The sequence below is a fragment of the Castor canadensis genome, chromosome 3 (assembly GCF_047511655.1).
Source record: "Castor canadensis chromosome 3, mCasCan1.hap1v2, whole genome shotgun sequence".
Taxonomy (NCBI): Eukaryota; Metazoa; Chordata; class Mammalia; order Rodentia; family Castoridae; genus Castor; species Castor canadensis.
The window spans coordinates 198,976,587-199,113,274 of NC_133388.1; the positions used below are offsets into that span (position 1 = coordinate 198,976,587).

The 136,688-nt window shown below is 55.5% G+C and overlaps 6 protein-coding genes and 1 long non-coding RNA gene across 47 annotated transcripts in view; 3 read left to right on the forward strand and 4 right to left on the reverse strand.

Annotated features, from left to right (window-relative positions):
* Positions 1–2,279: 2,279 nt before the first annotated feature.
* Positions 2,280–59,789, reverse strand: Plec (plectin). Of its 29 annotated transcripts, none has more exons than XM_074069394.1 (35): positions 59,641–59,789; positions 58,290–58,488; positions 26,760–26,821; positions 26,537–26,551; positions 26,300–26,389; positions 25,905–25,940; positions 25,274–25,351; positions 25,088–25,180; positions 23,902–24,068; positions 22,808–22,923; positions 22,624–22,730; positions 22,416–22,535; positions 22,231–22,326; positions 21,868–21,995; positions 21,520–21,613; positions 20,671–20,825; positions 20,270–20,579; positions 20,110–20,187; positions 19,870–20,031; positions 19,572–19,676; positions 19,343–19,438; positions 18,965–19,090; positions 18,010–18,162; positions 17,768–17,922; positions 17,536–17,662; positions 17,249–17,432; positions 17,014–17,171; positions 16,710–16,888; positions 15,315–15,453; positions 14,836–15,192; positions 14,671–14,754; positions 14,390–14,494; positions 14,207–14,305; positions 9,840–13,220; positions 2,280–9,714 (listed from the first exon to the last, which is right to left on the reverse strand). In XM_074069394.1, exons 2-35 carry the CDS (start codon positions 58,480–58,482, stop codon positions 3,496–3,498), a joined length of 13,767 nt encoding a protein of 4,588 aa, XP_073925495.1. In that variant the 5' UTR covers positions 58,483–58,488; positions 59,641–59,789; the 3' UTR covers positions 2,280–3,495. The 29 variants fall into 29 exon arrangements, with proteins under 29 accessions (XP_073925495.1, XP_073925496.1, XP_073925497.1 ...); XM_074069395.1 differs by having other exon boundaries at positions 59,623–59,742; XM_074069396.1 differs by lacking the exon at positions 59,641–59,789 and adding an exon at positions 59,040–59,060.
* Positions 59,790–60,071: 282 nt separating this feature from the next.
* Positions 60,072–71,156, reverse strand: Parp10 (poly(ADP-ribose) polymerase family member 10). Of its 5 annotated transcripts, none has more exons than XM_074069420.1 (12): positions 71,059–71,156; positions 67,736–67,784; positions 67,445–67,623; positions 67,114–67,368; positions 66,809–67,042; positions 66,009–66,718; positions 65,680–65,901; positions 65,478–65,574; positions 64,633–65,292; positions 64,402–64,535; positions 60,745–60,919; positions 60,072–60,662 (listed from the first exon to the last, which is right to left on the reverse strand). In XM_074069420.1, exons 3-12 carry the CDS (start codon positions 67,611–67,613, stop codon positions 60,319–60,321), a joined length of 3,000 nt encoding a protein of 999 aa, XP_073925521.1. In that variant the 5' UTR covers positions 67,614–67,623; positions 67,736–67,784; positions 71,059–71,156; the 3' UTR covers positions 60,072–60,318. The 5 variants fall into 5 exon arrangements, with proteins under 5 accessions (XP_073925521.1, XP_073925520.1, XP_020025980.2 ...); XM_074069419.1 differs by lacking the exon at positions 71,059–71,156 and adding an exon at positions 67,940–68,038; XM_020170391.2 differs by lacking the exon at positions 71,059–71,156 and having other exon boundaries at positions 67,736–67,887.
* On the forward strand, positions 70,501–73,757 carry Grina (glutamate ionotropic receptor NMDA type subunit associated protein 1). 3 transcript variants are annotated; one of them, XM_020170390.2, is made up of 8 exons: positions 70,510–70,656; positions 71,449–71,545; positions 71,651–71,993; positions 72,069–72,181; positions 72,255–72,455; positions 72,574–72,702; positions 72,806–72,949; positions 73,041–73,757. In XM_020170390.2, exons 3-8 carry the CDS (start codon positions 71,675–71,677, stop codon positions 73,188–73,190), a joined length of 1,056 nt encoding a protein of 351 aa, XP_020025979.1. In that variant the 5' UTR covers positions 70,510–70,656; positions 71,449–71,545; positions 71,651–71,674; the 3' UTR covers positions 73,191–73,757. The 3 variants fall into 3 exon arrangements, with proteins under 3 accessions (XP_073925525.1, XP_020025978.1, XP_020025979.1); XM_074069424.1 differs by lacking the exon at positions 71,651–71,993 and having other exon boundaries at positions 70,501–70,656; positions 71,449–71,618; XM_020170389.2 differs by lacking the exon at positions 71,449–71,545 and having other exon boundaries at positions 70,501–70,656.
* An 18,414-nt stretch (positions 73,758–92,171) lies between these two features.
* On the forward strand, positions 92,172–113,772 carry Spatc1 (spermatogenesis and centriole associated 1). 4 transcript variants are annotated; one of them, XM_074069430.1, is made up of 5 exons: positions 92,172–92,370; positions 107,071–107,697; positions 107,805–108,305; positions 108,386–108,525; positions 113,437–113,772. In XM_074069430.1, the coding sequence occupies exons 1-5, from the start codon at positions 92,172–92,174 to the stop codon at positions 113,764–113,766; spliced, it is 1,797 nt and encodes a 598-aa protein (XP_073925531.1). In that variant the 3' UTR covers positions 113,767–113,772. The 4 variants fall into 4 exon arrangements, with proteins under 4 accessions (XP_073925531.1, XP_073925528.1, XP_073925530.1 ...); XM_074069427.1 differs by lacking the exon at positions 92,172–92,370 and adding an exon at positions 99,822–100,332; XM_074069429.1 differs by lacking the exon at positions 92,172–92,370 and adding an exon at positions 99,822–100,332 and having other exon boundaries at positions 108,195–108,305.
* Positions 113,773–115,674: 1,902 nt separating this feature from the next.
* LOC109690834 (sphingomyelin phosphodiesterase 5) lies at positions 115,675–118,153 on the forward strand. 2 transcript variants are annotated; one of them, XM_020170411.2, is made up of 7 exons: positions 115,675–116,505; positions 116,602–116,674; positions 116,882–117,022; positions 117,096–117,185; positions 117,287–117,350; positions 117,432–117,567; positions 117,645–118,153. In XM_020170411.2, the coding sequence occupies exons 1-7, from the start codon at positions 115,675–115,677 to the stop codon at positions 117,735–117,737; spliced, it is 1,428 nt and encodes a 475-aa protein (XP_020026000.1). In that variant the 3' UTR covers positions 117,738–118,153. The 2 variants fall into 2 exon arrangements, with proteins under 2 accessions (XP_020026000.1, XP_073925532.1); XM_074069431.1 differs by having other exon boundaries at positions 115,675–116,674.
* On the reverse strand, positions 117,783–128,382 carry Oplah (5-oxoprolinase, ATP-hydrolysing). 3 transcript variants are annotated; one of them, XM_074069426.1, is made up of 27 exons: positions 128,237–128,382; positions 126,909–127,132; positions 126,626–126,817; positions 126,035–126,134; positions 125,674–125,797; positions 125,379–125,574; positions 125,132–125,297; positions 124,887–125,025; positions 124,739–124,806; positions 124,335–124,600; positions 124,069–124,181; positions 123,812–123,982; positions 123,484–123,621; positions 123,259–123,397; positions 123,034–123,146; positions 122,680–122,831; positions 121,883–122,043; positions 121,697–121,798; positions 121,445–121,619; positions 119,780–119,964; positions 119,530–119,676; positions 119,304–119,438; positions 118,993–119,142; positions 118,741–118,898; positions 118,479–118,639; positions 118,220–118,317; positions 117,783–118,003 (listed from the first exon to the last, which is right to left on the reverse strand). In XM_074069426.1, the coding sequence occupies exons 2-27, from the start codon at positions 127,077–127,079 to the stop codon at positions 117,857–117,859; spliced, it is 3,867 nt and encodes a 1,288-aa protein (XP_073925527.1). In that variant the 5' UTR covers positions 127,080–127,132; positions 128,237–128,382; the 3' UTR covers positions 117,783–117,856. The 3 variants fall into 3 exon arrangements, with proteins under 3 accessions (XP_073925527.1, XP_073925526.1, XP_020025917.2); XM_074069425.1 differs by having other exon boundaries at positions 128,197–128,368; XM_020170328.2 differs by lacking the exon at positions 128,237–128,382 and adding an exon at positions 127,655–128,179.
* A 5,153-nt stretch (positions 128,383–133,535) lies between these two features.
* Positions 133,536–136,688, reverse strand: part of LOC141421768 (uncharacterized) — a 13,643-nt gene continuing 10,490 nt past the window's right edge. Inside the window, exon 3 of the long non-coding RNA XR_012446477.1 lies at positions 133,536–136,688. This exon is cut by the window's right edge and continues 7,104 nt beyond it. This is a non-coding gene — a long non-coding RNA (uncharacterized lncRNA).

Below are 136,688 nucleotides of genomic sequence, written 5' to 3' on the forward strand. Positions count from 1 at the left end.
TATTCATATGTGCATGCAATGTTTGGGTCAATTCTCCCCCCTCCCCACCACCACCACCGAGTTTTAAATGTTATTGCATGTTTCATTTCTACAAATTCTATCGAATTCCTTCAAATCTTCTTGATCCTTTTTGGATAGAATCTTACTTCTCACCACGTTAAGTTTTCTCTTCTGTCTCAAATATTTCAAACACATTAACTGTACTCTTCGTTGAATAATTCCAGTATCTTAAGTCTTTCAGGTTCGTCTGCTTTGTTTTATTCTAAATTGTTCGGGATGCTTGCTTTCACATGTGTTATAATTTGGGATTGTGAAATGATGTCTGAAAGCAGGGGTTTTTATCTCTGAGAATCCTGTTAAACCTGGGTTGGGAGGAAAACCTCCAGATACAATTACAATGGTTCATGTCAGGTACCGTGCCAAAACCATCCAGGACCAAGTGGACTTAATTGCTCTTTTTTTCCTGCGGGACTGGGGCTTGAACTCCAAGCCTACACCTTAAGCCACTCCACCAGCCCTTTTTTGAGATGTGTGTTTTTCGAGATAGGGTCTCTCGAACTATTTGTCCAGGCTGGCTTCAAACCGAGATCCTGCTGATCTCTGCCTCCTGAGTCGCTAGGATTACAGACGTGAGTCACTGGCGCCCAGCTGGACTCAATTGCCTTGTGTGGGGTTCTCCAAGCCTGTTGGAGAAGCCTCCAGAGTGAGCCTCTTACTACCAGTCAGTAGTGGGTGTTCTAACTCGTCCCCTGTACAGAATGTGCGCCCCCCTGGCCACACTCACCCTACCTGTGGTTACAAACACCCAGGGGAAGCAGAGCCCAGTCAGAATCCAGGGCACTTCCTTTCCGTGACCATGTGCCAGTGGTTGGGGGTTTCTAGTCCCCGCAAGAGTGCAGCCCCTTGATGACGTGGACTCCACACTGTCCAGACCCACGTCCTCATTCACTGCTTCCGAGAATCTGTTCAAACCAGGTGTCAGTTACCACATTCAAATTCTGCTTCATTTTCGGCACTGACGTCTTCCTCTTCTTGGTGACTGGAGGTGGGTTTCTGAGAAGGTGTCTATCTAGACCTGTGGTGGGGGGTGCTCAGAATGTCCACCCCTGTAAAACTGTCATGTTGGAAGCAGCTGCTGTTGGACAACCCTCTTGGGTCCCACTAGGTCTTGCCCCTCTCTGGAGATGGGGCTTAGCATGCCCACCCCCAGCTGCTGGACACTTGCTTCTCCCTTCTCCAGATGACTGCCGTGGCTGGCAAGAGCAGCCTCATCCGGACAACTGGGAGCTACTTGTCCTGCCCCCGAGGCAGTGTATGACCACTGGCTGGCCAATGTGGGGACAATCAGCCCAGACCCTGTCTGCCATGACAGTCTCTGAGGCCCAGCTTTGGCTAGACTCCAGCGGAGGACCCATCATGGCCAGCTCCTCGCCCCATCCCATACCACCCCTCCAGAGATGCTCCCCTGATGGCCATCTCAGACTCTGCCTCTGGGGATCTGGTCTGAGATGGGTGGGATCTCTCTGGTGTCATCCTGCTGAATACGCTCCCTAGAGAGGACTAGAGTCAGAACCCATTGTCTGATGGGCAATAGGGAGCCCACCTCTGTAAGCAGGTAGCTACTGTTGGTCCTGGCTGTGTTAAAATGTGCTGCCATGCAGCAGAGAGGAAAAGGACAGCAAGGTCAAAAAGGCAGCCAGAAGGGCGTGGCCCACGGGGACAGATGGCTCATAGCACGGAGCTCTGCAGCCAGCAAAGGGATTGCTTGCAATTGTCCTTAAATTCTAGCACATAGCAAACACCATGTTAAAATATGGATGCTGACCGAAGGCTGGACCAGCAGTCCAGGACCTAATGACCTTCACGAGGAAAGCAGCAGGACCTGAGGGGGCACAGCCAATGGTCAACATGGGAGTGTGTAAGCACCCACCTAAGGAAGAACCTCAAGTATCAACCACATACCCATCTATCATAAGGGGTGGGCTGGGTGATTTGTCATCACCTAGATGGGCAGCAGGCCCCTGCTGGCCAGCCTCAGTGTGGTCTACCCTGCCATCCACTGTACCTCTGCCCAGGGTTGTTAGCTGCTCTCTAGCCACCACACAGGTTTTTATGCCTGTGGACCTTCAGCCTCAGACCAGTGTCTTCACAGTGGACCCCATGCCTCTCTCCTGGCCAGGACACAGTGGCTGAGCTCAGAGCCTGGGTTGCTGCAGCTTCCACCCTACCACCAACACACGGCCTGACCGAGAACCAAAGAACAAGGCAAGAACCACGGGAAGGTTGGAATTGCTTTTATTTGGGGGCAGACGCCACGAGGCCCCGCCCATGGTCAGGTTAGTGTTCTGCCTGGCACCTCCACTTGCCGCCAGCCCAGGTTAGTGGAACATGCAAAGCTTGCTCAGAGGGTGGAGTCAGGGATGGGAGCTACCAAGGCCGGGGGGTGGCTGGACAGGAGGAGGGTGGCTAGGTGCCTGCATCAACACAGGCAGGCTAGCCAGCATCCCTGGGCCACAGAGAGGCTGGGGGCTCCCTGGAAGCAAGGTGGGCAGGCAGCACCCAGGCTTGAGGTGTCATTTGGGCTCATGGGGGAGGACAGATCTGCAGGACCCAAGACCACCCCCCAGCACTGCCCAGCCAGAACGTCTATCTCCCACTCTGGCTCTGGATCCTCGGGGCCTGGGTACGAGGGAGAACACAGAAGGCACTTACAAGGAGAGCTGAGGCTGAAGGCTGAAGGCTGAAGCCAGAGGCTGGGGTCTTGGGAGAGGGCGTATCGGGACCGGGCAGTGAGCTACGAAGCAGAGCTCCGACAGCAGCTGCAGGAGCTGGGCAAGGGGCTGAGCCAAGCCCAGGCTGCTGCCTCTGCAGTCTGGACCCTATCTTCCCATGGAGAAGCAGCTTCTCTGGGCAGGTTAAGAGAGATGGTCGACCTGGGACCCTTCCCTTGCCAGCAAGACCCACTGAGCAAGCAAGCCAGTCCGGGAAACAAGCTGGGGAGAAGACGCTAGCCCAGGGTGAAAACCCTGAGAGGACCGAGGTCCTGACCCCAGCTCACCTCAGCAGCAAGGACTGGCAGGTGGGTGTCCTCCAGTGGGGTCAGTTTACAGGACTAGGGGCCCTGCACAGACAGAACCCTTCCAGGGAAGACAGGAGGGGTGGGCTGGGAGCCCAGCTCTGGGCCCTCCAAGGCACCTGGCTACGGTGAGTGGCAGGTAGAAGGGAGTGGGGAGACCCGAGGGGGGTGAGATGGTCAGTGGAGCTGGACCAGCCCCATCCCCCAAGACACAGGCTGTCTGGACAGCATGTGTATTTATATATATATATATAATATACATATTATATATATATGTGTATATGTTAGTCTGGTCTTTTTGGTTAAACTTTAGGCACCACTTGGGAGGAAGACACCTTTACGTGTTAAAGAAAGACCCCAGTGCCTCGGCAGGGAGCCTGGCCACATGCAGAGCGGGAAGGCAGGGTACAGGCAGGGGGTCAGGCCACTGCAGACTCAGGGCCACCTAGGGAGCTCGAGGTCCCTGAGGCATAGCGGCGGCCGTAGCCCGAGGAAGAGTAGGAGGAGGAAGAGAAGGTCATGGAGAAGCCGGAGCCAGTGGCATCAAAGCTGCCACGGCGGGAGCCGGCCCGGGAGCCGGTGCGCGAGCCAGTGCGTGAGCCTGCGGTGGAGCCGGAGCCGCTGACGCTGTAGGGGCTGTAGTAGCCCTTGCTGGACTGGGCAGCGGCCTCCAGCAGCCGCAGCCCCGTGCCCTCCTCCACCATGCTGCGGTCTAGAGCGTCCTTATAGGAGATCTTGAGCTTGGTCTTGGGGCAGGTGAGGTACTTGGAGTAGGCGCTGACATCACGCAGCTTCTGGGCTGTGCGGGCATCCACTGTGCCACGCTGAAGGGCCTCGTCGAGGGGCACGCGGCCTGGCGTGTCGGGCTCAATCAGGCCACCCGTCAGGTACTGCACCTCCAGGAAGCGCTGGCCCGCCTCGTAGTACAGCCAACCCTTCTTCAGAGCCTGGGCGGCCGACATCTTGGTCTTGGTGCGCGGGTCCTCGAAGCCACAGAAGGCCTTCTGGGCCAGGTTGATGCGGTCCACCATGATCTTGTCCACCAGGCCCTTGTTGACAGCCTCAGTGACCGGGAAGCGCTCGCCAGTGCTGGGGTCGATGATGCCCCCGGTGCAGGCCTGCGCCTCCAGTAGCCGCTGCCCGGTGATGTTGTCCACCAGGTTGCGGTGCATGGCCTCCGTAATGGACACCTTCTCCAGTGTCTCAGTGTCCAGGATGCCGGCCACCGGGCCTGTCTCCTCGGTGGGGTCAGACCAGGAGGTCAGCGTGGTCCTGGAGACGGCGGGGCTGATGGGGTAGGAGGAAGATGAGCCCACGGAGGAGGAGCGGGAGCGGAAGCCGCCAGCGTTGCCGGAGAGCATGTCGGCAAACTCGGTGATGGAGAGTGTGCCAGCACGGTACTGGTCCAGGGCCGAGCGGTCGATGAGGTTCTTAGAGATGGCGTCGTCAATGTCGTACTGGCGGCCTGAGCGGCGGTCGATGATCATGGATTTGACCACGCCATCCGAGGAGGAGATGGTGATCTCCTCCCACTCGCACTCCTGCTCGGACAGTTCCAGGTACGTCTGGTGGTCGATGAGGCCCTTGCGATAGGCCTCGTACACCGACATCTCCTTGCCCGTCTCAGGGTCCACAATCACCACACGGCGCTTGCGTACTGAGGACTTGGAGGAGGTCTTCCGTTCCCGCTTCCTCTCCTTCAGCGGCAAGAGGCACAGGCCGGTCTGGGGGTCAGTGATGCAGCGCTCCATCAGCTGCAAGTAGGTGAGGTTCTCCTCTGTGTTGGGGTCGAAGAAGCCCTTGGTGTCATCCGAGGGGTCGGTCAGGATCTCGTTCATCTCCTCGTCAAAGAGGCCACGCTTGTAGGCTACCTCCACGGGCAGCCGGTGGCTCTCCTCGGGGTCAATGATGCCGCCCGTGGCGATCTGGGCCTCCAGCAGGCGGATGCCGTGGTCCTTCAGAATCAGGCCCTTCTTCATGGCTTGGAAGAGGGAGATGAGCTTCCCGGAGTAGGGGTCCTTGTAGCCAGTGACAGCCCGCTCGGCTGACAGCAGCTTGTCCTTGAACTCGGGGCCCACGATGCCCATACGCACGGCCTCCTCCACAGTCAGCTTGAGTCCCTTAATGGGGTCGATGACGTAGCCGGTGGCCGCCTGTGCCTCCAAGAGCTCGAAGGCCGTGCCGGGGCGGATGATACCTTTTTTCATGGCCTGGTACACGGAGAGCCGCTCCTTGGTGGCATCGACAAAGACGCCAGCGATGCAGCTGGTGCCCTCCAGGAACTTCTGCAGGCTCTTGGTGACCTCCTCGATAGAGGTCAGGCCCTCCTGCAGCTGCAGCGCTGTGGCCTCGTCCATGACCTGAGAGCGCACCAGCTCCTCCACGGTGATCTGCTTGCGAAGGCCGCGGAAGGTCAGCTTGCGTGCGTCTGAGAGCGGCAGGAGCATCTGGCCACTGCCCTCATCCCGGCGGCACCGCTTGAGCAGCTGGGTGTAGCTGAGGCGCTCATCGCTGGAGGGGTCCGTGTAGCTGCGTACCTCACTGGGCTCCGACAGCTGGTCGTACGTGTCCTTGTTGAGGTAGCCACGTTGGTAAGCGACCTCGAGAGGGAGATGGAAGCCCAGGCGGGGATCCACGATGCCTCCTGTGGCCAGCTGGGCATCCAGCAGCCGCAGGGCCTCCTCAGCAGGGATCAGCTCCTTCTTCATGGCTTGGAAGAGCGAGATGGTCTGCTCGGTGTAGGGGTCACGGTAGCCAGTAACAGCCCGCTCCGCGGAGAGCAAGCGATCATGCAGCTCTGGGCCCACTAGGCCCTTCCGCACGGCCTCGTCCACAGTCAGTCTCTCACCCTTCACCGGGTCCAGCAGGAAGCCTGTGGCCGCCTGTGCCTCAAGCAGCAAGCGGGCCACCTCGACACTCAGCAGCCCCTTCTTGAGGGCCTGGTAGATGGTCAGGGTCTGCCTGGAGCCGGGCAGGTAGACGCCAGCCACCGAGCCCGTGCCATAGAGGTAGCGCCAGGCAGACTCTGCCTCCAGGACCTCGCGGAGGTTCTTGGTGCCCTCCCGGAGCAGGTTGTAGGTCTCCAGGGAGATGATCCGAGCCTCGTACAGGTCCTCAGCCGTTAGACGACGGCGCACATAGTCGTAGGACGACAGGTTCTGCTGGCGGATGATCTCGGTCTTCTCGATGATCTCGATGATGATGATAATCATACGCTCCTTGGTCACCCGGCCAGCCTGGAAGTCAGCCATCAGCCGGGCCCGCTGGTCCTCAGGGATCAGGTCCGACTGCATCACCTCCCACAAGGACATGGTAGAGCCACCGTGGCTGCCGCCTCCAGGGATGTCAATCTGCGTTTCCTGGAAGGCCCTCCGAGTCTCCTCTTCAGTATACACCTGCGTGGTCTCCATCACCTCTGCCTTCTCCGCCCCTTTTAGGGGCAGGAGGCGCAGGCCGGTCTCGGGGTCCTCCACGCAGCGCTCCAGCAGCTGCAGGTACGTCAGGTTCTCGTGGGTGTTGGGGTCGAAGAAGCCCTTGGTGTCGTCGCTGGGGTCGGCCAGGACACGGTTCATTTCTTCATCGAAGTAGCCACGCTGGTAGGCCACATCCACGGGCAGGCGGTGACTGTGTACTGGATCGATGATGCCGCCCGTGGCAATCTGGGCCTCCAGCAGGCGGATGGCATGGTCCCTGAGGACCAGGCCTTTCTTCATGGCCTGGAAGAGTGAGATGGTGGTGCCCGAGTAGGGGTCCTTGTAGCCGGTGACAGCTTTCTCTGCTGACAGAAGTTTCTCATGTAGCTCAGGGCCCACAACTCCTGCCTTCACAGCCTCATGGACATACAGACGCTGGTTACGCACAGGGTCCACCAGAAAACCAGTGGCCGCCTGGGCCTCCAGCAGGAGTGTGGCCGTGCTGGGTCTGAGCAGGCCCCGGCGCATGGCCTCATAAATGGTCACCTTCTCCTTGGAGTCCTCCAGGTAGATGCCAGCCAGGCAGCCACTGCCCTGCAGCAGCGTCCGCACAGAGCTCACCTCTGACAGGTCCTTGACTGAAGTCCTGCCATCCTTGAGCTGCTCAAACTGGGTTCTGCTGAGGACCCCAGCAGCCAGGAGCTCACTGGCCGGCACGGGGGCACGGAGGCCACTGAAGGACAGCCGCTCCTGCCGCTGGGTCTCCACCTCCTCAACAATGGTGATGAGGATTTTGATGACTTTCTCCACAGTGACCTTGCCCGTGCGGAACTGCCTGAGCAGCTCCTGCCGCTGTTCCTCTGTGAAGTACTCAGAGCTGATGAGCTCCCACACGGTCACTGCCCGGCCCTTGAAGCTGCCCACAGGGACCTCGACTGTGGCCTTCTCGAAGTTCTCACGGGCCTGGAGCTCTGAGTAGACCTCCTCCTGCCGGGCCCGGGCAACCTTTTCTGAGACCGGCAGAAGACTGAGCCCGGTCAGCTGGTCAGGCCGGCATCGCTGCTGGAGCTGGCTGTAAGTGACTGGTTCCTGTGTGCTGGGGTCGAGATAAACCCTAGCATCGTCCCTAGGTGCGGACAGGGCCCTGCTGGTCTCCTCATCCAGGTAGCCCCGGGCATAGGCAACATCTAGGGGCACACGATGGCTCTTGCTGGGATCTATGATGCCACCTGTGGACAGCTGGGCGTCCAGCAGGCGCAGGCCCTGCTCTCGGGGGATGAGGCCCTTCTTCAGGGCCTGGAACAGGGAGACACTCTGCCCTGAGTAGGGGTCCCTGTATCCCGTCACAGCCTTTTCAGCTGACAGCAGTTTCTCATGCAGCTCAGGGCCCACCAGGCCAGCACGCACTGCCTCATCAACAGTCAGCCGGGCACTAGTGGTGGGGTCAATGATGTGCCCGGTGCTGGCCTGGGCCTCCAGCAGGGCCACAGCCACATCTGGCTGCAACAGGTCTTTCTTCAAGGCCTCATAGATGCTCAGTCTCTGCCCTGCCTCTTCCAGCCACACTCCCGCGATGACGTTGGCTCCCCGCAGGGCCCGCCTCACTGTGTCCACCTCAGCCACCTCTCGCACCGAGCGCTCGCCTCGCTGCAGCTGCTGGTAGAGGTTGCGGTCAATGATCCCACTGTCCAGCAGCTCAGCTGCGGGCACCAGGGTGCGCAGGCCCTCGAAGCAGAGCTGGCTCTTCTGCTCGTGCTCCTCCACCACGGTGATGACAATCTTGATAATCTTCTCTACTGTGATGCGGCCCGTGCGGAACTGCCGCAGCAGGTCCCGCCGCTGCTCTGCCGTGAAGTACTCCGAGTTGATGATCTCCCAGATGGTCACCGTCTTGCCCTGGAACTTGCCAAAGGGTGCGGATACGGTGGCCTTCTCAAAGACGTCCCGGGCCTCTGAGTCTGTGTAAACCAGCTCGCCACCCTTGGCAGCCTTATCAGTGAGCGGCAGGAGGCGCAGGCCCGTCTCGGGGTCCTCCACGCAGCGCTCCAGCAGCTGCACGTACGTCAGGTTCTCGTGGGTGTTGGGGTCGAAGAAGCCCTTGGTGTCGTCGCTGGGGTCGGCCAGGACGCGGTTCATCTCCTCGTCAAAGTAGCCACGCTGGTAGGCCACGTCCAAGGGCACACGGTGACTGTGTACTGGATCGATGATGCCGCCCGTGGCGATCTGGGCCTCCAGCAGGCGGATGCCGTGGTCTCTGACGAGCAGGTCCTTCTGCATGGCCTGGAAGAGGGAGATCTGCTCCCCGGAGTAGGGGTCCTTGTAGCCGGTGACGGCACGCTCGGCCGACAGGAGTTTGTGGTGCAGCTCAGGGCCCACGACACCCTCCTTCACAGCCTCGTTCACTGTCAGCCTCCGGTTCCGCACAGGGTCCAGCAGAAAGCCCGAGGCTGCCTGGGCCTCGAGCAGGATGAGAGCCGTGCCGGGGCTCAGCAGCTGCCTCTGCAGGGCTGTGTAGACACTCAGCTTCTCGTTGGTGGGCTTCAGCAGCAGCCCGGCGATGCTGCTGCAGCCCTGCAGGTATCGGTGCACATCCTCCCGCTGCGTGAGCTCAGCAACCGTGGTGTGGCCCTGCGCCAGCCGCTGCAGCTCCTCCGTGCTCAGGATGCCAGCCTCCTGGAGCTGCTGGGCTGGAACCCTATGCCGCAAGCCCTCGAAGGTGTGCTCGGGCTCCACCTCCACAGCTGGACCGTCGAGTGCATCCCGGCCATTGGGCAGGGCCTTGGTGGCGGCAGCCTGCGAGGCAGCAATCTCTTCCGAATGTGCCAGTGCAACCCGGTGCTCCTCCTCCAGGCGCTGAAGCCGCTCTCGCAGCCTCTGGTTCTCCTCGGCTAGTAGTTTCTCCTGCTGCTGCCGCTGCTGCTCCAGGCGCTGTAGCTCTTCTTGCTTGCGCCGCACCCCCTCCTCCGCCTCACGCTGCTGCCGCCGGGCCTCCTCCATGCTGGCCACCAGCTGCTGCTTCTCCTGTTCCATCTGCTGCTGTTGCCGCCGCTGCTCCTCACGCAGCTGCTGCGCCTTGGCCACCTCGTCCTGGAAAAGCTGCTCCAGCTTGGCCTTCTCCTGCTCGATGAAGCGTTCCCGCTGCAGCAGGCTGTCCTTCTCGGAGAGGAAGCTTTGCTGCAGGGCCTGCGTCTCCTGCAGCATCTGCTCCTGTTGCACCGTCTGCATCTGCGGAGGGGATTACAGCACGTCTCAGGGAAGTCAGCGCCCCAGAAGTGCCCTGCCTGCCACCCCACCCACGGGAAGAACCCCCCAACCCGGGCCTGCCCGCCTGCGAGGAGGGAGATAGGTACCTCCTCGGACTTGAGCTGGAGCAACTTGGCCTCCTGCTTGAGCTTCTCCTTCTCACGCTCCAGCTCAGCAATGGCCTCCCGCAGGCGCTCGGCATCGTGGTCGCTCTGCTGACGCTGGATCTCCAGAGTCTGCACCAGCGTCACCTTCTCCTGCGTGGCGAGCTCGGTGAGGTGCAGTTTCTCCCCGATCTCCTCGGCCTGTTTCCGGAAGCGCTGGGCGTCCTCCTCAGCCCGGGCCTGAGCCCGGCTCATCTCAGCCATGCGCAGCTTGAGGCGCTCAGCCTCTGCGCTCATCTCCAGCTGCCGCTGCCGCTCTGCCTCCAGTGTCCGCTGGAAACCCTGAGTCTCCTGCTCCAACTGCTGTGCCATTTGCTCCTTGTCCTCCTGCAGCCGCCGGGCCTGCTCTTGGGCGAGCTCCTTTTGCTGCTGCAGCAGCTCTGCCTCTGCCTTGAGCCGCGTGGCCTCCTGCACTGCCTGCATCTTCTCCTTGAGCATCTTCTCGGCCAGAGCTCTCTGCTGTGCCAAGTCCTCCTCCGCCAGCTGCCGGAGCCGGGCCGCCTCCTGGGCAGCCACACTCAGCCGGGCGGCCTCCTCAGCCACCTGCTTCATCTTCTCTGCCTCCTCCTCCAGGAAGCGCTGCGTGTTGTCCTTGTCGCGCAGAATGAGCGCACGATTCTCGGCTTCGATGCGTGCCTTGAGTTTGCCCAGCTCCTCCATCTGCACGCGCACGGAGAAGAGCTCCTCCTCCACCTGGCTGCGCTGGCGGGCTGCCTCTGTCACCTCGGCCTTTAGCCGCTGCAGCTCCTCGTCCAAGATGCTCTTCTGGTGGTCGGTCTCCTCCAGCTGCAGCTTCAGCGTCGTGAGCTCCTGCTCCACCTGAGCCTTCTGCCGCAGCGTCTGCTCAGCGAACTTCTTGTGCTTCTCCATCTCCGCGTCGGCTGCCTGCTTCTGCCGCAGCGCCGCCTGCTCTGCCTGCGCCCGCCGCGCTGCCTCCTGCTCGGCTTCCTTGCGCAGCTTCTCCGCGGCAGCCTGAGCCTGAGCCTGGGCCTGTGCCTGCTCCTCCGCCGACTGCTTCAGCCGCTCAGCTTCCTCCACCTGCCGCCGGGACTGTGCGGCCTCACGCTCGGCCTGCTCCCGGGCCTCTTCAGCCTCCTCGGCGGCTCGCCGGGCCGCCTCTGCCTCACCGCGCAGCCGCTGGAGCACGCTCTGCTCCTGCTGCAGGGTCTGCTGCAGCTCCTGCTCCCGCTGCTGCACCGCGAAAGCGTGAGCCTTCTCCTCCGCCTGCAGGCGCTTCTGGGCAGCCTCCTGGGCCAGCTGCAGCTGCCGGGCAGACTCCTGTTCCGCCCGCTCCCGCAGGCGCCGGGCCTCCTCCACCTTGGCCTTGAGCCGCTCCACTTCCTCCAGGGCGGCCTTGCGCTGCCGGCCGGCCTCCTCCTCGGCCGCCAGGCTCTTCTGCACCCGCTCCTCGGCCTCCCGGCGCCTCTGCTCCTCTTCGGCGGCCAGCTGCCGCTGGCGCGCGGCCTCCAGCTCGGCCTGCTCCTTGCTGCGCAGCGTGTCCTCCGCGTTGCTGCGGATGCGCCCCAGCTCCAGCTCCAGCTCCGCCTTGCCGGCGGTTGCCTTCTCGAAGCTAACCTTCAGCGCCAGGATCTCCTCCTCGACCTGCCGTCGCTGCCGCAGCGTGTCCTCCACCAGCCCCTTCTGCCGCTCCAGCTCGCTCTCCGAGGCCTTGCGCAGCTGGGCCAAGCGCTCCTCGATATCGGCCTTGTGCTGCGCTGCCTGCTCCTCCAGCCTCCGCCGCTGAAAGGCCTCGTCTTCTGCCAGCCGCCGCAGGCGTTCATTCTCTGCCTCCTTCTCTTTGAGGGCAATCTCGGCCTCCGTCTTAAGCCGTGTGGCTTCGCTGATGGCAGCCAGCTTCTCGGTGAGCACGCGCTCGGCCTCGGCCCGCTGGCGAGCTGCATCTTCCTCTGCCAGCTGCCGCTGCCGTTTGGCCTCCTCAGCCAGGGCACGCAGGCGGGCGGCCTCCTCGGCCAGCTCACGGAACCGGCCTGCCTCGGCCTCCAGCCTCTGCTTGGACTTCTCGCTGGTGGAGCGAGACTCTTCCTCTGCTCGAGCCTTGCTGGCCAGTAGCACCTCCATTTCTGCCCGCACCTTGGCCAGCTCGGCCTCCAGTTCCTGGCGCTTCTGCGTGGCCGCGGTGGCTTCGCGCTGCAGCCGGGCCAGCTCCTCCTCCAGCAGCTGCCGCTGCTGCTCACCCTGCTCCGTCTCAGCCCGCAGGCGGATTAGCTCCTGCTCGGCAACCAGGCGCTGCTGCGCGGTGCCCTCGGCCAGCTGTCGCTGCTTTTCCAGCTCCTGCTCGGCCAACTCCCGCTGCCGCACGGCCTGCTCCTCAGCCTTGCCCCGCCGCCGTGCCTCGCGCTCTGCCTCCTCCTTCTGCTTCTCAGCCTCAGCCTGGGCCAGGCTCTTCTGCTGTGCCACCTCCTCCGCCTGCAGCCTCAGCCGCAGGGCCTCGTTGGCCTTCAGCTGCCAGCGCTCCAGCTCCCGCTCGGCCTCCTCACGGGCACGCTCAGCCTCCGCCTGCTGCTGCGCCCGCCGCTCGGCCTCCTCCCGCAGCTGTGCCACCGTCACGTGCTCCTCCTGCAGGGTGCGCTCCAGCTGCGCGGTCTTCTCCGCGAAGGAGGCACGCTTGCTCTGCAGCTCCACCTCCGCGCTGCGCTGTGCCGTCTCCATGGCCACCTGCACTTGGCGAGCCCGCTCTGCCTCAGCCTGCCGCAGCCGCCGCTCTGCCTCCTCGGCCTGGAGCCTCAGCTCCTCCAGTGCCTGCAGGGCCCGCTGCTTCTCACGAGCCGCCTCGGCCTCAGCCTTCACGCGGGAGGCCAACTCAGCCTCTGCTTGCCGCTTACGCTGGCTCTCATCCTGCACCTGCCTCCGCAAGCGCTCGGCCTCCTCCTGCGCCTGCCGCTTCTGTGCCTCGGCCTCTTCCGCCCGTGCGCGCAGAGCCTGCAGCTCGCCCTCGGCCCCACCACGCTGACGCTCGGTGGCTTCCAGCTGCAGCCGCACCACGCGGATCTCCTCCTCGATGCGCAGCCGGCTGCGCTCAGCAGCCTCCGCTTGCTGAGCCTTGGCCTGGATCTCCGCCTCCGAGCTCTGCCGCAGGTGCTGCAGCTCCTCCTGGATGCTGCGTTTCTGCTGCTGCGCATCCACCGCTGCTTCCTCCCGACGGGCCACCTCCTCCTGCATACGCCGCTGTAGCTCCTGTGCCTCCAGCTCTGCCTGAGCCTTGGCCTGGGCATGAGCCTCAGCCAGCTGCCGCTGCTTCTCTAGTGCGGCCTCCACTGCTGCCAGTCGCTCCCGCTCCTCTGCCCGCTGCTGCTCGGCCAGCCTCTGTGGCCGTGGCAGAGAGAAGAGAACCATAGAGAGCGTGAGCGTGGGGTGGGCGCCAGACACTCACATGACACGGTACCACCACAGTTCACTTGGACAGTGCAGTGCAGGGGATCAGGGAGGACGGACTTCCCAACCCAGCCAAGGAGACAGCGTGCACCCGCCCAGGGCACTCGGGCAGCGAGCGCAGCCAGCCCCACCATGCTCACCAGCCTGGGGAAGGAGGCCCAGGCGTCCTCCCCTCTTCCCGCAGACAGGAGACGGAGACAGATGGACAGGGAGAGAGAAAGAGAAAGCAAAGCAGGAGGCTCGCAGGGCCTGCAGACCGTGCCCACCGCACAGTCCTGCCTGAGCTCTTCCAGACCCTGGCTGGCCTGGCTCCTACCAACAGGGTCCCTCTCCTCAACAGACAGCCATTCTCAAAGCCCAGCAGAAGGGGGCAGAGTGAGGCAGCCAGAGTGGGGACAGCAATGCAGACCCAAGCCAGCTCAGAAAAGGGGCTCTAAAGCTGGCAGACCTGAGCAGAGAAGAGGCAGGACTGCAGGCAGGCCCAAGAGCAAGTCCACCTGGGAGATGGGGAGGAACTTGACAGGTGGCACACTGCCCAGCCGAGGCACCTTGGGTTGCCCCTTCCCAGCCCTCACGACCTAACACCCTCAAATCTTCCCGGATCAAAAGGGCAGAGTGGAACCAACGCAGAATCCCTAGGAAGAACGCCTACGAGAGCCAGAGAGATGCAGATGGGAACAATCCCCAACAGGAGAGGAGGCACCAGCCACCATGGGGAATGCAGCGCAGTGCTAGGCCAAGGTGGGACCACAGGTGAGAGCAGCCTGGGCAGCCGTGCTCTGCGGAGGGGGCACTGGGCGGCACCAGGCAGGAGGGGAGTGAGCTGCAGAAAGTGATCTCAGGCAGGTTTCTAGGGGCTGCATGGGGGTGGGGTAAGAGGACCTCCCCCCGCCCAGTCCATACCACCCAGGCCGTACCTCCTCCTCCTCCATGCGTCGCAGAGTCTCGCTGATGAATTTGATGTACTGACTCGTGAGCGTGGTCAGCTCGCTATAGCGTGTACGCAGGTCCACGTACTGGGGGAGAGGGGAAGCTGGTCAGCCCCGCAGAGAACCCACACAACCCCTTGCCCAAGTGAGGCTCAGCTGCCCCCATCTCACCTCCTGGATGACGCTCTCCGACCCAGACTGGACCTTGGGCTTCTTGGCCGGGGAGGCCACTGGTTCAAGCTGTGCCTTGTAAGTGACTAGCTGCAGCTCGTAGTCCTGTGAGAATACACTGTAGTCAGCTGCCAGCTCTTCCCTCTCAGTCCCTCCATCCCCTCCACAGGCTTTCCCTGACATGGACCAGGCTGTGGTCACCCCCAGAATCCCTGGCCCCTCCTAGCCCAGCAAGTATGGCTGGGGCGCAGGTCCTGGTGCAGGCAGCGGGGAGGTCTCACCTTGATGGCATTGATGTACTGTTTTGCGAACTTCTGGCACTCCTCAACCTTCTCGCCGTAGCGCTCGATCTCCTCCAACAGGGCCTGAGAGGGGAGGGATGTCACCACAGATGGCCACAGGGCGCACACACCCTGCTGCCAGCCCTGCCTGCCCCCGGCCCACACCTTCTCCTGCCGCAGTTGCTCCCGTGCGTCCTGGCTGTTGGCCATCGGCACAGCCTGGATCTGCTCCTGCCGCTGCTTGGCGTCCTGCAGCCAGATGCTCAGCGGGTCCGCGCTTTCACGGTAGTAACGCAGCTGGCGGCCCAACTGCTCGAGCTCACGGTGCCGCACATCAGCCTGAGCCAAAACGGCCTGCCAGCGCTCCAGCAGTTGGGTGACCCGCTCTCGCCAGCGCTCCACCTCCACGTCGCGCTCGCCGTGCCGTTGCTGCAGCCTCTCGCCTACCTCCTGTGCCCCCCGAAGCTCATCCCTCAGGGTGTCGAATATGGGCTGCTGTGCCTCTGCCTGGGCCCGCAGCTTCTGTTGAGCACAGCATGGCAGGTACCATTTAGGACAGGGTCCCTACCGTCCCTTCACACACACACATACACCCCCAGCCCTGGCTGCCTTTCACCAAAAAGGCAAAAGCCCCATCATGGTACCTTTAGTGAGGCCTTGGTGGCCTCAAGTTCTGGGAGGGTGGCAGGCACAGCCTGGGCATCCTTGAGCTGCTCCTCGTGAGCCCTGAGCACCTCCTCGGCACCATGAGTGCTGCGGATCACCAGACTGATGGTCTTCAGTCTGGGGGGAGAGTGGGGCTCTGAGCCAGGGCACGAGTGGGCTCAAGCAGCAAGCTCTAGGTCGTGGAACTGGAGTCCCAAGGAGCCTAGGTGTCCCCTGCCCATCCCAGACAAAACCTGACCAGAGCTCTAAGCTGACCCTTGTGGTCACAGGCTTCAAGAAGAACAGACTTAGGGAGGAGGTGGTTGGGGACCTGTCAGCACAGGGACACTGAAGCTCCAGCCCTACAACCTAGAGGAAAGATTCTCCAGCAAGAAGCAAGCTGACTCCAAGGCCCTGGGGCAGGTGACACCACCTAGAATGTAGTTCTCAACCTTCCATCTCAGGAGGAGACCCCAGATGCAAGTGACACCATGTAGTGACAGTGATATGCCTCTCAAACAGTGTGTCAGCGTTTGTGAATAAAGGCTGGAGAGAGGGTTGATGTACAATAAATGCTAGAAATAAATGCCAGCATTTATAAATCCTGGAGTCAGGATTGCTGAACAGGGATGGAGGGAGATTCCTTAAGAGGCTTCTGAATTAAAATACACTGAAATAAACAGCAAAGAAGGGGCAGAGAGGCCCTGTGTGACCCTCATGTTACGCTAGGGGCTCAGGCAAGGAGGAACCTGGGGCGAGGGGAGTTAGGAGGCCTGGCAAGCCTCTTGCTGCTTTCGCCCCCAACACTGCTTCCGCCTCATGGCTCCTCCCAGATCTTTATCATGCCTCCTTCCCGATGTCACCAATGCTCTCAATGTGGCAGGTCCCTCCTCTGAACCTATTGACCTCTGGCCAGCTCTTTCAGATGCTCCTCCCCCTCCTGACCTCTGTACACTGGGAGCCAGGCTCCTCCTTGGTCCTTCCCCCATTTTGCTCTCTTCTCTCCACAACTTGGCCCACCCTTTGCTTCAACCTATCCTTTTCCCTCGTTCCTCACTGGGCTGCCTGCCAGGTCCTGACTCCCAGTCTCCCACCCCAGTCAGCAGCATCTTACATCTCCCTTACACTTCCCCTCTCCCCCACACCCCAAAATCCCATCATCCAGAGGCCCCGTGGGTGCCGTCTTCAAAACAGGTCAGGGCCTGAACTCCTCTCACCACCTCCACAGCTGCCGTGCTGGTCCAAGCCCATTATCTCTTGGCCAGATCACTCAACAGCCTCCAATTCAATCTTTATCCTATACCCTCAGCCATCCTCTGCTCAGAACATACCCAAGATCCCAGCCCTTACATAGCTGGATCCATCCAGCCCCTCAGCCTGCACAGGGCACTCACTTCTCCAGGTAGATGGCAGACAGGCTGCGGACCTGCTCCAGCTTGCCCAGGGTCAGTTCCAGCTCAGAGCGCAGAGTGGGGGCAGCAGGTGACGGTTCAGGCAGGGCCAGAACCTTCTCGGCCTCGGCAGAGAGCCGGGCAACCCCCTTGCCCAGCCCCTCCACCTCGGCCTGCGCTTTCTAGGGAAGAGACAGAGTAGGGGGACACTGACCACTAGAATCCAACACACAGAACCCTTTGAAGGCCAAGAGGGTAGGAGTGGGGGTGGGAGAGGGAGCGAGATGGGAATGGGGATGTCGCCTGCCTGCTGCTCAGCGATGCGCTGGGCACACTCCTTTGCAGGCTCTTTGTCCAGCGGCAGCCGCAGACGGTGCACCGTACGAGTCTCACAGGCTTCCAGCTGCAACCGGATGTCCTTGAGCTCAGAGATGCAGCGCTGACAGCGAGACTCCTCCTGTTCACCTGGGGGCACGTCCTGGTTACTCAGCTGCTCGCCCACCACCTGCCTTACCCACCCACCCATACCGTCCGTGACGTACCTTGCTCTAGGCTCTGCAGCAGCTGCTGGTAATGGCGGCTGCAGGAGCTGTACTCGCGCTCTGCTGCCAGCCGGTCCTCCGGCCCGAAGCCGCCTGCGTCCTGGCTGTCTCGCAGGAAAGCCTGGTAGTGCAGCTCCAGGCTGCGCAGGGCTTGACGCTGCTCCTCCGGCTTCAGCGTGCGAAACTGGGGGGCAGCACATGGAGCTTAATGTGGGGCCAGGCCAGCTGGCGCGCACGGACATCACCTCCCCTCCTCCCCAGTGCCCGTGGCCAGTGCGCAGTCCTACCGTGACCAAGGACCAGGAGCGGATGAGCTGCACATCACGGCTGAAGCTCTGCCATGCCAGAAGGCTCTTCATGTCCACATGCAGCTGATGCCACAGTGCAAGCAAGGCCTGGTGCTGGGCCTCCAGTCTGGCAGGTCAGGGGCACAGTCAGGGGCTCTGCCTACTGTCCATGGATCTTCCTCCAACTGTCCACCCCAACCCTCCAGCCACAGACACCCCCCAGGCCACCCACCTGGTGATGGCCTCCTGGGCCTCCTGGTTGGGCGGGGGCACAAGGAAGCACACGGAGGGCACGGCAGCCTCACTGCCAGAGTTGCTGAGCACCTTCCAGTGGGATGGCTGTGCAGGGCCCATCAGCTGGCACTGGTCACCCTTGTGCACGGTAACCTGAGACAGCCAGAGGTGGTGACAATGTGGCCATGCCTATGTGCCTACCCAGCTGCCTTCTACTCAAGCACTTCCTGGTCTCCTCACCTCCACCTGCTTGTAGTCACACACAGCTAGCAGGTGCACGTGGCCCCGTACAGGATAGGCCGGATTGCGGGGCTTCAGCTGCACGATGGCCTTGGCCCGCTTGGCCAAGCCTGAGAGGTGTCCCTTGTGCTCATTCAGCTGCTCCTTCTCATCCTGTGGGGAAAGGCGGCTCAGGTTAACACGTTCAGCTCCACACACACAGCCATCTGGCCCAGCAAGCAGAAGGAACTCCTGACACAGGTCTGGGATCCTTCCAAATGCTGAGGGTGGAGGTGCCTGAAGATCAAAGACGTTAGGGCTAGGACACACAGCAGGGCTCAGCCCTGAGCAGATCCCACCGCCGCCTCCACTGAGCGCTCCTCAAATCCAGGTCACCCACTACATCCTCCAGGGAAGGGGGTAGGACCTAGTCACATTATGGTTCCTGCAGTGTCCTTGCCCCTCCTCCCTTCCCTTCTAGCTACAGAAGGCCATCTGTCTCCTCCTGTCCAACCCCTCTGAGTGGGTCAAATTTCACCAAGGACTGTCCAAAGCTGCAAGTTAGACTCCACCCCAGAGGACATGCACCTCTCTTGCCCTCTCTTTGCTAACTGTAGAACCAGCTTCCTCTCCCCGTCCCTCTACCACTCCCTCTCAGACACTGTAGTCCCCCTGGTGCCCCCAACTCTGTCCCAGGGGATGTGGGTACTACTTCCAGCTGCCACTCAGTCTTCTATAGCCCTACAGACACTGCCTTCTCTGAACCTCAAGCCAAAAAGCCAGTATCCACTCATGACTAAAGGGCTAGTGACCCCAGCTGACTTGGCTCTAGGGCTGGGGCTCACACCAGTACCAGCTTGTCCTTTTGCTGCATCCCCACCACCACTGTGTCTCTCCAGCCCACGTAGGCCCACCACCTCACACCCAAGCACTAGTGCAGCTCACATTCCAGGCAACATGTCTGTCTCTGCCTCACCTGGGCATCCTGCAGCAGGTCCTCAAGTCGGGTAACAGTGATGGAGCGGTCACAGGTGTACTTCCTGCGCAATGTCTCCTGCAGTTTCTGCAACTGCTCTTCAGCCTCCCGCACATCTGAAAAGAACTAGGACAGCAAGAGGGGTCACATGGGGCTGGCTGGGTCCCAAGCCCCAGGTGAGCTGCACCAATGCAGTCTGAAGAGACCAGGCTTGAGACAAGAGGTGACGGAATAACCCAAGAGAACCAGGGAGCATTCTGGTGGTTGCCGGAAGCAACTAGTTGGAGGGGACAGCCTTGGAGGGTTGGCTCTCGGAGGCTCCTTCAGTGTGGCTCACTGCCACTGAGCTGCAGGGCAGAGGGAGGCTCCAGTTCTCACCTGGAAGTACGCGGTGTTCTCCTTCAGGTGTGCCTCGATGCAGCAACACAGCTGCAGCATCCAGCTCCACTGGGTCTGCAGGGCCGCCTGGAAGGACTGCAGGACAGCAATGTCCTCAGATTCCATGCCCACCCCACCAGTGGACCCTCAATGCTCCTCCAGAAGCCCCGCAGCCCCACCCCCACTGAGGCTCACAGTGACTTCCCGCAGCCCTGAGCCACACCCTCACCTCCACTGTGGGCCGGGCAGGGTGATCGTCCCGCAGGAGCCGATCCCCGGTGTTCTGGATTTCCTTGATTTTCTTTTCCTTCAGCTCCAGCTCCCGCATCAGGGCCTGAGGTAGGGACGGAGAGTCTCAGGGACAGCTGGCAAATGGAACCTAAGTCCTGTGCCAGTCTCCATGGAGCCTGGGGCTGGACCTGACCAGCTACGTGAGGAGGTTCCAGCAGTGGGCAACGGCGTGGACACAGGTGGGAAGATCAGGGGCAGTGGTCACGGGAGGCTTCTGGAAGGCTGGGCTGCCTCACCGAGTAGCTCTCCTTCTTGGCAGCCATGTTGGCGTTGCGGTCACTCCAGTCAAAGCCCACCTCCTCCTCCTCCTTCTCGTTCAGCCACATCAGTTCCTTGGTGGCAGCTGCCACAAAACTGTGCAGGTTCTCCAGGGCCCGCAGGCGGGCCTTGGAGGAGTTCTGTGGGCACGCAGGGAGCAGGTCAGTGGACTGCTGTACACCCACCTCCCCCTAGTCCCTGCCGGAACCCACACTTACCAGCAGCTTTGCATATTGTAGGTCCAGTCGGCCTAAGCAGTCACGGTAGGCACCCCGGGTGGCAGGAGAGAGCTGGCCCTGAAAGAGATGAGGAGGGCTAAGACCTGCAGTGGCTGGGGTCTGGCCCACTACCCACTGCCCACCCGTGGGTGCTGCCCACCTCATCACTCCGTGCCCGCTCGATCTTGGCCCGGAACTCTTCGATGGACTGGTGCAGGCCTCTGTGGCTGCCCAGCTGCGCCTCCACACTGGGCAAGTCCACGCCCCATTCGGCACTGTCCACACGGCGCTGGTTCTCCTCTACCCAGGCCAGCAGGTCCTGCAGGTAGCGTAGGGTAGAGTCCTCTAGCTCAGGGCGCCTCTGCATGCTTTGCAGGGTCACCTGGGTCACGGGGGCAGCCACACCCGCCTTCAGACGGAGGTTGTACTCTGTGCGAATGGCTACCAGGCGCTCGTGCAGTCGGTACACCCTGGGGCAGCACAGAGAAGTCAGTTAAGAGGTCAGACAGCCTCAGGCTCCCATACCCAGGCTGCCCAAGAAGGCACACAGGTAGGCCCCACCTGCGGTACATCTGCTCGCCCTGCGGGTGGCGCCCATCCTTGAGGGTCTGTACATCATTAAACAGCACCCGGATCATGCCATCTGCCTTGTCCAGGTCTCGCTCCACCTCCCCAGCCCGCTGCGGAACCTTGCCTGAGGCCAGCAACCGGATATCCTGCAAGGTGGTCATGTGTGACTCAGAGCCCAGCCGACCCTCTTCCTCTTACCACGTAGGGCAGCCCAGCCTGAGACCCAGATCTCAGCTGGTTTACTGCCTCAGCACCGCCATCCTTTTCCTTCCCTCTCTGCCAGCCCCACACATCCCTGGCAATGCGCCTGTGTAAGTCTGTACCTCTGGGGATCAGATCCAGTTCAAGGGAATCCTGCTAGGCCCAAAGACAGACTCTTCACAACTGTTTCCTTTGGGATCCCTGTGCCTATTCTCCACCATCCCACTTGCTAAGTTTTCCCCTCTATAAACTCTGGCCCAGGTCCACAAAGCCCCATGCCTTCTGGACCCCACAGCAATCGGCTAGCAAGAGGTCTGGGACCTCCCCATTACCCTGTCCCCCAGGAGTGAGCAGCTGAGGTGGAGGGGGCCAGCCTGGAAGGAGGTAGGGTGGACACTTAGAGTCCACCTCATGCCCAGAAACTAGCTCGGCCCACAGCAGTAGGCCAGAGTTGGCTCTACACCCAAAGGGAGGTACTGAAGCCTGGTTTCCACGCCCCAGTGCCCCACCCCACTCGCTGGCCCAGCAGGCCACCCCCTGGATGCCGGGCAGGCTGCCCAGGGCTCCTCCTACCCCCTCCCCTCGTCTGAGGAGGGCAGTCCCGCCCCCTTGCCCCTCCTCCCTGCCCCTCCCCCTCACCGACTGCAGCAGGGTGTCAGCCTGGTTCAGCTGCTCTTCACACAGCCCAGCCTCCATCTGCAATTTGCTCACGATGCGCTGAAGACACTCCAGCCTACAGCCCAGGGCACCCAGGAGAGCCAAGGTGAGCAGCTAGGTCCGCCACACTGCCATACCAGAGAGCGGCTCCTCTCTGCTCATGCCTCCCAGCCTGCCTGGGGCCCACTGTCCTGCTGGCCCTGAGCTCGGGAGCTCGGGTTCCCCAGCTTGCGGGGGGAATTTCCTCCCCAGGCAGTGACTCACCCTCGGGTGGCTGCCCTGCTACCATGGGCCCCACCCGCCCAGCCGCAGCCTCTCCACCCCACCCACCTCTCGAACTCGCTCCGGAGCTGCTTCTCCCGCTCCAGGATAGCCACGTGCAGCTTGCCCCACTCCTTCTCCACATCTAGTGGGTGGTAGCCGGGGGGCACCTTGAGCTGGCCTGCTTGCACCGCGCTCTGTGATCAGAAACCAGTCTGAGGCCTAAGCTGTGGAGGCTAGGAGTCCTGGGCCCTCAATCCTCCTGCCCACCCACCTGGAAGAGCCCTGGTCCCTGAAGCTCAGTAGGCAGGGCCCAGCTACTCTCTGGAGGAGCACCAGGCTCTGGAGCTTGGCATGCCTCACTCACCTCCCCAGGGGACATTTTCTCGCTCCCAAACACCCCATAAGCCTCCCCATGGGCTCCCCACTCACCTCCAGAGACTGGTAGATACCCTTGGACCTGTTCTTGTCTGCCTCCTTGGCTGGAAGCTCTGTCTCCTTAAACTTCAAGAACTGGCACCAGAGGATCTGTGAGGACAAAGGATGTCAGAAACCATGGCAGGGCAGGCCCAAGACCCTGCCTGAGCAGGCAGGCCCACCTCTGCTGACTGGCCCACCTCAATCTCCTCAAAGCTGGAGGGGAATTTGCGCTCCTCAAAGGCAGCAGTGTGATGCCGGATCCATTGCAGCAGCAGGAGCAAGAGCTCGCGGTATTCCTGCCAGCGAAGCTGCAGCTCCTGTGAGCACAGAGTGAGCATGCGGCAGGCGTCAGGGGCTGCAGCCAGGCTGAGGTCAGCCTCCCACCCTCCCTGGGCCACCACTCACATTGGCCCTCACCCCATCCTGCGCGCCGGGCACTCGGGGCATGGCATCGTACAAGGACGAGACGTAGGTGATGATGGACTTCTCGTCGGGCTGAGGGACGTCCACATCTGCAGGAAGGGGAATGGGTCAGTGGAGCCTGTGCAGGGTTGGGGGAGAGAGAGGAAGAGGGGCCAGCAGCTCATACCCTCAGGGTCCAAGAGCCGGGTCACTCCCAGGTCCCGCTCTGCCACAGAGAAGGCCTGGTCCAGATTTTCCAGGTTGGTCTGACGATACACCTTATTCATATCAATAAGCATGGGCCTGCAGACAAGTGGGTGGGGAGGACAGGCCAGACAAGGGGCAGTGAGGCCCACTGAGTAGATCACCACACAGAAAAACTTCCACACGTCCTGGCAAACACAGTCCCAATCCCACACCCACCCTGAAAGATAAACCACCTGCTCCACTAATGCCCCCAATCCTGCCCATGTGGGCAGAGCTGAAAGAACCCTGCTGCCCCACCCCCCAGGAGCCCCAGGGGCCCGAGATGGGCCCAGGAACTGTATATGGAAAGGCTCCCTTAGCCTCCCTGCCCGGCAGGCTCCTTCTTTTTTTTTTTTATGGTAGTACTGGAGTTGTGAGGCAGGCACTCTCATGCTCAAGACACACCTCCAGCCCTTTTTGCTCGGGTTATTTTAGAGATAGGGTTTTGTTCTTTGCCCAGCCCGGCATGAACCACCATTCTATTACCCCTCCTGCCATTTCTGGGATAACAGGCATATGCTGCCACACCCAACTTTTTTCCACTTAGGTGGGGTCTCGTGAACTGTTTTGCCCAAGCTGGCCTGGAATCACGATCCTCCCAATCTCAGCCTCCCACGTAGCCAGGGATGACAGGTGTACACCACTACACCCAGCTACAGGTTAGGATGGGATGCTCAGTAACTTTTTGCCTAGGCTGATCTCAAAATGCGATCAGCCTCCCAAGTAGCCAGATTACGGGTGTGAGCCACCAGCACCTGCCCATCCGGCCCCTTCTGAAGAATCCACACAGGCAAGACCAGCAGCCCACTGCCCCACAGGCCTCCAGAAGTTTCTGAAAGGACTAGGAGGTGGGTCCTGCTTCCTGCACCTCCCAGAGGCTGGCTAGCTCTCAACTCTGTGGGCGCCAGATTCCTGTCAGTGGCAGACACCCCTCCTGCCATCCTCTCTGCCCTGACTTGTTTGAAGTCGCCTGGCTGAGGTGGTTGAGGTGCCCCCGACCAGTGGTCCCCTCCCTGCCTGAGGCCACACACGTACTTGTGCCGGTGGATGATAGCATTGAAGAGGCGGCCGTCACGCCAGCTGGTGGTGAAGTTGTCGCAACGTAGGCCCTGGTAGCCCTCTACCATGCGCTGTGACCACAGTAGCAGCTTCTCCTTGGCTGTCATGTCCTCTGACTGCCCGGTTACCTGGATGTCTGAGATCTGCCCCCACGCAGTGGACAGGAAATAGCTCAGCCCTGGCCACCTTGCCTGCCTGGTCATACACTTTCCCTGCACCCCGACCACGTGCATGAGGGCAGGTTAGCTTAGCACCAGCTAGGATCAACAGGTCACTAGGCCAGCCGGAGTACAGTAGAGTACCCAGTGCTGGAGAGCTACTGGGACCCACACCTCAGTGCCACAAATCCAGGCCACTCCAGCCACAGAATAAGTCAACTCCTCCAGCCCCCTACTGCCACCACATGGTAGATGTACTGGGCTTCCCTTTGCTTGGGTGGTCTGGGGTGTATCCTGTGCCCCCAGAGACTGCCACAGAGTACAGTTGGTAGACAATGGGAACAAGAAGGGCAGATGCACACCCAAAGTTGGTCCAGCGCTCCCAGGCCTAAAAAAGGCTGTCAGGATGGGGTACAGGAGCAAGTCAAGGCTCCTGTCTGGTTGCAGGCCCAGGTGGGGATTTGGGAGGGTGGGCATGGTGTGTCTGCCTGGCAGCCTGGCACTTTGTCCAGTCTCAGGCCTGGGTCTGCCAGCTTGCCTGCCTTCAGTACATCTGCCAGCCTCTCCCTAGCTGTCTGTTGGTCTGCCAGTTTGTGTGACTCAGCTGCTGTGCCAGCCTGGCTTTCGCGCCCCGATCTCAGATTTGTGGCTTCCTGTGTGGCCAGCACAGGCAATGGGTGAGTCAGCCAGTGCAGCCCTATAGCTCCAGAAGCTTCCTCAGATAGCCTGCAGAGAATGCATTCCTCTGCAAGGAGGTTCTGCAGGCCCTGCCCAGCTGGGGCCAGAGGGCATGGGCTAGGCAGGCCTTGGAAAGAGGCCTGGGCCCTTAGGCTACCAAGCCAAAATGGGGCTGGAGCTGGGGCTGGAGCTGGGGCTGGCAAGAAGGCTCCCAGGTATTACCATTCCAAGGGCAACACCTCCCAGGCCACACCCCAGCCAGAAATCAGAGCCAGCCTGCCAGCCGAGGAGCCCAACTGAAGACTCCTGAGGGACAGCTAGTCTACCTGGAAGTGTAAGATGATGGTCCAGATCAGACCGAGGGTCAGCTTGGGGTTGCCGTCTGCAATGTCATCATTCCTGATATTCACCAACTTCACCTATGAACAAGTGGCTCTCAGTCATGGCCCACAGGGCAGCAGCTTAAAGTGGGCCCTGGGGTCTTTGGCCTATGGCTGGGTGGGCAGCCTTACCTGGCGGTGCCGGAGGTAGTCCAGGGCAATCTGGACATTCTGCAGCTTGTGGAAGCGCATCCTCCCCTTCTCCCGGGGCTGGGAGGAGACACGGTATGGTCAAAGCCTACAGGGCAGCTATAGCTCCCAGACCCCATCCCTCAGTAACCCCTAAAATAGCAGCAGTTGACTGAGCTTGACTGAGCCGAGTCTTTCCCAGTAGGGTTGGCAGCCCCCTCCTGCATCCCAGGTTCACCCTGCCTGGCTGAGAAAGGGAAGCCACCAGCCCAGGGGTCAGGCCCAGGCCCAGACCCAGCAGAAGTTTGGAAACCCAGCAATCCAGGCTGTGGGAAGGAAGGAAGGGGGTGGGAAGGAGACAATAGCCAGGAAGCCGAGGGTGGAGGGCAGTGGCTTAGGAGGGGGCGGGTCCTCCGGCCCGGTGGTGGTGGCCACTGTAGCTTCTGGTGGGTTCTAGGTGCAGGCCGAGGGAAAGATCAGGTAGGACAGCAGGCCACTTGACACATAGCCATCTGCCCACCCAAGAGCTAGACGTGGACCGGGTTCACTTGGCCACCAGCCCCAGGTGAAATGGGTAGGCTCCTGGTCTTGGGGAGCCCATGTGCCACCACGGCCAGTAGGCACAACCACTCACCAGGCGCAAGCTCCTGATTACGTCCCGCTCCCTCGGCTGCCCAGCCAGAGCAGGGCAAAGGGTAAAGGGCAGAGGTCAAGATTCAGAGTCCAAGCAGCAGAGAAACCAAAGCAGAGCAGAGCATGAGATTACTGTGTTAGGGCTCCAATGCAGAGGACAGCAAAGGTCAGAGCAGCCTGTGGCCCAGGGGTCATGGCCACTCACAGGCCAGGCCTTTGACTGGTAAGGTAAGCACAAGTGCAGAGGGCAGGGGGTTGCTGAGGCCGGGCTGCTCCCAGACAGAAGGCAGGAAGGGGCCGAGCTGGACACACAGTGGGCAGTTGGAAAAGGCCCCAAGGAGACAAGGCATGCAGGGCAGCAGGCAGAGCCACAGAGGATGGCAGGGACACACATACCAGACTGTCCCCCGAGAGGACCTCCAGCAGTGAGATGAGGTTGTGGCCATCGCGGAGGTCCTCATACAGGTCACTGATGTGTCGCTGGGCCTGTGGGAACAGTGGCGGCTAGGATGGCCAGATTCCCCACAGCCACCAGCAGACTGGGGCAGGGGGGCAGCGCCAAGCGCTGGGCACTGGCCCCGGGGGGAAGACGCAGGGGCATGGAGCACACCCCTACCGCACGCAGGCACCTACCTCTGCCCTCCAGTGCTACAGCAGAGACCAGGAGAGACCAGAAGGAAGAAGGAGAAAGAAGACAGGACGGAGCGTGGGAGGAAAGGACAGAAAATAACAGGTTTCAGAGATGAAAGAGAAGCCTGGGCAGTGTGAGGATACCCAGGCAGGGGCAGGCGAGCGCTCACCCCCCAACATTCGCTGTAGGCATCCCCTCCCCCCATTCGCGGTAGACGTAACCAACCTTGATGAGGTGCTTGTTGACCCACTTGGTGAAGGTTTTCTTCTGCACACGGTCCCGCTCATCTGAGGGAGACAAGGCCAGTTTGCTTGGAGCCTGGGAGAAGCCCAGGAAGGCCCCCAGAGGTGACCACTGTGCAAAGAGCAGCCTGGCTGGCCAGACCCCATGGAGGAGGATCCCAGACTAGGGCCTCTCCCAGGTCATAGAGACCTAGGCCCCCCAGCCTCATCTCCACCCACACAGCAGAGACCAAGGCACTCAGGCCTCAGCCAGGCCTGGTCCAAGGAAGGGGCTAGGCCCAGCAAAGTGTTGCTGTTTCAAAACCTCTATTGTCTCCCAAGTAGATGGGAGGGTCTAGAGCTACCACACCCAGAGCCCATGGTGCACAAGTCACAGCCTGCTCCATTCCACATGCTGCCTCCCAGGCTGAGGTGGAATATGGCAGGGCCAGGGCCAATAAGGGGTGCCAGAGGGGAAGCTGTGTCCCCCTGAAAGGGCAGCAGGCCTTCCCTGGGTGCACAGACTTCACCAGCTAAAGGCTCAGAGCCCAATCGGTGCTGGACATGGGTAGCTCAGACCCAAACCCAGACCCTCAGAGCCTGGGCCCCACCCCCACCCAATGCCAAGGCTTCCTGCCACAGGAAGGGCCTTTCCTGTTGTAGAGGCCCTGCCCAGAGTGGGTGCTGGCTACCTTTCTTGCCCTCAGAAGCCCTGAGCACAGCCAGGTAGAGGTTGTCCTCCGAGCTGGTTCTCTTGCCGCCCAGGCCCGAAGGCTCAGGAACACGGAGCCGGTGCTGAGACATGGTGCTGCCCGCCCCCCCGCCTGTCCCTTGGCCCTCAGGTGTTGTGCTCTGTAAGAGCAGCACCGTGTGCCACACTGCCGAAGGATGGCGGCCGCACTGGACACTCAACCGCACAAGCTCAGAGCTGGAGTCCCTGCAGCCACTCCCTGCTTGCTGTACTCCCTAGGAAGGCCGGCCTGCCTGGGAGCCCCACCCCACCCTGCCCGCCTCCCCACCAGAGGGGAGTGTCCCAGCGGGAAGGAGGAGGCAGCCCCTCCCCCACAGCCGCTCCCATAGCCGGCCAGAAACAGGAAACTAGGGTTTCCTCACCCACCCTGCCTACAGCAGTAGAACCTGGGGGGGGTGGGGCGCCTGAGGGGGGAGCAGGGACAACCCAGCACTGGTACCAGGACCGCCAAGGAACACACTCCATGTGGTGTGGCCATTCAGAAGAATCCCTATCACACGAGGAGGGGAGAGGCCCCTCCCATCACACCAAGGGGCACCTGAATGTAGCTAGGGGCCAGCTCCAAGATCACACCTATCTCCAGGGAATGCGCCCTCAGACCTTAGTCCAGGGCCACTCAGGGCCACCCCTTCAGCTTGCTCCCTGCTGGGAATGACTAGAAGAAACCCCTAACTTGTGCGATACCTGGGTGGGTGGGGGACCAGCTACCTGTCAATTTCCTGCACCCCCCCCCCAAGTCACATCCCAAGTCCTGCACCATGGTCCCCACGCCCGGCTTGCTGGGATCTAAGACCCTGCTCAAGGCCAGCTAGACTCTGGCAGAATCCCCAGGAGTTCTGCAGAGCCCCGCCCAAGCCCGAAACACCTCAGGCAGAGCAGGCAAGGCATACCTCCGGCTAAAGCCACTCATAGCTGAGTCCTGACTCATCCTAACAGGACCACCCCACCCGAGCTGCAGAGCCACCTCCCCACTTCGGGGGGTGCTGGAGCAACAGAGAGCACCCCCAAAGGGCACAACCAGTGAGTCAGGGCTAGGGAGGGGGGTCCCCGGATTGCTGTGACTCACTGGAAAGGAAGCCGCACCTTGGGGTAGGGGTAGGATGGGGCTGTTTGTAGCCGGGTGGGGCTTGCAGTTAGCAGCTGCTCCAGGTTGTAAAGGTGGAGGGTGGGGGCAAAGGGTGCAAGGGTCCCCTTGACTGGACCTGCCTGCTCAGGGCCTCTGGCTCCCTCAGATCAGCAGATGGGCGGCCAATGGCAGCATCTGGGACTGCCCAGCCCACCCAACCACTGTAGGAAAGAATGAACCACCCAGACCACAAGAATTTTCCAATCTGTGCATCTGGCTTGATGCAATCCAGCTGTGAGTGGCTGAAGAACACCCTCTTCCTACAGCACCTCTGGCCTTCTGTTCCCAGAAAAGCTCACCCCACCCAGGTCCCTGCTGCCCCCTGTGGCCACGAGAGGGAGACAAACCCCTGTGTGGAGGGGAAAGGGGTGCTAGAACCAGGCAGAGGACTTTAAGGCCCAACCCCCAAGCAGAGGGGCACAGCCAGCTCCCAGGGTTCTGTTTAGTGTCTTTACCCCTGCCCCTTACTTGAGGGTACCCCTCAATCTCCAACACAAGACCCTTCCCCATCTGGCCCATCAGACATCAATCCTCACTCTCCAAAATCCCAAACAGGAGCCCACACTGTCAGTACCCTGAGTACAGTGTGCCTGAGCTTTGCCCTTCTCCAGGTTGGAGGCCTGTGACAGTGCTGGCTGCCTCTCCAGAGGACCAGGCCAGCAGCCCTCCCAGCCAGGAAGCCCATCCTGCTAAGTCCAGGCATGCAGAAACAGAACAGGGTCCTGCTGCAGGAGTGGCCACCACTGCAGAGGACAGACTACGCCAACACACATTCCTGGTAATGGGCCAGGAAGTGGACACAGGACATCCTGGGCAACACTGGGACTTGGGGGAGCCAGGCCTGGCACTGGACAAATGGGAGCCCCACTCCACACTCCGGTCAAGCCCCTTCTCCAATCTTCTGTCACTACCAGCCTCCAAAGATGCTGCCCTGGGCAGGACCTGGAGCTCAGGGCCGGGGCGGGGGTGGGGGGAGTGGGGGGGGCACCTCCCTGAGCCAGTTCCAGCACCCCTCCACCCTAGAAGCCGTTCAGCCGCTGCCTCTGGGTGCCTCCTTCCTTCAAGCACCTTCCAAGGTCTCAAAAGCCCCAACTCCCTTTATCCCCTCCCTCCCAGTCCTGCCTGCCCCTTCCTCCAGCTTAGAGATGCCCCCTCCCCTCAGACTCAAACCAACAGGCAACTTCTGTCCCCAATATGGTCATCCCCGTTCCCCAGGTGCTTCTGCGTATTTGCAGAAGGCTCTCCCCCATATCCGAGGCTCCCCAGGGAACCCCAGCACTGTGCTCTTGCACACCTGTCTGAGGTAGCTGACCCTAGGCAGCAGCCTGGTCCCCCCCAAGGGAAGGAACCCTCTGAGGAATGACCACTTTCCACAGACGTGCAGACAGGCCAGCTAACACAGTCTCAGGATAGACACCGCCATACTGGGAAGGAACCCTGCGGCAAACTAGAGCCTGAGCTGGAAGAGGCTGGAGCCCCGCCCTCGGTGCCTTCCGTGTCCCGTCCCCGCGTCCCCCGTCCCCCGCCCCCCTCTGGCCAACGCCCGGCGCCGGAAAACCCCAGGCAGCAGTGCTCCGCCCACCTACCCCGCCCCTCCAGAGACAAACCTACCCGGGAAGAGGATGTCACCTGCCTATTTCTCAGGTGTTTCCGGAGCTCAGAGGCGGGGTTGCACCTGGGCCAGGTACCACCCCCATCCCAGCTCCACCTTGGACAGCCTGGACGCCAGTCCCGCCCCCCGCCCACCCCAGCGGCCGCACCCACCTACGCAGCACAACTGCCCGTAGAGGTAGCCCCTGCGGGCCCGCTCGCTGCCCTCGTCCAGCCAGCACGGCCGTTCCAGCGCGACCTCCCTCTGCGAGGCGAAGGCGCCCTCCGCCCCCCACGTCCCTGCCACTGCCATGAGCCCCACGTGCCCTCCGTCCTTCTGAGACGGCACCGAGCCCTGCTCTCAGCTCTCCACGTCCTCCCCCACCCGCCGGCTCAAGGCCCAGACCCGAAGAACCTGCCCCTGCATAAGCCCCGCCCAGCATGGGCCAGGAAGCCGCGCCCCAACCCATAAGGATCGCACCCACGGACGGGGGTGCACGCTGCCCTCTGCGACAAAGTGGTCTGGGTACTGTCCAGCAGCCTCAGCTCCCTGAAGGGGAACCCTGGGGACGCCCACGCACAGGGGAAACCCCTGGACTGAAGTCTCCAGGAGGGCGGCTCACAGCACAAGGATCCCATGCACAAGGGCCGCGGGCTCCAGGGGTGGGGGACAGTGGGCAGAGAACAGAAGTGAGGCGTCTACGCCATGTCTGGCACCACAGGGCAAAGAGTGAACCAGGAAGGAGAGGGGCGGGTGGGTGTCCCCAGGTGGGGACAAGAGAGGGCCCAGGCAGGCCAGTGTCTGACCCCAAACCAAAACTTCGGGAGGAAGAAGTCCTTAGCCTGTACATTCTGTTTAATGTTCCTGCCTGCTGAGTCATGGGCTCCAGGGAATGCCAGGGCCATTCCTGGAGGACCCTGTCTCATACTCAAGTCCTGGTGATCCTGCACTGAGGCTGAGACCCACCAGGACCACTAGGGGGCAGCCCATGCCACTCCCACACACAGGCCAGTCCTGGCCTGAGGTGCACCCCATTAAAGCAGTCCCTCTGGCCAGAAGCCTTGGTGCAGAACTGCCCAATCCCCAGGGGCTATCCCAGACTCCATTCACTCAGCTCCACCCTGTCCTGTAGTGGGCATGGCCACCTCGGACTATAGCCCAGGAGCTGGTGACTTTGAGCAGAGGAGGGCAGGGCACAGCCTGGCTGCCTGCCCCATGGCTGATTCTGGGTCCTGGGCCCTAGCTGAGGACATTCAGGCACTTGCCTCACCTCTATGCAGCTCAACCCCACACCCTGTGGGTGGAGAGGTCACAGGGCAGGCCCCTGGCTCCTGCCCAGGCCCGCCCCCATCTCAGTCCTGCCAGGACAATGTGTGCACCTGCCACTGCGGTTTGTGCTCACGTCCTTGCTGTGGGACAGGGAGGGAACTTCTTCCAGGAGGCAGGCACACAAGGCCTTCAATCTGGAGCTCACCCCCCGCCAAGCCTCTCCTTCCACCCACCTGCCCAAGGACGGGCTCCAAGCTAAAGACAGCCTCAAAGCTCATCCTGCCACACCCTGGGAAGTGGGAGTCTTCAGTGCAGGTTGAGGGCAGAGGAGCCAACAGGGTTTCACAGACTGGTGTTTAGTGCAGGGGCAGGAAGAGGAGGGCGCAGGAGAAGACTGTGGGCGGGGAGGGAGGTGGGCCCTCCACCCCTGTCCCGCCCCAAGCCTCCTGGCAGAGGTAGTGGCCAATGACCACAGCAGAGGCAAGGGTGCTTACCTTGCTCATCCTGCGCCTGCCGACGCCCCCTGCGCCAGTGCCACACAGCAGCCAGAGTGACAACGTGACCCACGACCACCAGGGAGGGAAACAGGCTACCCGACAGCTCCATGGCTGCCACAAAGAGCAGGCTGAGCCAGTCTCTGTGGACCAGGGACCGGCTGCTGCTGCTGCGGCGAAGTCACACAGCGCCTCCCTGCGTGGAGCGTGAGCCAGCGAGGGGGATGCCCCAGGGACCAGAGCCCGCCCTGTCTTCAGCTGCCCTGCCTGCAGGGACCGCCCCACAGCACTATCCACCAGCAGCCGGGACTCAGGCCCTCGGCACCAGCTGCACTCCTGCCCAGCCTCCTCCGGCCCTCCTCCCTCCCGTGGCTCTTGGCCGCTCCCCACTCACACTCCCTACAGGGCCCAGTTCAGCTGTCCCTCTGCAGGGCTGTTGACGCTCAAGGTTAGCTGGAGCCTTAACCCCTGCCTACCCACAGCCACACCCGCTAGGAGGAGGGGCCAGCAGCGATGGAGGGGGGCAAGGAGCAGCCCCCAACACCCCCCCAAGCTTGGGCAGCCTCAGTGCAGATCCTCCCTCCCAAGGAAGTCGAGCTGCCTCACCACCACCACCACAAGGCCTGAGCCCCTATTCTACTTCCAAGGGTGCTCTCTGGGGACAGCGGCCAGGCACCGAGGGCACACGGGTGCCACTGCCCAGCTCTTGATGCCCCCCTACCTGAGGCCTGCAACTGGCTGGCCACGCTCAAAGACATTCAGACTCCTCATAAGTCCCAAGCCCCCATGTGGGGGCACTGGACAGGGTCCAGGGAGAGGCTGGGGAAGGCTAGGAAACAGGCCGTGTGCAGAGGAAGGACAGAGTCCCTCGCCTCCAGCCCAGCTGGGGTCTCAAAAGACTATCAAGGGTTGCCCTACCTACCGGGCACGATCTTCATTGAGGACAGCGACAGGAGCCACCGACAAGGCGGACAGGGAGCGGGCGGGCGTGGGGAGGGTCACAGGCCCCTCGGAGGTGGCAAGCCCGGCAGCAACAGCAGCGAGGCGGGAGGAGGGCACAGCAGGCAAGCCGCTGACCGTGGCTGTCGAGGGGGAGGGGGAGCGGTGGGCAGGGGGCCCAGGGTGATATAAATATCCAAGGAGGGCAAGCAAGCCCGTCATTTGTCCCGACTTAGAACATGACGTGCAGAGCAGCCAGGGCGCCCAGGAGGACCTGGGCTTGCTAGAGTCCAGACGGGACTCTAGCTGGGCAGCCCCCACGACACTCACCCCTCACCCCCTCACTCCAGCTCCCACGGGTGCTGCTATAATAAGGAGCCGGCTGGCGCCAGGATCCACCGAAGAATGGGGCGTGAGAGGGTCGGGCTCATATCCCCTTGGGAAGGGGTCCAGCCCATGCCCTGTCCATCTCCTGGGGTGCTCTTGGGAAATGCCACGTGGGCCAAGGGGGCGCCACTCCCCTTTCTCCCAGAGGGCCCTGCGCAAGTCACTCAACACAACACCTGGCCCCCAGGGTTAATAGGACAGGCTCCCCAAGGTCACACTGCTAGCCAGAGACCCAGGCAGCCCCAAATTGCAGTCTAAACCACAGGAGTGCTCAGCTGTCCCATAACACTGAACTATGCATCCCCACCCCAAACGTCTCCTGGAATCCCAGGGGTTCTGGAATAGGGAGAACACCCCTGCCTCAAGACCCCCTCCCAGCAGCCCTGGTCTATGGAGGCACAAGTCAGAGGTCAGTAGTCAGGCCTGCACCACATCCGCTGTATGCTGTGCTGACTTGGACCCCAGTGTACCCTGGGAAACAGGATGTGTGTGTGCATCTGTCTCTGTGAGGACAAAATCCCGCTCTTCTCCTCCCAGGAGCCTGGGTTCGCTGGGCCAGATTCCAGGGGGAGCTTGGGCCCTCGCTTCTGAGATGAGGTACCCTGTCCACGCTGGGGGAACCATGGAGATGGTAAGAAGAGGGGCAGGCCCACCAGAGCCTCCTGCTCTCCAGCCCCATGCTTCAAAAACCTATTTCTGAAGGAAACTGGCCTGCAGTGGGCAGCTTTGGGTGGCCAGGGATTGGGCTGGCTCAGCAGCTAAGAGCATCAGGGACACTGGCTGCTCCAAAGGCAGGCCAGAGAGAGCCCAACTCCTGACCAACCTCAGGGCAGCAGCTGGCCAGCAGTGGGCAGGAGCTGAGCCAAGCAAGCATGGTCCTTGGCCGTCTCAGTCAGTCAGCCCCTGTATGGGCTTAGGAGTCTGTGTGGTGAGAACTGGCCCCCAGAAGTAGGAGTGCCCTGGCTATGGGTACCATAGCCACCAGCAAGGCCTGGGATAGCCTTCCAACGTCCTGCATACTCTGGGCAACTCTGATGTCCATGCCATTCCTGCATCCTGGGTTTTGACACCTGAGGTCATGGGAACAGCAGGCAGAGAGAAGCCCCCATCCCTGTTATGCCCTACCTTGACCCAGCTGAATCAGCTCCTCCATGCTGTACCTGTCCATAGCAAGCCCCCTGGAGCCTCACGCTAGGCTGCTCCCAGAGCCGGCAGAGAGGAAGGCAAGGCAGGAAGGAGGGAAGGGGTGGGAGGCAGAGGGAGGGCTCACTCATGCCTCCCCACCCAGCTCTAGGAGTGATGGCTCCTCCTCATAGCCACCCGGTAGTAGTCAGCCCAGCAGAGCCCAAGCCTGGAGGACAGGGACCAGTAGGTCCAATCAGCCCATGTGGCTCAGCCTGCCTCAGTCCCTCAGCCCTGGTGCCCCAGCCTCTGGTCTTCCCTACTAGCCTGCCTCACCCAGCCTACCCCTCTTGCAGGCCCCACCAGCCCAGCCCTGCCACCCCACCCACCCACCCACCCACATTCCAGGCATCCATGTGCCCAGCACATTCCACGAGGCCACATGGAAGCAAGTCCCCACACTTTGCCCCTCCTCGATAGTCATATTCCCTCAACCCCCACCCTTCCTCTACCCAAATCCCCTATAACGAGCTCCATCCCAGGCACTGTAGTCTCTGTTCAGGGCAAATGTGACACCTTCTAACCATCCACACCTCCTTCTACCTAGCAGTGGAGGATCTGGGAATTGCAAACCTAATCCCACCACGATGACATGGGTAAAAACGTGCCAGAGTTCTTCAGCTTTCCCCCAAACAAGCAAGACAACCAACCCATATGCAAAGCTAGTGATCTTCCCCCAAACCTGCCTAGATCCACCTGCTGAGCAAGTGATGTGGCCTGTAAAGACAGTAAAGCAGCTCTGCTTCCTCCACTGTCCCCTCCACAACAGAGGGCCACGAGGACAAGTCAGGGTACATAGCTGTGCATGGCAGGAAAGGGAAGAAGGGACGTCTGTGTGCGACCGTTTTTTTGCACTGTATGACATCCTCTGAGAGTGCATGTCCCGAAAAGTGCTCAGGGACGTCTTTTCTCCAGACTTCTGGGTTCATTCTGAATTTGAAGCCAAGGAAAACATTTTTTGGAGTGTAAATGAAATTCACATACACAAACCCCTCCAGTAGCTTTCTAATCACACGAGGAAGCCCCCATGTCCTCACCCTCTGACCCTGGCCACCCTCTGCAAGGCAGCTGTTGACAGGCCAGTTCTTGCTCACCTGCTAGGCCTCAGCTCAGGCACCTCCTCCGAGGGCCCTCCCTGATTGCTCCTGAAGCTGCTTCTTACCACACTCTCCTCACCTGGTTCATCTCCATGTGCCTAAGGTCCCTGGGGCAAAGGCTCCCTCTGGGTCCGACAGGAGGTGACACCCTCCACATGGGTGTGCAGCCTATAGGCCCTGGCGGCCCCATCCCGCAGACCACTGACTTGGGCACACAAGCTGGGGATGGGAGCCCTACGACATGAGCCAGGCAGACTCTCCCAACACACCCCGGCCAGGGCCGGATGGACAGAGGCACCCCATTAGATGGGGGCCATTCCAGTGACCAGCACAGTTGCCCCACAGGCTGCTGACCTTGGCCTTCTGACACTCACTGGAGGGGCCATGCTACATGCTATGCAGAAGGGCAAATCTGGGCAGTTCATTACTTGTTCACTTTTAAAACTCTTGAGAAGCTGGGCATGGTGGAGCAGGCCTGTAATCCCAGTATGCAGAGGCAGGAGGATCACAAGTTCGAGGCCAGCCTGGGTTACATGATTAGATCCTTTCTCAAAAACAAAACAAAAACCCTTTATCCTCACTGGACCTCTAAAGGCAAGGTGGGTCACCAGCAGTTCTACTGGAGTTCTCACTCTTGCCACGTCTGCTAGAGCGGGTAGGGTCTGACTCGGGAATTCGGGCTCAACATGTGCCAGCAGTGTTTCCGTCAATACACAAAGGACATAAACTTCAGTAAGCTGGAAGAAGTGTTCTTCCTTGAATGGCTCATCCAAGATATCTACTCAAAGAAAAAGGCCATGCCAGCTCTTTATACTTAAGATTTAAAAAACAAACAAAACACCTCTGGGAAGCCAAAGGCTTTAGATGGCAGAACTGTCCCAGCCTTTGTACGAACCCATCATGCCCCTACCACCAACATGGGCTAGACCTGGCCCCAAACCACACCCAGCACCCAAGGCCCCATGCTCAGCCCAGAAGGATCAAGGGGAGGGAGGGCACCGCCTGCGGCACTGACTCAGCCTGGAGCTCATTTCCTGTTGGAAACTCTGAGCTGCCACCAGCGGCTGTGGCTGGGAAGGGAAGACTGAGTCACCTCCGTTGGGGACTGGGGGGTGCCCTCCACTCTGCCCACTGCAGCCACACCCAGAACCCCCTCCTAGCTCTACTGCCAACTGCTCACTCAACTGGCCCAACCTGGACATGGGACAAGGAAGTCAAGAAAAGGAGGGCTCCCTCCCACTCACCACATCCAACCCGAGAATAGTAGAGAGTTTAAGACACTGTCACCCTTTTACAAGGAAGCTAGAGAGGCCACCAACTTGCCCGAGGCCATGGGCAGAAGGCCAGAGGCTTCCCTCTACCCCCCCAACCTCCCTGGCCCTCCCAGACCCAGACATACTCCCTTAGCAAGGACCTAGTGGCCCAACTAGACAGGCCAGAACTGGGGTTCTCATTCCTCAGAGCCTCCACAAGCAACTGTGCCCAGAGTGGGGACTGCACCTCACCGCAGGTCTCTGTCCCTGTCCCCTAGAGAACAAGCTCCTCCCCAGGTGTTGAAGCACAAAAAGAGTGGTGCTGGGGGGGAGGGCTGAGATGCCCTGAAAACAGTATACCCAGGCACAAACCTCAGGCACAGTGTCCTGCTGGGCTCAAGGACAGAAGGAGGGGTCCCTGGCCTCTACCCTACCAGGGGATGCTCCTGTCCGGCTCTGTTCTTCTCATCACACCACAAGCCACCACACCCAGGCCATGGCCAACCCCAGGTTGGCTGAGTGCCCAGTCACAGAACACGCTTAACACTCTCCGTGCGATACCGAATGTGACCCACACAGCCACAGGGAAGAGGGGAACATGTCGGCCCCACCGTGCAGATTCAAGGCTCAGAGGTCAAGCAGTTTGCCCCAGCCACACGGCTAGAAAGCAGCTATGCCCCTCCCATGCCAGAAGCTCTTCTGCATGCACCCCCATCTCTGAGCAGAGGGGCCTCCCAACAGACAGAGGCCACCAGGACTCCGAGAGGAGTGGGTGGGGGTTAAGGCAAGGACAGTGTTGGAGAGAGGGGCCCAAGCTAGAGCACACAGGGCTCTGCCAACAGCTGGCCCTGCCAGTCCAGGGCCGGCAGGCCCCACCCCCACTGGGATGTACCAGGAGGAGGAGCCACGTGGGTCCACTGGCCAGAGCACCCAGCACCTTCAGGAAGAGGGGACGCCACCTGCTGGTCTGATCAGACCCTGGGCACTCATGCTGCCCACCCAGCCCACCAGGTCTAAGCCTGGGTGCCCCAGACATCTACAGCCATTTCCCACCCCTCTTGGCCTGCAGCCAGAATGCAGCTGACCTGTGGCTGGGGCAGGCTCCGGGCCTGGACTGGCCAGGGTCCCCAGGGTGGTGGCAGGCACCAAAGGGGTTTCAGGTACCCCCTCCTCAGGTTCCTTCCGGCGGTAGACACGCCGCTCCTCACGGGTGGGGTCATCAGCCAGCAGAGGCCCCCGCTTAGGCGGGCAGCCCAGGGGACCCTGAACGGCTTGCACATTGGGGGAGCGACGTGCAGGCATCACCATGGCGACGGGGCGGCGCACGCGCTGTAGAGAGGCAGGCACGATCTCAGGTGGCAGGTGCAGGTACTGGCGTAAGTGGGCGATGCCCTCGTTGGTCAGATACCAGTAGAAGTGGCGCCAGGCGAAGGTCTCCCGCACCAGGCCTCGAGCCCGCAGGGAGGCCATGGCACGTATGACCTGCAGGTTGGTGACGCCAGGCACGTGGGGATGCAGGGTGCGGGGCCTCCGGTCCTTCTTGGCCACCATCACCCCCTCACGAAAGAGCACCTCATAAATGGCTCGAAGCTGGTCCAGCGGCATGAGCATGCCAGCCACCATGGCTGCTGGGAGCTGGCCGGTCAGCACAGGGGTGAGAGCAGCAGGCGGGGCACAGCCAAGAGGCTGATGAGGCTCTCCTGGCACAGGGTGCAACAAGGTCTGCTGGCAGGCAGGCAGGCAGGCCCCGGTGCTAAGCACAAGGGCGCAGACTCAGGGGCAATGTGGCTCCAGTGCCTGGCTCTGTGGATTCCTGCCGGCACTGCCGCCTGCCTGAGCCTCCCGCCTGCCCGCCCTCCAGGACGCTGGGGCCGGCCCCCTCTGACTCAGCAACAGGGTGGCCCCTCCTACCCATAGTGAGCAGGGCCCCTAGCAGAGTGAGGGGCACCTCAAAGCAGCAGCCACCCCCATGGCTGCCCCCCCTCCCCTTTCAGGCCCCACGGCTCCAGTGTCAGAAATTACATCAGTTTCTAAAACACTTCTTCAAGATTCCCAAGACTGTAGGGTGGGGCGTGTAGTAATATGGACCAAGAATCCCAGAGAAAGGTGGCAGAATGAGCAGAAGGCCAGGAGCAGAGAGAGCAGGAGGGATCCTCAGGCCAGGGAGCCTATCTGAGGTGTGGTCTGCGGGGGTCATAGATTAACAAGGATCTGAAGAGGGGACTACAGGTCCAAGAGAAGAGGAACAGGGGCTAGGGGGGAAGCTGGAGTCTTGTGTGCCAGAGCACATGGACAGACTGTTGCAGGTTCCACTGCTGCTACCATCAGGGAAATGGACAGAGTCTCCACCTCCAAACGCCAGGTCTAGAGGCAGTGACCACAGGATTTAACACTTCCATGCCAGGTCCGATCAGGATCAGGCCAAAACATGGACACTCTGAGCAAAGCTCTGAGTGAGGGGCTTTGGGTGCGGCCTCTATCCACCCCTACAGGACAGCTGTCAGAGGCCAGGGACTCCCAGCTGCCACAAGGAATCAAAGTCACCAAGTCCCTGCCACCTCAGGCCTGGAGGCTGTGCCGCCACACAGACTTCCTACTTCAGGCGGCACTCGCCTGTGGTCAGAGGAACAGATGCTGGGGAGAGGACACCAAGGAGAATGTCAAGGACCCTAAGGAAAGGAAAAGGAAACTGCCACTTGAGGCCCTGGGAGTGGCCCAGCTACATCTATCATCACCTGCAGGCCCTCACGAATCTAGCCAGGGACAAACTGTGCCAACAGGCCACCCAGCACCCCCACTCTCCATGCTGTGCCGCATCAACCCCCACCCGGATCCGTGCTTTCCCCAAGCCGACACACCCATTCCCACCAAGCACTGCAAACCCAGGAACTGATTATAAATAGGGCGGGGGTGGGGGATCCTGCGGTGGGAGGCGCTGGCCAGCTGCCGGCAGGCAGCCAAGAAAGCAGCGCGTGGGGCGGGTTTATGGGCGGTCGCCATGGCGCCAGCAGCAGGCTCCAAACAGCACACCCCAACACACACACAGACGCACACACCGGGCAGGGCAGCGTGGCCGGTGGAAACTCTGAGGGCTCAGCCAACTGTTCCCGAAACCCTCCCACCAGCCGGCCAGCTCACTGCCGCAGGCTCTCCCTGCGCCCGCCCCCAGCCAGGCCCAGGCGGGACGGGGGCCAGCCCATTGCAGACGGTCCTGAGAGGGTGGGGCGCGGACGGCAGGGCTGAAGTGGGCAGCGGCCACACCTCCTCGGCACCCAAGGACGGACCACCAGGACTGTAGCTTTGGGAACCGCTCCAGGTCTGCCCAGTCCTGTGCGGAGAGACCTTCTCTCTCTTGACCAGTGCCTCGGCTCCCCACCCCCAACCTCCTGCACTCACCTCCTACCCATCACCGCAGCCCCCCTGTGCCGGCACCCCCGCCATGCCCACCCAATACTTCCCTTTCATCTTCCTGGCATGCTTCTCTAACTTAATCCCCAAGTCCCCACCAAACCAACCCACATTGTCCCCCGGGTGATGCCAAGCCGCACTCAAGACCCCCCTAAACCCTCGGACCTAAAGTTTCTTTTCCAGCACAGGCCGGCATGGGCGCCCGCCCCACTCCTAGGTGGTGGCCAGCCCCAGGCAGGAGAGGGCAGTAGCGGCCGCTCCAGCGCAAGGGGGCGGGACTCGGTGGGATTCCCCGCCCTCTACCAGCTAGAGGCTGCAGGACAGGGAGGAGCCTGGAGCCTCGTGTCCCAGCACCGCCTGCTCCCACGCGTGCGCCGCGCACATGCACACACCCCAGGTCTGGGTCAGGGTACACCCCCTCCCGAGCTGGGAGGACGCCCCCCGCCCCGCCTCCACCCTGCAGAACCGAAGCCCAAGTTGCCGATTCAGCACTGGGAGAGCTCGGGAGCACTGCTGGCCCGCGGGCCACTCTGCCCCGACTCCACTGCCCTTCGGGTTTCCAGGGCAACCAGTCCGGGACCTTGGGCAGCCCCCAGGCCCGCCACCCGGGACAAAGAGCCGCAGTGTGACCTTGCTGGGGCCAGTCGGCCCGGCGCCTCTGCACAGCTATCCCCGAGGCCCTACCCTGCCCCCTCAGACGCCAGGCTGCAGGGCGCGCGTCCTGGGCGGGGAGTGCGGGGCGACCGCAGTGGGGCTGGGCTCCCATTGCATCCAGCCCCGCCCCCCGACACTCCGCAAAGCTGCAGGGCCGGAGCCCCCAGCCCCGGGAGGACCCCCCCACACACACACACACACACCAGGAGGAGCCCAGGTGGGGTGCGAGCCTGGAGTCTCCCCGCCTCCAGCTCAGCGACCCCAATGTTGCCCCAGGGCGACAGCCCCTGACCGCTGTCTGTGGGGGCTGCATCCAGCCAGAGGTCACCGTGTTGCCCGATTTGGGTCCCCAGAATGCACCTTTGAGGGAGCTGATCTCGTGCTGGATGGCTCTCGAGGGGTCCATCTCTCCGCCGGGGGGCTGAGGGCGGCGTTGTAGCCGCCACAGAGCGTCCAGCCCGGTACCGCACCGCACTGCCCAAGGCCAGCGCCGCAGCCTGGAGGCGGAGCCGGGAGGTGTGGGGCGGGGCTTGCTGGCCAGAGGCGGGACTTAGGCTGATCAATGCACCGGACATTACTGTCCCAGGCGCATGCTCCGGGTCATGCACCTCCCCTCTTCTCCTTCCAAACCTGCTGTCCCTGGGCGCGACCCACTAACTCCCGCTAGACTGCCACTGGGCCACCTGACCCCAGCCAGGCACACTTGAGCAGCCCAGGAGCCACATTTGGAATACCCAGAGGGTCACAGGTGCACAGGGTCTGTCCCTGGCCTTGAAGCTGTCCTTACTACCTGCAGAAGACACCCACCTGTCCAGCCTTCTGACCTATTCAAACAGCCCCTCCCCCTGCCAGGGCAGGAGGGTAGCCCACAGTGTGCCCTTCCTTGGGCCTTGTCCCCTGCCCAAACCCTTCTCCAACATGCTCCTAGGTCACCCCCACCATCCTACCCCTCAAGATGCTTCTATGTTCCCAGGGGGCTTAGCTCACCCCAGCTTCTGCCTCTGTCTCTCCTAGCCAGACTGGTCTTGGGATGCCCCGTCTGCCCAGCTCTGCAAATGCCATACACATCCACTACCCAGTGGCTCAGGCCAAAATCCTGGGGTCATCATTCCTCACTGCAGCCCCACAGGACCTGCTGACTCTGACTTTCTGTCTATCCATTCATCACCATCTCCATTACCACCAGGAAGACACATAGTGCCTTGCAGGGCCCCAGCACTCAGAACCCAGCACAGCTACTCTGGTCCAACTGCCCTAGCCTGCAGTGGTGGACGTTATTCCCTGCCTAAACTCCTGAGGAGAATGCCCAGGCTGGCAGGGTGAGATCCGCTCTGCCTCCCTCTGCATGCCACAAGAAGTCATAAGAGAATATTCGAGCCACGCCACACCACAGGCATGCACCTTGGGCACTCTGTACTGGGATGGCCTCAATGTAAGTAGCCAGCCTGCCTCAGTCTCCTGCCAAACCCAAGTCCACATCCTTCCTCTGTCCTCCTGCCAGGTCCCCTGCTGGTTTCTCAGACCCATACCCTGCCAGGTTGTGCCATCTTCAGGTGTCCACACTTTCTGCAGGCAGGCCCACCATGAGCAAGGTTGGGGCTGGGGAGGAGGATGTGATGACAGCACAGGGGTAAGGCTGGCAGCACCCACAGGTACAGGCCAAGAAGAAACCAGGCGCCAGCCCCACCTGAACTCAAGACCCAGCAGGGTCCCTTAGTCCCCATCCCTTCCTTCTCTCCCTGGGACTCAGCAGATCCAGGACACGGATGGGTACCAAGAAACACCAATTATCAAACTTGGGGAAATGGTGAAGTGAGGAGTTTAAAACGCATTTTTGTGAGTCCCTACTTTTTATTAAGCTATATCTGGATAAGCCTGGATTTGACCAACAAATAAACAATACTTTTTTTTTTTAAGCAGGCTCTCACTATGCACCCCAAGCTGGCCTCAATCTCTCCATCCTCCTGCCTCAGCCTTCAGTGTGCTAGGATTACAAAAAAATGAGCCTCCATGCCCAGCTCAAAACTTCCTCATTAAGCCTCAAATGAAACTGATAGACATTTACAAACAGATCTAAAAACTATGAAAAAGCTCACATTAAAATCAGTGCTGGTTCTATTTTTTTAATGCATAAAATTAAATTTTGTAAGATTACGGTTTTAAGCTAGTGAAAGATGAGAGCAGACAACTGTTCAGAAAAGGATATCCTAGGTATTTGTGTACTGACCTCAAGTCAGGCTGCCCACCTGTTTGTGGACAGCTGCAGTCACCGGGCTCTCAGAAATGCCATGGTAGCCTGTAATCACAGCACTTTAGGTGGAGAGAGGAGGATCTCAAGTTCAAGGCCAACTTGAGCTAGGTACATACTGAGACTTTGTCTCAAAGAAAAGCCACGACAGCTGGAAGGTTCACTGAAGAAGCCCCAGTCAGCCTGCCCTCCCTCAGCCTGGAACAGCAGCCACCTGGTGCAGCCTCAGAAGTTGAAGCCACATGACCCTTGGGAAAGGTTCACAGGGCACACAAGCACTTCTCTGTGGGCAAGAAGGGGCATTAAATGGGGAGAAAAGGGGTACAGCCATCCAGCAAAGGAAGAGGGACAGCACGGACAGTGGCTGAGGTGAGAGAAAATGAGTCCAGCCACCCTCAAGAATGTGGGAGTGGCTACAGCAAGAAGGTCCTGCAGACAGAGCCACAGGCAGGATTTCGCCAGGACAGGCAGATCCTGTGCTGTAGCTTGGCAAGAAATGTGGCCATGGGGAGGAAGCAGAGCTGGTGCAGAGGAAGCTGGATGCCCTGTTTATCCAGATCTGGTTGATGAGAAGCAAAGCCTGGCCCCTCACCACAGTGCTCAGCTTTTACTCGCCTCATTGCCCAGATCTCATGGTTCCCAGTTCCTGGCAACCAACCCAAGGATTAGAAACGAGTTTTACTGATAAAGCACGTGGGTCTGTGAGTGGGCGGGATGCCTGCTAGAACCAAGCTCACCAGTGCCGGATGCAGCAGGAAATCCTCAGCCTCCAGCTGGTTCTGCCAACCATGCAGCCCTCCAGAGGGAAGGCAGTCTGACTTGACACCTCTCTCCATATCTAGCAAGGGTTCCATCAGGTTGCTGGATGGGGACTCACACCCTGGGCAAGGCCAAGAACTCTCAAAGCTTTCTGTCATACTCTTTTTTTTGGGGGGGTGTTATATACATCTTTCACCTTTTTCAAAGCTTTCTTCCTATTCCAGGAGGCAGTGCACACCCTGGGGGGGGGGGGCGGCTCCAGGACCCAGGTGAAGCCCAGATACCACAGCTAGCCACCACCCTCCCCCAGCAAACTCTCCTCACAAATGTCCTGGGACCCTGGCAGGCTTGGCTACAGACCCAGCCCAAGGAGGGGGCCCTGCTCCCACACCCCATCTGCATATCCAATAATCTCTCCCTGAGGCCCCGCCCCCCAGCTCCATGTGCCCCCCAGGCTGCCCATCTTCAACCACCCCCACCCCCCAGGCAGGCAGCCTGCCCTTCAGGGCTAACTGATGGTGGTGGATTGAGACAGCAGGAGGTAACTGAGGTGATCCTGTACATGGTGACCTGTGACAACTGTTGATTCTGCCAGTAGACACACCTTCCACCCAGGAAGATCAGGCCCAGGGAAACACAGTACAGACTGTTCCTGCAGGTGACACCCCCTCCCAACACATGGCTTCCTACTGTGCTCCCTGCTTGGACCTACAGAGACCACAGAAGCCACCTCACCTGCACCACAGGCCTCTGCCCTACAGCCTTGGCCTCCATCTCTGGGGTGCTATGGCTCTCGGGTGGGAGAGAGCCTGTGCATGTGGGAGCTACCCCAGTGCTGAGGAGGGCACAGAGGAGCCCTGCACCGCCTCGTGGGGGTCTGGAGCCAAGGGCCTATGCAGCCAAAGGTGGGTGGGGTGCTCGCCAAGGGTCCTGGAGGACTCAGGAAGCACAGAGACCACCTTCTGTGCCCATCCACCTCTCTCCCCCACAGCCCAGCATACTCCAGGGGTCCACCAGAAACCAATCTGGTAGGAGGTCCCAAATTTACCAAATTTCTCTCAAACTCAGCCTCTTCCCACTAGCCTGGGCCACCACCTTTCTCACCTCAAGGAGAGCTCTGGCCTCCTCCATGTTCAAGGAGGGGCACATGGCAGCTAGGGGGCTGTCAGAGCCCAAGTAGGCACCCCAGCCCTACTGCCACCCCTGCCCGGGGGCTGTCCCTCTTCACAGCACCTGCTCTGCTGCAGCATGGTGGGCCCCATGCCCAGGCCTCTGCAGAGAGGCCTGCCTGTCCACTGCACCTGACCACTCCATAGTTCATCTCCTGAAGGTGTCACCACAGGAAACACAGGGCCAGTGAAAAAAATCAACTCTTGGAATTCAAGAAGGATTTACTTCTGAGAACTAGGAGAAAACTTGTCAAATGATCTGAAAAATGCTAACAAGTCAATTTTTTTTTCTTGTAGTGTTGGTGACTGAATCCAGGGCCTCATGCAGGTTAAGCAAGCAACTCTACCACAGCCCTCTAACAACTCATTTGATAAAAATCAATCAGCATTTTTGTTTTTTTAGAAAATGGTCCAATGAGCATTACACCTGTAATCTCAGCACTGTGAGGCTATCCAGGAGGATCACAAGTTCAAGGCCAGCCTAGGGTTCAAGAACCTAGCTCAAAAGAAAAAGTCCAGCAAACTAGAAAAGTTAACATGTACAGTTAACGTGAGGATAAACATCCCTCTAAAATCATAGAGACAGGGTCCCAGAGGCTCCCCAGAATGTGTGAGGACAAAAGGAGAAAGGTAAGTGTGGCTGTCACCCCAGTGCCAGGACCCAGCAGAGGACTTGATGCCAGCTACTGCTCCCACTACCACCCAAACAAGCTCAGCCCACTGCCAACGAGAACAAGACAGAGTTCAGTGGAGTGGCTGGCTTCAAATACGTTTTCAAAAGACCCAAGAGATTTCTTCTAGGCAACCGAAACTACTTAGGAAAAAACCCTTCGCCCGCAATGCAAGACACAAAATACTCTGGAATAAGATAAATAAAAATTGGTCAGATCTTAAGCACAGCAGGCCTGAGTGCATAAAGCCCTACTTGAGGCAGAGGTCCAACCTCACACACACCATGGCTTGCAGACAAGCACTCTGACTGCAGTTCCGATCAACCCTCCTGCTGGCTTTGGGAGGTAGCTCCATTAATAATTGCCTCACTTATTCACTTTACATGATGTGAGGTTGTGTTGTTAGTGGTGCACACCTGTAATCTCAGCATGTGGGAGGCAGAGGCAGGAAGATCTTGAGCTAGAAACCAGCCTAAAGCTACATAGAGAGACCCTGTCTCAAAAAAAAGAAAGAAAGAAAGTATAACTACAGGTGCTGGGCAGGTGCATGGAGTCACCCTCTTGGGTTGCTGGGGAGAAACATCTGAAATGCCTGAAGCTGGCTCATGCCTGCAATCCTAGCTACTTGGGAGGCTGAGATCAGGAGAATCGTGGTTTGAGGCCAGTCCAGGCAAACAGCTTGAGAGACCCCCATCCCCCATCTCCAAAATAAACAAAGCAAAATGGACTGGAGGAGAGGCTCAAGTGGCAGAGGGCCTGCTTTGCAAGCTTTAAACCCCAAGTTCAAACCCCAGTCCCATCAAAAGAAAGAAAGAAAGAAAGAAAACTGCAGTACCTAGCAAAAACCTTACAACCTACTTTGAAACCTGTCTGAGTAGAAAATATTCACCTGAATCAAGCAGGCAGAAAGGTCTTCTTCCTGTCCTGTTCCCTCCCCACCCCCACACAGAGTGAAAATCACTTTACTTCCTGCTCATTTTTCTTCACTTCTTTATGGAAAAATCCAGTAAATCCCAGTGTGATTCTTGGTTTTTCCCCTTTGAGCACAAAAGATGGCATCTTACAGCCATGGTTCTGCCCTGACTTTTCCACCAACCCCACACCTTAGAGATCTCCCAGGTCTGCAGAGGAACCCACAGCCCTCACCTTGAGCAGGCTCATGGGACAGCTGCTCCCATCTTCAGCTCCTACACACACTGTGTGTGAGTGACATTTCCACCAGTCTGGTTCCCACAGCTTCATCGAGAGATCCCAGAAGTACAGAGATTTGGATTTTTGCCAACATGGCAGTTAAAGAATGGTATCTAAGCATAAATAAAGCTTAAATTTTATAAAACATGTGACCCTGAAATTCTTTCCTACAGTAGTCATAGACATGGCAATGACCCTACTACAAAGCTGTTCAATGCAGCAGCTTCTAATACAAAAAAAATTTAGCAAGCCGGGTGTGGTGGTGCATGTCTGTAATCACAACACTCAGGATGCTGAGTTCAAAGCCAGCCAGGGACACTTAGCAAGACCCTGCCGGCGTCATCATCACAACCACCACCTGACTGCTCTATGAAAGAGGACTGATCTGAATTTGATAGCTAGCTGCTATGGTTGATGTGGTCTGTCCCTGCCAAAACTCACGTTGAGGCTCACTTCCCCAGTGTAAAGGTGTTCAGATGGCAGGTCTTAGGAGAGGCCATCAGGTGTTCGGATGGATCAGCGCTCTCTCATGGGATGACATCAGTACTCGCCAGACTGGATTGTTCAAAATGTGCCTGGACTTCCCCCAGATCTCTCTCCCACACACCTCTGGCTGCTCTTGCACTTGCTCTTGCCATTGGTGCGGTCCCCCAGGTTGTATTGTAACAGCCAGGCCCTCGCCAGAGGCTAACCAGATGGCCTGATGCTGGACTTTCGGCCTCTGAAACTGAGCTAAATAAACCTCTTTATAAAAGTTCCCAGTCTCAAGTCTTTCGTTATAGCAATAGAACACAAACAGAAGTTACCATGCAAAGGAATATGACTCTACAAACTTACTCCACAGAAAGATGTGCACATCCAGTAAAGAAGTTGCCCAGGTCCAAAGTAATTCTAAACTATGAAACTACGGAAGAAACACACTAATAAAAACACAATGCACATTTTTTTAAACAACAAACACACCTGTAAGTTTTCTATCAACCAACCACCACAGGACAGTTCAGGGTGGGAGTTAGATAGTGGACCCCCAGAAGATATGTCCATGTCCCTGGAATTCATAAACGTGACCTTACTTGGAAACAAACTGAAGATACAATTAAGGATCTGGAGATGAGGTCCCACTGGATTCCCCAGTGGCCCCTACATCTAAGAACGAGGGTCATCAGGAGAGGCAGGAACTGGAGTGACACAGATGGCCAGTGGGCAGCCTCGGGAGGCAGGGCAGGCGCTTCCCAAGGGCACAAAGGAAGCACGGCCACTGACCCTGGACTACAGACTTCTGGCCTCCAGGTCTGTGAGAGGATCGATGCTGTTTGTGGTCATTTGTTACAGCAACTGCAGAAAAGCAGCACGGCTGTTGTTACCTGGTGTGGGGTGCTACTGTGACGAGTATCTAAAACTGTGGGAATGGCTTTGGAATTGGCAACAGACAGAGACTGCACAATTTTGAAGCACATGACAGAAAAGCCCAAGACTTCCTGACCAGACTGCTGGTAGAAATATGGAGGTCAAAGCCAGGCACAGTGGCTTGCACCTATAGTCCCGGCTACTCAGGACACTGAGGCAGGAGGACTGCTTGAGCCCAGGATTTCGAGTGCCGCCAGGACAGCATAGAGAGACCCCTCACTGAAGGAGGAGGAAAAGAAAAAGGAAGGAAGAGGAAAGGGAGAAGGCAGGAGGGAGGCAAGCGGGAAGGAAGATGGGGAGGAGGAAAAGAAGGGGGAGGAGGCGGAGGAGAAAAATAAGTGGTAATATGGAGGTTAGATGGCCGGCCCAGCCTCAGAAGGAAATTAAGGAACACGTTCTTGGACAGGGAAGGAGATCCTTGTTCTGGGGTTGGATGACGCTCTGGGCCGTGCAGGGCTCGCCAGCAATGAGCACTTTTAGCTGAAGGGATCGCTAAGTGAGTTGCGGCTTCTTCTTGCTGCTTATCTCAAAGAACAGGAAGAAAGAGAAATTGAAGAAGGAACTGTTGAGCAAAAAAGGAACCAGTGACTTGGGAAACTCATGGCCCATTCGGATTGCAAAAGGATGCTAAGGTTGGGAGGTCTGCTGTTTGAATGGGTGCTCCGGACTGAAAGCCACACGTGACGGGACAGCCTTTTACTGAAGAGAGCGGGAGTGTGACTCACAGGTCCATTCAACCATCTCTGCAGAGCCCCCAGAAGACGGAGATCACCCAGAAAAGCTCTGTGGCCAGCCCTCCTGTTGACTGGCTCTGGTGACACAGAAGGGAGACCCATGGGTTTATAAGAACACTGCCAGCCTGGACCAAAGAGGCCAGAGATGAAAAGGAGACAGAGGTGCTAGACATCTGAGATTCCACAGGCAGGAACAGGGTGGCAGGCCCAGTCAGCTGCGAGAGCCCTCTGAAGAGAACACAGCAGTGTGGCCATCATCCCCTTCCCGGACCTTCCCGTGCTTCAGTGAAGCAGTAAATGCCCTGTCAAGAGCCAACTGCCCAAGCAGAGGACACTAAACCCAAGTCCCTAAAAGACAAGGGAGAGATGAGGGAGAGGGAAGCAGGCTCACCAGTCTCTGAAAGTGCTGCCCCCCAACCTCTGCCTCCCAAAGACCCCTCGGCACCTGGAATCTGACTTCACTGTGAACAGTCTGGCTGGGATCCCCAATGTCCCTCAGCCTCTGGTCCCAGGAACTCTGTAGGCCTGAGCCTGCTCTCCAGGCAGCCCTCCCCAGGCTCATCATGGCCCTCTCCTTTACAGGGCCACCACCACCCTCAGAGTGGCTCTACCACCCCCCAGCCCACTGCTGTGATTCCTCTGCCCACTGCCTCTTCTCGCCAGCCCCAAGACTCAGGGGTCACCAGGCTCACAGCCTTGGCCTTCCCTACTGTGGGCTCCAAAGCACTGTCCCCCAGTCTTGCCTCCTGGGTGGATCCAGCATTTTCTGGCATCTTGACCTGTCTCCATGCATTCCTGTCTTCTCCAGTTTCATGTGCCCACAGCTGAACTTCGGTTCTTCCACCTTCCCATGACCTCCATCCCTCGTTTGCTCTCCATCAACACTGCCACCTGCAGGGCCTCCCCTCCGCAGCCTCTTGGGACCACTAAGGAGTCTTCCCAGCAGGCCGGGATGCCTGTAGAGTCCATCTCAGGTCCACCTGTCCCTCCCATACATCCTAGGGCTACAGAGGTGCAGCAAGACATAGACCCCAATGTCAGGAAGCTGAATTTGGTGGGAGCAAGATGCTAAAATCCTCCTTGCAACCCACAAAGCCATACGCAGAGCCTGGGGGCATTAACACCCAGAGTCTCACGCACACCTTAGCCTAAAACAAATTTCATTAAGTTTGAGGGTTTTTTTTAAAGTATACCACTACCGGAAGAAACTCTGAACAAATTCTTTTAAATGAAAGTCATTCAAAGCACGGCCTAAAATCCAAAGGTCACAGGATAAAAGATGAGTGAATGTAAAAAATTGATCAGGCTGGGCCCAGTGGTACAGTCAGTGGTCCCAGCTACTCAGGAGGCTGAGACAGATCACTTGAGCCCAGAACAGCCTGGGCAACACAGCAAGATCCCATCTCAAAAAACAGTAAAACTAAGTGGAAAAAATAGAAAGACACCACCTACAGAATTAAGCCAAAACTGATCTAAGGTGTGAGACACAAGGACAGCAACTGGGATGCAAGAGATTTTGAAGAAACCAAAAAGCTGTTTCATGATCTGGGTGATGACCACAAGGCAACTTTGAAATTTAAACAATGTATGTATAATTTGTACATTTTTCTGTAGAAATGTTATACTCCTATGAAAAGATTATTCAAACTAGCATGCTGGGCACACCTGTAATCTCAGCAACACAGGGGGTGTAGGCAGAAGCTATCAATCCAAAGTCATCCTGGGAAAAAATGTAGGATACCCTATCTGAAAAGCAAAGTAAAACAGGAGTTGTAGAGTGGCTCAAATGTTAGAGCACCTGCCTGAAAGCTTGAGGCCCTGAGTTCAAACCTCAGTACCACCAAAAAAAACCTCAGTACCACCAAAAAAACCAGGCAACTCAAGGGAGAAAAAAAAAGCAAGAGGTCAGTAACTCTGACAGTCAAAGAATGCAAATTAGGTCAAATTAGAATTTTTTTTTTCATCAATCAGACAGGCAAGAGACTGAACAAAGTCTATTTTGCATCTGTCCGACTCATCTAGCCAGAGAGCAATCTAGAAATGTGGCCTTTTAAAATAATAAGTCCATTGTCCACTACAAGTGTCAAGTAGGGCTGGAGGACTGGCTCAAGTGGTAGAGCGCCCGCCTAGCAAGCATGAGGCCCTGAATTCAAACCTTCAAACCCCAGTGCTGCCAAAAAAAAAAAAAAGAAGAAGAAGAAGAAGAACAAAAGAAAGTTAGCTGGTGCCAGTGGTTTACCCCTGCAATCCTAGCTACTTGGGAGACTGATATCAGGAGGATCAAGGTTCAAGGTCAGTCTAGGAAAATAGTTTGAGAGACGCAATCCCCAAAATAACCAGAGCAAAATAGACTGGAGGCATGGCTCAAGTGACATCTGCTTTGCAAGTCCGAAGCCCTGAGTTCAAACCCCAGTCCCACTGGGGAAAAAAAAAAACTTAAAAGGTGCTGAGGTCTGAGGCTCAGTGGTACAGCACTAGCCTGGCATGAGAAGGCCCTGGGTTTGATCCTCAGCACTGAACAAAAAAAAAGAGAGAGATGATTTCAGAACTTTTGGGCTGGGGCATGGCCCAAGTGGTAAAGTATCTGCCTAGCAGCCTCAGCCCATGAGTTCAACCCCTAGTACTACCAAAGGTAAAAAAGTTAACACCATGCCTAAGGCCCTGGGTTTGATCCCTTACACAACAAAAACAGAAACAAAACAAAATAAAGAAGTGAAAAGGCAACCCATATGATCAGAGAAAATGACTTGTGTATGGAGAATAAAAAAGACACAACTCAATAGGTTTTGTCTGTTTGGCAGTACTGGGGTTTGAACCTAGGGCCTTGTACATGCTAGGCAGGCGCTCTACCACTTGAGCCATGACCTCAGCCCACAATAGCTCCTTTGTTTTTAAGTCTAAAGGATCTTGCCAGGTGTGGTGGCGCAGGCCTGTGATCCCAGCACTCAGGAAGTTGAGACAGAAGGATCTCAGATTCAAAGGCCAGCCTGGACTACAAAGTGAGTTCAAAGCCAGCCTGGGTTACACAGCAAGACCCAGTCGCAAAGAAGCAAGGGCTGGGGAGGTGACTCAGTGGTAGCGTGCTCGCCTAGCATGTGCGAGGCACCACGCACACACATACACACGCGCACACACACGCTACCACATTGGGTAACACCAAGCGCTGGCAAGCATGTGAAGAACTGTGAACTTCATGCACTAGGGCTGCAGCCATTCGGAAAACAATCTGGCAGGTCTTCAAATGGTTAAATATAGAATTACCTCACAACTCAGCCGTTCCACTCCTAGGTATCTGCCTGAGAGAAATAAAGACATACGTCCACACAGAAATGTTTACAGTAACAGAATTCATGCTAACCGAACGTGGAGACAACCCTAATATCCACCGAGTAAGCAACGCGTAAACAACACAGAGTATTACTCCACCAGAAAAAGTGAAGTGTTGGTACACACATGCCACCAGGAACCTCGAAAACACTATGCTGAGTCAAAGAAGGCAGACACAAAATTGCATGAGGGCATTTATATAAAACAGTCAATTACAGCCCATCTACAAGCACTGAAACTCAGCAGACCAGTGTTTCTGGGGATGGGTGACAGAAATGCTCTGGAATTGACTGTGTTTGTGCACCTTAAATGGATGAGCTGCAGGCACGTAACGTACGTCCATAAAGGCACCGTTAGAGTGTAAGGGCCATAGCTGGCACACTGTAATCCCAGATACTTGGGAGGCAGAGGCAAGAAGACTGTGAGTTTGAGGACGGCAGGAGCAAAGCTAGGGAGAGCGGGTCTCAAAAACAAAAGCAAGAGGGCTAGGGGATCAAGTGGTGAGCTGCGTAACAAGCAAGGTACTGGGTTCAATCCTCAGCACCATTAAAAAAGAGAGAGAGAGCCAGATGCTGGTGGTCACACCTGTAATCCTAGCTACTTGGGAGGCTAAGATCGGGAGGGTCAAGGTTCCAGGCCAGTCCAGGCAAATAGTTTTTGAGACCCCCATCTCCAAAATAACCAGAGAAAAATGGGACAGGCAGCGGGGCTCAAGTGGTAGAGTGCCTGCTTTGCGTAAAGCCCTCAGTTCAATCCCCAGTCCCACCAACAATAAATAGCAGACAAAATAAAAAGGTCAACTTAATCAAGGATGAGACAGAAACCCAGCGACTCCAGAGGAATCGCACTTCCCAGTCCACCTTCTCCCCAGACCAGTCCAGGAGTCCCAGGTGGGAGCCTCTGTCCCTGTCTCTCTTTCGCACCTGCACACACACACACCCGGTGACTTAGGGCAGAGGGCGACTCTTCCTTTTCCTTTAGATAGTTCCACAGTGTGGCTTCATTTGTTTCTTTTGTCTTTTTGAGCATGTTTCATATTCAACAGTAAACACAGGCCACAAGTCCTCTCCAAAGAGACCCAACAACCACCAGCCCGCACCCTGCCAGCTGAGCTCCAGCCACGGCACACGCTTGCTACCATGCATTCATTCAAGCACCAGCAAACAGTCAGGGATGTGGGGAGTAGTGCTGGGGACACAGATAAGGGAGCACAGCAGAGGGCAGGGACACATGAGCCACAATGGCACTAGGCAGGCCAAGGCCTTCCCGGAGAGGGAGAGCCCCCCTCCCACTAGGCCTGCCTATGGACACACTGACACATCTTCCAGTCCCATCTTCTCCCCAGATCAGTCCAGGAGTCCCAGGTGGGTGCCTTCTGCAGGCTCCCCATCCCTGGTCCCACCCACTCACCAACAGTACTCACCCCTGCCCTCCCCTCTCACACCAACTGTCCCCATCTAGGACCACCTAGCAATCCCATCAGCACCCCCAATTCCCACCCTGTGAGCTATGCTGTCTGTCACTACCTGGCTCCTATCCATGACAAGTGAGCCTGAAGTCTCTATCCCTGGGTGCCCCAGCCCTCCTGGCTGGCCCCACTCTCTGCCCTGCACTTATGCCATGGTTTCATGATGGGTCTCTGCCCCATGTGTGCTGCCCTGCTAGGGGGAATTCAGGTTGTTCTCTCTTGACCAGACATCCCCACCTCCATTCAGCTGAACCACAACTCCCCCAAACCCACCCTGCCTTCCCACAGGCCTCTCCAAGCTCCCTCAGCACAGCAGGGTGGCCTAGACTCTGTGAACTCCCCCAGACCAGGGTTGGAGGCCAAGAGCAAGGGCGCCTCTCACAGGTGGGCCAGCTGGCTGTAAGTCACCAGCCCCCAGCCCACAACAAGGGAGGTCCCCTTTGGTGGGGAACCTAGAGCTCTCCTGCCCCTGACCCCAGCCCTCTCAGCCCCATAGGCATCTGCTCTGGATGGGGAATGTTGAGTGGCTTAGGCAGACAGGAAGTTTAAAAAGTCCTAGGAGGAGCAGTGCCCTGCGGGGAACACTGGGGATTTCCGGGGGAGAGCCAGGAATGACATGTCGAGGGAAAGGCCTGATAGGTTGTACAGGGGAGTAAAGGTCAGGGCGAGAGGCAGAAAGTGAAGGTGGTATCTGTAAGGGAGAGGCTGGGGGCAGAGGGCAGAGACTTTCTTCAGTTCAGGCATAGCTGGGCAGGGGTTCCTGAGAGCAAGTGGGACTTCCTGCCCTCCACAGAGCAGGTAGGTGTTGAGCTGGGTCCAGGAAAAGGGCATAGCAACCTCCCAACACCTCACAGGCTGGATCAGGCACCATGCCTCACTGGGGACAGCCCTCTACCCCAAACTCCTCCACCCCAGGGACAGAATGGAGAACAGGGATTCAACCCTTCAGCAGCCCAAGGGGCCCACTGGGAACAGATCTAGAAGAGAAATGGGACACACAGGGCACCTCTGGCCTCTAGGGTACTCCTTGCCTCAGCCTCAGCCTCCAAGCCCCTCACCCATGCCCTTCCTGGATCACAGAGCCAAGGAGACTGGGGGTGCCCAGCATGCCCTCAGCCCCTGCACTCCTGTTAGGATTCCCAGGCTGGCACTTGCTGCACACACAGGCAGCTGCACCATCACACGACAGTTCTCCTTCAGGCAGGCGTCTCTGCGCCCACAGCAGGAGCTGGGCAAGGGTCCCCACTGCCTTCTTATCATCTTCCAATGCCAAACCCAGAAGACACACATGGGCCAGGATGGTCCAATGTGTCCAACAGCAAGCTGAGCGCCCAGGGGGCTGATCTGGAAGAGAGCACAGGGATGGTGCCAGGAACCTCCAGAGATCGTCAGGACACTTCTGGACCAACAGGAAGCCCTTACTCTGGGAAGGCCAGGATGGCTTCAGCACCACACCTGGGACAGGTTCTGGCACACCATATACCCAAGCAACCTGACCAGACCAAGGAGGACTCTAGACAGAAGCACTATTCTGCATTAGTAACCTCTTTTTAAACAGAGTCACTTCATAAACGGTTCTGTCTTGGGTTTGCCAGGAGGGTGGTGGCCTAGGTAGGTGATTTGTTACCTGCCTTGCAATGTCTAGGTGGCCCCTCAAGGACAGGGCCAGCGGTGAGCATCAGACTGACCCTCATACACTTGGGTGCAGTGGTCAAGCTTAGGAGCTCACTGTCCCAGGAGTGTCACCATCCACCGCAGGTGACCTAGGCACACGGGCAAACTGGTCAGCCACAGCACTGGCAGAGGCCCAAGGAACACATCCACTGTGCCCACAGCACTGTGAAACCTACCCTGCCTGGGCAAGGTATGGGGTGGAGAGTGTACCCAGGGCTCCAGGCGAAGCCCTAGCAGGACCTCTCTCCCTCAGCTGCCCTTGGGGGCAGAGCCAGCAAAACCAGACTCCTAGAGCTGGAACCTGTTCTGCTGAGCTCTGCCCAGCAGCCCCCACCACGACCCTCTCCAGCAGCACACACCCAGGCCTCTAAGCCTTTGTGGGCTGGGAGCCAGGGTCACGTCCATGCCTGCTCCAACCCTGAGCCAGGCAGTTGGGTTTCATCTGGCTGACAGTGGCGAGAGGGCCTGGGAAGATCTGAAGGCTCCAGGAGGGCATGGAGCAGGGCAAAGGGGCCTGCCAAAGCCACACAAGTGGTTAGCAAGACACTCTGAGCTTCCTCTGGAGGGGAGGGAGAGATTGTTTCCAAGTTACAAAGATTGGATGCAATGGGATTCTCTGCCAAGGAAGGGTGCAGCCCAGGCCCTGGCCAATTTGGGGAGGTGAGGAGAGGCAGAAGCTATGCCAACCCAGCCCCATGGGCAGGTGCCCCAGAGGAGGGGCAAGGGATGGCTCAGCCTTGACCCACGTGTCTGCTGGGCACAGACACCGGACACTGCCCTAGACTAGCGGACCCTGACAAGCCCTGCGCGCCCCCGCCCGCAGGGGGCCCACCCCACCCCACCCCACCCACCCGAGCCGCGCGATGTCCTATTAAGGTCATGGGCTCCGGGGTTCAGCGGAGCGCGCCTGCCCCTTTGCTGGGCGCTGACGGCCGGGCTCGAGGCGGGTGACGGGGGACTGTGGTCTGGGCAACGATCGGGATGGCCGGGTGACGCTGACAAGGTGGTCAGCGGCCGGCTGTCAGGCTAGCGGACCTGGCGCGGCCCGAGCGCCAGGGTGGGCGGGCAGGGACTGGTGGCGCCGTACCTTTGTACTTCTCCCGCACCTCCTCGTAGGCCTGGATGAAGTCCTGCTCGTCAGGCAGCGGGCCGGACGTCAGCAGAGCCGCCATGCCGGCCAGCGCGGATTGCGTTGGGCCGCAGAGCGTAGGACCGGCCTCCAGCCCGGGCGGCTGCACTGCCCCCGCGGCCGCGCGCACCGCTTAAAAAGGCCGCCCCCGCCCCGCCCCCCACCCAGGATGCCCCACGGGCGGGGCGGGGCCGTCCGCCGGAGAATCCGCGGGGCAGCTGCACCGGCTCCCGGGCGCCCCTCGGCGGGCTCCAGCCTCGTCCCACGCGCGTCCCGCCGGCGCGCGCCCGACCCCGACCTCTCCAGCTCCCCGGCCCCAGCCGGCGGCTTCACCTGGCCGCCCCCGGCCCCTCCTCGCTCCCGTGCCGTTACTTAGAATTCTCCCATTGCAGCACTGGGGATCGAGTTAGTACCTCTAATATATAAAGAGTCCGTAACACACAACAAGAAAAAAAATTCAAGTGCGCAGAAGAGATCTGAAGTAGGCAATTGACAGAAGGGGGAAAAAAAGCCCTTGTAATTAATCAAAAGGCAATTGTTTTCTATCCATGAAATTGGCAACACTGTCTCCTAGCGTCCTCCTTTCTGGACGCCATCCCCCTCCCCATGCCCCGCCAGCAGAAGCCTCCCCCCTCCAGGAATCAGCCCCTAAGAGAATCGCCAGAGGGCAACAGAGTGGCTAGAGGCAGTGGACAATGAAGACCACCACAGCCAGCTGCACCCCTACCCCACCCATCTTTAAAGGTCCAGGAGTGGGGAAGGGCATTCGTGATTCCAAGTAGGAAAACGACTCCGTTCTTTAAAATCCTACGTGAGATGGAAAGCCCAGAAGGCCAGGCACAACCCACAGGGCACCCTGTGAGAGCATGTCCATCGCTCCTATCTGCTCCTCTCCCTCTGCTTCCAACCATAAAGTCCCCATGCCGCATCTGACCTCCAGCCCGATCCCTCCACGCCCTCCACCCTCCCTGCCTTCCAGATGCCTCATCATCTCCTAGTGATGGAATGAGATCAGCACTGCCTTTCCAGCACATCGTGCCCAATGGCCTCCAGTCCTAGGTGACCCACTTCCCAGAGGAACACACTGCCCTCCAGATAGCCACCCTCCAACTGCCCGCTGCCTCCCGCTGTGCCTTCCCTTGGGTCTTTCCCATCCTCCTCCTCAGACTGGCAGCTCCTGGAAGGCAAGGATGGACCCTGGCTCAGGGAGAGGCTGGGGCTCTGGCTGACCCAGCATCCCCTCCGGTCCTACTCCTATGCGCTTCCACCCTCCCTGCAGACAGCCAAGACTAGGGGGCCTGGTGAGAAGTTTGACCCTGGTAGCGTAAGAAATTACCACCATCACATCTGGACACTGGAGCCTTGTCAAGAAGTCACTAACCGAGGGGTGCAGGAAAAAGCCGACCTCAGCCCTCCCGCAGCTGCCTGGGCCGGGCCAGCAGGTGGCGCTGTGCTGCCTACCTCACCTGGGACAGGAAGGGCCCTCTCTAATGGCAGATCCCCTCTGGCCTCTCATCGACTCCCAACACCTGCACACAGCACACAGCAGGTGCGCAATCAACATTCCTGAGCTAATGAGGCGGGCCACCCAGACCTTCCCCGTTACCTGCAATGCGGATGACAGCCCGTTCCGCCGGGTCCAAGACACTTGCGTTGCCCACAGAGCCACCTCCACTTCGCCTGCTCCGCTGAGTTTTCCCCAGGTTCCAGGGCAGTGTGTCCCCAGGACTGGGAGAGCCACTGCTTCCATTGGAGCCACTTTCAGCCACTGGCCGCACCTCGGAGTCCTCCCCTGACATGGCCTCCTGTAGGGAAAGCAGGAGAGGTCACACCTCTGCCTGTGGGGGAAAGTGAACACTGTACAGACCCACCACCTCCTAACCTCTACGCTGACCCCATCCCAGCCACCTTATCAACCTGGACACTGATACCACACCCCTCCTATGCCCTGCTTCACTCACATACTGACCCCAGCCCAAAAGTTGACAACCTCTGCCCATCCACATCTAGCCTCACTGACCACCATTCACTTAGTCACCCAAAATCCGACCACCTCCCCAACACTCCCATCACAGGACACAGACTCCACCCTTCACCTTCACGTGGACACTGGCACGGGCCTCAAGCACACACCCTGTCACGCAGACACTGGCTCCCACCCCCTACATCCCAATCCTGGACTCCCTCTCCTCTAAATCCTCCAGGGGGCAGATCAGCGAGGCCATCAACAAACTGTGACCAGGACCCCCTACTGTCCCGGTCTTCAGAGAAGGACTACCGACCGCACGCCCTGAAGCTGTCTCAGTCTCCAGGATTCCCCATCACCCACCCCACCTCCAGCCCCGCGTAGTCCCACCTCGAGCTCCGCAGCGAAGGCCTATAAATAGCTGAAGCTGCAGCGGCGTGGGCTGCGGGAGCTCGGCTGCGGCAAGGCCTGGGGGAGCCCGGGCCGCCGCTCCAACAGCCCACCCTGCTCACCGCAGGCGCAGCCAGGGCGCACGCATACCCGCGCGCGCACACGCCCCAGCTCCGCGTCCCCAAGAGCACTGGCGTGCGAGAGGTGAATGGGGCTCTGTCTCGGCGGGGGTGGGGTGGCGTGGGGGCACAATGTGGGCTCTGTGCTCCGCCCTCAGGCCAAGGGGTGGGGAGAAGACAGCGGGTGCCCGGCCGGGGTCATCCCGCCCCCGTCCCCGCAGCCTGCCTCTGCGCCGGCTCCCCCCGCACCCCCGCCCGTCCAGAGCCCCGTGCCTCCGCAGCAGCCTTTTCTACCCACACACCGGGCACCTCCCGTCCGGTTCCGCAATCTCTGGAGCGCTGGCTGGTGCTGTCCTCCCCACAGAGCTCAGGATGGACTACAACGCAGCCCTAGTTCCGGGTGGCCTGCGGCCGAGACCCCACCCCAAGTCGGCAGCCCCCACACGCCGCGCGCCTCTCCATACCCGACCAGTGCTACGTGCCTGATGACTCCGCTCGCCTTCGCTCGGCCGCCGCAGCCAGACTGCTGGGGCCCGGAGAGCCGCGGAGGCAGCGCAGGCGGGGCGAGCCGGGAGCCCCGCCCCGGTCCCCACCGAGAGCCGCGCTGCGCGGGTTCCACAAGAGCGAGCGAGCGAGCGAGCTACGCCCGCGTGACCGGGGCCGGGGGTCACCGAGGCGGAGGAGCGGGAGCCCACCGCTGCGACTCAGCTGGGTGGCGCCCGCCGCGTGCTCACACCTATGCCGGGCGTGTAGGGAGGGCCGGCGACCCGGGAGACGCGGCTGGCGAGCATGCGACACCCAAAGCAGCGTGCACTCGCTGGAGTGCGAGAGGTCCCTCCCCACACACAGCCCCCCAGCAGCCGACCCCGCCCCCAGCCCGCCGAGGTCCCCCACTCCCCAAACAAAAGTCGGATTCAGAGCGGCAGCGGGCCCTTCCGCCTGGCTTCCCGTACAGGTTTATTCAGACAGCCGCGCTGGGGCGCAGTGCAGCCAGGACGGGCGTGTCCGGCCCGCGCACCTCCTGCCGCGCTCGGCTGACCCCTGCTGGTGGGGCCCGCCCGGCCCTCCTCGTCCGCTCTCCCGCAAGAGGCGTCCCCAGGGACAGCTCTGGCTCCAAGGAGCCGTGCAGAAGGGGGGACCTGAGGAGCTGGCCTCTGGGGTCAGGTGGCCGGGGAGGAGTCCAAGAGCTCAGGGGGACCCCCAGGGGAAGCATGGAGAATGCGCTCGCAGGTGATGAGATGTGTGGGCAGCGCCTGGGTGTCGTGAAAGATGACGAAGATATTGGGCTCGTGGAGGCGGTCCACGGCGCTGTCGTAGCGCAGCACGTGGCCAGGGGCCCGCAGAGGAGGCACCCGCAGACCGCTGCGACCCTGCCCGTAGTCGCCAGTCAGCACCCGAGCCACGAACACCGCCTTGTGGCCGTCAGCGTCCGGGGGCGAGTAGCGGTCCAGCACCGACAGGGAGGCGCGCTTGGCGAAGTACACACCTCGCCCGTAGAGCGTGCCTGCAGGGCGGGCGGAATGGCAGAGGTCAGGGTGGGCACAGCCCCCGCCCCCGCCCCTGCCCCGGCCCTGCCCAGGCCTCACCGTTGCGGCCGCAGAAGCTACGGTTGAAGCCGTGCTCGCAGATGTCAGGCACTGCGGACGCCGACGTCCCGTGGTACAGGACCCGCTCCACCGGGCGCTGCGTGCAGCGTTGCATCAGGCGCTGGAGATGCAGCTGGTACTGCTGCTGCAGCAGCGGATGCGACACGCGCTCCACCTGCCAAGTACGCGTGGGAGTCAGGGCCCGGACACTGGGGTCCCTCTCTGTGCCAGTGGGCTGGCCCAGGACAGAGCTGAGCTCAGCAGTCAGGACTTCTCTAGTGGATAGAGGGGTTTAAGATCTGAGGGAGAACTTGCAGCCCCCAACATGCTTTGTCTAGTGGCAGACATTAGCCACCTGTATAGGAAAGGTGACATTGGAGGGCTGACTTCCAGGGAAGCCTGACCCCTCTAAGGCCTCATCGTCCCCTCTCCCCCCACACACCCCTTCCCTCCTTCCCCACAGGTGGGTAAATTCATCCACCAGAACTCGGGGAATTCTGCAGTGGAAAACCAAGTCAGGTGCCTACACTGCCCTGAGGACTTCAATCTCAACACAAAGATATGTCCATAGACCTCTCAGTGCAGGAAGACCCAGCGGAGACAGAGGCCTAGGTGACCAACCCCACATCAGGAGCAAACTCAGGAACCCAAACAGACCTTTTAAAAAAGTTCTAATTAGTCTTTTCAGAGGGAAGCAAAAGAGTACCACGTCCATGAAACAAAAGACCAGCTGCTGTGAACGAGTCTGAGCATACTAAGAAAGGACCGTTCAGCTAGGGACACAGCTCAGTGGTAAGTGCTTGCCCAGTAAGTGGGTTGAGTCCCCAGCACTGGAAAAAAAAGGGAAAAAGAGGATTGCTGAGCTAAACCCTGCGGCTGGCCCAGATAATGAAATGGTTGAAGCTGAAGACCCAGCTAGACGGTCTAGTGGAGGTGGGAACTGATGCAGAGAACACAGATAAAGGAAAAGAGATGGAAGCCACACAAGGACAGATGGGAGAGGGAGGCAGGAGAAGGCCGTCTAACCTGTACATCACAAGAACTCCACAAGAAGACAACAGACAGGGATGGGCATCTGGGGACACTGGAAGATGGACTCCCTGAGCTGAAGGCAGCAACTCCAGATGAAGAAGACAATGAAATGTCAAGGACAGTGGGAAAGCCATGCCCCTGGCACATATCTAATGGAAAAACCTCAACCCTCAAAGTGAAAAAAAACCTTACAAGGGCACATACACACAAACAACACCCCAAGGTGAGTACACAAATGGGAAGAAAGCTCACAATGGGTTTCTCACTACCAGTACTGGATACTAAAAAGTCACAGAGAGATTTTTTTAACTTTCTAAGAAAAAAAAATTTAAGGAAGAAGGAAAAGAGCCACATGTTCAAAAATCTGAAGAAAAATACATTTTGAACCTGAACACCATATATCTCAGCAAAGCTATTAATGAAGACAAATAAGGATATCTTATCACATGAAAGAACACAGTTTATATCAATAGCAAGTTAGAGTTTTAAGCAGTTTTTTTTTTTTTTTGGCAGTACTGAGGTTTGAACTTGAGCATCATGCTTACTAGGCAGGTGCTCTACCACTTGAGCCACTCTGCCAGCACAAATTAGAGTTTTTAAACACCTGTAATTATAAAATCAATATAAGCCCTGCACCAGTGGCTCACTCCTATAATCCTTAGCTGATCAGGAGGATCAAGGTTTGAAGCCAGCCCTGAACAAATAATTCACAAGACCCTATCTCAAAAAAAACCCAACACAAAAAAAAGTGCAGTCAGAGTGTCTCAAGTGATAGAGCACCTGTCTGGAGAGCGTGGTGAGGCCCTGAATTCAAACCCCAGTACAACCCCCCCCAAAAAAACACAATACAAACTTAAAAGTCAAAGATGTTCACTGTGTATTCAAGAGATGTTCCTCAACAGCAGAGTCTATGCAGGAGGGTAACAAGGGGACAAGGAACCCTAGAAGCCAAGCATGAAATAGAAAAAAAATGAAGAAAGTAAAAAATTACAAGAGCCCTTAGGCCTTGAATCCCAGAATATCCTCTTCCATGTAACACAGTTTTCATAACTAGAATTTAATTTACCCCACTATGGTTCAAGGGTAAGTATTTTTTCATTTTCATAGTCTGTCTGTCAACCTACAGCCCAAGCAAGGACGATATAACATGAAGTTTGTTTATGAGTCTTCACTACATGATAAAAATAATGTAACTGACTGGATAGTGAGGTGGAAGAGAGAGGAGGAGATGAAAGAGAAGAGAGGGAGACCCATTCTCCTCTTCCATGAAGGCAGGCAAAAAACTGTCTAATCAGATGGGAAAAACCTCAAATGTGCCATCTAAAGTCATAAAGGTGCTCACTAGAAGAACCAAGTAAGAGTTTATAAAACACAGAACGAGCAGGTTATGACCACAGCACTTTTGGGTGGTGACAGTGATGGTGATAGCGATGACAGTGGTGGCGGTGGCGTGGGGTGACGTCCTGATGTGCTGGAGCCGGGTGGTGACTCTCCTAACCTTTGGGGAAGACCAGAAGTTCTGCATTTCTGACTAGCTCTAGGTGGAGACTGATGCTGCTGGCCCACTCACAACTTTGAGCATCAAGAGTGGAGTGTGCCCTTCCTAGCCTCACTAGCACACTGACCGCAACACTCCTCTGTCCTCCCCATCTATGGCCATCTCTCTTTGTGGATTTCTCCCTCAGTTATGAGCACACGGAGTCTTCTGGGCAGAAGAGTTGTCTTCCACTCTGCACTGCCCTCAAGCTCCCTCTCTGTTATCGCTCCTTTCCAGCCTATTTCCATGGCTATTTCCTATGTTCCTGCCTTCACCTCCTTTTTACTCTTTGCTCCCTCCCCACACTAACTGGACAGCAGGCAGGTTGACCTAAGCAACCCTCTTTAGTCCCTCCTTCAGGCAGGACAGATCCTACAAACTCCATTCTCCTTAGCCCCCGTCCCCTGTGACTGCATGCACTCATGTTTCCTTGGCCTCCCTAGTCCCTCAGCTCTTCTTTCTCCACCTGCCTGGACAGGCTGGGGGGCTCCCAGGGCTTCACTCTGCCTCCCTACCATTGTTCTCAGCCTCTTGCTGGACACACACGTGCACACACTTTTTTTTAGTTTCCAGTGGAGGGAATTGAACCCAGGGACTTGAGCAGACTAGGCAAGTGCTCTACCATTGAGCTACATCCTCAGCCCTGCCCCCCCAAAAAAATATACACACTTGCACACATACAGAAAGAAGCTGCTATGCTGCAGTGAGCCCTAGCCTTTTCCCTGCTGAAGAGGTCTGTTGGAGACAGTTGAGTCCCCAGAACAGGGCAATGTATGTAATGGCAGTAATAAGTAGTCCTCACAGTGACCACAAGATGGCGCCTTGACTCCATGCTCCAGACAAGGAAACTGAGGCACAGAGAGGGTCACCTTGTTCCTGGGAGAGAACCTCACTCAGCTCTGTCAGATCCCAAGCCCCCAGCCTCTTGTGTCTCTGCCACCCAGATTTTGTGAACGCCCTCTGGGCAGGGAACAGGGCTGGGGAGCTTTCAGCTGTGTTGAGTAGTTTCCAGCCAACTGACCCTAATACATGCAAGAGTGACAGCCCACAGGAAGCCAGAAGGCCAGGGTGACCAGGCGTAGACTCACCCGGATGATGCGGATTCTGCTGTGGACAGCATCCAGGGTGCTGTAGAAGGCCTGCACCACTTCCTGGAACTCCCTGGTGTTCTCTGCCAAGCCCTCCAGACTACCCAAGGGTCCTTGTAGCTTCTGCTCTGGCACTGTCATGGGGGCAAGAGGGCAATCAGAGCCAGGCCTCGGGCACTGACCCTATAGCCAGCCCACTCCACCCTCTCCCAGTCCAAGGCACAGACTCACCGGTGGTGTCTGAAGTCACCAATGGAGAAGCCAAACTCTGATCCCACGGGCCAGCAAACAGTGCGGATAAGTGGTGAGCCGCCCGGGCAGGCTGAATCCCAAAGCCACGGATGATGGGGCAGTCACCACGCAGGACAATATTCACACCATAGCACTGCTCCAGGCGAGTACAAAGTTCTGTGGGCAGCACACGGCCTTGGAGTCTCACTGTCTCCTCCTTAAGGTGTACCTCCAAGGCAGCCACTAGTGCCTGCTCCAATTCATCCATATTCTGCTCAAAGGGTGCATGTACCACCAGCTGGGCCTTGCCACTAGTCCCCCCATCCAGAAGCTCTTCTGACTCCAACAGGGGCTGCTCCAACAGGGAGAGGGCCAGGGCTTGCCTTAGTGCAACAGCCTCCTGCTCAGCCACCTGGCCTTGAAGCGCCAGTGACCGGTGGAGGGCCAGCTGTAGCTCAGCTTCCTCATTTAACCGCCCAGGTGCTCCAGTGATGGGGGTCACAGGATCCTCCTCAGCTCCAGGGGTAGGCTTTTCTTCTTCCTGCCCTGGAGTGTCCTCTTCCTCTGACTGCTCCTCAGGCCTCTCCTCCCTCGGCTCCAGAGGATGCCAGGACTCCCCGTCTAGGCCCTCCAGGGTGGCCAGAAGCTTTTGGATCTCCTCTGGAGGCAAGAAGAAGCCAGAGGTCAGAAGTCAGGCCCAGCCAGGGCGGTACCAAATGGTAGGATGAATTGGAATGGATTAAAGATGGAGAGTGAATTTGGGGGCACAAGATGAACCTAGGAAGGATCACTAGACAGGCAGGAGTGCAGAATAGGAGAGGATGTGGGCCTACAGAGAGTCCTACCCATGTTCACATCCTCCTGATCACTGCCTGTACTGTCTGGAGGCCATGAGGTGTGGCTGTCACCAGGGAAGACCTGGAGGGCCTCTGTGGGATCCACCTGCAAGGAAGGTACATCAGGCTATGGCCTCTGGGAGAGGATAGAAGAGGCACCAAGGCCTGGGGTGTAAGAAAGGAGAGAGGTGGTGCAAAACTCCAACTGTACCTCTTCAGGGTCCATGTCCAGGATGGCACCCTCCAGGCGCTCTGTCCCAAAGACGCATTGGAACCGAGCCTCCAGCTCCTGGAGAAGGTGCTGCCCCTCTGAACCTAGCAGGAACCTGGCGCTGCCTGGATGTCCCAGGCTTAGCACATGGCAGCTAATGCTGCCCAGCAGACTCTGCAGCAACTCCATGGCTGCCTGGCACTGGGCCAGGGCTCCGCAGAGCTGAAGGACCATGGGGGTAGGGATAGTTTGCAGGTTCCAAGCACAGGAAAGGTACCCAGAGCTCGTGAGAGGAGGAGTAAAGTGAGGGATTCCACGGGGTAACTCACCCGAAAGCCAGTCGTATCTGTCCCTTCAAGTGGGAAGAGGGCAATGTCTCCCAGACTGGCAAGGAGGTCCTCATGATAAAGCTGCAGGAAGCGCATTGCCCCCGGCTCCGTGGGCAGTACCATCTCCACAAGGTCCTCCTGCCCCAGCAGTTCCACATCCCCAGGGCTCTCCAGCTTGACCTTCTCTGGAGATTCCACGGCGATCCCCATGGAACCCACTAGTCCCTCCTCCCCTGGTGAGCTGATGGCAGCTTCCACCAGGCCCTCCTGCCCCACAGATCCTGGGCTGCCTACCTGCCCAGGCAACTCTGAAAAGCTCCCCACTGGGCCCACTGGGCCTGCAGATCCTATGGGCTCCTGGCTTGAGAGCCTAGCCTGCTCTGGAGACACAGTTGCCTCCTCTGGTGAAATCCCTGGGATTATGGGTTCCTCCTGATCCGGTGACCCCACAGGACCTGTCAGAGAGGCTCCCAATTGCTCTGGTGCCTCCCCAGAGCCCACAGTCACAGTCTCTGTACTCCTATGGGTCTCTGCCAGGCCCTCAGCCTCCAGGAGAGCATTCTTAGTGGCCCCAGGCCCCAGTGTGTCTGGGTGATCCCCTCCACTGGCGTCCTCAACAAGCTCCTCTGGCTCCAAGACCTCATAGTGAGGGACAAGGCTCAGCTTGGAGTCCTGCAGCCAGTGATCCCGCAGAAGCACTCGTTCAGCCACTTAAAGGGAGAGGACAGAAAGCCCGTCAGGTTCCTCTGGGTGGAAGGGTCCCACTGGGTCCCCCCAGCTCACTCACGAGGACACCTCACCCTGCCACTGCTGGAAGGAGACAACAATGCCCAGCTTCCTGGGCAGGCTGCGCAGGCCCTCCAGGGCCCCGCCACCACTGCGGCGTTCATTCTCCAGGTACAGCTCCAGCAGCATCAAGTCCACAGGGCAGGTGTCCACCACACGCACTGCTCGGGCCTGGGGCACCCAGGCCAAGGACACTGAGGCCCCATCCAGCCTCAGATTCCTGGCCTGCTCCTCCAGAACATGGACTTCTGTGGGAGGAGTGCAAGTCAGCTCAGGATCTTCCCCTAACTAACACCTCAGCCCCAACCCTGCCTCTCACCCGCCTCAGACAGGGGCGTGGGCAGCTGGACTAGGACGCGGTCCTGCCGGGGGCTGTCCAGGGCGTGGCAGGCCTGTACTGGGTGCCCTAGGGTACACAGCAGGGCCTGGACGTGCTGCTCCAGACGCAGAGGTGCAGTGCCAGGCAGTAGTCCTTGGAGGAGCAGGCGTGCAGGGGCACGAGGTGGGGCTGGCCGCAGGCTCAGCTGGGCACCATGTAGCTGGTGCTTTGCCTGATCCAAGACCCCTGCTGCATCTGCAAGCAAGGGAGGGGCATCAGGGCTGTCAAGGTATCAGGGCACCCAGGCTGCCCCTTGACCCAGCCCTCTCACCTGCAGGGTCTTGAAAGGTGAGGATACCCCCAGAGCCAAGTCTGTGCCAGCTGAGCACAGGCCCCCCACCAGAGCGACGGCGGTTCTCAAAGTAGAGTGTGAGCAGCTCATCTGGTATGTCAGGGGACAGTCCCTGGAGCTCCACGGCAGCTCCTGCCTTCTCCTCCATAATCACAACCCTGAGATGGAACAGATGGATAGAGGCCCGCTCCACTCCTGCCCACCTCCCATGTCCCCTCAGTGCTGTCCCATGTGGGCAACCCCTTGTCCCACACTTATACTTGCCCCTACCACTGAAGCCTTCAGCCAAGACTCCTGTGTTTGGCCTACTGCAGAAGGCCTGTGACAGGAAAATAAAAGTGAAACCAACTGGGGGAAGGAAGGGTGGGGCCAGGCTTGGGGCTGGTCCTCTTCTCCTGCTACAGCCTCAACCCAGCCCACAGAAGACTCCTCAGGACCCTCCCACCAGCCCAGCCTCCATCCCCTGGGACCCACTCTAGTCCCTGGCTGGCAGAGTGAACTGGATGTCCTCTGGCAGTTGTCCACTTTCCTGGCTTTTCCCTGTGGCCTAGAAATGGCCAATCACAGGCTGGAGGTGTGGCTCAAGTGAGAAAGCGCTTGCCTACCAAGTTCAAAGTTCTGAGTTCATACTCCAGTACCCTCTCCAAAACAATGTTCACTCGCCCTTCCCACTAGATTCACCACAGGGCCTAGTCACTGCCCCCACTCAGGGTCTCCAGGCTTCTGTGTTTCCATGTGTCAGCATGAGCAGCACTGGATCTCTAGGCCTGCCCCTGGTTGAGTCTGGCCTTCATCAACCTTCCCAAACTGGCCCTTCATACCCACCAGGCAAACAGGACTCCCATCTAAGTGACCCAAAAAAGCTAACATCCAAGCACAGCTCTAGCCACCTCCTCATACCCTGCTGGGGGGTATCTTCTGTGGCTCTCTTCTGCCCTCACACCTGCCCAGTCCTTTCCACCGACAGTATCTTCCTCATCATCATTGTACTCATCATGACTAACCATGGAAGGAAGATGCTGTCACTGTGCTAGCATGCCTTGCTGCCACTAATTCTCACCACAGTAGGGGAAATGGAGGCACAGCCAGGGCCCAGAGCAGTGCCAGGCCATACCCAGTCTGTCTTTATAATGTACCCTCCCACTACCACCAATCCCACCCCATTGTCCCAGCCTGTTTGCTTTCGCCCTCTCCAAGACTGTGCCTACTGCTGTCCTCTACCCCCACCTCCAGTCACACTCCCGCTGTTCCTCCCTAGGAGCCAAGGCTCCTGCCCAGCCTGTGCCTCCAGCCCTGCAACCCTGGCAGGAGTGAAAGTCCTCCAATGATCAGAGCCTCCAGCATTTCTTCCTGGATGGCTCCCTAGCCTCTTACCACTCCTTACCACTTCCACTCACCCTCACAGTGGATATTCCACAGAGCAGGCATGATGAACCTTACAAAGTGATACCAATGACTACCCTCTCTGGATCAATGACAGTAAAAGTTAAAGTCCTTTTGAGGCCTCACAGGCTCCAGTCCTCTCCTTGGCCCCATACCCCCTCCAGCTCCCATGCATATCCTGATGCTCTGTAGGCTCCAGCCTCTCTGGCCTCTGAGTTCTTCCTGGCCACTCCAGCCTCAGCACCCCTGCACTGGCCTTTCACTCAAAGTGGCCTGGCCTTCCCCACATCGCCGCATGGCCATCTCTTCTTCATGATCCCCACTACCTGCCCTTAGTGGCAGATTCAACATGAAGCTAAAAGCTTCAAAGGACCTCAGACTTGCCCAGGCCCCTTCTGAAGCCCTGTGGTCAACCTTGGTATTCTCCTCTTTGTCATTTTATTTGCCTTCATATGAACTTCTGGTTCTACAGTGTCTCAGTCCGTCCAACCTGCTCTATATTTTCTCCTCACAGGACTCACCTTCTATCACACCGTACTTTACTTATTATGCCAATCCTGGCTGCAGAGGGCCTGCCACAGGCAGTAGTGCAACTCACACCGATGTTACAGCTCCAGGAGTTTCTGAGCTGGTAGTTTGAAATCAACCAGGGTGGGAACATTCATGCTAGGAGTATATGTAAAGCTACAGATCAGCGCTTCCCCTCCCTCCATCCAGCTGTTAAACAAAAATGCCCACATCAGTCGGGAGCTGGTGGCTCATGCCCGTAATCCTAGCTATTCAGAAGGCTGAGATCTGGAGGATTGCAGTTCAAGGCCAGCCCGGGGAAATAGTTTGGAAGACCCCCATCTCCAAAATAACCAGTCCAACATAGACTGGAAGTGTGGCTCAAGTGGTACAGTGCCTGCTTTGCAAGCATGAAGCACTGAGTTCAAATCCCAGTCTCTCTCTCTCTCTCTCTCTCACAGACACACACACACACATCACCATACTATGGGCAGGAGAGAGCCTTTTCCCAACTGCTGGAAAAGGCCAGCTGCCCAAGAGCCAAGCACTGGCAGGTGTTCAAGGCCCAGGTGACCAGAGCGCCACCCAGGAGGCACATGCTGGCCGCAGTCAGCACTCCCTTGGGAGGACTTCCAGAGCAGAAGCAGGGAGAGAATGTGCCCTCCAGCCCTGTAAACCTCAGCATGAGAATATGAACACAAGTGACAAGAGGCCTAATGTGGCGCCTGGCAGTTTGGTCTCCACGACTGAGAGAATGACAGCTAAATGATTAGGTCTCTTGGTTTGGAATAGACGCGAGTGAAAAGGAGAAGTGAACGCTGTGCTTTAAGGCCAGGAAGGAATGGAGACTCCTTACAGGCTTCTGGAACTCTGGATTTAGGAATTAATTCCTTAACTCCCCAACGAATCAAATTTCCCAGAACAGGTCCGTGCCTGTACAGTGCGGGGAGTGGACCTTTGACCTGATATGCACAAAGCTGCCAGCACGGTGACCTCGCGCCACGAGGACGAGCCGAGCGGTTTTAATCCGCGCGGAAGCCCCCCAGCCCCAGCCCCAGCCCCTGCCCCAGCCCCTGCCCGTCACAAGGTCCACCCGGGCCCCGCCCAGTCACGAGGCTCCGCCCCGTCACAAGGCCCGCCCCAGCCCCGCCCCGTCACACGGCCCCGTTGCGTCTCCCCAGCCGCAGGCGCAGGCCCAACGGAGCCGGCCGGCCAGCGGGTGCAGGTGCGGACGCACCGGCCATCACCGCGCGGCCGCGCAGCGGACACCGTGCGCACTGGTCTGCGGCGCCCCGGGAGCGGTGAGTCCCGGTCCCGAGCCCAGGAGTGTGTCACCCACAGCAGCCGTCTGCCCGGCCAGCCACCCCCGCCCGGGCCTTGCGCAGCCGAGCGCGGCCGCCTTCGGTCGGTCAGTCGGTCCGGCCAGGGTGCGCAGACAGCTCGGCCTGGGATGGCGACGGCGGTGGGGGTGGGGAGCCGCGGCGGCCCGGAACAGGAGGAGAGAGGGGGCGGCGCGATGCGGCGGGGCAGGACCCGAGGTCCAGCGCCCCCCGACCCGGTGGGAGGGCCCACCCACCCTCGGCGCGCGTTCTGTGACAGCCACCCCCCACCCCCGTCACCCCCACTCCTGCTTTGTTCCCCCGCACGCCCTCCAGTCGTTTCCATCCCCCACACACCCCCGCACCCCGCTGTTCCTGGCGTACCCCACGGGCAGACACCCTAGCAGCCAATCCAGGCCTGCTCCCCGCCCGGGAGCGAAGGACCGTCGGCCCGGCGCTCGCTCGGGAGGAGAGTCAAAGCTCGCGTTGGTCACAGATGGCGTGGGGATTTCCTAGGATAGAAATAGCCGCTAGCTCTGGCCCCTTCAAGCTGCTTAGAGGGCGGGATGCGACAGGGAGGGCCTGGGCACACCCCCACGCTCCCCAACCGCGCCCCTAGCCCCTTGAGCTGCGCTCTAACCCGGCGGGCGGGGGGGACGGCGGCCGTGAGAAGGCTCCTCCAAAGCCCTGAATCTGGAGACTGACAGCCATCCCTTCCCTCCCTCCCCTTCTCTCCCTCCCCCTCCCTGGACCCTCCCCCACCTCAAAAATCAGCCTAAAGCAGCACTTTCCAAGGGCTGAAGCTGGGCCCACACTATGCCACCCGTTTCTCCCGGTCTCCTTGTTGGGCTTCTCACATCCCCGGATAAAGGTCATGATCCCCTTTCTCCTGGGTTCCCGAGAGCAGGTGGGGCTGCCACAAACCTGGTTCCTGTGGCAGCCAGGTAAGCATAACTGTTCTCTTTTTCTCCTCTAGGGGCAGCCGGCAGCACCTGAGGCCATGTCCCACGAAAAGAGTTTCTTGGTGTCGGGGGACAGCTACCCTCCCCACAACCCTGGCTATCCTGGAGGGCCCCAGCCTCCTATGCCTCCTTATGCTCAGGCTCCCTACCCTGGGGCCCCATACCCACAGCCCCCTTTTCAGCCTTCTCCATATGGTCAGCCAGGGTATCCCCATGGCCCCAGCCCCTACCCCCAAGGGGGCTACCCTCAGGGCCCCTATCCCCAAGGGGGCTACCCACAGGGGCCATACCCGCAGAGCCCCTTCCCCCCCAACCCCTATGGACAACCGCAGCCCTTCCCGGGACAGGACCCTGACTGTGAGTGCAGGGAAGGGGAGCAGGGGTGGAGCACAGCTACCCCTGAGAAGCACTGACCAGTCTGTGTGCCCACAGCACCACAGCATGGGAACTATCACGAGGAGGGACCCCCATCCTACTATGACAACCCGGACTTCCCTGCCACCAACTGGGATGACAAGAGCATCCGGCAGGCCTTCATCCGGAAGGTGGGCTTGGGAAAGTGGTGTGGGGGGGGGGCTGGGAGCAGCTGGAGCAGAGCTCTGACTCCCTCCCTCCCAGGTGTTCCTGGTGCTGACTGTGCAGCTGTCAGTGACCCTATCGACAGTGGCCGTGTTCACTTTTGTCACGGAGGTCAAGGGCTTTGTCCGGGAGAACGTCTGGACCTACTATGTCTCCTATGCTGTCTTCTTCATCTCCCTCATTGTTCTCAGCTGTTGTGGGGACTTCCGGCGAAAGCACCCCTGGAACCTCGTTGCACTGGTAACCCCCAAACCTGAGAGCAGGCCCCACGGGCCCATAGAGCAGGGAGGTAGGATGCAGGATGGGGCAAGGAGCAGCTCCAACGCCCTGGGCCTGGTGTCGTCCTTGTCTCCCACAGTCCATCCTGACCGTCAGTCTTTCCTACATGGTGGGCATGATTGCCAGTTTCTACAACACTGAGGCAGTCATCATGGCGGTGGGCATTACCACGGCCGTCTGCTTCACAGTGGTCATCTTCTCCATGCAGGTGAGGGGTCCCCCTGAGGCAGGGCTGTGGCTCTGGGGCCCAGAGGCCCTCTCCTCCCAGGGCCTGGCACCCACAGCTTCTGGTTCCTCTCCCATCCTCCCAGACTCGCTATGACTTCACCTCGTGCATGGGTGTGCTCTTGGTGAGCATGGTGGTGCTCTTCATTTTTGCCATCCTCTGCATCTTCATCCGGAACCGCATCCTGGAGATCGTGTATGCCTCGCTGGGTGCCCTGCTCTTCACCTGCGTGAGTGATGGGATGGGAGGCCTTTTGGGGAGGGGAGGTGCTGGGGGGAGATGGGCAGCATCTCTTAACACTGCCATGCTTTTGCCCTCAGTTCCTGGCAGTAGACACCCAGCTGCTGCTGGGGAACAAGCAGCTGTCCCTGAGCCCAGAGGAGTATGTGTTTGCAGCACTGAACCTGTACACTGACATCATCAACATCTTCCTGTATATCCTCACCATCATTGGTCGTGCCAAGGAGTAGCCTGAGCCCCCAGCTCACCATGCCCTGCTAGATGGCATGGCTGGCCTGGACCCTACCCATAACATGATTATACCAACTGTACTTTCCTTTCTCTGGTCCCCAGGCACGGCTTGGGGCAGACCGAGCCCCTCTCTGACCCTTGTGTATGTACAGTGCAGATACTTCCGTTTGGACCCACTGTGGCTACGGCATGGCCCCTTTTTGCCCTCCTGCTCCTGCCGAGGGGTGATGGGGCCACATTTCTGTGCCACTTCCTGTCTACTAATTGTTGCATGAGCCCCGTCTGCCAGCCCACCCCAGGGTCTGGGGGCAACACCAGGTCCCAGGGGAGAGGGATTGAGCCAAGAGGTGAGGGTGCACGTCTTCCCTCCTGTCCCAGCTCCCCAGCCTGGCATAGAGAATCCCTTCCCTCCCCATCCTGAAGCACTGCCCTCTGAGGGACATGCGGGTGGGGTTCTCATTCCTGCGCTGAGCCCTGAGAACAGAGGATGGCGTGTTTCAGGAGAGGAGGAGACCTTCCTCTCATGCTACGTCATTAAAATTCCAATAAACGGTACCTTCTCTCTGCTTCTCCTTGTCTCACTTCTCACACTTCCTCCACAAGGTGGGGAGGGCACTGCAGGCACCCCCGGCTGATGAGCACAGGACAGGCACTGACATGGAGATCAGTAAAAGTAGTTAATTCTCTGTAACTCCATCTCCTTCCTTGCCATCTTGCCAGCTGCTTTTGAAGGTGTGTACCGGGATCTTAGCTGATGGAGAGAAATTCTGTGGCTTCAAGATAGGTATGGTGCCAGGTCACATAATCGGAAGTGACCTGGATGCGTCTACCACTCCTTTTGAGAATAGCACAGAGCAGTAGTGCGCTAGGTGAGCCCCTTACCATATCTCTGGGGAACACAGGGCCAGCAGCACAAGTCACTGGCACACCTTTGATAGAGCCGCACAGAGACTGAAGGCTCAGCTAAGGAGGTTCCTTGGCCTCACTGTGGCATATGACAGTGGCATCTGACACCAGCACCTCGGGCCAGGATTCCTTCACAAGTACCCAACCCCCTGGACCCTGGGCTGTGTGTCCACAAGTCAGCCAAGCTGTCTGAATCCTCACCCTCCCTCACCTTAATAACCAGAGCCTAGCTCTAAGTCCCCCTGAATTCCTGAGTTCCAGGGCCAAGCCAGCCTTGGCCACTGTGGCCCTTCTCCCTAGATCTCTGCACCCACTTGGGATGAGAACCTCTCCCAGGCTGCTGTTCCCCACTAGCATGTCGGTGCGGGCACCAATACTTCACAAAGTTGAAAGGACCACACACCATCAGCCACCTAATATCTACAGGCCCCTCAGCTGTGCCCTGCCCAAAACAAGGTACTTGTCCACCAAGCCTGCTGCTCCTGCCTTATCTACACAGACCAGAAGCAGCCGTTCCCCTCCATCCTGCTCTTCCCCACCCAGCCTCCTCTACCTTGTTTAGATCTCCTCATGCCTACCAACCCTCTGCCAGACTGCTGGATATGTACTTCTGACCCCGCTCCCTAAGACCCTATCAGACACCCTCAGGACGAAGTCCACATTCCTTAGCCTACCGTCTGCCCATTGGCTGGTCCAGCTGCGGTCCCACTCTCAGCCCCAGCTCTGAGCTCATACAACCTGAGCCACAAGGAGACTCTACCTGGTAGTACTATCACTATTCTCCGCCCTTCTGCCAGGGCAGAAACATACACTGCCTTCCCAGCTGCCGGGGCGCCCTCCTAGAGTCCACCTCACCTTTTCCAGTAGGTAACCTTAGTGATGTGCTGAGCACCACACAAGTGACAAAACTAGTTGCTCCTTCTGCTATTTCCTTAGGCAGGTCCAGTTCCTCATTCAGGGCACTACTGCAAGTGCTGTAAACATGCAGACTAAAAGAAGAAACCAGCCTAGTACTGGCTCACAGATCCCTCAAGGTTGAAGGGAGGGGCTCCCTTGGGAGAGCTAGAGTCTGGAGATGTGAGCTGGGGAACAGGGGATCTGAAGCAAAGATCCTACTACAAGAGAGGGGCCAGAGCTGAACATGGTGAGGACATGGGGCCTGTCTTGTAGGTAAAGGGCACTCAGCAGGAATCACAGGAGGGTTTGTATCAAGAAGATGAGTTCAGAAAGAGAATGTGCAGAGGGCTGAGGACAGGTGAAGAAAGCAGCAAGAAAGCTGTTGTGATGTGCCACACCACAAATAACGCAGTGCAGAGGCATCTGGAAGACAGGTCAATGCGGGAAAGGGGTCAGGCTGAGTGCAGGGCAAGGGAGCCAGGGCATTTCCACCAATGAGAGGCAAGTTCAGCGAGGAGCCCAAGCACCTATGGCTGGGCAGATGATGGGTAGAAGGTGTTCATGTTCATGCATGGAACTAAATGGAACCACAGCAACTGTGAGGTCACCCACCACACTGATTTTCAGGTGAGAAATAAAAGCAGTCCCTGACACCTGGGGAGCTGGCCTGGTCCTATCCAAAAGGACTTGGTGCTGCCTAGGAGCTGGCCTGGCACTCACAGATACAGGCCTTGGTGTTGCTAGGAGCTGGTCTGGCACTCACAGATAGAGGCCTCGGTGTTCTCTAGCTTAAAATATAAACAGTTTTCACAGAACATCAATAGCAGACAAGGCCACTCTGTTACTATGATGGATCAAGACAAAAATAAGACCACTCTGCAATCATGTCTAAACAGAGAAAAACATAGGCATTGTTCAAAAAAGATCAAGCTGCTCCCTGTCCATGCCAGTGCCCCACAGTGTGTACTCATTCTTGTCTCCATGGGCAGTAATCCAACTCTCCCACCATAGGTGTGCCCACAGGAGAACACTGACATCATTAACTGTACTAAGGTAAAGAAGGTGAATTTATTTTTCAATTAAAAACACTGATTTGTATAAGTAATAATTAAATTACTCTTGTTTTCAATATTAAACAATGCTAAAACCCAATCCACCACTTAGTCCAGGGCCTGGCACACCAGTGTCAAACTGGAATGGATGAATGAAGTTACACAAGCACCAACTGCCTCAGGCTCATTTGTGAGAACCATCAGGTAGAAGAAGGAAAGGCTGCATAATAGAGGCACAGGCAGCTGAGTAGGTGAGTTTCAGCCAGGTGCAAATTCCCATAGATGTAAATCTCAAAAGTCTGAAGTGTATTTTTCAGGCAGTGATGACCCCAAAGTGGTTTGAGTGCAGGCAGGAAGATTGGTGGTGACAGTGCAGGCAGGGATGACCTGAACCTATTAGGGTCAGGGGGGAGGTGGGAGGGGAGGGACTGAGGCCTGGTTTCAGCGTTGCAGGCTTTCAAGGTGGCCCCCTCCCTCCTGGAACCCCAATACTGCTTCCCAGGCAGCCAGCCTTTCTGGCATCAAAACACTCCATAGTGTTTCTTGGATGTCTTCTTTGGCTCAGGCTTTCAGACAGTGGTGACCTTTCAGAACACCCAAAATGCAAGTACCCCGTCCCCACTCCAACTTCTCAACCTCCATTTTCTTCACTACTATAGAGTACCTCTTCTCCCTGTGGGCTACCCACCTCATCACCGGGGGTCTCCCCCACTCATTACTGTCTCTTCTAGACCTCCAGGCTCCTGTGCAACTCCTCCCTCTTGCTCTCCCTCACCCCACTCTGGCCAGCTTTTCACTGTTATTCAGCAGCTTCCTGGTTCTAGGAAGACCCTAGTGCCAGGCTCAAAACCAGTCTCTCTATCCCAACTGCCATCATTCAGGTTCTGAATCTGAATGCCTCTCAGATTCATGCCCTGCTCTCAAATCAAGGCTGCGGTGCCTCTGCAGAGGCCCCCAATCTATCCTCAACACCACAGGCAGACAGATCTTTCTGATGAGTATTCAGATAGTCACTCCCTGCTTAAATTCCTTCAGTGGCTCCAGGTAAGACGGTGGACAGAAGTAACCTGAGATCCTGATCCCACTTTCAATTCACAAAATTGCTAGGTAAAATACTGTAAAACATTGAAATATGTACAGCTGAGCAGAGGTGCACACAATAAACATGAAAGAGATCCTGCAACTGTGAGGGAAGAGCTGCAGCGTGTGATTGATAGGAGTTTTACTGAGGGAACTTCCACCTGGGCGCAGGTGTGAACCAGACAGAACCTTAGCAAAACCAAACTCAGGCTCCACCCGCTCTGCCTCAATGGTTGAAGGTAATCAGCCTAACTCTATCTGCCTGGCATAGGACAAGATGAATTCTTTGCAGAACAAGATAACATCATCCAGAATCTCTGCAATTTTTATTCACAATATTTATCATTCATTTAAAAATTACTAGGTAGTTAAAAAAATAGGACTGTCAGACTGAAAACATATAGGAAAAATAAGATGGCTAACAGATCAAAAGGTGACCCAAAGATTTGAGATAGAAAACAAGGCCCTAGCAAGCATGAGGCCCTGAGTTCAAACCCCAGTACTGCCAAAAAATAAATAAATAAATAAAATTAATGTGATTAAAAGATTAAGGAACATACAAGTAGAAATGAAGAAAATGTAGAGAACTGGATTCCATAAAAAGAATTAAATTAGATGCAACACCAATACTTTAGGATTTTGGTCTTGGTGTTTGTTTGAAACTCTGAGGCCTTGATTGTACTGTGACTTCCTGTTAGGTGTATTTTACCAAGTGAAACTTGTCAAATAAATCTTCCTTTTAAAAAGTGAAAAACATGGGGGAGGGGAGAGGTGGCCCAAATAACGCATGCACATGTAAGTAAATGTAAAAACAATAAAACAAAAATTTTAAAAAGACTCAATAAGACAATGAAAAGAAGGTGAAAAAAAAAAAAGAAGAAATTGAGCTTTTTTTTTTGAGACAGGGTCTTGATATGTAGACCAGACTGGCTTCAAATTCTCAATACTCCTTACCTCCGCTTCTAAATTGAGCTGCTGCAGTGGAAAACACAACTAAATGAAACTAAAATTTCAAGAGATGGGTTTAAGAACAGATTAGACAATTCAGAAAAGAGTGTTAGTGAACTAGAGGACAGGTCAATAGGAAATATCCAAGGCCCAGCTGGGCGCAGTGGCTCACACCTCTAATCACAACTACTCAGAAGGCACAGATCAGGAGGATCGAGGTTCAAGGCTAGCCTGGGCGACTTCATCTCAGTCAAGAAGCTGGATGAAGTCGTGCATCTGTTGTCCCAGCTCGTCGGGAGGCTATAGATAGGAAAATCTTGGTCTGAGGTCAGCCCCAAGCAAAAACACGAGACCCTACCTAAAATATAAAGAAAAAAGGGCTGGGGTTATGCTCAGGTGGTAGAGTCCCTGTCTAGCAAGCTGGGAGTCCTGAGTTTGAGCCCCAGTACCACCAAAAAAAAAAAAAAAATCCAAATTCACAGAGAAAAGAAAAAGAGAACCAATAGAGAAAAAAGTACAAGGGACAGGGGCATACAGTCACAAACACCATAATTAGAGCCCCAGAAGGAGAGGACAGAAAGCAGAGAAGTAACACCTGAGGAGATAGTCCTTCACAAAGAGGTATTGCTGACCTTGTAAAACTCCCTAGCTCATCCTTTTTATTGTTTGGTTTTGTTTTGCAGTACTGGGGTTTGAACTCAGGGCCTAACCTTGAGCTACACCACCATCCCTTTTCTGTGATTTTTTTTTTCAAGATAGGGTCTTGAAAACTACTTTCCTGGGCTGGCTTTGAGCCAAGATCCTTCTGATGTCTGCCTCCTGAGTAGCTAGGATCACAGGCGTGACCCACCAGCACTCGGCTCCCCTAGCTCATTTTAAGAGTCTGAAACACCGCTTTGAATGTCAACTTAAACATTAATAATGAAAATCAGGACTTAAAAATAGGCATAGTGTGTGAGGGAGGGAGGAGTATTAGTGGGAGGGGGAGGGGGAATGAAGGAGATTAAGGTGAGGGAGTATGGCAGATGGACTTCACACACCTATATGGAACAGAACTAAGAAACCTCTTGCAATTGCTTTAAGAGGGCGGGGAGGGGGCTGAGGGGGAGAGACGATGGGGGCAATGTAACTAATGTACAGTATCAGTCTAATTGGAACTGTCACTATGAATCCCCTCTGTATAATGAATATACCCTAATAAACATTTATTTTAAAAGAGTCCAGTATTATGGGTTGATTAGTACCCCCCCAAATCCATTTGTTGAAATCTTGAGCCCCTAAACCTCATAAGGTCACTGTAGAAGAACTTAGCTAAGATGAGGTCACACTGGAGCAGGGTGGACTGCTAGTCCATTAGGACTCATGTCCTCACAACATGGGGGCCTCTGGACACAGTCACACACAGGGATAGCTGCAGAGATCAGAGGGGTGTTTTGCTACAGGAATATGGCAAACTAGGACAGAGATCTGGAACAGATCCTTCCTAGAGCCTTCTTTCCTTTCAGGGCTGAGGACTGAGTGCAGGGCCTTCCACTTGCACACTGTACTACTAAGCTACATTTCCAGTCCTTAGGTTTTTTGAGACAGGGTTTTGCTATAGCCCAAGCTGGTCTGGAACTCACCATGTAGTGCAGGCTCACATCCTCCTGCCTCAGCCTCCTGAGTACTGGATTACAGGCATGTACCACTATGCCCAGCCCTCCTAGCACTTTCTGAGGAAGCATGTCCTTGCCGACACTTTGATTTTGGACTTCCAGTCTTCAGAGCTGTGAAGAATAAGTTTCTGTGTTTAAACCATTTTGTTTGTGGTTTGTTACACAGCACTGGATTGAAGACCTTACCAGGGCAACAATGAAAGAAAAATAAAATAGTATAAAGATTAGAACAGGAAAAACTGCAAGTCTCATTATTACAAATATAATGACCATGAAATAGAAAATCTAAACAAGTCTACAGTACATCACTCAAATCAGTAAGTAAATTTACGAAGATGAATATGAAGTCAACATACAAAACAAACTGTATACTGCCAAAACACAAAGAGAAGGGAGGGAAGGCCAGTCAGATGAGGGACTCGTCAGCAATGATAAATGGTGGAAAATGGTGGGGATTTGGGGGGAGAGAAAAATTTTCAACCCAGAATTCTATATTCAGCAAACTGCCATTTGAGGAGCTCAAAATAAAGCATTTTAAGATAAAAACTAAAAGAATCTATGACCTACAGATTTAAGATTTTTTAAAAGACTAGAAGAGTTTACCACTCAAAAAGCCTTAATTGTAAAAGTTTAAATTTAATTTAAAATATATAAAGGATCTATTTCAGAAAAAACAAAAACAAAACCAAAAAATGAACCCAGAAGGGATACGTGTTTGCAAGATGCAGTTGTGACCAAATACATTTACAGAGTGTGTTGGTAATACTGATCAGTTTCAGAGCTAAATCTGAAAACACATACACATAGCATTGAATAATGTGCCAGACAATGGCCACATGTAGGTGGTGGAGACCTGTGAGGGGAGAACAATACATTTACAGGGTTCATGTGTTGTTTGGGAAAATAACTGAGATATTACTTAACATTATTACTTATTTAATTGTATGTTTGCTTTTGTAACCAGTAATACACTGACGTGGTTCAAGTTCAGAAAAGGCAAATGATTTCCTGGGAAAAGATGACGTCATTCTTCTCTCCAGAACCAGCATTGTCAGTTCCTCATGCAGCTTTCCACAGATTTAATTAACCTTAGAATGAGTTAGAAAAGCATAAAGTGGATTTTGTAAATTTAAACAGCTAGGGAATCAATGCAGTCCCACTCAAAATCCCAAAGAGACTTTTGAAAGCCATCCTAAAACACTTCAGAAATCTCAAAGGATCCTTAATAGCCAAAGCAATCTTTCTTGTTTTCCGGTTCTGGTATTTGAATGCAGGGCCTCACATTTGCCAGGCAGGCACTCTACCAGTTGAGCCACTCCACCAGCTTTTTTCTGTGCTGGGTATTTCGAGGTGGGGTCTGGTGAGCTATTTGATTTGCCTGGGTGATCTTGAACAGCAATCCTCCTGACCTCTGCCTCTTGATTGCAGGTGTGAGACACTGGCACCCACCTGGCAGCATCCCGCTTTATTTTAAAACTCACTACAGAGTTACAGTAAATACAGCAGTGTGGCACTGGCATGCAGACAGACGTTAAGACCAATGGAAGAGAGCAGAGAGCCCCAAAATATACATTCCCAGGTATGGTGAAATGATTCTTAACAAGGATGTCAAGACCATTCTATGGAAAAGGAGTATTTTCAACGAGGGTTCCTGGAAAGCCTGTACATTCACATGAAAATATGAAGTGGACCCTTATCTGATGTCAACTACAAAAATTAACTCAAAATGGATCAAAGACCTAACTGTAAGATCTCAAGTACAGAGAAGAAAATGCAAATCAAAAGCATGATAACAATCCACCACTGTTGGATTTGTCAACAGTGCCTTAGAAGACCCCAAAGACACTAACAACAAAAGGAAAAAAATAGACAAAGTGGATTTCTTGAAAATTTTGTGCATCAAAAGACAATCACAATTATTTGGCAATTTGACATGTGGCGAGGCTACAAATGGGAAACACATTTAGACACCATGCAAGAGGTGAGAACAGTTAGGGAACCCAAAGAAAGAAACTGCTGCTGCTTAACTTCCCCGCCCCACAGAGCTTCCATCCTAGAATCTAACAGGTCAAGTCAAAATCTTACAGAAACAAAGTCAGAATATGTAGAGAGTTTAAAGGAAAAATACATGATCTGAAGGATTTTATTGGATATTAATGTGACATTTTAATTGTTTCCTAGTACGTTATGACATGAAAACTTTTTAGAAAAACAATGCCAATAGAGTAAACAGGCAACCCATGGAGTGAGAGAAAGTATTTTCCATCCCATATACCTAAATAAGGAATTAACACACAGAGAACATTTGAACGTCAAAAAGGAAGCATCTCTATTCAAATACGGGCAAGGACTTGAATATAAACTTCTCCAAAGAAGACACACAAACAAGCACATGAAAAGTTGCTCAACAGCACTACTCATCAGTAGAGAAATACACATCAAAACTACACCAGACACCACTTCATGCCCATCATGACAGCTACTATTGAAAAAGAAGAGGAGGAAGAGAAGGAAAAGAGGAGCAGGAGGAGCAGGGGTTGGGGGTATAGCTCAGCGGTAGAAGTGTTGCCTAGCATGGATGAAGTCCTGGGTCCAATTGCCAGCACCATTAAAAAACAAAAACTGAAAAAAGCATAGACTGAAGGTGTGGCTCAAGCAATAGAGCACCTGCCTCACAGATGTGAAGCCCTGAGTTCAAACCCCAGTACTACATAAAAACACACACACACAAACTAACAAACATTGGAAAAATCAGAACCCTGTGCACTGTTGGTAAGGACATAAAATAGTACAATGTTGTGAAAAACAGTATGTCAGTTCCTGAAATAATTAAAATAGAATGACATTTGATCTAGCAATTCCACTTCGGGGTTTATGCCCAAAAGAATTGTAAGCACCCATGTTCATAGTAACTTCATTTGCAATAGCTAAAACATGAAAGCAGTCCATGTGTTCACTGATGGGTAAATAGATAAACAAAATCTGGGGTATATGGAGAATGGAATATTACTCAACCTTAAAAAAGGAAATTCTGACACATCCATGTTTTCATAAATGAACCTTGAAAACGCTCTACTGAATGAAATAAGCCAGTCACAAAAAGACAAATACTGTATGATTCCACCTATATGGTCAACAATCATAGGCATGGAAAATAGACTGGCAGTTTGCAGGGGCTGGGCAGAAAGGGGAATGGGGAGTTATTGATTAATGGGTATGGAGTTCCAGATGGAACCAAGATGGAAAAAGTTCTAGAGAAGGATGGTGTGGATAAGTTGCACACATCATCACAAACATGTTAACGCCACCAAACAATACATTTGGTTAAATGGTGAATTTTGTGTTATGTGTCTCCTACCACAATTGTAAAAATAATAAAATTTTTTAAAAGTGAAAAGAACCTAGTAAAAATAATAGTTTTACATAAGAAATAAATAGAGAGCAAGGTGTGGTGCTCATACCTGTAGTCCCAGCCTCTGGGAGATAGAGGCAGGGGGATCTCAGTCCCTGGCCAGCTAAGCAAAGTGAACTTGAGACCCCAGTTGAAAATCAAACTAAAAGTAAAACAACTGGGGGTGTGGCTTAGATAATAGCACACTTGCTCTACTTAGCAAGCACAAGACCCTAAGTGCAATCCCCTGTACTGAAAAAGAAAGGAAGGGAGAGAGAAAGGTATAAATATAGCACTTATTCTGAAAAAGACCTAAAGTTTGCGTGTGGAAGCGGACATAGGAAGATTGGGACTCATGGGTTATTGTGAAGCGAGTTATCTGGAATCAGGTAAGATGGGAAGCCAGGTGTGGAGCAAGCGCTGGCTCTCAGTGAACCAGGACAGCTGGTAGACATCCGAGGTGTGTGCGCTTTGTGTGCTCCTATGTGGCTGTGGACTGCTTTCACATAGTGTTTCTTATGGAGCACGTTAGAAATAAACAGGAATTTTGCATTGTACTCCAGCTGTTCTCAAACACATCAATCATGTTGAAACAAATTTGCATTTCCGAACATCACAGCAAAACTGACTGGGATTTTTGTTGTTTTTTGTTTTTATTGTTTTTTGCAGTACTGGGGATCTAACCAGGGGTTTACACAAGCCCTCTGCCACTTGAGCTCCACTGTCTGCCTATGTTTTGTTTTTAAATGATTCTCTCCTTTAACCAGTTTTCTCAATAGCACCACAACAAAGAATCCCAATGTACCAGACCAGGGAACTTGTACCCATCCATGTCATAGCACAATAGGCCTAAGGACCCACACAGGCTGAAAAGGGGTTGTGAGGTCAGAATTACTCCGCCTGAGGGACACTGGCCTGATTTAGACTGCCGAGAGCCCTGAGTTGGAGGGGTGGGATGGGGTCAGGAAGGACCATTCAAAGCTGGTGGAGCAAAAAAACCTCCCAGAACAGGGTCAGAGAATTGATTAACCGAAGCAGGTTCCATCATTGCCAACTAACAAAGATCTAGAAAAGTCCTTCTCAGGACCCAAGCTCCTCCAGAGGTTCTAAGAAGAGTGGGATGAGGAAGAGGCCCATTACCAGGCCCAAGGGTCAGAAAAGAAGTGAGGCTTCCTCAGGGCAGTGCCTGCCACAGGGATCCGGTGGAGCCAGCAAGAGACACACAAACTAGAAAAGCTGCCCATGGGCTAACTGCAGCCAGGGAGGCCTGCATGGCTACAGAGTGGACTGGCCATTCCCTACAGAGTAGGCGCCAATCCTGTGCCAATCTTGATGTCTGATATTCAGCTTAATGAACCGATCAGAATAATCCAGTGAAGGCTGAGTGTTTCCACAGTCCTTCCCTCCTTTGCAGTCCTGGGGAGGCAGAGGAACCTGGGTCTCAGGCGTCCACAACCGTGACCAGCAATTCACTTAGCACTCACCACTTACATTTGACTCTTCAGACAACCAAGTGTAGATGTTATCACCTGTACTGCACAGATGAGGCAGCCCAGCCTACTGTGACCTCACGCCCAACCCCACACAGCAAGTGGAGAGCTGAGCTAGATTAAACCCTGCTCTCCAGACTTGGGCCTAAAACCAAGCCTCACTGATAAAATTCCTTTTGAAGGGTCTGTTCTGATTCTGAACTGAGAACCAGGGAGAGGGCAGACTCACTCAGGAGCAGGCTATACCTGAGAAACAGTGCCTGTCAGCTAAGGGGTTAGGAGGGGTGTGACTGAGGTAGCAGGTCAGACCAAGTGTCCCAGAGCAGGGTGGAGGCACGGACTTGGGTTGGAGCAGGCTCATGTGGCACATGAGAGAACAAGCACCCTGCCCAAAGCACACTGGGCAACAAGCAGTGAGAACATCCAGGGAGGGACCAGCACCCACAGAAGTATAAAGTCCAAGAGGCCTGGACTTTGCCCTAAGGCCAGATGCAAGGAAAGTGGGCAGGGGAAGTGGGCAGGGCCAGGCAGTGTCCATGCATTTGCTCCGTGGAGATTCATCATGAGTGCTTGTAGCGAACGTGAGCTGAGCTTTTCCTGTAGTCTTGGGACTCAACAGTCGTAATCTTACGAATAAGAGTCGCCCCTTCCTCTACTCAAAACCCTTCAAGTGCTAGGCATTGCGGTTCATGCCTGTAATCCCAGCACTCGGGTGGTGGAGGCAGGAAGATAACAAGTTTGAGGCCAGCCTGGGGTACATAGCAAGACCTTGTCTCAAAAAAAAAAATTAAAACAAACAAAATCCTCCAAACTCTTCTATCTCCCTGGATCTAAAAGCCGAAGTTCTTAACTCAGCCTGCAAACCCCTTCCCCGGCTCATCTGACTCTTGTCCCATCTCCCTCTGTGGCTAGTCCCTGCCATCTCATGGGCCTCCATAATAATCTTCAAGAATACACAGAGCCTGCTCATGAGCTCCAGGGCCTTTGCACTGCTGTCCCGTCTATTTGGAAAGTTTTGCCTTTCTAATTCCCAACTTTCTTTCAGGTCCTCTCTTAAGTGTCACCTCATCAGGGAGGCATTCCCAACCATTCTGTCCAAATAGCACTCTCACTTCTTGCTCTGCCCTTCCTGGGGTTTATCCTTCTTCGTGGAGCACATCCCCCCACATTTATCCTTTGTCTGCCAATTGCACATCCTCCTGCTGGAAGTCAGCTCCATGGCAGCAGGCCCTTTGCTGTATTCTCTACACTGTAAGAGACTTGCTTTGACATCTGCTGCAGAGAACAACTGAAGCACAGTTCTCCCAGGGGCCACAGGACAGCAGCACTGCTGCATGCTGCATAGAGGTCACATGGTCCCTGGTCACCCAGCCATAACTGCAGAGCAGGGACCCTGCTCAGGCCTACTAACCTCCATGCCCTTCTGCTTCCCCCACCTAGACTTTGTGAGCACCCTAGGGAATGGGGCTGGGAGCCCCAGAGCCCCATCTTGCAGCCTGGCTGCCCTGGGGTATTTCCTGACAATGTAAGCAGAGGCTGAGAGAGAGCAGAGCTCCACACCCACAGGCCTGGCTGCTCCCTGCTGGGTCTACCAGGACACCCAATATCCCTGACTTCTGGCAGGTTTTCAGAAAATATTTGGCTTTATTCTGTACCAGAGCATGCCTTCACTATTTTACTTATGTCACCTCATCTAACACAATGACAATAAATTGTCATTGAAAAAGCAAATTATTCCCTCTCCATAGATGAAGAAACAGAGACATGGAGAGGACTGGGACCTGTCATAGGCCCACAGCAAATCCCAACCCAAAGCAAGAAAGTCAGCAATTAAGGTTTGTAACTGTCCCAGGAGAGTCGAAGGTCTGCTGGGGACTGACATCAATTTTGGGGGCCCTGACCAGCAGCCTGAAAGCTGAGTTCTGAAGGAGGGGATGACATGAGTTTGCTACAGACTTAAATTTTATGTACCCTCAAAATTCATGTTGAAATCCCAGCCCCAGTGTAGGAAGTGGGGCCTCTAGGCAATGATTATTCTTGAGGGTGGAACCATCATGAATGGGAGTTGTGTCCTTATAAAACCATACCAGGAAAGTTGCTCCCTCACTCTCTTTCTACACTCCACCATGTGAGAACACAGGAGAATACAGTCATTTGTACACCAGGAAGTGGTCCTCAACAGACACCAGATCTGCCAGCACCTTGATCGTGGGCTTCCCAGTCTCCAGAACTGTGGGAAACAAAGGCTTGTTGCTTAAGCTGCCTAGTCTACGGTAATTTGTGGTAACAGCCTGAACTGACTTAGACAGTCTGAGGGTATGGAGCCCCAATCCCAACAGGCCCCAGTGTCAGCCTGCTGTCCTTTCCTAGGGCTGACTATACTACCCTTCATGGTTTTCAGCTCCTAACCTGGATTCTGGTCTCTTCTGCTCTGTCCCTCCTTGCTGCCCTCCAAACAATGCTTTGGGAAAACCAACAAGGAAGCAACAACACAGGGAAGTTAGCAAAGCTTCAAAGTCCGACAGAGCCCTCTGGCCCTGGTCTCTGCCCAAGCATTTAGTTCCTGATCCCTTCATGAAGACTACCTGGCTGACCTCTCTGGTTGGTGAGCAAGATCGTTTTCTCAGAAGTTTCTGCGGCTAGCCAAGATCTCGGGAGCCTTTCCTCTGAGGCCCCTTTTTCCAGAAACTCTCTAGCGGGGGTGACCCACATAAACAAGCAGATGATTCCACTCTCCTGGGGCTGCCTGCCTTCCTAAGCCCTCTAGATGCATGAAGAGGACAATGTGCTTGCTCAGAAACTAGGGCCAGCAGGGCATTGGTGGCTCACTCCTGTAATCCTAGCCACTTGGGAGGCAGAGACTGGGAGGATCATGGTTCAAGGCCAGTCTGGGCAAATAGTTTACAATACCCCATCTCCAAAATAACCAGAGCAAAATGGATTGAAGGTGTGGCTCAAGCAGTAGAGCACCTGCTTTGTGAGTGCCTGCTTTGTAAGCACCTGAATTCAAATCGAAATCCCATGGAAAAAAAAAAAACCCTCTGAATTCTGTCCTCAAACACTCAGAAGACCAGTTAGCGCCTTGCATTTTCTGACTGCTAGTTAGCACATCCTCTCCAGCTTCATGGTAGGGTTCTTTCAGAGAAAAAGGTGGAATAACAAGACATCCATACATTTATTGAGCACCAACTATGTACCAGGGCTTGTGCTGGGCTCTGAGACACAGAACAAGACATAATATGGCCTTCTGAATCTCCACTCTGAAAAGAGCCTACATCTGATGGAGTGTCAGAATCATGATCCCTTCACGTCTTTGGCAGCTATGCAGAGAGATGCTGCAGCAAAAGAGGAAGTTGGAGGTAAGAAGAGCAGGTCAGAGACCAGGGTGTCTACACCAAGCCCTGGCCTTGACAGTTGGGACAATGCTGAAAGAATGGACGCCCAAGTGCCCTCACCTGTTGCCTGGGGTACTCTCTACCTCATGAGTTGTTAGGACTGTCACAACAGTGCCTGGCAAGCAACAAGCACTCAGTAAATGCATCTGTGGCCCTTTCATTGTCTGAAGTACAAGACGGGTAGAGAGAAGTTACTGCCGACACTCAGCAACTGGCAGTCAACCACTTGACTCTGTGGAAGCACAGACTGGACAAGTTCCTGCCAGGATGTAACCCCATGCTAGCAGAGGAGGTTAAAAGCAGCCACTGCAGTCAGGAATGGAAGGGTCACATGGCCAGTGCTGCCAGTATTGTGTGGGCCATGTGTGATACATGGCTGCTTCCCAGGAGCACCTCTCAGCACCCTGGGGCGGCACATCACAGCCTGTCCACGTGAGGGATGGAGGGTGAGAAGTGAGAGGGTTGTGGACAGAGAACTCCAAATTAAAGGCTCCAAGTTCTTCAGCAGCTTCATGCTTGAAAAGGAAACTTGCTAAACCTACAAAGAATCCCACTCCAAGAGGGGAGCAAAGATCCCTGAAGGACCACCAGGCAAGAATGCTGAGCTGAATACAATGAGGCAAATCTGAATGGGGACAAACTGGTCAAATCCAGTGACCCGAGACCCAAGGGAGCATGTATGACTCAGCACACAGAGTGGGGCAAAACCAAGGGTTGTTCACAGTGAGTTTCTAAGGAGTCTGTGCGGAAGGCAAACCCTGGGGGATGCAGGGAGATTCCTGTCACTCCTGCAGGTCCAACCTCCCCGCAGTTAACAACCCTGGCCCATTCTCAAGAGACAATGTCCAAGAGCCTAGACAGCTGGACTACAGACAGCACAAAGACCAGTACCTCCCACTGCCCAGATTCTCACCCTGCCCCCAAACACATGATCCAAATGGACATGGATAAACTTTTAGATGAATCCCCATCTCTAATTTTTCACTTTTCTCTGTCCCAGATTCCCTAGATGTGGAATGAAGGAGAAATAAAAGGAGAGGGAGCGAGCAGATGGTTGTCAGCACAGAGAGGAGACAAGAGAGCATCTCAGTGTTTTGGGGAGAGCCTTGGGACCCAACTCTAAGTTGTAATCTACAACTATAAGGAGAAGCTGGAGGCAGCAGAGGCATGGGTGGCTAGGCACAGGGGCCACAGTTTTCTCTGGCACCAGGCTGCAAGAGAGGAAAGCACTGAGAAGGAAGGGTTTACCCAGCTCTGCCACATTCCTCTTCCTACAGACAAATCCTGAGACGGGCTGCACAGAGCTCTCATCTCCACTTTACTCTCCCACTTGCTTGCCAGACCTGTTGAACCAGGAGTGACCAAATCATCCACCCACACAGTGTTTACTGTCACTAGTGACTTCCTAGTCCCCAGAGCTGAAGCACCTTTCAGTCTTGTCTCATCACTAAATAGCATTGCTGCTTCAGAACATAGAAATGTCCTCTGTATATGTCTCCTCAGTCCAGTCTCCTCAGGTCTTCTACCCATCCCTATGGGCTCTTCCACTCTGTGTCCTTTGCAGCCTCGTCCCTGCTCTTCTAGGCCCAATGGGCTCATGGCCCATTCTCTCTGGTTCATTATCTATCTCTGGCTGACCTCACTGAGAAGCTGATGACTCCAAAAAGTACCTTTCCAGCCCACAAAGTAGGTTCTACTCTGCGACTCAGAGCAGTGACTCCTGCTTCCTTGACATAGCTTCCTGATCTCTGCATCTCAGCAGCACATCCAAACTTGACTCAGGATCTCTCTGTTCCAAACTTACCTTCCCTTCTGTTGGGTTGGTATAATCAGTGGCAAAACCACTCATGCCAGAAACTTCAAGGTCATCCCTGCCTTCACCTTCATCTCCATCCCCAAGACAATTCCATCCAGTACCTCTACCTGCTTCTCAACCTGCCTACTTTCTCCGCCTCCACAGTACACCTGCATCCAAGCTTCCTCATTGCTTGCTGGGATACTCATCCTGTGTCCTCCTTCCTCTGCCACTCAGCAGCTCTTTCTCCTCCAATCCGTTCCCATACCCCACTCCTGACAGCCCTTCTGAGGGGGCTTCCGAAGGCCTCAGAATGAAGGTCAACATTCATCCCTGTGATGACCTGGTTCCTCCGTCCTTCTCCAACACCCATGCCTGCTATCCTCCTCCTCAATTCCACCATCCCTGCAGTTCCTTTTACAGAGCACACTCCCCCCACCACCACCACCCCAGCCTTTGTACAGGCTGTTTCCTTGGCCTGAAAGCTCCTCCTCCTCACATCATCTCGATTTTCACTTCCTCAGGGAAGGCTACCTGATCCAACTGGTCCAGCCCACCCACCACACCTTCTCCCAGCACCATGTGCCTTGGCAGCATTCATCACAGAGGTGATTCAACATTTACATGTGTTCACTGTGATCGTTCAGATCATAGCTGCTCCCCAATATATTGCAAGGTTGATAAGGCAGGGACAATGCCTGTTTATGACTAGAGATACATATATATGTGTGTATATATATATATATATATATATATATATATATATATATACATGGAGAAAAGAAGCACTGGTACAAATAGAGATAGTGTATCAGTCAGAGTTCTTATGTTAAGATTTTTGCTCTTAAATCCTTCAACTGATTGGATGAGGCCCACCCATATGACTGACAGTAACTTCCTTCACTAAAAGGTCAACATTGCATAGATGTTAATCACATATACAAAACACCTTCACAGCAATGTCTAGAACAGTGTTTGACCAAACACCTAGGCACTCTAGCCTACCCAAATTGACATAAAATGTAACCATGGCAGACTCAAGGAGGGAAACAATACAACAGAGGAACAACAGGGTCAAGACCATGATAAGCTTATTTTCACATGCTGGAGGAAAGTCCAGCACAGATGCCCTGTCAAGTTAGAGAATGGAATGAAGAGAACTTGCTCTGGTCCCTGAGGCCAGGGTGACTCAGCTGGGATTACAGTCTGAGGCATCAGAGGTGGGCAGGCCCCCCCCCATTGTGAGGTCCACGTAGAATGCTCAACTCAGACTGAACCCAGCCCCGGTTGCTCTCCTCCCATTCCTCACCTCCACTCTACCAGATTCTGCCTGCTGGCCTGTGTCTGGACCTCACCCTCTTCTCTCTGCCCCATGGAGAGTTTGAGAGCCGAAAGCCAGTGGAGGTCATGAGGATATGGGCCTCCTGTGATTCTGAAGATCAGGCCTGTGGAGTTCTCTGTAGAAAGATCCAAAAGAAAGGACCACCATGGGGACTCAGAGTCCTGAGTTCTTGGAAGCAGATGAGGAAGGCTGTCTAGAGTTCCTGGAGGACTAAAGTCAGGAAGATTCAAGGAGCTAGGGAACAGAGACCCAGGCGCAGAGGAGGCAACACCAGGGATTCAGAGTAGAAGAACATGAGCCAACAGAAATGGAAGCCCCAAGCTGCAGGGAGCCAGGTGCTTGGATGAGGGAGCCCCGGGGCTAAGAGCCAGAGAAGGACTCTGAGCACCAGGGTCAGAAGAAATCATAGACCGATATTCAGTCCTCTGGGACACAGCCTCCTCAGGAGAAGACTGGCTGACAGTGTAAATCCAGGCATGCTTAAGACTACAAGGAATGGGAACCTTGCCCAGATAGGCAGGGCGGTGAGTTCGCATTCAACAAATACTCATTGGCTACCCCCCTACACCAAGCTGGGCACTGGGGATTCCAGAGAGAAGCATGATCCCTGTCTTCTCTGTAAAGTCAGTGGACAGCATTAAGGAGCTGACCACAGAGAACCAGGGTAAGTGCTACACACAGGCATATCTGCTTCAGAAGGCCAGGGACAGCGATTACCTTGCAGTAGAGGAATGGAGGCTTTGTAGGGGAGGCATCTTGACCATGAAGCTAGCCAGACAGAGAAGTCTTCAGAATATTCCAGGCCAAGGCTGTGCACAGGGGCTGTGCACAGGCCTGGAGGCACAGAGAGCTGAGCTTAGCAGAGGACAAGGAGAGGGCACAGCCTCTGACCTCACAATACTCAGAGCCCGCTGGGCTAGCCTTGCAGACTCTGGGGCCCTCTTCCAGCCCGGGCAAGGCCCGGGGCCCTGGGCAGCCTCCAGGTGAAGCGCCCTGCTGTGGGCTGTGCCCTTTCTGCTACCCCAGGGCATGTCTCTGCTTACCAATTATGAGGGACTTCGGCATCAGATAGAGAGGCTGGTGAGAGAAAATGAGGAACTGAAGAAGTTGGTGCGGCTCATTCGGGAGAATCATGAGCTCAAGTCTGCAATCAAGACTCAGGCAGGTGGCCTCAGCATCAGCGGGTTCACGAATGGGCTTGGTGAGGCAACGGCAGGAGCTAACCAGGGTAACTATCAGAGGCCTGGCTTCAAGGACACTGGAGAGGCATTGTGCTGGTGTCTCAGGAAATCATGGAGGGAAGGTACGGTTAGTAACAAACTTGGGGAGGCCCACTGGCTGAAGAGATGTTGAGGACACAGGACCATATGGATGAAAGGGCAAAACTAGGCCCAATCCTGCTCACCTGGTCCCTTCAACAGAACTTCTAGGTAGCACTACATAGACTGAGAACTTCCCAGTTCTGGAATCCAAATGTGCTGCCCTACTGGGTTCAATGAGTCACTAACCCTCAGCCTCCCCACCCCTGTCCTTCATTCCTTGCCCTCTTGCCCCCTCAACACTCATTACTAGTACTTCCATCTTTCTCCCGTTACTCTCCTGCCAAGATGTGACCCATTATCTAGAAGCTGAGGAGAGAGACCAGGACCGAAATTTGAGGTTTGGAATTTGTTAGTATGTGACAGAAGCTGCAGGGCTGAAGTTGTAGGATGAGATAGAAGACCAGGCGAAGAAATTGTAGGTGTGCACAGAAAAGCAGATGAAGTGACAATCGGCAGGCTAGGCCTAAGCGTAGGAATGGGAGGGGAGTGTGCATTCAGAGGCCAGGAAGTGACAGATGAGTGTGGTGAGAGGGGCTGGAAAAATGGGAAGCTGTAGTTAGCACTGAAGATAGCAGGAGAAGAACAGGGGGCAGCAAGCTCCCAGGGTTTGGCCGAAGGAGTCTGAGGAAGATTACCGAGGATGTAAACAAGTGATGAAACACTGGAAGTTGTTGCTACATCCACTTCTCTCCCTGTTATGTCCTATCCTAGAAAAGGGCTGTGTTCCTTCCTGCTACCCACCCTGCCGTGACTTGCCCTCTGTCACAGGCCTGCATATCACCCTCTCTACCTGCCTCTTCTCTGTTCAACACCCAAACCACACACATTCGTACATATCACACACATGCGCTCCCACACATATTCACAGCCACAGACATACACTCACACACACTCCTAAAGTACACACTGCATTCACTCACATATTCATGCATTCTCCACGCACATTCACACACACACCACACTCTGACACCACATGCTCCACACACATCACAGAGCACAGTACCACACACTCACACACAGACTCTGAGTTTTAGCCTCCCCCTTACATTCTGCTTTTTTCTGGTCTCTGCCCAATGAAGCCCCTATGGCTTGGCAAGACCCCAGCACACACTGATGTTCTGGAAAGGTCCTGGGTTGGCCCCTAAGTGCCGCATGTCCTTCTCTACCTCTGCCTGCCATTGGATACTGATAACCCCTCTCTTCCTGAGTTCCCAAGCAAGGTTGGTCAGTCTCTGCTTCCTGACTCATGTCAATCACTGCTACCGCCAGGCTCTGGGTTCAGGCCCTGCCCTTGCACCTTCAGCCAACTCATCCACTGCAGTACTTCAACATCCCATTAGAAGTGAAGATTCCCTTAGAAGAGCCTGCAGGTTCAGTGAATCCCTAGAACTTGGTTCACTCCAAACTAGACATGTGCCTGAGACCTTGGGCACCAGGGAAGCTAAAGCCCCTGACACCAGTGCTCATTCCCTGCTGTCTCACTCTTCTGCTCCCTATGCATGAGGTTTCCTACCATACAGCCTGGCTGTGGCAGGCTGTCTTCATTTCACTAGTGATCACAAGCACACAGTCTCCTCCTATTTTAAATGTTGTATCATAAATGAGCCTGAGACAACAGACAGGGTGACAAAAATAATATGCATGGGGGAGGTGCAATGTTTAAGAAATCTCACCGTTTAAGAAGCTGGGTTGGGAGTGTAGCTCAAGTGGTAGAATTGCTTCCCTAACAAGCATGAGGCCATGGGTTCAATTCCCAGTACTACAAAAACAAACAAATAACAGCAACAAAACTAGACTCCAATGTCCTATTCCCAGGATAACCAAACAAGTCGTAGGTTTGATTTTTTTGTTTTATTTTGGCTTTTTTTTTTGGTGGGGGGGTAGGGACAGGATCTTACTATGTAGCCCAGGCTGGCATCTACCTCATGATTCTCCTGGAATTAAAGGTGTGTGCCACTTTGATCAACTTTTAGATTTGATTCTCAGGAATCCCTGAACTACTTGAGATCGTCCCAATGATCAAGCTTAGGGATCAGGAAAGGGTTTCTGGAGCAGAAGGCAGCATTCCAAGAGGAAGTGCGGTTTGGACAGAGGCCTGGTCCTGAGGGGTTGCAAGAATGAGAAAGAGATGGTTGTGGTAAAGCTCAGCCTGTGTGTGTGAGCGTGTGGTACCTACGTGTGTGCAGTGATGTGGAGGTGTGGAGCATGCGGTGTGAGTGGCTGAGGTGTGTGTGAATGGGTGTGGGCAATGCATGAGTATGTGAGGGAATGCAGTGGGTGTGCTTTAAGAGTGCAGTGTGTGAGTGTATGTACGTGGATGTGAATGTGTGTGGGAGCTGCCATGTGTGTGTGATGAGGGCTGTAGATATGAATGTGTGTGGTGTGGGTGTTGGAACAGATATGCTGTCTCTGATACGTGTGTGTGTGTGTGTGTGTGCGTGTGCGTGTGCTGGGGGCCAGCGAAAAGTGAACAATAAGCTAAAGGATGACTATGTCACTGTGACTGACATGCTAAGGAAAGTGGACTTGCACCTAACGTCAATAAGCAGAAATTCGTAATTTATTTATTTATTTACTTACTTATTTATTTATTTTGGCAGTCTTGGGGTTTGAACTCAGGGCCTCATGCTTGCTAGACAGGCACTCTAAAATCTTGCATTTTTGTCCTAGCCCACCAGAACTGCTCTCCTCTTATTTATGCCTCCCAAGTAGCTGGGATGACAGGTGCGTGTCACCACGCCTGGCTTATTGGTTGAGTGGAATCTTGCTAATTTTTTGACTGGGCTGGCCTCAAACCGTGATTCTCCCCATCTCCACCTACTGCACAGTTGGAATGACAGGCATGAGCCACTGTGCTCGGTGAAACTTGTGATTTCAAATTGGGAGTAATCATATTTATGCTCAGAAAGATCATTCCAGCTACTGTGGGGAAACTGGATTCAAGGGAACAGGAGTGAGGCAGGGAGATGAGTTAAAGGCTGTTGCAGTCACTCAGGTGGGAAATAATAGCATGAACTGTAAGTGAGGAGAAACTCATTCAAGTTATTTAGTAAGAAAACAGAAGCCCTAACTGCTTGCATGTAAGGGACAATGAATGGAGCACCCAGAGTATGTCTGCTGTCCTCCCCAAGAATGCACAAATGACCATTCCTAGGCCCAGTCAAGGTGGATCCTTATACTTGTCTCAGAGGACATTTTTTTCTGGCCATTTCCTCACACTGCTTGTTCTCCCAGCCCATTTCTGTGAGTGGCCCTCTTCATGGGGTTGGCCTCATTTCTTTTTTTTTCCTTTTGGTCTCATTTCTTGATTTGACCTTGACCTCAAATTTCAATTCCTCTTTCTGGGCCCACCCTTCTTCTTTCTTATGCTCAGGTTCAGAGTTCTGACCCAACCCCACTCGGGAGGATCACAGAAGGAAATGCAGCTTGGGAAATATGAGCAGAGCTTGGACACATGGGCTGCGGGCACTCAAAAGCCTGTGTACCAGGCCCCTTGCAGTGCAGGACCAAGCCCAGATGGGAAAAGAAGAGATGCAGAATGAGGTTGGGGCCCAGGGATCATCAGTTCTCTCCAAGCTACCACATCCCAATCCAGCACTCTAGGAAGTACAAGAATTCTAAATTCAAATCTGGCCTTCTGCCAGGCACCAGTGGCTCACACCTATAATCCTAGCTACTCAGGAGGCAGAAATCAGGAGAATCACAGTTCAAAGCCAGCCCAGGTAAATAGTGAAACCCTTCACAAAAATAGGACTGGTGGAGTGGCTCAAGGTGAAGACCCTGAGTTCAAGCCCCAGTGCCAGAAAAAAAAAAAAAATCTGACCTAGGTTGTTACAAAGGTTTATTTGTCGGATTAACAAAGTAGAACATAATTTAACAGTTGTCATGAGTGATAACTGTCAAGTACTGTGACATAAGGTATGTGGGCCTCCATTTCTACTCCTGCCCACAGCCCTGCAAATGTTAGAGGTGAGGAGTCTGAAAAAAGGAAATGTGGTTTGGGAGTAAGACAATGAATTGTACTTTGGACAAACTGATTTTAAGACATTTACATGGGGGGTGGCAGGGAGGAGAGCCGGTGGGCCAAATAATGTATACACATGTAAGAATATAAAAATGATGAAATAAAATAAAATACATCCACATGGAGTGGATATATGAATCCTGAAGCTCAGAGAAGAGGTCAGGGCTAGACAAAAGTTTCAAGAGTTGTGGACAGCCTGGTGGAGGGACTCAAGTGTAAAAGTGCCTGCCTAGCAAACATGAGGCCCTGAGTTTTCAAATGCCAGTGCCACCAAAAAAAAAAATATTTTTTTAAAAAGAGTTGTCGACAATTGAAGCTACAGGAACGGGTGAGACCACCTGGGAAGAAAGTGTACAGTAAGAAGGAACTAGGGAACAAGTCCTGAGCAAGGACAGGTGAAGAAAGGAGCATCCAGAGAAGCAAAGGAAACTTCCAAAGTTTGATGTCTTGGATGCCAAGAGGCAGTTCCAGAGGGGACATTGTGTTAACAGGGTAAAGGCTGCCAAGAAGTCAAACAAGAAAAATACTGAAAATGTCCACAGCCTTTACTGAATAACGACTTGGCATTCATGACCTTGGTTAGTGATTTCAACCCTACTAAAGGTAGGGTTAGGCTAATCAGAGTAAAGTGAAGAATAAGTGAGAAAATAGAGAGCTGGAAGTATAGCTCAAGTGATAGAGTGCATGCCTAGCAAGTGCAAGCTCGAGTTTAATACTCAGTACCACAAAAGAAAGAAAGAAAGAAAAGAAAGAAATTGTAGATAACTGAACAGTTGATGGCAATACCTTAGTTCAAAAAGTCTGGCGTGAGCTGGAGCATGGCTCAAGTGGTAGAGCATTTGCCTTGCAAGTGCAAAGCCTTGAGTTCAAACCCCAATACCATAAAAATATAAAAAACAAAAGTTTTGTTTTTTTTTTAGATATGGGGACTGGACAGAGAGGGCAGTAGCTGGAGAGGAACATGGAATAAAGAGCTTCTTTTTGAGATGGCAGACACCCGAATTTGTTTATATGTAGAAAGAAGAAACTAGAGTAGGCTGTAAATACTCAAGAGGAAAAGAGTACTTTTGGGGAGGGGTCCTTGACTGAAGGAAGAGCATCTCTTCCACTGTTCAAGAAGGGAAGGACCAAGGGAAGCATGAGTGTGAATATCAGGTGGTGGGAAGTGAAGGGAACTCCAGACCCACGGATTCAACTTTCTCTGTAGCTGGGCACTGTGACTCACGGATGAAATCCGAGCTACTACTTGGAAAATGGGGACTGGGAGGACTGTGGTTCAAGGCTGGCCTGGCAAAATGTTAGAGACGCCTCCCCATCCCCAGTAAGCTGGGTGTGGTGGCACACACCTGTGGTCCCAGCCACTCAGGAGGCCACAGGGAAGAGGCAGGGTCAGGCAAAAACGTGAGAATCCTACCTGATAAATAACTAAAGAGGGCTAGGGACATGGTTCAAGGAGCTGAGTGCCTGCCTAGCAAGAGGGAGGCCCTGAGTTCAAACCTCAGTGCTGCCAAAAATATTTTTTCCTCTGCAAAAGTGACATTCTTTGGGAGCAAGGGTAGGAGAAGGAGGGGAAAGTCTGAAATACAGTGAAGATGGGAGTTCCCTCAGAGGGAACTTGGGATGTCTGTTTGACTATATAGTGGGCTGAATGGCACTAGCCAGTCTCTAGGGAATTTACAATGGCAGCAGCCACCAATCTTGTGCCTTCTCTTGTAGCATTTGGTGGCCTGGGAGCAGACATAGGGCAGTAGGCAGGTGGTACACTGATGACAATAAGGCAAGGGTGTAACCACATCATAGACTATGCTGGCTGAGAGAGTAGTGGAGACCAGAAAGGCTGTCAGATGAAATGGGAAGAAAACAGAGGCCAGGATACTAGAGATCTGAAAAGGCTCAAAGACCAGGTGGCCTGGTGTGATCTTCCAAGCAAGCCAGAAGGTACAACTGTGTGGTCAGAGTGGGCAATCTGAGCGGCAGGAAATCAGTAAATGTTGGCTGTTGGCCGAATTAACCAGTAAGACACAGGTGCCAAGATGTTCAGACCTTGGCCCCCACACAGGACAGATGGATGGGAGGTAGAGCCAAGACAGGACTCAGACTACAGGGCCTCCTACTCCTTGAGGCACCTTGCTCAGAACCCTGCACTCGGATGTCTCTGGGAGATAGAGCCAGGGGCGGGGGTAAGCTATTGGCATAGCAGAGGAGATAGGAAATGAGGGCTGAATTGAGTGCCCAAGACACCAAACAGTGACTGCTAGAAAACAGGCTCCTTCCTCTGTGGTCAGACCTAGCTTCTCCACGGAGACGTCAAGGGACAGGTGGTCAGGGCGGCACAAGCTGACAGGGCCAGACAGAGGTCAGCATGGGGCAGGCAATCAGGGCAGGACGGCTGGGGAGCTTGTGCCTACTCTTGCTGCTCGGCACCCCTCCCCACGACTACTCTCTTCGCTCCTCCCTCGAATAAGCCCATCCTCTTTGCCGTGGCCACTGCTCGCCTCGCCTCTACCTTCTCTAGGTGGCTGCAGACTGGCGGGCGTCACCAGCAGGGGGCAGCCTTTCCCGTTTTTTCAAGGACCCTAAACCCGCCAGCCTTCCACCACCTCCCTACAATACTTCCTAGTTCCGTAGGATGGACGTGGCTACTTAATCCTCCAGGAGCCTGTCCCGAACGAAGGCCTGTCATTCCTCCCTCAGGACCCTGGTGCCCAAGACGGCCCCAACCTAGACAGTCCTCCCTTAGGATCCATCTTTCCCAGGACCCTCCTCCCACAGACGCTCCCTCCTGGGGACACTCCACCCCTAGACCCTCCTTCCTCAGGACAGTCCTCCAGACCCTCAGCCCTCAGCCCCCCTCCCTCAGGATCGTCCTCCCTTCGGGCCCCTCCCCCAGAACCCTCCTGCCTTCTCCACCGACCCTCTCTCCCGCCCCGCCACACTACGCAGGTCTGCCGAAACCGTGGTGGGCGCGGCCTCGCTCACTGAGGACTTGGTCCACCCAGTCTTCCCCCTCCGTCCACCCTCGGGAATCTCAGCTTCGGGCTCCAGAGCTCCGGCCCCGCCCCACCGGCCCCGGCCCCAGGCCCGCGCCTTTCGGCCTCTGAACCCCTAGGGCCCCAGTCCAATGTCCCCTCACGGCTCAGGCTCCGCCCCCGGAATCCCGCGCTCTTCGCCTCGCACAGCCGAGACCCCGCTTTTATAGCCTCTCAGAGCCTTGGCTCCGCCCTGCGGGCCCCGCCCCGGAATCACGTGTCCTTCCGCCTCGCACAGGCCCCGCCTCCTGGCCGCCCTTTGGCCTCTGGCCACGCCCCCCCGTAGGACTCCGCCCCGGTCCTTTCTGGCGCTTGAGTCCCTCAGGCCACCCAGTGTCCCCCTGGCACCGTGGGACCCTCCCGTCCCCGGCCCGGCTCCCCCGCCTCTGTTCGCCGTGGCCGGCCAGGGACAGGACGGGGCGCGTGGGGAACAGTCGAGGACCCGCCGGCCCCGGAGCGGAGACCCGGAGCGACAGGTTCGGGAGGAAACCGGTTCCGGCCGTTCAAAACATGACACGCAGCAGGTGTAGATCCAAGACTTTCGCCTTTTTCTCCCCAACTGCCTGATGTAACGAACCTTTCCGGATCCTAAAAAATTAAACGCGTGGCGGGACAATCTGAGTTTCTCTGCAGGGTTCTAGCACTCTAGTACCAAACCCGAATCCAGCAAGATTTTTCAACTCACAAATCCATACGAATTGTGAAAAAGTTGAAGCTTCGACGGCTTGTACATTTCTCATTAGAATCACAGCCTCAGGCCGAAACCTCTTGAAGGTAGGCCGACTGTGGAAACACGCCTACACCAGATGTCCTGCGTGAGTATTAGTAGATTTCCCAAACTCAAAAGTGTCCCCACATCAAACTGCGCTAGGGTCTGTGCCTGCAGGGCCTGCAGTGTCTCCAGGAGGACCCGGAGCCATGACTGCCCTTCCCTAGTGAATCTTTTCTTTTTTGGGAGAAGGGAGGTTGTACTGCCAATGAATCTTTTCTTAATAACATTTTTTTAGAGAACGTAATTCACTTACCATGCAATACACCCCCTTAAAGTAGACAGTGGGTTTTTAGTATATCCACAAGTATATACAAACGTCATCTCAACCGATTTTAGAATGCTTTGATCACTCTAGAAAGAAACCTCACCCTCTTTACTATTTCACCCCTCCATCCCGTCCCCAGCTCCCAGGATCTACTGCCTGTTCTTATGGACTCACCTATTGTACATACTCCACACAAGCAGGATGATATATGTGATCTTCTGGGGGTGGTTTCTCTCACTTAGGGTAATGTTTTCAAGGTTTATCCGTGTCATAGCATAAATCAGCACTCTTGCTTGGAGTCAGAGATTTTTTGACTTTTGTGATCAGATAATATTCCATGGTATGATGTGCATTTTGTTTATCCATTCATCAGTTGGCAGACGTTTGGGTTGTTTCCTCCTTTAGCCTACTATGAGTAATGCTGCCACAAGCACTCATGTACAAGTTTTTGTGCAAACATATATCATATATATCCAGGAGTGGAATTACTGGGCACTTTTTAACTATTTCATGACCTGACAGATTGTTTTCCAAAGCAAACATGAGGGTCCAGTTTTCCCAAATCCTTGCCAATCACCTGACGTTTTTATTTTAGCCATCCTAGCTAATGTGAGGTAGTGGTACTGCAATGTGGGTCTTATTTTTGTTGTTGTTGTTTGGGTTTTTTTTGTTTTGTTTTTGAGACAGTCTCACTATGAATCCCAGGCTTGTCTCTGACTCATGATCCTCGTGCCTCAGCCCCACAAGTGCTGGGAGCACAGACATATGCCATCACATATGGCTGTTCCTTTTTGGCGGGACTAGGGTTTGAACTCAGGACTTCAGCACTTGCAAAGCTGGTGCTCTATCCTTTGAGCCATACCTCCAGTCCATTTTGCTCTGGTTATTTGGAGATGGAGTCTCAGGAACTGTTGACCTAGGCTGGCCACGAACCATGGTCCTCCAGATCTCAGCCTATCGGTAGCTGTGCTTTTCTCTCTGTGCACGGCCTTCCCTATATCCATGACTGACATATCATATTTTCACTTTCATTTGTCTCAAGTATTCTCTAACTTCTGTTGTGACTTCTTTCTTGGGGGACAGTGTAATGAGGGTCTTGTACTTGCCCCCAGCCCTTTGTGTATTGGCTGTTTTTTAGACCAGGGTCCCATGCTTTTGCCAAGGGCTGATCTCCAAATACAATCCTTCTACATCTGCCTTCCACATAGCTGGGATTACAGAAGTGTACCATCACACCTGACTTGTTATTTGAGATTAGGATCTTGCTAACATTTTGCCCAGGCTGGCCTCAAATTGTGATTCTCCTATCTCCACTCCCAAGAAGCTGGGAGTTTGAGCTATCGAGCTAGCTTCTGTTGTGATTTCTTTTTTTGTTTATTTTGGCAGCACTGGGGTTTGAACTACAGGACTTTGTACTTACTAGGCAGGTGCTCTACCACTTGCGCCACTCCACCAGTATTTTCGAGATAGATCTTGCAAACAATTTGCCCAGGGCTGGCTTTAAACCTCAATCCTCCTGATCGATGCCTGCTGTAGCTGGGATTACAGGTGTGAGCCACTGGCGGCTGGCTCAATTCTGTGAATTTTTGCTTCATATATGTTTTTTTTTTCTTCATGTATTTTGAAGGTATGTTAAGTGCACAAATATGTCTTCTTGCTGTACTGAACCTTTCACTAGTATATAATGTCCTTCTTTGCTTTTTGTAACCATTTTTATTTAAATTCTATTAATTAAAATATGCTAGTAGTATAGCTAGCTACACAGCATTCTTTTGGCTACAACTCGCATAGGATTCTTTTTCTATTTTTCCATTCTTTGACTTTCCAACTATCCATGACTTTGGATCTAAAACAAGTCTCCATGTAGTTCAATCATGAGCTTTTAGCAGGGGTGTTTGGTTGGTTTTATTTATCCATTCTGCTAATCTCTGACTTTTGATTGGAGATTTTAATCTATTCAAAGACATTCCTATAAGAATGTCCTAAAAGAAAGACTTATTTCTAACATTTTGCTGTTTTTCTGTATGTCCTTTGTCTTACTTGTTTCTCAGTTTCTCCTTTACTGTTTTCCCTGTTTAATTGATTTTTCTGTTATTCCTTCTCGTGTCTTTTTTATTTTTTAGTTATTTTCTTAGTGGTTACCCTGGACATTATTTGAACTTTATAGCAATCCAGTTTCAAGCAACCAAGCTTATGAACATGGGAATATAATACAGTACGCAAATAACGTATAGCTCCGTCCTCCCTTTTATGTCTTTATTTTTTATTTTTGGTGGTACTGATACTGGAGTGTTGTTCCTAAGATTGAGTCCTGGCTTAGTTGATAATTGAAGACCCTGGACCAGGAGTTAAGAGTTAAAGCAAGCACAAGGTTTATTGAAAGGATGGCAAAGCACCCTGATGAGTGGAGCTTAGTGAAAGAGCTAAGCCAAAGAAAAGCTGAAGTCTAGGAGTTGAGCCAGGCCACTAACTGGCTTAGGTCCCACTATTCTACCTTCAAACTGTATTTGTGATTGGTTGGCACCGAGTCAGCTTCTCATTAAATCTGACCACCTGTGTGTTCTTCTTCTATGGAACTGAACATTCCAGGAGGGTCTGGTCAGCACATCCTGGGCCTGGAAACCTGCCCAACTCAGCCTGGCCTTGGGCCCACTCCCCACATTGTGCAGCTGCATCTTGTTACTTTGGTGAGAGGCTCGTTATTTCTCTGAAAATGTTTGCCTCTAAAGTGCCTCTCTCCAAAATGGAGTCACATCTGTCATTGCTCCCCTTCAAGTACTAGAGTTTGAACTCAGGGCTTCATACTTGGTAGGCTGGTGCCCTACCACTTGAGCCATCTCACCAACCCTATTGTGTTGAGTATTTTGGAGATAGGGTCTCTCAAACTATTTGCCTCAAACTGTGATCCTCCTGATCTCTGCCTCCCAAGTAGCTAGTATCACAGGCATGAACCCCACTCCCTTTGTGCTGCTATCGACACAAATTGCATCTTTACACATTGTGTATCTATTAGCATATATTTATTATCACTGTTTTGTGTATTTGTCCTTTAAATCACATAGGTAGGTTAAAGAGCCTCAACGCTTGCTAGGCAGGCGCTCGACCCCTGTTTTGTGTTGAGTATTTTTGAGATAGGGTCTCACAACCTGTTTGCCCAGGCTGGCTTCACACCTCTTTCCTCCTGTGTAGCTAGGATTACAGGCATGAGCTGCCGGTGCCCAGCTCACTGTGGGCTCTATTTCCACATATGGCTGTCTGGTTATTGTCCGGTTTCCTTTCATTCTAGCCTGAGGAACTTCCTTTGGCATTTCTTACGGGCAGGTCTGCTTGCAATGAATGTCCTTAGCGTTTGATTATCTAGGAATGTCCTAATTTTTCTCTTAACTTTCAAGGGTAGTTTTGTAGGATATCGAATTCTTCTTTCAGGACTTTAACGTCATGCTGTTGCCTTCTGGCCTCAGTTTCTGATGACAAATTTGCTGTGAGTCAGCCGGTCAGTTTGTTTCTTTGAGACAGTGTCTCACTATGTGACATAGACTGTCCTCCAACTGCTGTCCTCCTGCATCAGCTTCCTAAGTGTTGGGATTATAGGCAAATGCCACAATGCCCAGCCTGCTGATAGTCTTATAGAGCCCTTGTATCTTGTAAGTCATTTCTCTCATGCTGCCAAGATTCTATGATCAAAGTACTTTATACACACGGATGATAATAAAGTAATGAAACATTTTAAAATTTTTTAGAAAGAGTAACAGAGGGTGTGTTTTGGGTCAAAGCACATTGTATGCCTGTATGGAAATACCACTATGAAACCCCTTTGTACAACAAATATATGCTAATAAAATAAGAAAGAAAACGGGGAAAAGGATTCTTTTCTCTTTCAGTGCTGGAGATTGTTGTGCATGCCAGAGCGGCTCAAGTGGTAGAGTTCCTGCCCAGCAAGCATGAAGCCCTGAGTTCAAACCCCAATACTGCCAGAAAAAAAAAAAAAGTACACGGAAAGATTTGATTACAGTGGATGTCAGCGTGTATCTCTGAGTTTTTCCTCCCTGGAGTTCATTGAATTTCTTTGATATGTAGATGCCTGTCTTGCACCAAATTTGGAAGGCTTTCAGACATTATTTCTTCAAACATTTTTCTACTCCTTTCTCTTTCTCCTGTTCTTCCAGAACTCCCATCGTGTGTGTGTGTGGCGATATGCTTGACGGTGTCACATAGCTTAAGCTCTGTTCAGTTTTTTCTTCCTATTCCTCAGACTGGATAACCTTGATGGATTTAGTTTCAGCTTTCTGATCCTTTCTTCAGCCTTCTCAGAGGTGCTGTTGAATCCCTCTGGTGTGTACTAGATTGACTTCCTTAATTATGTCATCCGTATCCCTGAGCCATTGTCCTTCCGTTCTGGATCTGGGTACAGTTACCATTCAGAACTTCCTGGAAGTCCCTGTGGTTTTCACTGTATATATTTCACATATATATTTTGGTTTTACTTTCTGTGAGTTGCATCCTTTGTGGTCATAAGGGTACCTACCTTCTTTGTACTGCTTACTGATTTTTTTTTTTTTTTTGGAGCACTGGAGTTTTAACTCAGGGCCTCATACTTGCTAGGCAGATACTCACCGCTTAAGCCACTCTGCCAACCCTTTTTTGTGGTGAGTTTTTTTGAGATAGGATCTCTTGAACTATTTGCCTGGGGCTGGCTTCAAACTGTGATCCTCCTGATCTCTGCCACCTGAGTAGCCAGGATTACAGGCATGAGCAACCAGTTCCTGATCTGTTTATTGATTTTATTTTAAATTCAACTTGTCCAAACTTCAGATTGGGCCATTTTCCTCTGGGGAGGTTGTGGAAGTCCATCCAGCCCATCTGACCCTTTTGGCCCTGACTGGCCAATCCCTCCATATCAGCCATCTTCCCAGAAGGCAGTCACTGCGTTTGTACAAATCCTGTGAATTAAGAATGGATTCTGGGCTGGCAGAGTGGCTCAAGGGGTAGAGCACTTGCCTAGCAAGTGTGAGACCCTGAGTTCAAACTCTGGTACCACAAAAACAAAAAGAATAGATTTTTCATTTTGAAATCCTGGAAAGAAAATAAAATCCAGGCATGGTGGTACATGCCTGTAACCCCAGGACCCAGGAGGCTGAGGCAGGAGGATGGAGAATTTGAGGCTAGTGGGCTACATAGCAAGATCCTACTTCAAAAGACCCCCACCCCCCTAAAAGAAAGTTTAAAAAAAGACAAGAAGAGAATACTATTTTGTGACACATGAAAAGTACATGAAATTCAAAAATTAGTGTCTATAAAATTAATTTTATTGCTGCACATCCTCAGTCATTAGCTTCTGAGCTTTCTTTGCCTGCTTTTACACTAGGGTGGAGATTAAGCAGTTCTGGCAGAGAACATGTAGCTGGCAAAGTTGGAAATGTTTACTACCTGACCCTTTACAGAAAAAATGCTTGCAAGTCCTGATCTGTGCAAACACCTAGAAAGCATTTCCAAGGCAACAAGGAGCTCTTTAATAGTGACTATCAGTTTTTACCCTTCTGCATTTTCATTCTCCTCCCAAAACAAGCATGTACTGCTTTTATAGCAACAACAAAGCACAGGTTTTCAGGAGCTGGGAGTTTAAGTCAAGGGTAGGGCTTGCCTAGCATGCAGGAGACCCTGGGTTCCATCTCCAGCACCACAAATTGGGGGAAAAAAGAGGGGGAGGATTCCAAAGTGGAAGTTTTCAGTTAAATGACATACTCCCCAAAACCTTCCCCCCTCTAGCAACTGTGCCTGCCAAGGGGCTTTTCCCCCAAATATGGCCGTTCAAGAGAGGCCTCCTCCAGAACTCATGGAGAATCGGCCTGTCTGGGTGCATGGCTGGGTCCAACCTGCCTTCATACACCCGGATTCTCCGTTCAAGTAGACTGTGAGCTATGGGCCATGTGAGGCTCAGCCTGTTGACACTCTGCCACCTGGGGCTGCCCTACCCAGTAGGATGTCTATCTCCCCACAAAGATGAGAACAGAAGGGCCAACTTGACCACCAGGTGCTAGGAACCCTTCTTCTCAGTGCAGCTGAGGGGAGGATTAAGGGGACGTCCCGTGGCTTGAAGGGCTAGGGGTCAGAGAAGTGATTCTGGGAGGATTGACTAGAGAATCAGGGCTGGATAGGAGGCCCTGGGAAGTGAGAGACAAGAGGGCAGACCCACACCTGGGACACTTGGAAGTGGGCATGGAATGTCCTGTAGTTGCCCCACTGACACCCTCGGGGGCAGGGTGTCACTCTGCCCAACTAAGAATTAAGGCTCAGAGAGTTCATTCAGGTCAGACCAGCCAGCTGGTCAGAGGCAGACAGGTTCCTTGGCCAGGTCCTGCCAGGACAGGGGAGCCTTTGACTCTCTTCCTTTCTTTTTCTTTTCTTTCTTTCTTCTTTTTTGACTGCCTCCTTCTTGATCCTGGAGATCAAGAAGGATCTTCTTGATCCTGAAGGTGCCTCCACCTGGGGTCTCAGTGCTCTCTCTGTGTCCCCCAGGTGTCTTCCTGCCCCCATCCCCAGCAGCAGCAAATGAGCCAGTCCTGGAAGATGTGGGGGTCATGGCCCTGACTCCCCTGGCGGATGTGCTGAACAGCCCACAGATCAGCCCTACAGCAGGCTCCCTCGTGAGCCCCCTGGCAGGCCCTATCAACTCACTGCTGTCTGGCCCAGTGCCTATGTCGCAGAATGGCCAATTCACCAATCTCCTGGCCACCCCCATGAACAGCCACCTGGCCAGCCCCATGGCAGTATCCCCTGGGGGCACCCTACCTGGCCACCTGACCAGTCCCATGGCCGTACCCCCTGGGGCCACCATGACCAGCTCCCTAGGCCTGACCTCAACTGGCTCCTTGACTCCAAGCAGCCCTCTGGCAGGCCCCCTGGCCATGTCTCAGAGCAGCCCCCTTATGGCCCCTATGGCAGGCACAGTGGCTGTCTCTCTGAGCAGCCCCCTGCTCTCCTCCACGGCTGCCCCTCTAGGTGTTTCTCAGAACCTTGTGCCCAACCCCATGAAAAACCTGGTGCTGCCGGAGGCCCCGAGGGTGCGGCTGGCAGAGCAGTTCCGAGGAAGCCCCTCTGGGCCCCATTCCTCAGCCAATGCAGGGCCGGCTGCCACCCCCAAAGGTAACGGGTGCAGGGCAAGGGCAATGGGGCAACCTGGGGAGGCCAATCCCTGCTCCCATTCTGCCTCACTCTAACCCCCTCTCATTTCTGCCCCCCCACACCACTAGTCACACTCTCCAGTGAGCACCCCCAGCCGACCCAGGACCCAGAGTCCCTCAGCATGGCGTCTGTGGGTGCACCCCTTCAGATTTCCACCCCCACGGTCACCATGGCCACACCCACTCTCACAACAGCCTTCTCCTACGGCACCCCGGATGGCCAGACCCAGCCCGGTGCTCCCCAGGGACAAATGGGCCCTGCCTCTGTCCCCAAGTCCCTAATAGCCTCCTCTGCTGGCACAGTCATCGCCCCCGCCCCCACGCCTGCCCCCCAAGCTGCTGCCAGAACCACTCACCCCCCTTCCCGGGCCCAGCAGTCCCCCCCGCGGCCTTTGCCTACCCCCCGTCCTCCGCACAACCCCCACTCCCCGCCTCGCACCTCGTCCTCTCCGGCTTCAGTCAACGACAACCGGAATTCGCGCGCCACGGAGCCCTCTCGGAAGAGCGTGCTGGAATTGGAGCGGAAGATGGCGCACCGCAAGACTGGCAAGTGTCCCGACGGCTCCCGAGGTCAGTGGTTCCGCGTGAGTCCGCACCCCCACCCCCCTGCCGCGGCCTGTGGCTCAGCTGAGACCCTCGGTCCTCCCCAGAGTCAAAGCAGCTGGCCTGGGAGAGGCTGGTGGGGGAGATCGCCTTCCAGCTGGACCGCAGGATCCTGTCCAGCATCTTCCCCGAGCGCGTGCGCCTCTACGGCTTCACTGTCTCCAACATTCCGGAGAAGATCATCCAGGTTCGTGGCTGCCCCCTCCCACACACTGCCACAGCGACTGCGGGGGGAGAGGGGCAGTGTGCTCTCCCGTAGGAGGCCACTGGGCACTGGGGGGGGCCTGCCCTTCCCTCAGGCTAAACATGTTGGAATCCAAGGGGACCCTAGGACGGAGGGAGCCCAGGGGTCAGGCCAAGCTGCCAGCAGGTATCCAGGGGTAGTGGGAGTCCCACAGCCTCCCCAGAGAAGGGTAGTGTGGGGGGGGGAGGGGGGGTTTCTGAGCATGGGCAGGTGGCTCTGCCTCTCTGCCACCACAACAGCTTCCAGTGGGCAGCCCTAACCCTCAAGAGCTGGGTCAACAGCTTGCAAACGTGGTGGCCCTCCCCAGATTGTCACAGCCAACACTCACCCAACTCCATGGGTACCCTCAAGGATCAGTGGGGACCACAGGGAACACAGATCCAGAGCCACCAACTATGTGGCAGTCTTGTCACTGGGACCCGAGGCCCAGTGTTTCAGAATGCATCCGCTTGGCCTCCTCCCACAGAAGGACTGGAGGACAGGGCTTCCAAAAACATGCTGGAGCAGGTCTCTGTGCCACCATGTATGACAAGCTGTAGAAGGCACTGAGGAGGGAGGCGGGGCTGGACACCATGGAGCAGCTTTGTCCAAAAGGAGCACCAGCTGGAAGTGTGACTCAAGAGGAAGAGCACCTGCCCAACAAGCTCGAAGCCCTGATTTCAAACCCCAGTACCATATGCACACATAAGGAATACAGAATGAGCACCTTGTGAGCTGCTCCCCCACCAACAAGGGTGGGGCTACATCCGTGCTTATCAGCCGTTTGGGCTTCTCTTGGGAAGATGGCTTTCCACTGTTTCTCTCAGGTCGCCTTTATAGATTGCAGACATCTGTGTGTAATTTGGGCAGGAATGGCCTTTGGTCACATGGAGTGATTCTGGGTCCAGTTTGAGTTTGCCTTTTCCTTTGGCTGAAGCATCCTTTGGTTAAGTATTTAATTTTAATGTGGTCAGAATTGTCAACCTTTGCCCTTATTGCTTGTTCTCATCCTGTCTTGTTTAAGAAATCCTTCCACCAGGCCCTGTGGCTCACACCTGTAATCCTAGCTACTCAGGAGGCAGAGATCAGGAGGTGTTTGGTTAGAAGCCAGAGACCCTATCTGAAAAATACCTGACTACAAAAAAGAGCTGGTAGAGTGGCTCCAGTGATACAGCAAGGGCAAAGCTCTGAGTTCAAGCCTAAAAAAAAAAAAAAAAATCCTTCCCATCTGAAAGTCCTCAAAGTTTGCTTCCTGGCCTCAAGGCTATCACCTTACTGCCCTAGGGCATTTGTTGATCACACCTGCATGTATTTTCACTTTGCCAGCCTTTGATTTTCCTTCCTCAAAATATCTTGTTTTTTTCTGCACTCCAGTGTTAGTGGTTGCTAGAATTCCTAAATTCTACCCAGACCTGCTAAAACTGGTCAAACCTGATACTGGCCCAGTCAGTGCCAATGCTTTGTCATGCTGTGCAGTTTAGTCCACTGCACTGAGAAGCTTTAATTGAGCCCTATTGTTTGATGAGAGTTCAAAGACAGTTATACCATCTTTTAAGCCCAAGTAAAAGGCCCCTGTGTTCACACCAGTCACCCTGTCTACCCAGGTGCAAAGTTCTCTGCAGATGTTCTGAGCACCTTTCTTTTCAGTTCCCTAGTCCTCAGAGACCTTAAGTCCAGTCAAGTCCATGTGAGGGAGACAAGGGCAGTGCCAGGGTGGCAGGTGGTAATTGGTAACCAGCTGGGTCCCTGCCACCTATTGCTTAACTATTGCTTAACTATTTTTGTGTTTGTCTTTGGCAGTACTGAGGCTTGAACTCAGGGCCTCATGCTTACTAGGCAGGTACTCTACCACTTGAGTTACTCTTCTAGCTGGTTTTGATTTTTGGTAGTGACTTGGTATCCAGTCACCTTGCCAAACACTTAAGTCGTTCTAATAGCTGGTATGCTGTCTTTGTTTTCCTTTGCAAACATTGATCTTGTCTACAGACAGTTGCAGCTCTTTCCTATTCCATTTTAAAATTAACTTTATTTTTAAAATATTGATATTATAAAACTGATATGCTGATACATAAAAATGTAAAAGTCATATGTATTAATGGAATGGTACGTGGTGTGTTGATGCATGTATGCATTGTGTAATTGGGTTAGACATACCTAGTCAGCTCTTTCCCTTCCCTTTCTGCCCCTTCTCTCCGTCTCCCTTTCCCTCTCCCTCTCTTTTTCAGGGCTGGGATCAAACCCAGCCTTATGCATGTGAAGCAAGAGCTCTACCACTAAGCCACACACTTAGCCCTAAATTTCATTTCCTTGTAATATCTCAGATTACTAGGTTCTTGGGAAGGTATTTAAAAGCATAAGATCATATGAGCAACTTTTCCTGTATCAGCTTTGGCAAGGAACACTGATCTCCCTATTATGAAGTGTGTTCCAGCCTAGTCAATGGATCTTAAGACAAATCGGCCAGTGTGCTTGGTTGCAGACGACAGAATCCACTGATGTAAATAGAAATAGGGTTTGAGGCAAATGTTCATGTGGTCAGGGAAGCTCCAGCAACCACACACAAAAACATTGGCTTGTGTGTTGTGCTGCCTGGAAAAATGCCAGCACATTAAGGGTCATTCCTAGTGGGCACACCATGGGCAGCACGCAGACACCAGTCACACACCCTCAGTCAGGCACAGATGTCCATGAAGAACTGGTACTATACCCATGGAGCTCCTGAAGACCTGCTCCCCAGCATGCACCACCTCCTTCAGGAGCTCACTCCACATGCAAGTCCCACCCACCCATCCACGTGTAACCTTGGCTGCAGAGAAGTCTGGAAAAGGTGATTGATGTTCAGGAAGCCACAGACAGTGCCAGTTCAGAAGCGAGGTGAGCCAATGGGAGTGTCTGCCAATCAAGAGCTTCCCTCAACTCGTTTGTTGAGAGTTTTGTTTTTTCACGAATACCAAATTTTCTAGAGTAGTCTTTCCCATTGAGAAGTCACCTAAGGTTCTCCCCACCCCTTACCTCTTAATATACGTCAGAAGCATTTCTGAGTAAACCACACCATATCCCCGGTGCTGTTTAGTGCAGAGATGCTCATTTGCTCTACCCTTGGCTCTTTTGTAGTTAAAGACCACAGCAAAGTGCAGCGACAGCCATGCAAGGATTGGGCCTCATCTTGACTGTGTACCCTTCTCAAGTGTCTGGGCCCACAAGTTGTGGGACTTGTCCGGGGACAGAGCTCGGTACCCGGGGCATGGAGCTTTAAGCAGTCTCACACCATTAGCTGGAACTCGATGACAGGCAGGGTCTCTTAGCAAAATGGCTGAAGTGTGGCCTGGCTGGGAGTCTGTTACTCAAAGATAGGTACTCTTGACCCCAACAGGTCGCCATCTCTGCCCTGACTCTCTGGTGACATCCACCTGCTTTTGCCCAATTCTGTTTTGCTGGTCTTCCCGACTGATCCTTTGAAGTCTGCTTCCTAACTTCTGCTCTTTGTTTTCCTTCTTTAGGCTTCTGTTAGTCCACTTTGAGTTTTATTTGTTTGGGTTTGTTTTTGTCTCACTAAGTAACCTAAGCTTTTTTTTTTTTTTTTTTTTTTGGTAGTACTGGGGTTTCAACTCGGATCTCTGCAATTGTTAGGCAATTGAGCCACACTCCACCATTTGAGCCACGCCTTCACATATTTTGACTACCTCCCCAATGAGAAAGGACATCATTCTCCTAAACATATTTATTTACTTTATTTTTTAACCGATCGATTTTTCTGGCAGTAGTAGGGTGAGAACTCAGGGCTGTGCCCCTAGCCCTTAAGTGTACTCATTTGAAAACAAAGGAAATAAATTTTAAAAAATAGAGTAAGTAGGTGCTCAACTCACATAACAAAGCAGCCAGGCACAGTGGCTCAAGCCTGTAATCCTACCTACTTGGGAGGCTGAGATCAGGAATACCATCGTTCAAGGTCTGCCCAGGCTAAAAAACAAAGTTCATGAGACCCCATCTCAACTGCAAAAGCTGGGCAAGGTGGTATGCCTGTCATTCCAGTGAAGGCAATAAGTGTAAAAAAGAAATTGCTGTCCAGGCTGGCAAGACAAGACCCTATCTCCAAAATAACAAAAGCAAATAGAGCTGGAGGCATGTCTCAAACAGTACAGAACCTGCTTGACAATCGCAGAGATCTGAGTTCAAACCCCAGTACTGCCTTAAAAAATATTTGATAACTAGTACAACAGAAATGTCAAGCAGTTAAGAGTATTTCAGTCTGGAGGTGCAGACACAGACTGACTTGGGGCCCTGGTAATAAGGAAGTGGGTGGAGGCCAATCCCCAGGTCTAGGCACCATGCCAGCAGGTGAGGGGGGCCAAAACCCGGAGTGCTGGGGTCAAGAGTGCTTGACTGAGGTGATCAGGCTGAGAGGGAGCAGGGAGGGGAACCAGCACAAAGTGATGTTCAGGAAGACCCTCACAGTGCTCCAACAGAAGCGAGGCGAGCCACTGTCAGCGTCTGTCATTTCAGGTGAAGAGCTTTCCCTTGACTCCTGGGAAAGACCAGGGATCAGGCAATCCTGGGAGTATGAAGCCCCCCCCCCCATTTTTCCTGTGCCTCTATGTTTCCAGCTCTGCTCCCTATTCTCAGTCCCTGGTGGCCTCAGCCATCCTGGTAGTAGATGAAGCAGACGAGAAAGATGAGGTGTCCTGGGAGCTTTCAGGGAGCCACTGGCCTGCCTGGGCTGGACCTTGGGGGTTTCACCCTCAGCTCAGCCTCCTGGGTTCCCCTCCCCACAACACATCTTCCCTGTGCACCCCCTTGAGTGGTGGTCAGCCTCCCTCAGCCTCTCTTGCCCCTCTGTTCGCCTGCCTGCCATTGTGACGTTCTGCCTCCCCATAGGCCTCCCTGAACCCCAATGACCACAAGCTGGACGAGGAGCTGTGCCAGACACTCACGCAGCGCTACGTGAGCATCATGAACAGGCTGCAGAGTCTGGGCTACAACGGACGCGTGCACCCAGCACTGACAGAGCAGCTGGTGAACGCCTATGGCATCTTGCGCGAGCGGCCCGAGCTGGCCGCGTCGGAAGGTGGCTCCTATACTGTGGACTTCCTGCAGCGTGTGCTGGTAGAGACCGTGCATCCCAGCATGCTCACAGATGCACTGCTACTGCTCTCGTGCCTCAACCAGCTGTCGCACGACGATGGCAAGCCCATGTTCATCTGGTAACGCTGGTGCCAGGCTGGCCCAGGCTCGCTCTGCCCTGCACCCCTGTGCGTGGCCACTAAAGTTTCCCACAAACGCTAGCCACTGAGCCCATGCTACACTTCTGGGTACTGCCTCTTGTCAGGTGGCTCGCTGGACCCTCTGTATGAGACCCTTTCAGTCCTACCTGTCCTGGTGGCCCACATTCACTCTGGGTCCCCACATCAAGGCTCAGGAGCTGTCTGGCTGAGGGGTTTGGAAGAAGACCCCGGGTCCCCCTCCCTTGGTGAGGGGAACAGCAGGAGCTCTGAAGCCTGGAGCACGAGGAGTAAGAATCCGGAAGGCAGACGCAGGCAAGAGGGGACTAGGAGTTGGGGAACTTCAGGATCTTGAAGGCAAGAGAGCAGGAGATGGAGGAGACCCAGAAAGCAGCCTCACCTAAATCTGGGCGGGGGGGCAGCCAGGGAGATTGAAGCCCCTTCACAAGATGCCCACAGCCTGGGGAGAAGAGGCCTTCACAGGATTCTGGCAACCTGGACATCGGGATTTAGAGCTGTCCAGGGGCAAAATACAAGTTGGATGGGAGGAGAAAGGTGGAATGAGGGGTTGGAAGGGATGCTGGAAGTGACCTGTAAACTGAGAAGGGAAGTTCTGTGGCAGTGCAGGAAGCTGAGGGGTGTGGATCAGGATGCTTTGGGGGACGGGGTGCTTGAGGAGAGAAGAGCAGCTGGGAAAGCTCACAATGGCCTCAGACCCACAAGACAGAAAAGGACAGTGTCTGCCTGAGGGCTGGTGCAGAGGCCAGGGCTGTGATGGGAGGGGTGAGGAGGGTCTCAGTGCTTGCCAGTCAGGGAATGGAAAAGCCACAGGGTACAAAGTCAGCAACCAGTGAGGGGTCCAGAGATAGAGTGGGCTGGGCTGGGACTCTCTAGCAGGGATACTCAGATCCCCAGAGCTTGCTACCTTCTACCCTCTGCACACCCAGCTCTCCCCAGACATCAGAGGATCCAGCTCAGTCTCTTCCTCAACCCCTAGGAATGGCAAGGAAGGACTCCACCCAGAGAGCAGCCTAGCAATCTGGGTGAGGAAGGGCAGCCCTGACCCAAATCCTCAGGACAATTTAAGAGGCACTGGTACCCAACTGGTGGGAGGAAGGAATGGTGTGGTGTGTGTGTGGCGAGGGGCGGTGCTGCCTCACATCTGGAATTAGAAAGGTACGGGTCAAGGAGACCCGCCTGGGAGCTTCAGGCAACATTGTCCAAGGAACCAAGAGCCAGCCAGTGCCAGAAGGCAAATGGAATAGGGGACTGACTTCCACCTGGCTCGCGTGCGCCGCCAAGCGGCCTCGAAGGGCGGAGCCAACGGTCCTTCCCCGCAGATTGGAAGCTCTTTGGAGTAGGATCACAGGACCACCACCACTGCAGGCCAGTCGTCGCGGGGAATTTTGCCATACTCTTGTTAGGCGGCTCCGAGTCTATCTCCCACTGGTCTTTGCACTTAGACGTCACACGCCGGCGGGCCGCGGGAGACGGGCGGGGGCGCGTTGGAGCCCGCCCTGTGGGTAGCCAGGATGCCTTGCCGGGTCGGAAGGTGTGGGGTTGAGGACGGCCTTGCAGGGCTTACCGCTCTTAGCGCTGCGCGGGCCCACGCTCAAAAGGGGTGCACGTGCACTCCAGATCCCGCTTGCGTGGGGCGGGGCCCTCGGTTTCCTCAGGTGGCCTAAGGCAGAGCAGGAGGATCTAGGGCGGAGCTGCAAGGCCAGGGTCCCTTTCGCTTTCCCTTTTGTTCTGTCCAACCGCTGCCGAACCCTCAAGCTCGTCAGGCACAGCGCACAGGTTGTGACACGTGGCCTTGCCCCACTACACCCCTGCAGCTCGCGTGGACTCGAGTGAATTGAGTCACTCGGACCTTTCGCAAGGAGCCCCGTGCGCAATGCAATCCCCACCCGACTGGCCCCCGGTGCCCGAGGCCCTGCGGCCCTCGCCCTTCCCGCACCCGGTTCTGCATTCTCTCCACAGCATGGCTCGCGTGCTGCTCTTCCCAGCCTATTGGTCTCTGGACCAGTTGCTGGGCTGCTGGGCACCAATGGCGCGCCCCGGCAGTCTGGGGCGGGTGAGAGCCGCGGCGGGTACCGGTGGGGCGCTGCTGCTGCTGCTGCTGCTGGTCGGCCTGCCCCTGGCGCTGCCTGGTCTGTTGCTCTGGCTGCCGCTGCAGGCCTGGCGCCGCCCCTTCTGTTACCAGCCCCCTCCGATAGGCTGGGTGCCGCCCGCTCCCTGGCAGCCTCCCGCTGAGCCCGTGCGCTGCTTTGTTTTTCTCACTGCAAATCTGTGCCTATTACCCGACGGACTGGCGCGCTTCAACAACCTGTCACACAGCCAGCGGCGCGCCGAGGCCATTGGCAGGGCGCTGCTGGCCAGCATGCGGCCCTCACTCTATGGGGCTACCGGCAGCAGCCAACCTCTGCCTGGGGGGCCGGATGGGGTGCTGATGGCCACGTTGCCTGTGGGTCTGGACTTCGTGTGCCTGCAGGAGGTGTTTGACCTCCGCGCGGCTCATCGCCTGGTGCGCCGCCTGTCGCCGAATCTGGGCCCAGTGCTGCACGACGTGGGCACACTTGGACTACAGCCCGGGCCGTATCTCAAATTACTGGGTAGCGGGCTCCTACTTGCCTCGCGCTACCCACTGCTGCGTGCCACTTTCCGTTGCTTCCCGAATGCGCGTCGTGAAGACGCGCTGGCCTCCAAGGGCCTACTGTCCGTACAGGTATCGGTCAACTGGCTGCAGTGTGCCCTGTTCCGGGAGGGAAGGTACACTGGGTCAAGCAGGCAAGGAGACCTGGGACTGTGGGGGGTGTTGCAGGCGCAGCTGGGCGTCCTGGATGGGCACCGCGTCGTGGGATTCCTGCATTGCACGCACTTGCATGCACCAACTGGTGAGCCCTGCAGGTGTTGTTGGAATGTCCCCTTTCCTTGGCGGTAGCAGGTCCCTACTCTAGCATCTTTGCTCCCCACCTGCTACTGCTCACTGTCCCAGGCAAAGCCTGGTTGGGTTCAGATCAGAACATGGTGGGAAGCCGGATGTCCAAGATGCAAATTCGCACCCTGGGCTGAGCCTGGCTGCACACCCCTGAACCCTGTAGAGGACGGGCGCTTGCGCTGCAAACAGCTGACGCTGTTGCTGGACTGGGCTGAGCAGTTTGAGGCTGAGAGCAGACAAAGTGGTGAGAAGGTGGCCTTCAGCGTGCTCCTGGGAGACTTGAACTTTGACAACTGCTCTAAAGGTGAGGAGAAGCTGGGACAGGGCGGGACCAAGAGGCCTGGCCTCGCCCACCGACCCCCTGGTTTTCTCCACAGACTTTGTGCAGGAGCAGGGACACAAACTCTTCAGCTGCTTCCACGACCCGTGCCGGCTGGGCACCCGCCAGGAGCAGCCCTGGGCCCTGGGTAGGATGTCTGGAGAGTAGGGAGCAGAGTAGGAAGCGGGGGCCCAGGGAAGGCTGACCTGCAAGGGTCCTGCTAATTCTGCCCTCTCTGGGCCTGCACAGGGACCATACTGAGCACCTCCATGCTCCACCATTCAGTAGCCAGTTCCCCAGAGATGCTGCGGAGGTGAGTGGAGTCCTGGGAGCCAGACAGTGCCTGGGCCAGCTGGGAGGGATGTCCTGACCTTGGTGACACCGCTGCTCCCAGGGCTCTGGAGGAGGAGAAAGGGCGCCACCTCTACCTAGCAGGCCCTCCTCAAGATGGATACCGAGCTAAACCCTGGCGGGGCCGGCGCCTGGATTACATCATGTACCGGGGAACACCTGGGAACCTGCTGAGCCCAGTAAGTGCCAGAGTTCGGGGCGGCTGGGCCTGCCGGCACTGGGTCCACCCCTCAACCCGACTCCTGTCCCTCTGCAGGAGGTGGAGCAGATGACGTTCAGTACTGCCCTGGCAGGGCTCACCGACCACCTGGCCGTGGGCCTGAGGCTCCGAGTTTCAGTGTGCTCCTGATAGTGAGTGGCACACAGACGACAAGCACGGCCAGTGACACAGACATGTGGAGCAGGAGTTTGGCCCAGCAGCTGTGCCCCAGAACTGGGCGACTTAAGGGATCTTTATTGTAGCGGCCCTCACACAGCCTCCTGGGCGCGGCGGTACTCATAGACACTGCCTCGCTCGGGAAAGGCAGGGGCTTGTGGGGGCGAACCCGGCGGTGGCGCGGGGTCCTCCGGGTCGCCATAGCCCCCACCACCAGGCGTATGAAGGCAGAACACGTCCTGTGGAGGAGAGAAGCGGGTTGAGTGCAGGCGTGGCTCTTTCCCTAGTCGGAGCAGCAGTCATCACCCGCCCCTCTGGACCATAGAGGACCATGATTCAGCCCTCTTTCCTCCGGGGAGCCAAATTAAACGCGCTCTTTCGTTATTCTTGATCTGTTTCCCATCCGGAATGGAGACCGATGGGGGAGGGGCGAAGGCATAGGGCACATTCCTTACCCCGGGGTACACAGGCACTGATGTCTTCCCGCCCAGATTCACCGTGCGGCCATCCTTTCTAATCAACAGATTCAAGCCCCGTGCGCCCGGCTCGCCTCCTGCAGGCAGATTCAAGGCGCGGAGTGACCAGAGAGTCGGGGGCTGGTAGTTAGGGGACACCCAGAGGAGAGTGTGGAGGCGGTCTGGCGGGGGCGTAGGGCAGACTGGCAGCTAGAGTTTAGGAAACCGGACAGGAAAGGGCTGGGCTGCTGCTGCCCACCGTGGAGGCCATAGGGCCGGAAGGCGCGGCGTTCCGTCAGCACCGACAGCAGTGCCTCCTCACGAAAGAGCAGCTCTCGGACCACGCCGTCTCCGCCCCGGAAGCGGCCTCGACCCCCAGAGCCCGGCCTCAGCTCGAAGCGGCGCAGGACGACCGGATACCTGCACGGGGCGAGGGGCGAGGGGCGAGGCGCTCAGTGCAACCGGGCGCGGACTCCGCCCCAGCTGGGCTGCGCAAACCCCAGGCGGCGCGCTCTGCTCACCGGCTCTCCAGGATCTCAGGGTCCGTAATGCGCGTGTTGGTCATGTGGCTGTGCACGCCGCTGCGCCCGTGCCAGCCGGGGCCCGCACCCGCACCGCCGGCCACAGTCTCATAGTAGCCCACGTGGGCGTTGCCCAGGGTCACGTTGTTCATGCAGCCCTGGCGGGGGTTAAGCGGTAACTGCGCGGGGCTGGGGGTGGGGCGCTCGCTCCGTGCCCGCCCCGCCCCGCCCCGCCCCAGAGCCGCGTCACACCTGCGAGGCAGCGCAGGCCCCGAAGGCCCCCAGGATGACGTCCACCACGCGCTGCGACGTGAGCACGTTCCCCCCGACCACCGCCGCGTCGGGGGACGGATCCAGAATGGAGCCTCTAGGAATCACCACGCGCACCGGAGCCAGGCAGCCCTGCGCGTGGGTGGGCGGTTCTCAGAGGCGGTTGGGGCTGGGGTCCTCACTGGTTCCGGGAGAGACGCGCCCCCGCCCCGAGCTCAGGCCGGGGTGGTCTGACCTCGCCCCCAGGCACGCTCAGGGTGACCTCGCCCGGGGTGGGCACCTCCCCGGCCCACCTGGTTCAGTGGGATGTCGCGGCCCACTAGGCAGCGCAAGCAGTAGATGAGGGCGGACAGCGTAATGGCCCGCGGGGCGTTGAGGTTGCCGAACACCTCGGGCCCAGTGCCGGTGAAGTCGAACACCGCACTACCCTGCCAGCGGGCGGAAGACGGGAGGACGTCACCAGCTGCGTGCCACTTTCCCCGGACGCCATTCCTAGGTGCCCTCCCTGCCAGGCCTGACCTGACTCAGGTTGATCTGCACGCGGAGATGGATGGGGGAGCCATCGTCCATGTGGTCCTTTGCGGTCACCTCAAGTGGTAGGCCCCGGGCCTGCCGGGAGGTTCCAAAGGCCCGAAGCATGTCTCGTACTGCCAGCTCAGCGTTTGCCTGGCAGGAAGAGGGTTCGGCACCCGCCATGCCACCTTGAGGGTGTCCCAGCTGCTTCGGGGCAGACACGGTGCCGCTCCTACCCTCCTGCCCCCAGACCTACCTGAATATGGCCCATGTAGGCCTGCACCACATCTAGGCCATACTGCCCGATGAGCTCCCCTACCAACTGGATGCCCTTCTGGTTGGCTGCCACCTGGGCACGGAGATCAGACAGGTTGTCATGCAGGTTCCTGGTTCCACTACAGCCAGAGATCTTGCCTGGTGCCCGCAGGGCCTCTGTCACCGCTGGGTGGATAGAATCACTGTTGAGCTCATCTCTAGGCCTTGGGTCACCTGGTACCCTCTTCCACACCCACTGCACCCCCGCTGGACACTGGGAGCCCCCTCTTTGGGCCCTCCACTGGGTCCCCCCACCTTCCCTGATGACTGGTTCCCTGAAGACCCCAGGACCCGGAACACCCAGACTCCACCCTCCCCCTCCCATGACCCAGCATTCCAGGTCACCCTGGGTAAGCAGCTTTGCCAATGACCTCACCAGAACTGGAGGTGCCTGGATGGGGGTGGGGGAGGCAGATTCAGCCCTCAGTAAACTCACCCTCCTGTCTTCTGTGGGCCCTCTTCTGTCCCCCAGAACAACAATCACTTCCCTGACACTCTCCCACTTGCCCTTTCCACTCCCACTGGCCTCCTTAGACACGTGCTTCAAAAGAGAATCCAGCACCTGTCTGCCACCCTCTCCCCCTTTGCAGGTTTCCCAGATCCAAACAAGGCTTCCCTCCCACGCCTGCAAGCATGCAGTTCTGGCCCAAGGACCACTAGGACCTCAGAAACCCTTACCCTCCAGTCCTCTCTGAGCCACTGGTCCCCGCCATTGGTTTGCATCTTCCTATCCATAATCCACTCCCTGCCCCAGCTCCCACTGACCAAGGTCACCCTATTTGTGTCCACGGCGCCCAGAATGCCTGTGGCTCTGTGACCCCCACCTTCTACCCTACTCATATCACCTCTCCTCACTATAGGACACTTCTCAGCTTCCAGACCCTTGGAACCTCAGACCAGTGCTATCTCTCCCACTGCCCCCACCTTCCCTAAAGCTGCTCTGTGCTGCTCAGTGCAGGGCCTCCATCTTCCAGCTATGAAAACCTGACCCCTCACTCACACCCCCCAATTTCATCAAATATCCACCTTGAGTTCCCAAACACTTCCCTCCTCCATCTTCTACCCAGCTTGATGCTTAGCATCATCCAGGGCAACTGCAGCTGGTCCATCTGACCTCTATCCAGCCTCCAGGTCACTCTCAGACCCACCTCCATCCTTTCTGCAGGTGGGTGCACAGGCAAACCAGCGCAGGCCCAGCTGAAAGCCCTCACAGACACCCAACTGCCCAGTGATCCAGGCCCAGAAGGCTCCTAGGGTCCTGCAGCACCTGACCCCTCACCCTGATCTGTACAGCACCCAGACCCAGTGTGGATTGCAGCAGCTGCCCACCTTGAAACAGGCCCTTCTCCCTTCTACATGGTGCCCCTCACATGTCCTGGATAACTTCCCACCCCAAAACTACCTCCCAAAAGGCCTCCCTGGGCCCAGGCCGAATTCATCTTAGCTCCTGTGATCACCTGAAAGAGAATCTGCAAGTGCCTGGAGGGTCACCACCTATCAGTGCCCTGGTCTGCTGGGCTCTATCACAGGGTTCTGCTCAGCCTGGTTCTCAGCAGCAGTGCATCCCAGCCTGCTGAACCCTCACTGTGGCCCCACTCCCACTCACCTTCTTCCTGGAAGACACCCCCCTGGACCAGTTTGAAGGACAGAAAGACAGCACCCTCCTGTTGCAGCGTGGTGGAGTGAGGGGGCATGGAGCCTGGTGTGATACCCCCAATGTCAGCATGGTGCCCTCGGCTGGCCACATAGAACACAGGCCGAGCCTGACCTGGCCAAAACACCTAGTGGGGGGAGAGCAATGGTCAGTTGTGTCAGCCACCTCTATGCCCCCAAAGGTACCTAGGCAGCACCCCCTCACCGGAGTAATGACAGTTAAGTCTGGAAGATGGCTGCCCCCCGCACTGGGGTGGTTGCTGAGCAGTACGTCACCAGGGTGGAGGTCAGCCCCCAAGTGCTGGATCTGAAACCAGGAGACGGATGCAGAGTAGGGAAGGAGAGCAGGCACAAGTGCAGGGGTGGGGGTATGAGGAGGTTCTCACTGCACCTGGAACTGCACAGTCTCCTGCATGGCACCCAGATGCACAGGGATGTGGGGGGCATTGGAGACCAAACCCCCATCGGGTCCAAAAAGGGCACAGGAAAAGTCGAGGCGTTCCTTGATGTTGGTGGAGATGGCGGTGCGCTGCAGGATGCGACCCATCTGTTCTGGGGGTACAGAGTGACCAGGCACCCGCTGGCCTCACCACCCATATGCATGGTCCCAGGAAAAGGAGGTACAGGAGCCCTACAGTCCAAACCCAGGAGCCAGCAGCTTTTTCTGTGTCCTCGGGAAGACCAGGTGACAGCATGCCCACTTGGGTGGTAAAGCTGTAGTCAGGTGTGTCTTGGCCTGTGTGATGGGTATCACCTTCCTCCTCAGCCTGCCTGGAGTCCCATCAAGAACACAGGACCTCCCCTCAACCTTCTGCCCTGCCTGGCCCAGCAGTAACCTGGTCCCCAGCACATAAATCCCTGGGCTCTGGAAGGCCCATAGCCATCACTATGCTGGCCTCAGTGTTCTGTCCCTGAGTATCTGCAGCTCCTAATGAGAGAAAAAAAGGTGCTTGCCCAGCCCAAGGAGACCAGCCCTTGCAGCAGGGGACACCATCCAAAGGCCAAGGCCACAATGCCCACCTGTTGCCAGGAATCCTGTCCTTCCCTTTGGCACACACCTGCCAGTCCATCACATATGATAAGAGCCAATGCTGTCAGTCTGTGCCTGGCCTTGTGTGGTATACAGAGACACCATGTCCCACACCAGTAGCAGCCAGGCCTGCAGGGAAGATAGCAATGGCCACTCACCAGCGATGCTCATGAAGCGGTGTGAGAAGATGGACAGCTGGATGGGATCAAGCTTGGTGCCTGCTGTGCTGGGGGCCTCAGCCCCAACAGAGATGCGGATGTCCCCCGTCTCAGTCACCTCTGCCTGGCAACCTGGCTCCACAAGGATGGTGCTGGAGGCAGCAGGTACAGAAGAGCCATAAGGGGCCAGGCCAGAACCCCCTCCCAACCAGAGACCCCACATCCCCAGGCCAGAAGACACCCCAATGATGGGACCCCAAGTCCCTTAGGCCCCAGCCTTGGGCCAGAGAACTCCACATGAGGCCCCAACAGTTCACCCATCCAGGGCTCCACCCATGCCAGGCTTCAGCCCACCTGTTGCTGTCGATGATGAGACAGGGCCCCTGGAGCTGATGCCCATAGCCCAGCTCTCCTAACAGGTACACAGGGGTCTCCTGGTAACCCCCCTCGAAGTAGCACTGGGTAACCTGCAGAGGGTGTGGGGTGAGCGGGCCCCTCAATACAGCTTTGCCTCCCCCATAAACACTTGTCCCCAGGTCCCATGGATGTGGGTGGATCAGCATGGGCAGAGCCACCAACCTTGTCTACCCGGGGAGGCCCAGTCTGGGCTTTGGGAGCATCTTCCAGCCGAAGACCACTGCGGCCAGTGCCCCTCACCCGCACGTCATCCACCACCACTGGCCGCTCAGGAATGACAAAGCCAAACTCTCTCATATACCTGCACCCCACCCAAAGGAGCAGTCAGGGTGAGGCAGCCAGACCAGCAGGCCACCCACCTGGTTCCCGGGAGGAGGACTCATATACCTCTCCACGAAGGCTGCCCCAAAGTCGCCAGCACGGGGCGAGTGGGCCGTGGCTGGGTGCTGGTGGGCAGACACCATCAAGGCACAGTCGGTGCCCTGGTAACGCAGGTGCAGGAAGCTCTCAGTGCTGATCTGGGACCTGCAGCAGGCAGGTGGGGGCACTCATCCAGTGCTCCTGACGATGCCCGTCCTGCACTTGAAGTCCACAGGTCCTCCCTGACCACTGTCTGAAGAGCCCCAGAACCCTCTGGGAAGACATCAGGCAGTAGCCAGGCCAAGAGCGTGGTGGGGACGATGCAAAGCCTCTGCCCAGCAGCCCAGGAGCCCACCTGGGAAAGCCTTGGGCCCGCAAGGCTTCCACACACTGCTCCTCCAGGCGGGTCAGCCTCTGGTCCAGCTGCATGCAGGTTTCAGGGGTGTAGGACAGGGAGCAGGGCTCCTGTGCTTCGTGAACCACATCTGCTAGGGCCAGCCCTAGTGCTGACAGCAGTCCACTGTGCCTGCAGGGACAGGGATGGTACAGCAGCGACGATTACCTCCCACAGCCACTCTCCTAGCCCACCAGTGCACCCACATCCGGACCCACCTGTGAATATGCACGGTGTCCATGCCCAGAGCCCGGGCGATGGCACATGCATGCTGCCCGCCAGCTCCCCCAAAGCAAGCCAGCACGTGGGCTGAGGGGTCATGGCCTCGTGCCTAGGGATTCAGAAAAGGCCAGTGGCCTCTTTACCCACTGGCTCTGGCCAGCCCCCCACCTCTCACCCGTTGGGCTGACTGGGAAGGCGGCGTGAATGCAGGGGCAGGGCTCAGGTGTGACAGACAGTGGAGGGTGGGCACAGGTGGGCCTACCTGCGTGAGAGCACGGATGGGCCGGCACATAGCCTCATTGGCCACACGTATGAACCCCATGGCCACCTCCTCCAGGCTCAGTGGGGAGGCCGGGCAGGGGCCATTGGCCAGGAAGCTGTTGACCTCAGTGGCCACCGCTTCTAGGGCTTTGCGAGAAGCTTCCGGGGACAGTGGCTGGTCCTCTCCCGGCCCAAAAATGCAGGGGAAGGAGGCAGGCAGCAGGCGACCCAGGACCAGATTAGCATCCGTCACTGTCACAGGGCCCCCTGGGAGGTAGGCACAGTATGGGGGTCGCTCAAGGCAGGGGGACAGGAATGGGCGGCAGGGATGGGGTTAAATGGGTGGCGCGGGCCTAGAGCAGCACGAGGAGGGGAGGCCTGGCAGGGGCAGATGCTAGCTCTTACCTTTGCGGTAGCAGGCGGGGCCTGGGTGGGCACCTGCTGACTCAGGCCCAACTGCAAAGAGGCCAGACCTTGGGAGATGGAGGACTGGAATTGGAGATGGGGTGGGAAGAAGGGCTGGGGAGTCCCAGCTAGAGGGGTGGGAGCTAACCTGAAGAACAGGCGGGAACCCCCACCGGCTGCCACCGTATTGATGTCCAGCTGGGGGGCCTGGAGGGTGACACCAGCTGTGCTGGCCTCAAAGACATGCTCAAATTCCCCAGCATACCGGCTCACATCTGTGGATGTGCCTGATGAGAGGATAGGTTACTGGGAGTCACTCAGAGACCCGCATGCCCAGCTTCACCCAGCCTGGAAGCTGAACCTCCCCCCAGATCCTCCCTTCAGCCTCCATACCTCCCATGTCGAAGCCAATGACAGGCTGACTGCCCTCCAGCTGGTAGGTAGTTGCTGAGTAGCCAACGACACCACCAGCAGGGCCAGACAGCACAGCACGGGAGCCACTGAAGGCATCCATGGGTGCCAGGCCACCATCAGAACGCATGAAGAGCATCTGCACATCCTGTGGACAAGGGTGGGCAGGCAGTGAAGGAATAAGCAGGTACAGGTCCAGGGCCAGGAGCAGGCCATCAGGGACTCTCACCTTGAGCTGGCCCTGGAAGCCGCGGCGGAAGCCTTGCACGTAGCGCTGGATCGTGGGAGTGAGGTAGGCGTCGGCACAGGCTGTGTGTCCACGAGGAACAATGCGTACCATGGGCATGGCCTCCGAGGACAGGGACACGTGTGTGAACCCCAGCTCTCGGGCCAGCGTGCCCACCTGCTGCTCGTGCTGGGCCCACCTACAACGAGAACCCAGGGCCACTGCGCCTCCCACCAAGGCCCTGTGCCTCCCATTGAGGCTCACAGCCTTCCAGCCCCAGCTGGTGACCCTCACTCACGTGTACGAGTGCATGAGCACCACGGCAAGGCTGCGGATACCCCGCGACAGGAGCCCCTCCAGCTTCCCACGCAGGGCCCCCAGGTCCACGGGCTGCTGCACCTCCAGCAGGTCCCCTGTACGGCCTAGAGGAGCCCAGCCAAGAGCCATCAGGATCTGCCCATCCCAGACCGCACCGCATAGCCACTGGGGGACCCGTCCTTTTTCTGAAGAGGGGTTCGGACAGGGTTTCTCAGGCTGGCCTAGCGCTCTAGAGCCTCCTGCCTCAGCATCTTAAGTACTGTACTGGGATTCCAGGTATACAGCACCAAGCCCAACAATTTTTTCCCAGGGCCTTGCACACGCTAAGCAGGCACCCATACCTTTGACAGGAGACCGGGCACCTGGCTCTCCACGGTACAGCACAACACGCTCTTCCACTTCCACCACATCCTCATATAGCATCTCTGGCATGGGCACGGCCTGGGGGTGGGCAGAGGCTCAGAGGAGACTCAGGCCTGAGGTTCCTGAGGAGTCCTGCATGGGTGGGGCAGTTCAGGCGAGGGAATATGTCCCAACAGGCCAGTGGGCAAGCCAGGAGGCAGACAGCCCAGCAAGGCCCATCCAGGGGGTGGCTCTCAGCTCCCAGGCATCTGAGTGGAATGAGGCCAGTTGTCCTGCCTCCAGAAGGGCGGCTTCCAGGAGCTCAACAGTGGGGCTGGGGCTCCACCCTCACCCTGAACATGACTGGCTTAGGCTTGCAGGGTTCAGGACAGGGCATGGTGACAGCAGGAGCTGGGCATCACGTGCCCTTGTCGGGGCAAGGGACAGCGTCCAGAGCCTCCTTTCTGCCTATCGGCTGGTGGACTTGGGCATCAGCGTTCCTTCTACCGACTTTTCACACCAAAGGGCTGTGGCAACCCCGGAGGGTTGAGCCGCACTACTCAGCATCCAGGTGGTGTGGGAGAGCTCACCAGGTCAAAGAGGTCTGCACGAGCCTGGGTACCAATATGCAGCAGGTCTCGGAAGCCACGAGTCACCAATAATGCCACCCGTTCCCCCCGTCGCTCCAGCAGGGCATTGGTGGCCACTGTGGTGCCCATACGGATACTGGCAATGCGACTGGTGTCCAGCGGCTGGTCTCGGGGCAACAGCATGCCTCCCTCCTGGGGACCACATAGTCAGTTTCAGGCCCAGGCTGGGGCCCCTCTAAACCCATCTGCTCCACCCTGACCCACCTGCTCAGCCCTGGCCCACCTGCTCCAGGATGCGACGGATGCCCTCTGTAGGTGCGTCCGCATAGTTGGCAGGGTCCTCTGACAGCAGCTTCAGGACCCGCACATGCCCTCCTGGACATTGCGCAAAGACATCAGTGAAGGTGCCTCCACGGTCGATGGCAAAGTGGAAACGCCCCTCCGGACTACCCATGACAGTGTGGCTGGAGTCCAGCAGTGGCTCTTCAGCTGGCAGCCCTGGGAGAACTGGAGAGAGGAGCCCATCAGCAGGGAGGCCTGGGGGTCATGCTGGTGGGACCGATCTCTGAGCAGAGGCTTGGTATGGGAAGAAGGAGGGGCCCTGGGGAAGAGCCACTGTGCAACCCTTGGCGGAGGCCAGAACTGCACAATCCAGTTCACAGGGCAGCTGAGTGGAGCCAGGTCTGTCAGCCCAGTGCTCCCAATCACCCGGGTTCCAGAGCCCTGGTAGGGATTGACGACCGGGGTCTGGAGCAGAGATGAAGGCGCCGCTGGACCCCAGTGCCCTTGAGCTGGGGATGTTGGTGTTCTTTTCGCATGAAGAGGCACCAGAGTTAGGTCTGGCAGGTGAGGGGACCCCCCACTTCCGCTTTGCTCAACCTCACCAGCCAAGGCCTTTCGGGCCGCTGTGCTCGGCAGAGCCTTTGCAATGCCGGGGCGGGGCCAGGCCCGGGAGACGAGGAGCGGGACCGGGGAAGGGAGAGGGGAAGGCGAGCACAGAGAGGGGCAAAGATCCCGCGCAGGGCCCACCTGCCGGTCGGCTCCGACTTGCTCGTGGTCTGCGCCCGCTGCGCTCCCCGCGCGCCCTCCCCGCACCTAGGCTCCGCCCCCCGCACGACTGGTCCCGGCGCGTCCAGCTCTCTCGGTTGCGTAAGTCCCGGCCTGTCCCGAGCGCCTCCTTCCTCGCCCCGAGCAATCGCAAAGACTGCAGGGGCCAGTGGCCAAGCCAGCTGGGGGCCGACCCAGCGCTTGGCTCAAGGGCACCTTGGCTCTGTGAGCCGCCGGGGCCCTTGCGCAGGCGCTGGATCCTCCAGGTACCCCGGAGCAATGTGACTGTTCCCCAAAGTAACAGCCCTGAAGTGCTCTGGCACTGCCTGGCCCGCACGGCCCAGGGGCGGGGAAACGGAGCCTGCAGCAACCGGAGAGGAATGAAGAGAAACCGTAGGGGGCTATGGCCCCAAGCAGCACGCACCCCGAGTGCGCGCTGGCGCTGTGGACAGGGGCCCCTCTACACACTCCCTACAGCCAACCCCATAGGAGATGAGCCTCCAAGCGGCCAGACCCCAGAATACCTGAAGCTGAGGTCCCCTCTGGAGTGAGACTCCCACACACCTGGAGCTGATGTGTCCCCTCTCCCCCCCTCCACCGCCCTTCCACGGGCCAGAGGGTCAAGGGGTTCACACCGTGAGGACCAGGTAGTTTCCCTACTGGTGCCGGCTGTGCGTCTGCCCAAGGCTGAGGTGGACACAGCTTGCCCCCACCTCCAGCGCGTGGGGGTGGGTGGAGAATATGGGCTGAGGGAGGAGTCTCCCAAAGAGAACAGCAGGCGAAGAGGACAGAAAGAAGTCAGGGCTGGTTTCTTATTTTGAGGTTTTTTTTTTTTTTTTTTTTCTGTTACTTAGTGGGGTTTAAGCCCCCAGAAAAGCAGATCCTCCCCTGATGGCCCCAGCTCCTAGGCCAGCACCCCAAGACTTGCTAAGACAGATTCAAGGAAGCCTCAGCTCTATTCTTCTAACTGGAGTGGGGGGCTGGACTGGGGATTAGCCCCACCGGAGCCCTCATCCTGTGAGCCACGTAGGCTGGGTTGGAGAAGGCTGGGTGCGGGAGGCACTGGCCCAACCCTGGAAGGGGGTGGTGCTGCCCTACAAAGGCAGCCCCCAGAGGAGGTCAGCTGAGCCCAGGGGAGATGCCAGACAGATGTCAGACAGGCTGGGGTCTCCCCCAACCTCACCCAGTGAGCCTAGTTGGCCCTTGGAGTCTCCTTTGGCTTGGGAGATCAGGACAAAGGTGGGCTTGCTGTGTGTCGGAAGTAGTGAGTTCTGGACGGCACTCCAGGCTGCAACAGGGCTCCCAGCTGCCTAGTGCCCTCTGGCAGCCTGGGTGTCCTCCCCTGTGTGATGTGAGATTCGAGTGCAGGTTGGGAGTAAAAAAAGAGGTAGTTTTTTAAAAACTGGACCCACTGCCTGGTCCAAGTTGACACAAGAAGACAGGCACATGAGATCTGATAGGCTCAGAGCAATGCTGTGCACCTGACCCCATTTCATGCCCTCTAACCTTGCCTTAAGGCTTCCTCTACAGCCCAAGCTTTTGACCCCTTTGTGGGCTGCTCTTGGTGTCCTAGTCTATCCCAGACACATTTCACTGGGTCCCCTATCCCTTCAGATCTTCTTGGGCCACATGAAGGACTCCAGCTACCCAGCAGTCAGGAATTGGGCGCAGCAGCAGGCACACAGGACCTACTCCCCTGGAGATGGGCTGCTGGCCTTGTCCAGACACCACGCACCCCCACGGTGCTGCTGCCAGACCCCTAGCCCACCGACCTCCCTACTGCCTTCCCTACCCTAGTGCCTAGCAGGGGCCCTAGACCAGCACAGCACAATCAAGATGCAGGAGCCCCACTTCTGCCTGCCCTGAGCAGCAGTGGGAAGCAGCTCTGGTCAAGGCCCACTTCATTCCAGGACACTGAGGCAGCCTCCCACAGCAACCAGTGCACACACTCCCTCACACCCATTGGGGGACTGTGTTCCTTCCCATTTCTATCCAGCCTTGACAGGCACCCCATCCTATTCAGCCTAGGATCCGTCAGAAGAAAAATCCCACTCACACCCACCACCACCTGCTGTCACGAACTCTCCTGAGCTACCAACCTGTGCTCTGCACCACAAGTCCTCTTACTGCCCACAGGCATCACCCCAGCTACCCCATTTATACCCAGGGGTGGTTCCTGTCAGGTCACAAGCCCATCCTCTATGGGCCCTGTTCCTCCAGCCTTCCAGCAGCACCCCAGCTTCCCTGCTCCTCCCAGGGACATACCTCCCTCAGGGTGCCCACCTCCACCTCTGTTCACCTCCCAGGTGTCTCCTAACCCCGCTCCATCTACCAGAGCTGCTCCAAGGCAGACCAACAAGGACCTGGAAGACCCAGTGCTTGGTCCCCTCTTGCAGCCCTGTGTCAGCCTGCCTAACTCTTCTTCATCTCTTGACTTGAGTATGGGGATGTCTATCATCCCCATACAGTCCCCATCTGTAGTCACATGCTCCCTCCTGGTAGTGTTGTACAGTCCCAAGCAGGGGTGAAAAACAGTGCCATGCCTGACGGGACTCACCCATTTAATTACTTTAGTCTCCTCTGGGCTCTGCAAGGCCAGACCCTTCGCAAAACACAGCATCTGATCCCTGGAGGTCTATGGTCACCTCCCTGTGTATCCATTCCAGGAGCAGCTCCCCTTTCCAGAGTGGAGCCCAAACCCACCAGTGGCCTCACATCTCTCCTTCTCATCTGGAAGGTGCCCAGTCTGCCAGAATTCCTGCTACTGTGACTTTCAAAATGTAAATCCTGAGCCTGGATATTTTTTCATAGCACCACCCTGACCAAGCTTCTGTTCGTTCTGCCCAGGAGTGGGGATATTCCCCAGCCCATCAACTCAAGAAGCCCAGAGCACACAGGGCCAGGGGCCTCCTGCCCTCAGGTTCCCTCTGCCCTACAAGGCCCTCCTGGTCCCCTCTGCTTTCTGCATCCGATGCTGACCTTGAAGCCAACTGTTTCTTTAGCCCGGAAAGCCATTCCCCAAGGGCTGGAGGCATGATTCAAGTGGTATAGCACTTTCCCAGCAAGCAAGGCCCTGAGTTCAAAACTTAGTACCACCAAAAAGAAAGAAAGTAAGACTGTCCCCCAGCTGCAGGTCACTCCACTGCAGCTCTGCTCAGATGTCACTTTCTCAGAGATGTCACCTCCTCCCTGCTGCATGGGCTTCCTGAAAAGTTTCCCCACGCCACCCCACCCTGGCCTTGCTCCATATCCCTCCACCACCTGCAGCATCTGAGGCCTGGCAGGGCTTTTGTCTCTGTCTTGGCAGGAGTTGAATGAGGTCTGTGGGCTGAAGCTTCTCACCTCTGTCAGCATCCTTGAATTTAAAGGTTCTGCGCCTGGGTGCCCGGGGACCAGAAGTCACCTCTGTCAGGAAGCCAGAGCTACAGAAACTCAGGCTAGTGCCCCTGTTCCTGAGCACCAGCTTCAGCTCTTGGTTCTCCTGGATGAGCTGCACCAGCCGACGCAGCTCCTCGTTCTCCTGTGCCAGCCGCTGGATCTCCTGCCGCAGGCCCTCATAGCTGCTGAGGAGGGACATGCCCAGCAGCACAGCGTGACAGCTGGCACCAGGCTGGCCAGGGACAGCAGATCCTATCATTGTGAGGTCAGTGGCTGCCCTGCCCCTGCATTCCGGGGCTTCGGGGCCAAGGTCTGACCATCTTAACTGCCAACAGAGGGGTTCACTTGGCCTCTGAGTTCTGGCCCTGAGGCATGGACCACCAGACAGGCCACGAGCTTCTGATCCCTCCAGGAAGACCCTCCTGGAAGACAGGGGCTTCTTTGTCCCATCCTGGATTAGATGTGTCACAGGGGAAGGGTGTACATGGGATTCAGGCATCCCCACTATCTATCTGGATACTCACTGTCCACTGGCTGCAGCCTCCTGGCTTCTGTGCCAAGATACAGACCTGGGCAACTAGGTATGGTCTCTGGGCAGCCAGAGTTGTGCAGCCTCTGAAGGGGTCAGAGAAGGTGGACATTCAAGCTGCCCTGCAAGGGTAGGGGCATTTCTCACCCAACAATAGCAGAAGCTGGACAACACTGACCAGGGTGGGTCAGGCAAAGAGATGGACCAGGAAGCATTGGTATCTCCCCAAGGTGGACTGGCCTGACAGGGGGGCACAACAAAGGAAGGGGGAGGCAGGCAGCAGGGAGGCCCATCAGAGGCTGAACACCTGGGCCTGAGGGCAGGAGATTCCCCGGGCAGCAGAACCACCACCAGAGATGTTTTATATCATATAAGGGACTTTCTTCTTTTACTCACTGTCATTTAGTAGGTTATGTCTATGTGGTCACTTTACTTTGTGGCCTTTTCTCTTATTATTTAGTTCACATCATCATTTCCTTGCTGCTTGCTTAATGAGTGCAGTTTCTGCTTGTTCATTTATGGGTTCTCCTGGGATTTCCCTGGGAGGAACCCTGGCCCTAGTCTTCTCCTGTGATGACAGGGGTGTGGGTGCAGCTCTCAGTGGCCTGAGAGCCATACTGTGGGAGACTAGGTTACTGTACTCAACAGAGATGTAGTGATGTAATTAAAATAATTATAATTAGGAAGTAATCCCAACCTCAAGGAATGTAAAATATTCTTGACAGTACTAGAAATTTTACCCCAAAAGAATGACAGGCTCAGGAATGCCCCAACTCAGACACTCTGAGACCCAGAGGTGGACAACGATAGGTAGAATGCCAAGAAGGCCCCATGTCTCCCTGCTGCATGTGCCCTGACAATCCCCAGGGCTGTGATAATGACTACCCAAGATCAGGTCATGTTATTAACACAGCCAAGTGATAAAGGCAGATTATCTTGGGTGTGTCTGAGCCCTTCAAAGGACAAATCTCTTCCTGGCAAAGAGATTCAAGGCATGACAGAAATTCCATGTGCTGGCAGAGTGGCTCAAGTGGAAGAGCTCCTGCCTAGCAAGTGTGAGGCCCTGAGTTCAAACCCCAGTACCATCGGGAAAAAAAAAGAGAGAGAGAGAGAGAGAGAGAGAGAGTCCACAGATGTCACGTGACAGGGATGGAGTGGCTTCTAGGAGCTGACACACCACAATCAGAACACTGAAAGGCAAGGCTGAAGAGAAAACCCTGAGAGCAACGGGAGTAACAGAACCCCAGTAAGTCTCACACCCAACCTCTCAACAGGAGTATGGAGGCCAGAGACAAAGGACGGCACACTCCACACCAGAAAAAACCGTCAAGCAATTTTTCCATACTCAGCAAAATTGTCTTTTATTTTTTACTAGCATGTTAATTGAACAAAGGGGTTTCATTGTGATATTTTCACATAAACATAGAATGTGCTTTGATCAAATTCACTCCTATATATTACTCTTTCATATCCCCCCTTCCTACTTTCCCCTGTGAACTGTTTTTAGTGGATTTCACTGTGCTATTTTCAAACTTATGTATAATATACTTCCATCATATTCACCCCCCCTTCACCCTCTCCTTTCCCCCTCCTCCTTCCCACTGGTTCCCCTTTCACAATCATGTCAAGTTGGGTTTTTTTTAGGTCTAGATTCTGCATATAAGTGAAAACGTGATATTTGGCTTTTTGAGCCTAGCTTATCTTGCCCAACATGACCTCCAGTTCTATCCATTTTCCTGCAAACAACATAGTTTCACTCTTCTTTATTGCTGAATAATACCCCATTGTGTATGTGTATCACATTTTCTTTATCCATTCATGAATTGTTGGGCACCTAGGTGGGTTCCATAGCTTGGCTATTGTGAACATGGGTGTGCAGGTGCCTCTGGTGTACGCTTTCATTTCTTCAGATGCATGCCCAGGGTAGTATCACATGCTGGTATTATTTTTAGTTTCTTTTCTTTTCTTTGTTTTTTTTTTTTTTGGTGGCACTGGAGTTTTTGCTCAGGGTCTCACGCTTGATAGGCAGGCACTCTTACCACTTGAGCCACTCTGCCAGCCCTATTTTTAGTTTCTGGAGGAACCTTCATAATGATTTCCATCATGGCTGCAAAGCTAACTCTTTTTTAAAATTTTTTATTGTTTTATTTTTTAGAGACAAGGTCTTACTATGGTGCTCAAGTTGCCCAAATTCCAGGGCTCAAGTGATACTTTTTCTTCAGTCTCCTGAGTAGCTGGGATTGTAGGCAGGTGCCACTACACCTGACTTTTTTTTCTGTGAACTGAAGGGTTTCACGTGACAAGGATGGAGTGCCTTCTAGGAGCTGACACACCACAGTCAGAACACTGAAAGGCAAAGCCAAAGAGAAAAGCTTGAGAGCAATGAGAGAGAAAATAACTGACCACATGCAACAGAATTCCAATAAGACTGACACCTGACTTCTCAGCAGAAGCGTGGAGGCCAGAGAAGAAAGGACAACACACTCCAGCAATTTTTCCATACTTACAAAAATTATCTTTCTAAATTTTTTAAAAATTATATATATATATGTATATACACACACACATATACATGTATATATGTATACATGTTGGCAGTACTATTGTTTGGGCTCAGGTAAATTCTCAGCCACTTGAGCCACACCTCCAGCTCTTTTTGCTTTTAGCTGTAGGATGGGGTCTCATGTTTCTTCCTGAGTGGGCCCAGACCTCAGTCCCCAACCTATAGCTTTCTGGGCAGCTGGCATGGTAGGCACACTTACTAGTTGAGATGGAGGCTCACTAGCTTTTTCCCCAAGGCTGGCCTCAAACTTCAACCCTCCCAATCTCTTCCTCCCAATGAGCAGGGATTATAGGTGTTGAGAAGCCATGGCCAAATTACTTTATTTTTTTTAGAGGTGGGTCTCACTGCATTGCTGAAGCTGAAAAAGCTACTTCCATATTGAACACGCTGCAGGCTCTTTTGGCTGAGTAGAACATCGTGACTGAGGAGAGGTGGAATGCAGACTGACAGCACTAAAATTAATAGTCTTTTACTTCCAGCCTCTGAACCTGCCCTAATATCCTTGTGACTATTAGGTAAGACTCTTGGAATGTACTGTCAAACTTAGCAGACCTCCAGATTCTACTTACTGCCAAACCTAAGAATACTACAGGAAAGGTCTAAACCGATAGAAGAGATTCCTAATGCTCCCACTGCTGTCACTGGTAAATGCTTTGAGTGCGATACTCTTTTGTTCTGTGGCAATAAGAGTTCACATTGGGGGCTGGGGATGTGCCTCAGTGGTTAAGTGTTTGCCTAGCATGCACAAGGCCCTGAGTTCAATCCCCAGTACTGAAAAAAGAACAAAAAGCGTTCATATAACCTCTTGATGGAACATACCATTCAGGGTGACTTGAATCTATGTTCCTGGGCCATGGACACCCATGACACAGAATAAACCATTACTTCCCTTAAGCATTACAGAGGTTATGCACAGACTAAAGGCTGTACCCAATCCAGGGCAACCAGAGCGTCCAAGCGAACTGTTGAGTCCCCGGATGTGGTTTAATTGTAACAGGGCTTACAGGACTCTTCACGTAGCCTGAAGACACCCAGTGAGCAATTAAAAGTAAGACAAAAGCTTGATATCTCTGCCTTACTAGTTGAGATGGAGGCTCCTTTGCCTTAAACTTTGCCTTAAACTTTGGGTCAGATTCCTGTTCACCTGTCTCCTTTGCCTTAAACTTTGGGTCAGATTCCTGTTCAACTGTAGACATGTCAATCGTTTAAGGAACACCTGTCTAAAACCTGATAATATAAGATTGATTAACTTTTAAATTTATCTAACCCTTCTCATCCCCTTCAAGACTAAAGACACCAAGATTAGAGTAACTAATATATTTCAAGACCACAATCTACTGAGCCTTGAGGTAGATTACCCCATGAGGGTAAGGCAGGCAAACTAGTATAGGGACAGGTGGCGTGGGAATCAAAGCAAACTAGAATCAAAGGCAAGTTAGGGCTGCATAGTTAAAATTAAACATTGTACTAAATAATCTTTACAAAAAGCACACACATTCCTTTTCCCAGCACTCCCCAATTGACACTCCCATTCTCCACCAAATACAATATACAATAGAAATAATTTCTTTGTCCTTTCCCCAAATGAATAATTCACCCAGGAATGCCCAGTGCTGTAATTCTTTTCACCAGAAGAACTCCCATAAGGGTTGCAAGAAGTAGGTGCTCATGTCACAAGACCCTTTCATTTTTAAAATTACCCCAAGCCCAATGTCTCCATGTTTGGGTGATAACATGAAAACACTGCAACAGCAAAATGACTGAAGGTTACCAGGTTTCCAGGGCAAAGAAATCACTTGTAATTCAAGCCGACCTCCTCAACCTCCTTTCATTGTCATAAATGGCCCCAATGGCTGAGGGTCCTGTAATCCTAGCTACTCAGGAGCCGGACACCAGGAGGATCACAGTTCAAAGACAGCCTGGGTAAATAGTTCACAAGACCCCTATCTTGAAAAAACCTTTCACAAAAAAGGGCTGGTGGAGTGGCTCAAGGTGCAGGCCCTGAGTTTAAGCCCCAGTACCGCAAAAAATAAATAATAAATGGCTCCAATGGAAGAGCCATAAGTGGCATCTCTATATCCACACTTCAAGCTCTTGGAGAGTATTTCCTTCTTCCCTTGCTGCTTATCACTGCTCTGTTACATTGCCTAATAAAAACCTTTACCCACGTTCTACTTTGTGAATCTTCTTGATTTTTTTTTTTGTAATATTGGGATTTGAATTCAGGACCTCACACTTGCTAGGCAGGCGTTCTCCCACTTGAGCTACTCCTCCAGCCCTTTTTGTGTTGGGTATTTTTGAGATAGGGTCTCACAAACTATTTGCCCAGGATGGCTTTGAACCTCGATCCTCCTGATCTCTGCCTCCTGAGTAGCAGGTGTGAGTCGCTGATGCCCAGCTTGAAATTCTTTTTATTGATGCATCCAAGAACTACAGAAACCTGGCATCGGATAATGAGTCTAGGTTTTCTCTTCTACTGAAAAGCTCCTTGACCCTTCTCCTGTGAAGTGGGACTGTCCCCCGCCTCCACCCAACACAGTTCCTTA

What these genes read in the sequence shown, in the direction of transcription:
- Oplah (XM_074069426.1), bottom strand. Translation starts at nt 127,079, where the DNA reads ATGGGTAGTCCGGAGGGGCGTTTCCACTTTGCCATCGACCGTGGAGGC. An exon ending in GTGCTCATGCACTCGTACAC is followed by an intron (nt 125,575 to 125,673) that starts GTGAGTGAGGGT and finishes TTCTCGTTGTAG; the next exon opens with GTGGGCCCAGCACGAGCAGC. An exon ending in CCCCGCCTGCTACCGCAAAG is followed by an intron (nt 124,601 to 124,738) that starts GTAAGAGCTAGC and finishes CCTACCTCCCAG; the next exon opens with GGGGCCCTGTGACAGTGACG.
- Plec (XM_074069390.1), bottom strand. Translation starts at nt 38,467, where the DNA reads ATGGTGGCTGGCATGCTCATGCCGCTGGACCAGCTTCGAGCCATTTAT. An exon ending in AGGATGGGGTGAGGGCCAAT is followed by an intron (nt 22,536 to 22,623) that starts GTGAGTGGTGGC and finishes CTGTGCTCACAG; the next exon opens with GAGCTGCAGCTTCGCTGGCA. An exon ending in ACCTGCTGCAGGATGCCCAG is followed by an intron (nt 18,163 to 18,964) that starts GTGAGGCAGAGA and finishes CTTTCCCCACAG; the next exon opens with GATGAGAAGGAGCAGCTGAA.
- Spatc1 (XM_074069430.1), top strand. Translation starts at nt 92,172, where the DNA reads ATGTCTCTGCTTACCAATTATGAGGGACTTCGGCATCAGATAGAGAGG. An exon ending in AACGGCAGGAGCTAACCAGG is followed by an intron (nt 92,371 to 107,070) that starts GTAACTATCAGA and finishes TGTGTCCCCCAG; the next exon opens with GTGTCTTCCTGCCCCCATCC. An exon ending in TTCCGGAGAAGATCATCCAG is followed by an intron (nt 108,526 to 113,436) that starts GTTCGTGGCTGC and finishes GCCTCCCCATAG; the next exon opens with GCCTCCCTGAACCCCAATGA.
- Parp10 (XM_074069420.1), bottom strand. Translation starts at nt 67,613, where the DNA reads ATGGAGGAGAAGGCAGGAGCTGCCGTGGAGCTCCAGGGACTGTCCCCT. An exon ending in CACGCCCCTGTCTGAGGCGG is followed by an intron (nt 67,043 to 67,113) that starts GTGAGAGGCAGG and finishes CTCCTCCCACAG; the next exon opens with AAGTCCATGTTCTGGAGGAG. An exon ending in GGTGACTTCAGACACCACCG is followed by an intron (nt 64,536 to 64,632) that starts GTGAGTCTGTGC and finishes CCCCCATGACAG; the next exon opens with TGCCAGAGCAGAAGCTACAA.
- Grina (XM_020170389.2), top strand. Translation starts at nt 71,675, where the DNA reads ATGTCCCACGAAAAGAGTTTCTTGGTGTCGGGGGACAGCTACCCTCCC. An exon ending in CCTGGAACCTCGTTGCACTG is followed by an intron (nt 72,456 to 72,573) that starts GTAACCCCCAAA and finishes TGTCTCCCACAG; the next exon opens with TCCATCCTGACCGTCAGTCT. An exon ending in TGGTCATCTTCTCCATGCAG is followed by an intron (nt 72,703 to 72,805) that starts GTGAGGGGTCCC and finishes CCATCCTCCCAG; the next exon opens with ACTCGCTATGACTTCACCTC.
- LOC109690834 (XM_074069431.1), top strand. Translation starts at nt 115,675, where the DNA reads ATGCAATCCCCACCCGACTGGCCCCCGGTGCCCGAGGCCCTGCGGCCC. An exon ending in GCACTTGCATGCACCAACTG is followed by an intron (nt 116,675 to 116,881) that starts GTGAGCCCTGCA and finishes TGAACCCTGTAG; the next exon opens with AGGACGGGCGCTTGCGCTGC. An exon ending in CTGGGAACCTGCTGAGCCCA is followed by an intron (nt 117,568 to 117,644) that starts GTAAGTGCCAGA and finishes GTCCCTCTGCAG; the next exon opens with GAGGTGGAGCAGATGACGTT.